We start from the raw sequence: 123,417 nt of genomic DNA on the forward strand, positions 1-123,417 counted from the left end.
TGTACAATACTGTGGTACTGGAGGTTCTTACTTGATATACATTGTACAATACTGTGGTACTGGAGTTTCTTACTTGATATACATTGTACAATACTGTGGTACTGGAGGTTCTTACTTGATATACATTGTACAGTATTGAGTTACTGGAGGTTCTTACTTGACATACATTGTACTGTATTGTGGTACTGGAGTTTCTTACTTGATATACATTGTACAGTACTGTGGTACTGGAGGTTCTTACTTGATATACAATGTACAGTACTGTGGTACTGGAGTTTCTTACTTGATATACATTGTACAGTATTGTGGTACTGGAGGTTCTTACTTGATATACATTGTACAGTATTGAGTTACTGGAGGTTCTTACTTGATATACATTGTACAGTATTGTGGTACTGGAGGTTCTTACTTGATATACATTGTACAGTAGTGTGGTACTGGAGTTTCTTACTTGATATACATTGTACAGTACTGAGTTACTGGAGTTTCTTCTTGATATACATTGTACAATACTGTGGTACTGGAGTTTCTTACTTGATATACATTGTACAATACTGTGGTACTGGAGGTTCTTACTTGATATACATTGTACAGTAATGAGTTACTGGAGGTTCTTACTTGATATACATTGTACAGTACTGAGTTACTGGAGGTTCTTACTTGATATACATTGTACAGTATTGAGGTACTGGAGTTTCTTACTTGATATACATTGTACAGTATTGAGGTACTGGAGGTTCTTACTTGATATACATTGTACAGTATTGAGGCACTGGAGGTTCATACTTGATATACATTGTACAGTATTGAGGTACTGGAGGTTCTTACTTGATATACATTGTACAGTACTGAGTTACTGGAGGTTCTTACTTGATATACATTGTACAGTACTGAGTTACTGGAGGTTCTTACTTGATATACATTGTACAGTATTGAGGCACTGGAGGTTCTTACTTGATATACATTGTACAGTATTGAGGTACTGGAGGTTCTTACTTGATATACATTGTACAGTACTGAGTTACTGGAGGTTCTTACTTGATATACATTGTACAGTATTGAGGCACTGGAGGTTCATACTTGATATACATTGTACAGTATTGAGTTACTGGAGGTTCTTACTTGATATACATTGTACAGTACTGAGTTACTGGAGGTTCTTACTTGATATACATTGTACAGTATTGAGGTACTGGAGTTTCTTACTTGATATACATTGTACAGTATTGAGGTACTGGAGGTTCTTACTTGATATACATTGTACAGTATTGAGGTACTGGAGTTTCTTACTTGATATACATTGTACAGTACTGAGTTACTGGAGGTTCTTACTTGATATACATTGTACAGTATTGTGGTACTGGAGGTTCTTACTTGATATACATTGTACAGTAGTGTGGTACTGGAGTTTCTTACTTGATATACATTGTACAGTACTGTGGTACTGGAGGTTCTTACTTGATATACATTGTACAGTATTGTGGTACTGGAGGTTCTTACTTGATATACATTGTACAATACTGTGGTACTGGAGTTTCTTACTTGATATACATTGTACAATACTGAGGTACTGGAGGTTCTTACTTGATATACATTGTACAGTATTGTGGTACTGGAGGTTCTTACTTGATATACATTGTACAGTATTGAGTTACTGGAGGTTCTTACTTGATATACATTGTACAGTATTGTGGTACTGGAGGTTCTTACTTGATATACATTGTACAGTAGTGTGGTACTGGAGTTTCTTACTTGATATATATTGTACAGTACTGAGTTACTGGAGTTTCTTACTTGATATACATTGTACAATACTGTGGTACTGGAGTTTCTTACTTGATATACATTGTACAATACTGTGGTACTGGAGGTTCTTACTTGATATACATTGTACAGTATTGAGTTACTGGAGGTTCTTACTTGATATACATTGTACAGTACTGAGTTACTGGAGGTTCTTACTTGATATACATTGTACAGTATTGAGGTACTGGAGTTGCTTACTTGATATACATTGTACAGTATTGAGGTACTGGAGGTTCTTACTTGATATACATTGTACAGTATTGAGGCACTGGAGGTTCATACTTGATATACATTGTACAGTATTGAGGTACTGGAGGTTCTTACTTGATAGACATTGTACAGTACTGAGTTACTGGAGGTTCTTACTTGATATACATTGTACAGTACTGAGTTACTGGAGGTTCTTACTTGATATACATTGTACAGTATTGAGGCACTGGAGGTTCATACTTGATATACATTGTACAGTATTGAGGTACTGGAGGTTCTTACTTGATATACATTGTACAGTACTGAGTTACTGGAGGTTCTTACTTGATATACATTGTACAGTATTGAGGCACTGGAGGTTCATACTTGATATACATTGTACAGTATTGAGTTACTGGAGGTTCTTATTTGATATACATTGTACAGTACTGTGGTACTGGAGGTTCTTACTTGATATACATTGTACAGTATTGTGGTACTGGAGGTTCTTACTTGATATACATTGTACAGTATTGAGTTACTGGAGGTTCTTACTTGATATACATTGTACAGTATTGAGGTACTGGAGGTTCTTACTTGATATACATTGTACAGTAGTGTGGTACTGGAGTTTCTTACTTGATATATATTGTACAGTACTGAGTTACTGGAGTTTCTTACTTGATATACATTGTACAATACTGTGGTACTGGAGTTTCTTACTTGATATACATTGTACAATACTGTGGTACTGGAGGTTCTTACTTGATATACATTGTACAGTATTGAGTTACTGGAGGTTCTTACTTGATATACATTGTACAGTACTGAGTTACTGGAGGTTCTTACTTGATATACATTGTACAGTATTGAGGTACTGGAGTTTCTTACTTGATATACATTGTACAGTATTGAGGTACTGGAGGTTCTTACTTGATATACATTGTACAGTATTGAGGCACTGGAGGTTCTTACTTGATATACATTGTACAGTATTGAGGTACTGGAGGTTCTTACTTGATAGACATTGTACAGTACTGAGTTACTGGAGGTTCTTACTTGATATACATTGTACAGTACTGAGTTACTGGAGGTTCTTACTTGATATACATTGTACAGTATTGAGGCACTGGAGGTTCATACTTGATATACATTGTACAGTATTGAGGTACTGGAGGTTCTTACTTGATATACATTGTACAGTACTGAGTTACTGGAGGTTCTTACTTGATATACATTGTACAGTATTGAGGCACTGGAGGTTCATACTTGATATACATTGTACAGTATTGAGTTACTGGAGGTTCTTACTTGATATACATTGTACAGTACTGAGTTACTGGAGGTTCTTACTTGATATACATTGTACAGTATTGAGGTACTAGAGTTTCTTACTTGATATACATGTACAGTATTGAGGTACTGGAGGTTCTTACTTGATATACATTGTACAGTATTGAGTTACTGGAGTTTCTTACTTGATATACATTGTACAGTACTGAGTTACTGGAGGTTCTTACTTGATATACATTGTACAGTATTGTGGTACTGGAGGTTCTTACTTGATATACATTGTACAGTAGTGTGGTACTGGAGTTTCTTACTTGATATACATTGTACAGTACTGAGTTACTGGAGGTTCTTACTTGATATACATTGTACAGTATTGAGTTACTGGAGGTTCTTACTTGATATACATTGTACAGTACTGAGTTACTGGAGGTTCTTACTTGATATATATTGTACAGTATTGAGGTACTGGAGGTTCTTACTTGATATACATTGTACAGTAGTGTGGTACTGGAGTTTCTTACTTGATATACATTGTACAGTACTGTGGTACTGGAGGTTCTTACTTGATATACATTGTACAGTATTGTGGTACTGGAGGTTCTTACTTGATATACATTGTACAGTATTGAGGTACTGGAGGTTCTTACTTGATATACATTGTACAGTACTGTGGTACTGGAGTTTCTTACTTGATATACATTGTACAGTACTGAGGTACTGGAGGTTCTTACTTGATATACATTGTACTGTACTGTGGTACTGGAGGTTCTTACTTGGTATACATTGTACAGTATTGAGGTACTGGAGGTTCTTACTTGATATATATTGTACAGTATTGAGGTACTGGAGGTTCTTACTTGATATACATTGTACAGTACTGTGGTACTGGAGGTTCTTACTTGATATACATTGTACAGTATTGAGGTACTGGAGGTTCTTACTTGATATACATTGTACAGTATTGAGGTACTGGAGGTTCTTACTTGATATACATTGTACAGTATTGTGGTACTGGAGTTTCTTACTTGATATACATTGTACAGTACTGTGGTACTGGAGGTTCTTCCTTGATATACATTGTACAGTACTGTGGTACTGGAGGTTCTTACTTGATATACATTGTACAGTACTGTGGTACTGGAGTTTCTTACTTGATATACATTGTACAGTACTGTGGTACTGGAGGTTCGTACTTGATATACATTGTACAGTATTGAGGTACTGGAGGTTCTTACTTGATATACATTGTACAGTACTGTCTTACTGGAGGTTCTTACTTGATATACATTGTACAGTACTGTGGTACTGGAGGTTCTTACTTGATATACATTGTACAGTACTGTGGTACTGGAGGTTCTTCCTTGATATACATTGTACAGTACTGTGGTACTGGAGGTTCTTACTTGATATACATTGTACAGTACTGTGGTACTGGAGTTTCTTACTTGATATACATTGTACAGTACTGTGGTACTGGAGGTTCTTACTTGATATACATTGTACAGTACTGTGGTACTGGAGTTTCTTACTTGATATACATTGTACAGTATTGTGGTACTGGAGGTTCTTACTTGATATACATTGTACAGTATTGAGTTACTCAGGACTCGTACTTTTTTTTGCATTGTGCATTACGAAACTGTATTGGTTTACATATCTACCTTCGCTCCTTTGAATTTTGCCCGAATTGTCCGTAAGTAAAATATAATTTCGCATTTCACTTCGCACACACTGTATATGTCTGAATGAAATGACATGCTGCTTGCTCCAAGAAAGATTTTTAAAGGCACACTGAGGAACTAATCGGGGAGCTGGACGTGTGGCACACGGTTTGGATTGGGCTAGATATATTACATTAAGTGAGTATGTGAGGTGAATACCTGCGTCTTAAAAGACCCGCTTACGTTTTATTTGATCAGACGTCGAAATCAATATTACGAATTCTATTGATAGTATTTATCTAAAAAAAAAATATAACAGAAAATGTTATATTTTATTGAAGCCTGAATGTTGATATTTTTGGAGATACAAGATGATATCTGCCAGTTAGTTTTTGATAATAAACGTTTAAAGATGCACTCTTACTCCCAAATAAGATTTGCAACAATTTATTATAATGTTTCAAAATTCCAAAAGAGGATGAATAAATGTCGGAAACAATTATTCTTATGAGGGATACCGAGTTTTATTTGATAGAAATGAGCATTAAACACAGTATTTCTACCTTATGAGGCCCAAATATTGATAGGCCCAAGGCCGGCCCATTAATTTGAGTTCTAAAAATATCATTAACATTAACAATAACAAGTTTCATTTTACAATTTATTTGAATATATAAGGTAAAAATGGGACTTACCTGTGATATATGATATAATCAATATCCTCGATTACTTTGAAACACAGATGGGGTAGCACAAACTTTACAGACATGAAAACATCTAATTGCATTACCCCACCCGTTGACATGGCTACCAGACAAATCGGTCCCTTACCAAATCGGCCCCTAGCTCAAACGGTTACCTTTTCGGCCCCTTACCAAATCGTCCCCATCCCGTAGACGTTTCGGCCCCTGATTACCGAGAATTTTCGGCCCTTTTTTAATTTTATTTTTTTATTTCTAAATATAAGTAGAAAACATGTATTTTTTTTTTATTTTAATAGACAAAGCTATATACATGCATATATAGGTATAAATAAAAATAGATTTAAAGAAAATATCTGTACACTTGAAAACATGTAAAGATTTATTCACGAAATATTTTTATAAAACGAAATAGAGTTGAAGAAGAAATGTTTAAGCTTATTTTTTTTAAATAATCTTTAAATATTATACATAACTATGTTGGTAATATTATGTATAATGACATGTCCATTGTCTAACATCAGTCTTGACCAAACACCTATCGCCCGCCGTAGATGGCACCAACATTTTTCAGGAACTCCTCGCAGGTGACCTCATGCGAATCGTATGGGTCCACCTCATCCATGATCCTGGCGCCGATGTCTCTGTAACGCTCTCGACGCTGACGGCCAAGGGCTGCCTCCGACACCAGTTGATGTGTTACCTTCACCATCTTGGATTCCCTCAGCAGCAGTTTCAGAAAAACGTTAAACAGCAGGGTTGACCGACCGGCAGAAAAGTTCAAACGGCGATGCCAGCCTGAATTAAAATAGTCATAACACAATTAAAACTAAAACATACATGATTTTCTAGTTTTAGTGAATGCTTTTACCGGAAATGATACGGGGAATATAATAAATAAATATTTACAACAGTTTTGTATTTACCTTCGGTGTCATTGTTGGTTCGTATCGTCTGTCGGTAGACAGACCACTCAGTGGTGCTCCAGAGGGAGCTCTCCATCCACTGATCTTCAACGTACGTGAAGAGTTCTTTCATCTGGTTCGAACTCGCCTCTGCCCGGTCTTTAAGCTTGATGAAGGCGGGCTCTATGTGTTGTAGGACAGTCCTGGAAGGAATGGAAGCGCCAACAGCTTCCTGATGAGCTGGAGGGCTCCCTCTCTCCGCTCATAAGTTGCCTTTAGCCCCAGGTGTTGGACGTGGCGCAGAACGGACTGGCACCAATGAAATGCACATCCCTTTAGCTGGGTACCCGGAAAAACGGAGCGGAGGGCCTGCCATAGACCTGAAAGGAAACATTGTATGATCAATCTTATTTTTTACATAGTTTATATTGAGATATTCAATTTTACCATGATGAATTGTTATTTTTGTCATTTTGCTATATCCTTACCTGCTTCAAAATCACGTTCCATGGTCAAAACCTCCCCGTTTTGGTCAAAACGTATATTTTATTATATTTTGTTATTAATAATAATAATAATATTTACGTAGATACATATTTTAAAATGGTATTTACTTACAGCTACATAATGCTGCTTCCTGCGCTTCGACATTAGCACGTATAGCAGTGGAACCTGCTTCACCGACTCCCCTTGCTGCAGGAAGGCGTGCACGGACCAAAGTTGTGTTAATGGTCTGTTGACTACCCTGAAGGTGCCGTCAAGGTACCATCGTCGCGCCTGTCCCAGAAACTTCAGTTGACTAGGGGTGGAGAACATCAGATGACGTTCGTCGCCGACCCTCACATCACCGATGAAAAAAGACTCCAGCAGGTAGTCCGTGTCGACCTGTAACGATAATACAATTATGTTTACATTCTGTTCATGTATTCATCAAAATATATTGACTTGTTATATACCTTATATACATCCTGCGGGTAGTCAGTGTCGACCTGTAACGCTATCACAATTATGTTTATATAAATATCAAAATATATTGACTTGTTGTATACCTCAAAGTCAAGAGACGTGGGATCTTTCGGGCGGACTTTCTGGCGCGATCGGTTGACCCGTCTCATCAAGTTAGAGGGACACGGTATGTTGAATTCACCGTCCTTGAAAACGCCTGAAAAACATTTCAGTTTCAAAATAGAAATCGCCTCACATATTTATGCGTTATTTGAAATAGAATATTGCTTTTTATACTTTCACTTACATCTCTGGTTAGTAAGACCCGCTTCCTTATGAGTGGGTCAGCCGGGTGACAGTGCTCCTTAGCGCCCCTTGAAAAAACCTCACCCCGCTGATTAACCGACGCATAGCAAGACATGTCTTTTCGCCTGATGCTGCATCTCTACTGCCTGCTGGAATCGGTCTCTCTCTCTGAAATATGAAAAAGGAATGTCTGCACGCACTTATATTACCTCCTTATTTCTGAGCTTTTCTATAATACAAATGCTATATTCGCCTGCAATATCCTATGAACATACCTTGACACAGTACGAAAACCCACCCGATGACACCAGCTTCTGTCGCTTCCGGTTGGAACCCTCTTCGACGACCTCGTACTCTACCTCTGCCTCGTCAACGACGCTGCACGACAGCATCGGCTCTCTTATCGACCTACATTGTAAGTAATTGAGGTGGAATGTAAGTACAAGATTAATGTTGCATAACAAATGTTTAACAGCCATTCATTCTGATACAATGATATAGAAGTGTTCATGTGTCTTAACTTAAATTTACCTTTCATGGATTACAGTTGTGGCAACAGGTCCATCTCTGGTTACATCGAATAGCTGCTCGCGACTGTCGTTGAGGCTGGGGCCTACGATGTAGGTTGCATCTAGAGCGGATACTTTATTTGAAGTTTCATCAAGGAACGATTCCGCTGTGGCGAACTGCGAAACATCTGATCAGAAGTGGTTGATTCGGTGCGATTCGGTGTCGATGCAGAACTGCCGGTGCTGAAGTCAAGTGCGAACGTCACACTGAGATACTTACATCAATAGGTACCAAACCGTCCCTCGTAACATTACAGGGCTTGCAGACGAACTGTACTGTGGTTAACGCTTTCCTGGCTTTGAAGTAATCTTCTCTGGAGATGCCTTTTGAGATGGATATTGATGGATAATGATTTATGAACAGAAGAGAACTAATATACAGTACATAAGTTAAACATTTTATGAAATTCAGTAATTTATATTCAAATCAGGTAAGGATGAAAAAAACTATTATTAATCTTATATTGAAAACGTATGCATAAACCATACTGGCTTAAAAGGTGTTTTTAGGCAGACGGTCTTATGGCGAAATGTCACATTCCACAGAGGTATCAGGCGTTGGAATTGTGACACTTTGTGTTTACAAGCTTACAAATACGTCTACAAGGTTTGTTCCGACTTTCCCAACCGCTAATTCTCACACTTACAGAATAATACCAATCATCTCTTCGCACCACAAACAGAAAATTATTTCACTCTTTTATTACGGATATATTGTTTTACTCTTTTTAAAATGCAAATTTGTTGTAGAATATCTGTAGAACTATCAAGTTGTCACTTGTTTGCAATTCATATCTATAAAACAAACATTATTCAGGTAAAATATGAAAAGGTAATGATTTCGGTGTTATATATACTGCAAGGTTCATGCTGCGTGGTACATACAACACAAAAGGAACAAGAATATGTACATCGCGTATGTCCTAAGGATCTACAGAATTATGTCTACACACTACCGTTTATGATACAATAAACATAACAAAGAAACATAGCAAAAAATTTATACTAGGGAATCACAAGTCAGACACGCGTGTAATCAGGAATTATAGCAAAATAAAAACCACGAAAGCCAGCCCAGTCCAGTGTCAATGACAACAGCTTTGATATACCTTTGGCGGTACGTGCATTTTAATCTAAATTACATGAGTTATGGGAGTACTCGGCGGTAAAGATAGCCATACCTGGAAAGTGTTATACATTTCTATATTTTTTTGTGTCTATAAAACATATTACTTGCACCTACCTGTATCGCAGACTCGATGCTGCCAACGGTCACATACATCGCAGGTGATGGCATGTGGCAGCGGCCTCACAACCTTATCACACTCAATACACAAATCAGAAATTACAATTTTTAAAAAATAAAATAAAATTAAGGGGCCGAAATTTCTCTGTTGAAAATCACTAAGGGGTCGAAACGTCTCGAGTCATTTTAATTAAGGGGACGAAATGGCAAGGCCGAAACGTCTTAGGGGCCGATTTTGTATTAGGCCGATTTGGTAAGGGGCCGATTTGTCTTGTTCCCGTTGACATTAACGGTAGTTTCACAGAAGTTACACTATTTTCCTATATGTTTTCCTATACGTTTACTGACTAGTAAGTTTAAAAATCATTATAAACATCACCAGTAAGACTTACTGGTTAACTATACTTAATTCACTATTCGTTTTACCCTCGATTAGTCGCTTTTTTCAAGTAAATTCCATTTTTTTATGTTGCTTTCACATTGCCATCTTGTTGTTTACATGTATGCACTTCCTTTTCGCTCAAGGTCACAAAGTACATCTACGCATAATTTCATGGTTAGTGATTTGCAGCTACCACTGTTAAATTCCATAAGCTTGCTCAGTTATATTTTTCTGAGTATAAAAGGGCTGCGATTTTTCAGTTCAGGGTTCAGACATTTTTTGGCATTATTGAGTACAGCCGCAGTATTGAGAATATTGATTTAAAGCTTTACGCCAATCGGAACTCCTCGGCTAGTATCAAGATATGGCCTCGGATATAATACGGGTCGTAAGAAAATAGTCCATCATGGCCGACCAAAAAGATGTTCTAACAACCAAGAGATATGTTAGACCAAAGACAGAATGAGGAGCGTAACTTTTACCACTTATTTGTGTGTAAGTGTTATTTTTATACTTATTGTATTTTATTAAGATATAACAATGGTTTTAAAAGAGCCCTAATGAGAAACTAAATGGAAATGTCATTAATTCTTAGTGGGTGGGGTCTTCTTCCATTTGACAGATTCTAAGATATACATTTCATTTCATTAACTTGATTTATTTTATAATTAAAATTTAGATTTTTTTAACCAAGGATGTATGGTTTATATGTCCGTGAGTGTTGGTATCGAACAGTTTAATGTAATGGCACAATTGATGCCTGTTCACTAATATAGCTCTCTAAATAACTTAGATCTTCATTCAAGTGGTTTAGCAAAATGAGTTTGAACGCATAAACACATTTCTTTCAAGCTGGGAGTAAGATTACTATTATTGGTCCCAGTTTCAACTTCATGGTTAAATTTTATGATATCCACCGGTAGTGGTGATGCAGAAACATTGCAAATGCTTACATTTTTACTGTGCCAATGAAATGCAGACATTTAAATTTTAATCTTATTGTCATTTTCCAGCAGAGCAGTATGGTACCAGTGGTGCAGCCGACTCTGAATTCCTGGCTTGTTCTAATGAAAAAAGGCGGATGAGGTAATGATTGTGCTATTTTCGAAATTGGAACAATAATTTACCAATCAAGTATCCTATTGGTTTAGGCCCAAATGTACCTGCATGTTTGTACAATTAATCAACAAGGATTTATAGTATTATTATTAAAATATCAACATTGTAGTGGAATTTAAACATGATAACAATTTAATTTCATATTCTTAAATTTACCAGTAGTCCAGAGCTAAAAGCTGCTCTCTCACAGATTGACAGTTCTTCTTGGTCATTCATCAAAAGCCCTCAATTGATATCAAAGGAGTAATAAAATTAAAGTACACAAATATATGGCTTAAAGCAATAGTAATAAATTATTTTCCAAACAATTGAAATCTGTTCTATTATGTGTGACCTTATATGACTAGTAGAGGATTTTACCAAATTTTCAATCTTGATATGAAAGACTGTGATCTGATATTATGTCAGCAGTCTAATATCACTGGTTTCCATACATTTGCACAATAATTGCCAATTGGCTCGTTAAAGACAAAATAAAAAGGTGGCAGAACAGTAAAACTGTGAGGATGCAGCTTTAAATTGGTGTTGCACTTAATGTTTGTGAATACTTTTCTGTTGTTGTACAGGCTTTTAAAATAATTGATCTGAAAATATAATTCCTATTATTGTTGTATTTTCTGTTTTCTATTTCAGGCACTGGAATCCGAATGAATCAAAAATGCCATTGTATGAGGATTGACCTGCAATGCATGGAAATCATCTAACACAACTGCAACGCCTTACCTTGGAAATGAGTGCAAGATGGAAACAAAGCGTTCAGTGAACATCTTGTCATCTCAAATATTTGATGACTCATACTGATGTGAAGTTGAAGATAAAAGTCATCTGTTGGTCCGTGATTATTAATAAATCCGACACATATTTTAAAAGGGTATATGGTAAAGGATTTATCTACGCTTAAATGGTTTTCCTATATTAAGGAGGGAAGATAACTACAAAAACAGAAACAGATGGCATCGGCAGACCAAATAAAGGAGAACTATTTTGTTCAGTTAATTTTTAAGACTTCAGAAAAGCCTTTAATAGGGCACATCCTTGCAAATGCCATATTGAAACTGGGCTCTTTAAAATGTGAAAAGGTGAAAGTGGTCTAGAGGATAAGCCTCAAATTCAAGGTTGTGGTTCAAGACCTCCAAGATACTTTCTCTTGACCTCAGGAAAAGGATGTCCATACTTGTTTCTACTTAGGCAACAGACTTAAGAGTGATTTGTAAGCTTCCAGCTTGCATAGCAATCTGATAGGCATAAAATAAGATACTAGCTGACTTGCAAACAGTTTTTCCATTTGTGTTGATTTATTTTTCAGTCTGTTGGAATGTTTATTAGAAGTGATGCGCATTGCTTACTGCAACCAATATTATTTTCTTTATTAAGTTGAATTTAACGAACACATAACATGACTTGTGATTTTACAGATGCATGTTTATTTCGTTGATTGTATGAGTTTATTTTCTCAAATGATGTAATAAAAGTTATTCTGAATGTCCTTTTTTGTTTGAAGAAAATGTGTTGAGGTTTGGCATAGCATAGTGTCATCATCATCATCATCATTGTTGTGTACAAATAAAACATTCAAAACAATGTATTAAAAACCAAACCGTCAAGCCAAGTACTCAAAGAGGCACAAGGATATTGCTAAAGAGACCGGTAATATATTTAGACAAATAAAATGCATAGAAAGATCTATAATCTGACACATGGTAATGCTTTAGTCCTCCATTGTGTGTTTATGGTTAAGTGAGACTACAGTATTTTTATAATGAAGACTTAAATTTGTTGGCAACTTAAAGCCATATATGGGGATTAAATGCCAGAAATTGTGAAGTCTCCCAAAACTCAATGCACTTAAAAGGGTTGGCACACAGAAATGAAAGTAAAAATGGGAGCAAAACTAATTTATCATTAATTTTCATTGGATTGCATACAGATGGCTCTGTTATTGCTTGACTAATATTAAAAATAAAATTAAGGACATGTTGATCAAAATGTAATTATTCTTGTTTGCATTTTATGGAGTTGGACATAAGAGTCATTGTGAAGAGTGATCTAAAGGCTAATTATTCAAATAGATTAAGTTTATGAAAAGTCTGGTATACATTGCTGAAAAGCTTAGTAACAAGGCTAAATATTTGTTCAAAAAAATCAATTGAGTATCTTATCAGTTACTGTTTTGGTGTTGTTGTTTTTAATAAAAAATAATATACTTATAATTATTGATTAAGACAAATAGAATGTGTAAGAAACTTTAATGAGTGGGTTTTTCCAAGCCTAGGAGGTAAAGTGAAGCATGACTGCCTGAACAAATACTATTTGAAGACAAGTTCTGTCAACTTAGTGCACCAGTCAATTGTACCCCCCCCCCCCACCCAGGTCCGGGGGATACTGGGGTTAACGAGGAAATGGGCCGTGTTTTTACCTATCAGGTGGCCCTGCAGTGCTGGTGAATGCGGTGGTTTTGTCTTCGCTTAAAATATAGAGGGGAATGGGCCTTACTAGAGTCCCTGGGGTGTGGCATTTGCAGGGATTTTATCATCCGCGCATGGGGGGATTTTAGCCGGGTTGGCTGTACTGAAAGTCAAAGTCCCCCTATTCCCCGGTCCGGGGGGGCGTGGTTACAATTGACTGGTGCATAGCCATATGAACGTTGTATGGTACTACAATTGAGCTTACTGGTGGCTAGTCACCGCCCCACCCCAACCCACACTGGCCAGAACTGTTCAGACAAAATTCACTGCAGCCAAACCCAATAATGCTGAAGTAAAGGCATGCATGGCTATCAGCTGGTAAAGCTGACTGGGTGCCAAGCTCACACCCACCCACAACCCACAACTCTGCACAATGCAATCAATGATTTTACAGAATAGTAATGTTGTTTAATGGCAAAATGGTGTGAAAAATAACACGCAAAGTATGACTTAAAACTTACATTTCATAGGGTATCGTATGGCTGTTGAGAAAATGCTGACATTTAGTCCATGCATGCATTTAATCCGATGTAATGATTCATGCATGCCATGAACCGTATGATCATTTCAATTACTGTCAAGTACATTTTCTGTGTGCTCGTGATTTTTCTAGAGGAAACAGAGTGCTTCATGTATAAGGAAACATCTAAATATTCATAAAACGAACATTTTTGAGGTTACAATAAATATTTTCTCTTAAACAAGCACATTTAATTTAACACAATCCATTTCCTTGTTGTTACAATGGGCCTCTTTACGCGGATTGAAAACGGTGTTAATCGCCGGTAGCCGCATCGCACTTTCGTATATCCTTACACTATTTACGAGGTCTATCTCGAAGCTTGCCGGAGATGGCCGAGTTGCTACGATTGGCTTTATGCAAGTAAAAGTACGTTAAAGCGGCAGTATTTGAATTGTTTAAAACGGCTAGACTTTGTTTTACACAATTTTATACGAATTTACAGTAACTTTGTTGAAATACGACTTTAACTTAAAACAATAGAATTCTTTAACCTTAATTAATGATATCGTTGAATGTGGAAGTGAAGGCTGACTTAAATAAATATTAACTGTACTGTATAATATAAACTATACTGGGTACTCACCCAGTACGCAGCGACATATAATTATTGTTTAACACGATAATCGAGGGGTATATTGTGTTGGAGTTATTTGAAAACATTATTTCTCCGTCCATAGAAATAAAACTTATAATCGTTTAAAGTGTCTTTCTTTGTGTTGCACGTATTATAAACTGAAAGAATGTCATACAGCCAATTTAAGGTGTCAAGCGTATAAAGTAATGTCAGGGGAACGACTATGAACATAAACGGTGTATCACAGTTTTAAAGAGAAACAACATAATATACCTGGTGTATTCACTGAATAGTACCGGTGTTACAGTTTAACACGATTTGTCTAGCCATTGTTTGTCCCCGTCCTTAATTCAAGCCAACCCGATTAACAGTACCCTAGGTACCTCGGATCCCCAACAATATCACGAAAATACTCATGCCATTTCTCAGTCTGAAACTTATACTCTAGAACTTTTTGTACTGATTATAGATGATTTTGCCCTTTCTTCTACTTTTTTTCTTCATCTAGGTTTTCACTTACATAATCGTTTGTGAATAAAACATTATCGGTGTGATTTTGTCATGTGAATATTCCACGGAAAACCGCAGTGGATTGTCTCAATGATATAACTACTCACTCATCTCCGGCATGCTTCGGGATAGACCTCGCAGATACGATAATGAAGGAAAGAAGTATTTTGACTCCGATAGAATCATTACCCCTCTCCCGGCCATAATTCCAAAAGCAATCCCTTCACATAAGCTACCTACACACCAAGTTTCATCACACTCAATCAATCCTAACTGAAATAATTGGGCGAGAACCATTTCTATTTTTAGTAACAGTGACCTTGACCTTCACCGAATCCCCCTCAAAAGCAGTGCCAAGCTCGCTGTTCACATTAGCTACCTACACACTAAATTTATCACTATTCATTAATGCTTAATACAGTTTGACGCCCGTCCACCCTGCGACATCCTCATTCTATTAACCCGCTTTTCGATGAAAACCTGTATAAAAACCTCACACAAACCATCATTTATTTTCAAATGTATATGCTAAAATGTTTCTGAACTATAACACAGTCACACTTTACTAAAATATTCTTGAATATAATCGTATATTCTTTCAAAATTATAAAAATATCTTGTAAAATGTTCGTTTTTGTTGATAGCAAACCAATTTCAGTTTTGCTTACAATGGTTTCAGCAGTAACGGTTATGAAACCGGTTTTGATCGTTTTGCTTGAGGTAGCAAATGTTCACAGTTTCAACATGACGAAGCCACTGCATGTAGCCAATATTCTTATAACTTTTTTTTATTTTATTTTTCATTTAGCTCATTTGCCCATTGTAAGGCATTGTTATCAAAAAGATTGAGTTTCAATAAACGTAGTTGATCACTTTCCGCCGTGTTGTTTTCAAAGTTAACTAGTTTTCGGATGGAACGAACCGATGAAACCGCCTCTGTTAGGGGTTTCGATAGATTCAAAACCGGTTTCGGGTTTCATAAAAAAATTAAACTGGTTTTGGTTTTATTTGAAACTGTTACAACAAATACACAGTTCGTTAAGGTTATTATAAACACATCTAGAGAACAAATAAAGAAACAATACTCACTAAAAAAGCGTAAATTCCTTCGTAAGACATTGCTTAAATTATGACAATATATGTACATTAACGACAAAAATATAAATAACGGAGAAAATTGGATACCATATTTCATAAAACACTAATTTTCCTGCATATTATTATCGACATACATTTTAAATACAATCATTAGACCACGCTCACTCTTATCCAACCAATCGGCATTCGCTATTTCATTGCTCCATTTCTCATATACACGTTGTACCATCAGAAGTATATATACAACTCCTAAAACACGATTTCATCGAGACAAAATGGATCACATTTGATGAACAGTTAAGCATGAAACTGTAATCATAGGCCAAGAAAAAATAATATGTAATTTATCAGGCACCTATTTTTAAAATTTCTTTCATGGTCTAAAAATAATCATTAAATAAACTTAACAAACGGGAAACATTATTTCATACTTGAACAAATCTAAAACGGGATATAAAGAAGCGAACTCAGTGGAACCAGAGTAGCTTAACATTATTTTAGTTGGTCTTTCCACTATTTAAGTCGCTAAAAATTTGTTGTTAGCTTAAGGGTTAAGTTATATATTCAAAAAAGTTTTGAAGCTATATACTATTATCATGATTAACATTATAGTACGTACAGGTCACATTCCTCAATTGTATTGATTTATTTATATGCTGATAATGAACATTTTAGACAGTTTTCAAGTGTTATGGTTTGACTGTTCATCAGAAGGTATCTGTTTCGTCTCATTGAAACCTTAATACTGTAAACAGCGGGTATATAAGAGGACAATGAAAAACGATCCAGCGCCAGTAGCAAATTGATTATATTGATCGTGGTGAATTCCGTCTAAAAGTGTAATATGAAAAGTATTATGACACAGGTAATACGTTTATCAGAACCCTTATTCAAGTCGTTCACGACAAATAATACATCCAAACAATTACATTTTTCCTCACAATATATATGCAAAAAAGCTACAGAAACATGCTCAGTAGCAAAACGTTTAAACATAAACCCGGTTTAGTGGCAATGGGCAATCGCCAAAGACATAGAACACAATATCACAAACAATAAACATAGAACAGCACAAGACTCTACAAATAGCACAGTGCATAAATACTATATATATATAAATAATTGGTATGTTTATCAAGAATTGTTATGTACCGCCTTGGAACGGTCAGTAAAATGTAAATTTACTGGGGGTTTAAACCAGTTTATGGGCAAAAACCTCACTCTTATCCAAACAATTCTTAAAAAAGATAAAACGCAAAAGGTAAATCTTATCAAAGTATGCATTAACTTGGGGAAACTTATTACAAAATACAAATAAAACTTTAAAATGCATTTATTTGTAAGGCCATACCAAATCACTTTTTTGGTTAGCTTTATTTTAACATCTGAACATCTTTGAAACGATGAATCTTTAGATTGAAGAACAAGAAACCAAACCTCCTCGCTTTAGTTCACGTGATCTAAGTCGGATAGACACCTCGTGGACGTATCTATGACATATATACCCTCGCTACGTTCGGATTTATATGCCAGAGATACGTCCACTCGTTGTCTCTCCTATACTTAAATGTGTGAAATATAAAAACCCTCACAAGCCTTGTTTTCATTTCTTGAGTTCATATGCATTGCAAAATTAAATTCAAATACAGGTCAAATAATTGTAAATAAAAAGGGTTGGTTGGTGCAGTTGTATCGAAAGTTATCTTGAATGCAAAATATTGAATCTGAAAACAATGGCAAATGGCAAATACACTTCAATACGTTTAAAGAGAAGTAACAGCACAAACAATGACAATGTTTCTACCAAAGTGTTTTTTTCTATAGTCCAATAAGAAAAAATCTTCTCCACAGAAATTTGTCCATCTCCCCAAATCTCCCTCTATCTTGACCAAATAAGCAAGTGTTCTTTCGCTTAAAATTACTCGTTTTTTGTAATTAACATAAACTATTTCATTCAAATTGACGCTATTAGCTTTATTGTGATGACGTAGTCATTTGATATTCTTGGTCTTTGAAATTTGAGATTTGAAATGCAATCGTAAATGTTATATATAGTAGTTTCGATATGTTTTTCCTATTAGTATCACATATCACTAAACAGCTGATAACAAATGATAAGCAGATGACAAATAAATTGAATACCATACAGTTATCAGTTTAAAAAATTCCTTTTATCAATGATTCTTACTGGTATTTAAATCCGTTTAGTTAACATTTAGTTCTATGATAATTTAATGGTAATAGGATTTCTTTTTCATTTAAGTTTCAACACCAAAAGATCATCAGTATTGTTTTGACCAACAAGAAGGGATGATGTCCTACTGTCAAAGTGCATTGATTGTGGGCAGGACACATCATCATTCTTGTTGGCCAGTGTAGCCAACTTTTGTTGGCCCTGACTGTCCACCTGTAAGATGGTGTTGGAAATATAGCCACAAACAAACACCTGTCCACTAGGGGACACACAGACACCTGTGGGGCGATCAAGGTCCGTATCAACCAGTGTAGCGAGAACTTGGCCCTCCATGTCCACCGTCACCAGTTTGTTTTCATTATAATTAGTAATGTAAAGTCTGGAACGGCTCACTGCAACTCTATTCCAACCCAATCCATCTGCTGTGTAGATCTCCCTTACCCTCTGACCAGTCCGTGTGTACTGGTACACTGTATAATCGGACGCTATATACAGGTGCTCTGTCATGTATGCCACATGGTTGCAGTCATGGGTCAGCTGAAATAGAAAACATGATTACTTCCATATGATACTTATACATACTAACAATATAAAAAGTATTTATGATAAGTATATATGTATTGGTTGCAATTATGGTCCAGCTGAAATAAAACACATGTTTACCTCCATGTGATAATAATATAAAGTAACAAAATATACAGTATCAATGAAAGTCGCGAGAAAAAAAAGCCTGATAGAAAAATCAATTAGACAGACAGTAGTTCAAATCATCATATTTACATCACAACTCGCATTCCTTAAATGAACGGCATTTCGGCAATTGCGATTGTCATCCGATGAACGCAACATCTTCGGATATGCTCGGATCGCGAATGATCGCGTTTAAATATACATGTACGTTGAGTATTGTTTATCTTGTTATTGTATTTATTGTGTCAGCAGGCCACAAAAAATAAATCAACGTGGGGTTATTTTTATAGAACCACAATGGGAAGTCATTATTTTATAGCGGGGGGGGGGGGAATACTTTATATAAAAGGAGTCACTTTTTTAAGAATTATGACCTGGGTCGTAATTCTATGGGGATCAACGTTCTTCCTTACATCGGCATGCCTTAGGATAAAAGCGTAGTCTACACTCGTTGTAAGCAACACAAATTAGCCTATAGTTTCGCGTAAAGAGACCTGCTTAACCTGTTAATGTAAATGATAACGCACAAGTCTAAGTTTATCGAAAAGGACCCGTACCACTTCGAAATCGATTGTAAACAGCTGTCCGATCGAGGCTAGTGAGTGACTGTAAACCATCAATCAAAAAGGTTAATATGATGTGGGGGATCTAGTCACACCATACAGCTATTAGGCCACTACTTTTATATAAATTGGTTTACAAAACCGGCGGGTCTAATTTTCCGAAAAGTACAAAAAAATAAAAAATGAATTTCATTTTTTTTTCAAAATGATTTTCCCGACCGTATTGATTTTGTTGCGAAACGAAAAAAACGAACAGATAAGAGTACGAATGCAGTAGATCTGGACTGGTTTATTGTTCCGTAGCCGTATTCGCCAATTTAAAGTGATAGCATGTGAGCCGTTAACTGTTATGGCAGCGCCGTTGGCAATGGCGGAATTGCCGTTAGCAGTCATTCTTTGTATGAAATTATTAATTAAAATATGCAGGAGTTGTTAAAATAACAATAGCAACAAACATTGGCAAATTTAACAGCCGACACAAACAATAACTGTCACGTGATTGTTGTTTTTCCCCGCCAATTTAGGTCATGAAAATATTGTTGTTTATAGATAAGAAAAGTGACAGCGGGTGTCATCGAATTAGTAGACACAAATATCTGTAAATTATGTGTGAGAAAAACATGTTATAACATGTTATGGTTAAATATCAAATAACCGTGCACTAAGTGTGAGTGGTGAAATTGAAAGTAAAATTTCTTAGTTGACACCAGTGACCTAGTTTCACAAGTTCGGTCGGTGGTGTTTATGGATTTTAAATCACAGAATGGTTTGGAAATACTTGTCATTGAGTCAATGTAAAGCTTGTGTTTATTCTACATTACATGTTTATTCATGTTTGGGTTAATAGTAGAGTAAAAACAATGAAAGAGTTGAACACATGTGTCAATGACATTTACTAATGCCGGGAGTTGTGTGCGAAACATTTAGATAAAACAACACGGAAAACTATATTGAATAAGTCCATTTCAATTTGTAATGAACTTGATATTTCACTATAGATGAGATTTGTTGTTGTAATCAAGGAATACTCTTTAAAATGAAAAATAAACAAGCATGAAGTATAGATGCCCTGTGAACGCATGTATACACAAAATGGCGGAGTTGGGAGAAGATGAAAATTTCCGATACATACTTATGGATTTCTCAGTTTACTATCATTGGTACATAAAGTTAAGTCACATGCTAGATTTATTATTTTGCTATGTGATTTTTATGTACTGATGTGGTAATTTGCTGCAAGATTAGTATTTGAAATGGATTTGGTGAACATCCCATGGTAAATATCCCGGTCCGAAAATATCCATATTAGCATGGATCGGGTTACACACAACTAGGACCCCGCATGGTAAGGGTTATTAAAACTCAAATCTAGGTCTAGTTTGGTTTTTATTTTTTCAGGAATTGTTTTCACAATATTGAAGCTTAAATGTTTCATTAAATGTTACTTCCTTATTTACAAAATGGGTGATTATTTCACTTTATTGACATTTTCTAATATCGAAATAACTGAAACAATGTTTAGAAAATGTAATGTATTGTTTTAATACAGTGCAATTTTTGTGTATTTTAATGCGTAAAATTCGCCTTGTCTTTTTTCAATTTAATATTGGTCAGTTTTTAAGTGTTCTGCATTCACTTTTGCGGTAGCATACCTTTGAAGCTAAACAAATGTCTTGCTGAGTGATATTCAATGTATCTTTGATAAAGAGTGTAGTTTATACATGTAAACATATTTTATAGTTAATTTCATTGATGTTTTATATGCACAGTTTGTAAGATTTAAACTGTGTATTTAATTAGAACTTTGAAACTTTGAGTGTATTAAAACATACATTCATAGCTGTTTAAAAATTTAAAATGTCAAGTCAATGATATTAATTTTCAATGTTTTTATGATGTTCTCTAATTTTCACTCTTTAAGAGTATGTTTTGTGACTTTTTTCCTTCTTTTTTTTCGACCACCCGGTGGACATTTTTTCCAAAAATTCTTGTAAACCAAAAAATAAAAAAGGAGTGGCCTTAGTTTCGCAATTAAATCAAAACGATGCAAGACAGTTGGGGTGTGCGACAGGAGTCCTGATTCATTGTTGGCTTAATATGTAAATGAGCTGTTCAAAATGACTTTGAGTCAATTTGTGTAGAGTACCGTTAAGAGATATTATTGGAAGTCAAAATTGACTTCCCTATAAAATAATGACTCCCCACCACTAATACTACTACTGCTACAACTACTACTGCTACTGCTACTGCTTCTGCTTCTGCTACTGCTACTTCTACTGCTACTGCTACTACTTCTACGACTACTATAATAATAATAATAATAATAATAATAATAATAATAATAATAATAATAATAATAATAATAATAATAAATAATAATAATAATAATAATAATAATGATAATAATACAGTTATAAGTGATGATGACTTCTATAACAACATCGCCAACACCAACAAGAACCACTTCCTCCAAAAATACTACTACTACTACTTTTCTTCTAACACTTTCCATTCTGCTGATATCAATTATATGCAATTGTAAATGAAGGGACTTCGTGTTCATCAAAGTGATCAACGTTCATTTATTTATTTACTAGTATAATGATGAAGCTATATGATAAAATTTGTAAGTTCTTCATTCAATTTGATTAAATGTGTATTCGCCCTTCCAACATAGCGGTACCTTTTGAAGTATTTTCGACCACCATAGAATCAAGAACCCGGCCATTATCATTTAAAAAGAAAACATCCCTGACATCGACTGCTCAATGTAAAGCCCATACAGAAAGTTCTATAACAAGAATTAAGGTTGTAAACGACAGCGATTTCGATACAATTAGTAGGGAACTGAGTGTTGAGGTAAACAGGGTTTTTTTTGCTTTTAAATCTCATTGTATACTGAAAACATTCTGAAACGAAATAAAGACTTACCATCAAGTTGGTTAAGTCGATATTTGAAATTAATTCTATGAGAGTATATAATTATGGAGGGATGAAAATCATGACATGTTACGTTTAGGGGTAGATGGCAAAATATTTTTAATCCCAATTTCAATAAATAATGATTTCTATTCATTTTAACATAAGTAATTTAAGATGATTTTCTTTTTATGCTTAAAACTATGTCAAATCCGTTATATCAATTTCAAAACATAAATATTGGAAAACATATTCACATTTTTGACATATTTCATGAACCATTAGCCACATGTTCCACTGTTACTTACCCTTAAACTTATCGTTTAGCATTGATGATATAATCGTATGTGAAAGGAGTGATGTGTATCACTTTCCCAGTTTTAAAATTTGGTAGAAATGGTCGAAATTTTGAATGAAACCCTATTTGACATTGACCTTGTGGAAAATTATCGTGAATGATAACCCTCGAAATAATCATAATTCCTATAAATAGTATGCTTTATTTTCAAATATTTGTCTGAATTAATAAAAAAAATATCCTATATCAAGGTCACATCCAGAGATGGTCATCATATTGTTGCTTTTGAACACATTTCAACTTGCAGAATATCCGTTAGAATTGTTATCAAATATACAAGCAATGTGTGTTTTTCAGTGAAATATCTTTAATTATTCTATACCTAATTTATACGTCCAATCGGAGACTCTTACTTTCAACACGTGACCGTACAACATATTTTCGTATCGGGACGCACGCGCGTACAAAAAATCCTGCAATTTTTCCATATTGTCCGATTCACAGGTCACATGTTAAACCTTTAACACGACTAATTTTGATGCAAAGCATCAAAGACTTCGCGAATGTTGTTGAAGCATTAATAAAAGGAAGCAGATGCAGTTTACTGGCATACCAAGTTTGAGGTACCTAGTTACAAGCATTCTTCAGTTATTGAAAGAAATCGGATTTTCAGCTCAAGATCGCCCTTGCTTTCAGCTTCGAAATAGTTAGAGCGCTGGTCATGTAGAGGGACCTCTGCCAAGTTCGAGGTCTTTAGGCATATGCGTTTTTCAATTATTGATAGGAAACTGTTTATTTTCAGCTTACGGTCACAATGACCTTGGCCTATGGCCAACTGACCTCAACGCTTACATTCGGAGCTCCTCGGTCATTTTATCTAAACCAACCTCGGATGGATGCCGATACATCAGTTGAAGTAGTTCGTAAATTTTTGAATTATATCATTAATTAAATATACTGTTTTAGAGTGGTATTTATTGATATTAGTTTAAATTGATTGCCAGTGAAGTGAATTATTGTAAACAAAATTAAGATTCCCACGAGTAAATTCATAAAGTTTAACTGCTTAATAAAATTACTACGCGATCTACTTGCAGCGAACTTAAACGTACCACTTTTTGAGTATGTAAACCGTCCAATTACATCCGAGGTTGTTTTCGATAAAATGGCCGAGGAGTTCCGAATGCAATGCTTAACTCAAACCGAAAGTAGGTTGGTGCTAAAACCTGGTACCCGGTATCACTTTCAAGTGTTACCGGGATATTATCAGACGACAAGTTAAAGGGGCTATGCGCCAGATGGTCCTTTAATCGGCATAAAAACGGCGTACACATTATTACCTCAAAATAAGCCCATATTTGTCAATACAAATAAGTTTGTAACCGATATTACATCATTTTAGATGATTATAAGAATATATACGGATCATTGTGTCACCTCACGATCCTTCAAGTGTTTTACGTGATGTTTTCTAGTGTTTCTTTATTGCATAAGGGTTTGTTTGTTTTTTCACAATAATAGATAATAACAAAATATTTCAATTATTTTCTTGTGGAAATTTTGCTACCCTGTGCATGCTGGTGCATTTGTAACAATTTGTAGCGTTCTTCAAGTTAAGAGGCCATTTCAAAACAGTTTAAAAAAAAAATTGTACATGAAGTTTGACAATTTTCAGTACTGAAATGCTTTAAATATCAAACTATTCATTCCATTTCGTTAAGTTTATATATGTGTTGCTGTAGAATTGCCCATACTATTATTTAAAGTAAAGAATGGACATCACCAATACCGACCAATATTACATAGATTCTGTGAACTATACATTTTATTCAACAAACTAAGTATTCTGCCAGGGTTTGTTTGTTTATCAATTACTTATAATATTGAATATCTATAGGAAATGGAACAGCCAGTGTCTCCAAGGCAACTTAGAGGAAAACGTACTCGATTGTCATAATTGGAGTTGGAAGAAAATGAATATCCAAATGTTAAAAAAGTTCCTTATACGCGCATTATTGTGGCTAGAAGAATACAAAACTCAGGTAAACAATTTTCTCCAGTTCATAATAACAATCTTGCAGACCAGTATAGAATACACCGTTATCATTCAAAATTAGGTAAACAAACAGTAAATGAAAAATTTGTATTCCAAATGTAGCACATAGAGATAGTTATTTTTTGTACTTGTAGTCTCGGTTTTGGAATTTTTTCTTTCGCTACAGCTGATTTATAATGAATCAGGATGGGTCATATGGTTTAAAGAAACTAAAAAATCCCCATAGCCATGTTCATGGTTAATAATATACAAAACAAGATTTGGCAGTGAACATTTTATAGTGGCCCAAGTTTTTTCGATCGGAATTTTAATTAATTCCTCTGTTATATTAAAGTGACACTCTTATTCAAAATCAATACATACACATGTATAACACACATCAATTTTGACTGTTAAACCTTTTACTACTTACTAAATAATGCATTTATGGAAATATTAGTTACTGATATCAAGATTATTACCGTGTTTATAAAAGCTGAAAACGCAAAAAAAAAATAAACGATTGGTGAATGCTAAAAGATTTACTGCGATGTACTATCATCTCGTAAGGCAGAAATACCGTGTTTTCTGCATCTTTCTTTCAAATTAAACTCGGTATCCTTAATAAAAAACATTGTTTTCGACATTTATTCATCTGTTTTCGTATATTAAAACAATTATATTAATCGTGGTAAATCTTATATGGGAGTAAGAGTGCATCTTTAACCTTAAATAATAACTAATTGTGCACTCCATATTTTATTATACATGTACTTGCAGTTTTCATATATTATCAAACATGTACTTGCAGTTTTGATAGAGCTATTGAAAACAATATACTGTCTAAATCATAGACATGAAGTAAAACTTTTTAAAAAACCTTAACCTGAAGACTTGATTTAACATATTTGAACACTCAACAATGCTAAACAGTTTTCAACATTGTGCTAAGTATTTGGAATTGCTAATATGACTCTTTGTTCTGGAAATACACCAGAATTATTTTATTACATGAATAACCAACCTCTGTAAGTGATGAGGCTAGAAGAGGAAGGGGTAGAGGAAGGGGACCGGAAGAGGAAGAGGTTCTAACAGGGAACGAGGTCAAAAATGGGAACAAATATTTAGAGGGCGACAGTTTGAAGAGAGAGAGAGGGAGACATACTTCAATGACTCCACAAAGAAAGACCGGAGAAGGCAGATGTAAGGTTTTATGTTCCTTTCATACGCAGAGTTTGTACTCAGCTTGTAAGCCTTTCAAATAGGTACTTGGTACGTACCCTTCCTTTTCTCAGATTAAAAAATAGGCTGTATTTCAATGGGTTAACATCTTGTTTGTCACTAATATGATTTAAAAGAATATAATTCAACCAGTCCACAATATGTTTTGCGAAATCTGTATAAGAATTTAAAATAAATATTTCAGCCTAATACCTTTTATTCCTAAAGGGAGAATAGTCAATATAGTTAAATAAGTATTTAATAGCAGATATTGGTGTATGAGGCAAATAAAAAAATATTTGTAAAAACAATTGTGTAGCATGTTCAATATATGAATAGAATTTTTGTCTTCCATTTATACAAGGCAGGCAAGTGAGTAACATGTAAAATGAACTTTATAAAAAATATATATAATGATTCTCTATACAATGTACATTGCAAGGTGTAGACTATGAGCACACATTAAATTATTTTTAAGTAGAGATGGCAGACACTGAAAGGAGATGCTGATAAACTGTGATGTTGGATGGCACCACAACACTGCAATAGTCTGCGACCGATAAGTTTTCTAGGTATCTTTTTTTTAAAACTGACTATATCATGTACAAAGTCTATGCAGTCTTTTAATAATATCTATAATTTTTAGCCATGAGAACTGCAGTGAAAGTACAATCAGACAAAGTACATGTAGTATGTTTCATTTTTACTATCAATTTCATAATAATAAGTTACTTATTCACTTATAGCAGTTCCTATTTTTTCTTGAATGTTAATCTGGAGTTAGTTGATATTCACACACACGCGCACGCAGCCGTGCTGGACAGTACAAGCATGCTGTGTAAAACTAATCAGGAAAACTTCCCCAACCCAACAAGAGAGAACACTGGATTCGTGCTAACCAGAAAAGGTTTCGGCTGGTAATATTGTATTAACATATTGGTATTGAGTGTTTAGTATTTTACAGCATTTTGTATCAGTATCATGCAACATTTATCTTGTATTATACTATTCTATACTATAGTTTGAATTTATTTCCTTTTCTGGCTGGCAGAAAAATTGCTTGTTGCAATAGGAAATGTCTAGCAACACGAAATAATTTCATTCAGTGTGTGCATGAAACAATCACTGTTTATATTTTACAGTTTGTATGTATTTAAAGATAATTCCTATTTTTATATGTTTTGGCTATAAGTTGGTTGACAGCCTGATTCAGCCATAAATAGCATGTATCAATATAGGTGTAAACATTAAAAATACAACAGCCAACCTAATCATTTTCAACTTATAAAAACAAGGAGAGAAGTATTATAGGTGCTCTATGCTATATCTCTTCAATCCTTTTCCTGTTTATGCTGATGTATTAACATCATATGTATACATAAGTACTGTTAAAAAATAACTAACAAGAAAAGGAAATCCAAAGTCACTGACAATCATTTTTCTGTTAATGTCTTCCTTTTATATTTATATTTTTTACATATTCAATTGCTTTGCCAAAGGGCTAATCCATTTATACATATAACCTTCGGGGGACGGCACATTTTAATTATTGCACCCTCTACAGAAGTGAATTTACTCTTTTGGGGTCCAAATAAGCGAAAAACACAACCACCTATATACTTTTTAAATAATTGCCTTTCCCCCGTGGGTTATATGTTTTACTGGAATAGCCCTAAGGATTAGATTTAACATAATCTTTGACTGTCAAGTCACAGTGTCATACTCATAATTGGCTTTACTTACTGGTTGGCTCGAACTAATGTTAAGGACCCATTTATTTATACTGAAGGTAAAGATTCCCACTTGGCTTGAATTTTCTGAGGCTCGAGGTATTTTCACCGGTCCCTGGGAGTTAAAGCCAACGGGGGTTTGACTGTTATACTAACCATGATCACAAAATGCTTTCCAAGGTTGAGGTTATAGGTTTGGAAAAAAACAGTATTTATTAAATGCCTAGATTATGGGCCTTGATAGTATAAAAGATCAGTGTGTCAGTAGGCAATTGCTCGCTAACACGATACAGCCTTCAGTTTTGATTGTATCTCGATGAAACTTGTACAGTATCTACATATCAATAAGAGCTCGGTTCCTTTTGGAAACCAGCCAGATCCGCCCATGCATACCTAGATTATGGGCCTTTATATTATAAAAAAATCAGTGTGTCAGTAGGCAATTGCTCGTTAACACAATACAGTCTTCAATGATTGTATCTCAATGAAACTTGTACAGTGTCTACATATCCATAAGAGCTCGGTTCCTTTCGAAAACCAGATCCGCCCATGCATACCTATATTATGGGCATTGATAGTATAAAAAACATTTTAACGATTGCTCGTTAACACAATACAGTCTTCAGTTTTGATTGTATCTCAATGAAACTTGTACAGTATTTGGATATCCATAAGAGCTCGGTTACTTTCGGAAACCAGCCAGTTCCGCCTATGCATGCCTAGATTATGGGCCTTTATATTAAAATAAATCAGTATGTCAGTAAACAATTGCTCGTTAACACAGTAGAGTCTTCGGTTTTGATTGTATCTTGATGAAACTTGTACAGTATTTGGATATTCATTAGAGCTCAGGGGCCATATTCAATAACCTTCTTAGTAACAATTTTCAACTTAGTGAAGAATTGCCTTTTTCCTAATTTGAATTTTAAGAAAACGGTCAGTGTTTGTACACCAAAAATATGAAAATAAGCAAGAAAATGGACTAAACAATATATGCATATGAATTAATCTGATTAAAAGTAGCTGGTACTTAAAATAATCGTTGTCATAAATTACGAAATTCTCACTAAGTTGGAAATATTCACTTAGATGCTTATTGAATACGGCCCTGTTCCTTTCGAAAACCAGCTAGATCTGCACATGCATGCCTGGATTATGGGCCTTTAAATTATTAGATTATGGGCCTATATAGTATAAAAAAGCTATTGTGTAATAAATGCTTGCGAACATGATACAGGCTTCAGTGTTGAGTATTCAGATACCCATAAGGGGTTAGTTCTTTTCGTGTTGACCACACAAACCCAGCCAGTAGAGCATAGGCCCTTTTGGGCCTCTTGTTTCAATGAAAAATTTACTAAGTATGTCTACCAGGTAAAAACTTAAAAAAATAGCATTGGTATACTTTCAAAACTCATCAAGTGACGGCCTCACGTGACTTTCGCTTGCGCTAAAAACACAAACAAACATGTGCAAACCAGACGACCAGTGCACAAACGGACAATTGCTGCGAAGCAGAGCCCGACAGATCAACAACGGTGATGAAATAGATCGATGGAATATTTTTAAAGAAAGTTTTACTGCTGAATATGACAGCGCGATGATTAAAACTAATATTGACAGGTAAGTTTGCGAAACGAGGTGTCATCTCAAATCAATCGATGCCTCAAGCAATGAAGTCATTTTGACGACGACTAAGATCTTTGTGCAAATCAAGTGTGTTACTTATAATATCATGTCAAGAATTTCACTTATACAACCTTTAAATTGGATAAAAAATAATTTAATTTAATTACTACATTACTGCTATTCAACATCTGCCTGCTTGCAATTTTATTTGAAGTTTGTCATAATTTGATGTTTTAAAAATATGATATTTTCACGCTTTTTTTCCTAAAAAAAATTCTAGCACCATTTTCAAAGTTGCTTTATGTTTAACTATTTTTTCATCCAACGATTTTATCATAACTATCCAGTTATTTGGAGAGACATTCTTTTCACAGGAAATGGCACAGATGTCTGTTGCCACCATGTCACAGCCTAGTGTTGCGCCAGAAGTACCTTCAACGCCAGGACCAGTGACTAGATTGGTCACTAAAGAGCCAGTGAATCTGAACCAGTGTAAGTTCTTACTTAACATATTAACACATATAACATTTGTTCATTTAAAAAACAACAACAAAGTGTTGCGTGCAAGACCCATATCCATAGCTCAAGGTGAAGGTAGTGGTTGTTCACAATTGAGTGCTGCATTTAAAGACATAGGGTATATAGGTGGTCTGGGCTGTATCTTTTTCATGTACTGACCTTGTTCAAAGGTCAATGACACATTATAGGGCCATTTGTCATATAATATCACAGCTCTTGCTGAAGATCAACAAAAAACTTTGTGGTTCATATAGGCTTAAAAAGAGTTTTACTCTCATGTTTTTTTAAAGTTTCCCTTTACATTGCTCTTGTACATAAAGTACAAACTATTTTTAAGAATGTCTATCACAAATTTAAAGCTCACTTGGATATCTTGATATTTTCCTGCTCAAGTACATTTTATCAAAACCTGCTGAAAGTTTCAAAAAAATATTTCCTTGTAGATCTTCATCAGAGCTTAAGATGGTCAACAACCATCTATTGATGTATGCCCCTAAACAATGTATTCAGGGATATATTATATTTTCAGTAATCGTAGATTTAAGCTTTCTTTAAAATATAATCATTGATGTTGGAAAACGCACATACATGCTTTCTTTATCACTGACATTTTCCAATTGTTCTGAAACCTTTTGTAGTTTACAATTGAATAAACTTCAAATGTATTCACTCCACAACTACATCCCTACTCTACTTGTTTAACATATGTGGAAAGTGGCCTTCTCCATGCCAGGTAACAACTGAACAGTCCGTCCACTGAAGGCACCGAAACAGTACAGCTATAACTCTGAGATGCTAACACTTAGCATCAAGAAGTTCTGCTTTAGAAAGGAATCATTGCAATCGAATGTGAAACTCAATGAAAAGGACACAAAGAGGATTGTAAAAATCAATATAGTTCCAGTATCACCGTACGCTACAACAATACTGGCTGACTGCCAACACTGATTCAGTCAGTTAAAAGTCAAGGACAATGAAATTTCTTCAAGTGAATCCTTTAGAGTTTGAGACAATGTAAATTGTGGATGGTATCAGGGTTCGACACGAACAGTAGTCCGTTAGTCCGAGACTACCAGATTTATGGTCGGACTACAAGAAATTTTAAGTCAATAGTCCGTCGGACTACTAGAAGAAAGTAAATATCACATCAGTTAATTGAGCATAAAATCTTTATTACGCTTAAACTTGCGTAAAACGTGATGTCAAGAAGCCGATTATCACCGGTAAACACTCATTGTAAAGCTTGCCGAAGATGGCCGAGCAGTTCCGGACAACATGGACTGTTAACCGAATTCCGCGCGCATTTCGTATAGCCTTTCGATTAATGTTTAAACCAGTCAGTAGAATGTCTTTATTTAGAAAGGGAAAAACCATTTTCACACTCTATGGTGTGTTTTAATCGTCAGACATGTGCACCTCTGCTTAAATGCAGATTTGGGTCCAAGTGGCAGATTTTCTAAATCCCTTGCATTTTCAGTCAAAAACAATGAAAGATACGATGCAGATAAACACTTGACGGTTGTTACTATTTTTAGATTTTCTGAAAATACGTCATGATTATTATGGTTTAGGGTATTGCCAAATGTCGGTGTTTATTTAAAGCAAACAGAAGGAACATTATGTCTGGCTTATGAAATCTTTTAAACTGGCTTTTAGAAGAACAGCTGATAAATTAATCATACTGCCAAAACAGGTATAATGCAGTGTAAGTGCAGACGATGACAGAGTTGTGTGCTTTAATTTTCGCGCCAAAATGTAACATTTTATACATTGAAGCTAGGGCCAATAACAATTAACACCACGCCGATAGCGATAAGGCTACACCTACAGTGTCACATGACCTCTTAATTAAGGACCTCCGACAAATACCCAGAAGCAGACGATAATAATACAAAAGTTATAAATGACAATAAGATAAAAAAATGCATGGAACATCGTAAAACATAGCAATAAAACCAAGTATAACATTAAATAAGTTCATTATTATTAATTGTATGCAATGTATAATTCAGGTAGAAAAATGTCTAGTCTTTAAAATAATTTATTTCTAAATAACATCGGAATTTTGTTACAGTACAATAACAGTCTCTATTTTAAAACTCAAATAAAGGGAAACAAAACATGTATTAATTTCCTATACGAAAATCAACAAAAAAAGATGTTTGTATAGATCCATTGTCAAACTCAATGGATTTCGCTGTTTTTCTTCCTTTTTCGATTCAGAATCACCTGTTTTATACAAGCGTAATCATTATTTATATAACTACCTTATTGTTTCTCTCAATGAATAAATTTCCGTTTTAAATGAAATGCAAAACTGTTCTAACAATCAGCCTAGAAATTTTGAAACGACCATAGTCATTATACATGTAAAGGTTTTTACTTTGATTTGCATCATTTTAAAATATGATTTTATTTTATCTATACGTATATATTTTTTGTGACCTTAAGCTATATATCAGATATTTAATTAAATTTAATAAAAAATGTAACTCACATAAATTGAGGTGTCTTTTTCACTAATATGTTAAACAAACTTAAATGCAAATGTATATGCCTCGGTTTTAAAACTTTTCGCACAATAAGGAGACAAATTTCAAAATCAAACTAAATCGCAAGATATCATCAATATTGTACACTAATTCTCATAATGATATTTCTTATGCTATTAAAACGGAAATATACATATATTATGTACGTTTACATTAAGACATTTTGAGATTTGAATTAGTCTACTAAACAGTCCCTTGTTATCAATTATAATTTTAGCAGCATAAAGGGAAAATGTCAGTATTTCGGATTTCTTAAACTGTCTTTACTATCTCTCAATTATGAAACATAATTTGTGTTAAATATATATAACAGCGTAATTACACTACTGTTGATATGTGAGGATTGTCGGAGGTCATGGCGGATAGCAACGGCAACTGATAAGCCCTGCCTAATCTGGACGCTAGTTTGAGTGACAGGCAGCATCATGTTAATTGTTGTCTTACTCCCATACAAAAATAATTAATAACACTTTCGGAATTTATTTCATCATGTTTTTTTAAGTATTATATGATATGTTGTTTAGATGCCAATAATCAAATATTGCTTATCAGTAGGATGTCTGTCATTTGTGCCATAACTTAGCAACGATCTCAGTCGAGGTGTTTTAGTGTCAAGTGATTTATTGCGACATTTTCCTGAAAGTGACAGATTATGGGGTATTTTAGCATGGTTTTTATATTTTTAATCTGAGGTATTTTAGCATAAACATAGTTTTTAGCATTTTTTTGGTTTTAAAATTAAATTTAAAGGCCAAAAATTGTTTTGAAGAATGTGGAAATTTTAAGATTGAGACAGATAAAAATCATGACCAATCAAAGGGTTATACTGACAATGTTCTAAGAAGGCTAAGTCTCACAAAACACTGAAGGAATCCGTTGCCGGCTTGCATTTTTATGGACTACCAGAGTTTTTGCTGGACTACCCAGATTTGGGATCCAGTAGTCCGAGGGACTACCTTGTGAAAAATGTTAGTGTCTAACCCTGATGGTATATGCATTTTCATTGCAAGATATGTAATTGTAGGGGAACATGAAGCATAGTAATGTTAGAGTTATGGCAAAATTAACCAAAATTAATACAAACATTTATATAGTAATTTTGCAACGTTTGATAGAAATGTTAATTGGCAAGTAAAGTTGTGCAGCTTGGTTTTTTATTTTCTCTCATGTAGTGAAGATAGAGTTGAGGCACGTGGCTTCTACATTTTAATATATTCAACACAGTTTTGACTCTTCACTTGGTCACAAGAAGACGTGCTATGTATGATTTTACCAAGCTTTTCATTAATTTATTGACATAGTAGAAATTTTAAATTGCACTTGAATATATACACAGCTTTAACAATTTAGGCCCACAACAATAGAATTGTGGCCATTTTAGAAAAAAACTGAAATATTGTTAATAATTATCTCCTTTTTTGACAATAATAACAATGGAAGATACTGTGTCATATGGAGGTTAACCACAGTTCATAATGTTGTTTTTGTTATTGTTCAAATTTAACTAAAAACTGAACATCGTTTTGCATTGCCTGAATTTACATTGATCAGTTATATTCAACAATAAAATTGTTGGAAGCACAGAAGGTTGTTCATTCTTTTGCCACTTGCATGCAAACTATGGCAGGTACAAAGATATAATTTTGCCATCTTGTCCGCTCAATAAGAAAAAAATATTTGCACTTAGGTCTTCAAATTTGGTTGTCATGCACATTCGACATAGTTAGATGATTAAATTAACTTGGGTCTTTCATCTCACTAGGCCAAATGTTAGAACGTTTAAATAGTATTTCGAAAGGAACCGAGCTCTTATGGATATGTAGATATTGTACAAGTTTTATCAAGATACAATCAAACCTGAAGGCTGTATCGTGTTAACGAGCAATCGTTAACATGATTTTTTATACTATCAATGCCCATAATCTAGGTATGCATGGGCGGATCTGGCTGGTTTTCGATAGGAACCGAGCTCTAATGGATATGTAGATACTGTACATGTTTCATCAAGATACAATCAAAACTGAAGGCTGTATCGTGTTAACGAGGATTGTTTATAGACGCACGGACGCATGAACGCACATACTACGTACACGTTACCATCGCATAAGCTCTTTTGGCCTTTGGCCAGTAGAGCTAAAAAAACGGCAAAAACTTCAAAACTTAAGTTTGTCGAAAGTGATTTGGTATCTCAGTAAGTAAGATTTAATGAGTTGTACACGACGATATCAATTTTATGTAAGTTTTTGACAATATTCTTTTTTTCTTGCAAATTGATCATCTGGCGCACAGCCCCTTTAAGAGTCATCTTCAAATAGCAATGGGCCATATACTCAAAATTTAAAACATTGGAGGTTAGGAACGACAACGAACAATAACTATTAAACTAAAAGCTACTATACTCAAGATTTACATGACTACATTAATTTAACGGCTTTTTAAAGATCAAAACACATTTTCATTGTATAAATCAAAACATTGAGTGTTTAATATAATAAAAAACATTCAAACATATACCCAATTATAACATTAGAAAAAAACACACACAGAAAAAACAAACAATTATTATCAAATTAGAATATTATTCAAAAGTATTCACTCCTTAAGAAACTCTCAATTGCGACACGAATTTCCACGATAAGCTTAGGAAACAAGCGTTTACACGGGATGATAAAATAAAAGTATTATTACTTCAATTTCCCGCTCCATCTTGAGAAGTTTGCTGTCTTCTACATCGAAAAACAGTATCTTCTTTTGAGAAGTGCAGACAGCCACCTGGTTGTCCGACACAGCACAGATGCCCAATGGCATCTCTGGTACGCTTACATGGTCCACAACCTTATAGTCCGTTGACAGCAGGTTGAGCCTTCCAATCCCACTGTTTATTAAAATTATATCTCCTTTTGTCAGCACTGTAATACCATATATATGGCCTGCAGGTCCATCCTTTCTTAATTCAACGCGTCTACATTGTTCCACTGTAAATACAGATAATTCTGCAGCCATTGTTCGTATCACTTCGGAATATAACAGTTTATGACTGAAGAGTAATGCTTGAAATAGACAGTCAATCGATAGACATAAGGTACCGGTAATAATCCAATACGTGGCTCTTAACCATGATAGGCATGTTCTATGTGCCCTATTGATAATCAATATTGCGACTCTAGAAACCGCTTTACGCGATGCCGGTTGGTCTAGATTATGTCATTTATTTGAAATCAGAAGGAATATTATTGATTGAAAATTTCAGACTGGGTGACATTCGGAACTCCTCGGCCATTTTTTCAAAAACAACCTCGGATGTATATGGACGGTTTACATACTTAAAAAGTGGTACGTTTAAGTCCGCTGCAAATAGATCGCGTAGTAATCTTATTTAGTAGTTAAAATTTATGACTTAACTCTTGGGAATCGTAATTATGTTTGCAATAATACACTTCACTGGCAATCAATTTAAACTGAGAGCATTAAATACAACTCTTAAACACTACATTTAATTAATGCTTTTATTCAAAAAAATACGGACTACTTCAACAGATGTACCGGCATACATCCGAGGTTGTTTTTGAAAAAAAATGGCCGAGGAGCTCCGAATGACTGGGTGAAGCATGCAGCCATATTGCCGCGGTGCTATTTGCAGTCGAGGATTTCGTTGCAAAGGGCCTAAACCAGGTGTCATGCATGGATCAGATCTGCAAATGGAACGCTTCTTCCAGGCAAAATGTTGAGCCGACCAGTATCACAACATCAGAATTGTAAAGTAGGTGTAAATGCATGTTTATTAGGGAGACATGTCCTGAGGCTGTTACCGTTACTTGAATAATAAAATCTATGGCCGAAAACAGGACATCCCTCGCTCATCTGACCAACACTTAACTGCATTACTATAGCAGCCAGCTCTAATGCAAGACAGCATTAGTGCTTTTTTGATACATATTGCAAACTTATTAATTAAACAATTATATTATTTTAATAATTCCATTGGCTCAAATGTAATTCCACTTCATAAATTTATCTACAGCCTTTAGTATGATTGAAAATGAAAATAAACAATTATGCTTAAACAACATATTTTTTTCAGAAAGGAACATGACAAAGTTCTTAAGGCACGAGAGATGTTTGACTGCTCTGGATACGACCCAAAAAACACAGATGACAGAGTTGTTCATGTGGACAGTAATAAGACACTAACTAAAATCTTGAAGAGACATAATGGCACATGCAACTTCCTTCGGTATGCAGATGCAACAAATACAGTCACTCAGAAGTCAGAAGTGTCCATTGACAATAGTGAAGACATTCCATTGATAAAATGCTGTCCTCCATCATTGGATGAAATTAACAATGCATGTTTTATCTTCAAACATAAGCTTTGTGTTAGTGATGAAGAGAGACATAAGCTTGAGAGACAAACAATAGGTCAGTCTGACAGTAAGAAGTGGAAGGATGCCAGGCGTTATCGATTGACTGCTTCAAACTTCCATAGAATATTTAGACGTAAAGAAAAAAACCAGCCCAAAAGCCACTGTAGATGCCTTGTTGTATAAGCAGACCAAACAGACTAGTGCCATGGCATTTGGTTTGCAGCAAGAGGACTTGGCTGCAAAGCGGTATTCTAAGGAAACTGGTGCCAAGGTTGTTAACAAGGGTCTCGTGGTGGACAGGGAGTACCCTTATCTGGGGGGCCTCTGTGGACAGGGTAAATATTACAGAAAACAAAATAGTAGAAATAAAGAGCCCTTCATCAACTTGGGGAATGACATTGGCCGAGGCTGCAAAGAAACTGAAGTGTCTCAAGCACAATGAAAACGATGACATTGTGCTGAACCCTAGTCATGATCCAGGGCCAGATGGGTATTCTTGGAATCCCCAAATGTGACTTTGTCATCTGCAAAAAGGAGGATATTCTTATTCATGAAGTAACATTTGACTCCATATTCTGGGAAGATTGTAAAAGAAAGCTTGTTTCTTGTTATGAAAATATTATTGTTCCAGAAGTTGTCTTCCCCAGAGTGAAACATGGCTTAGAGCCTCACGTGTATATGTTTGTTAAGTAAAGTTCAATGCAGGAAGCATGTTTCTCTATAGCTGAATAACTTGCATTATTAGTCGTCAACACTAGTGCATTCATATCATATTGACACCTCAGTGAATGTTGCTAATTAAGTTATTTATTCAGTATAAATGTTATTTTGTTTTGCATTGTATAGTGTACATAAACTCATTTTGCTGTTTCAAAGTGCTTCCATGTCATAATGACACCAATTAAATGTTTGAATGTGATTCATTCAGGAGCAGCCTTTTGCACTCATTGCCAATACTTGTAAGATTTATTTTAAAACTAAGAAAAATTGACAAGAATTGTTTTCAGTTCTTAGTTGTTCTCCTGAAATAAACACAGAGCTTTTCTATGGAACTATTAAAATTTGTGAACCTGTACTTTTGTCTTTGTATATCTTCTGTTTAGTAATTACATGACACTGGTCGTCACTTAACCATTCATTTGGCTAATAGAGATATTAAAGTTTGTCAATGAATATTTAAAAAAGGGATTACATTGATAGCCTCATACAAACAAACTCTGGCCTCTTTGTAGGCGGAATGAGATTGGTGTCAATATAGTATCATGTTGCAATAAAGTTGAAATGAAGTAATAGAGTAACCTTTTCACAAACATTTATTTGCATAGTTCAGTATACAGTTAACAATGAAAAAGAAATATCAAGTCAATATTTTTTTAACAATCAACATGTCAATACATTTTGTTTGACATGTTTGTCAATACATTTGGTTAAACTCAACATGTCAATACAATTGGTTAAACTCAACATGTCAATACATTTGGTTAAACTCAACATGTCAATTCATTTGGTTAAACTCAACATGTCAATACATTTGGTGAAACTCAACATGTCAATACATTTGGTGAAACTCAACATGTCAATACATTTGGTTAAACTCAACATGTCAATACATTTGGTTAAACTCAACATGTCAATACATTTGTTTAAACTCAACATGTCAATACAATTGGTTAAACTCAACATGTCAATACATTTGGTTAAACTCAACATGTCAATTCATTTGGTTAAACTCAACATGTCAATAGATTTGGTGAAACTCAACATGTCAATACATTTGGTTAAACTCAACATGTCAATACATTTGGTTAAACTCAACATGTCAATACATTTGTTTAAAGTCAACATGGTAATACATTGGTTAAGTGTACATGACAATACACCGGTAACAATCACCATATCAATACTTTCTTAAAAATCAGCACATCAAAACATTGGAAGCAATCATCATGATTCAAATCTTGAGAATGGGGGTTTGAAAATTAGTCAGGTAACTGCAAGTTTTTTAAGATATCTTCAGCTACCATATGGAGACTTGCTGGGATTGTTCCATTCAATCTATTGAAAGTCTTGATGCGTTGAATGGCACGCTCCACATGTATTCTGACCTCGGCTATCCGTCTGGTTTTCTCAACTTGTTGAAGTGTCAGTTGATGATTTCCATTTTTAAACGGTGGAATATTCAGGTCTGCTCCTTGTTTACTAAGCTCAGAACTGATTTCAAATCCACTGTCTGCCATAATGCAGTCACCTTACTGAATATGGTGAAGTAAGCCACAGTGCTTGACAATGAGTTTGTCAGATGCACTTCCACCATAAAGAGGGGAGACATATGCCACTGTACCACCTGGTGTAATACCAATAAGAATTTCACGGGTATTTCGATGTTTATAGTTCAACCAGGTCTGTCTTTGAGCTTTAAGTACATTCGGCTTTTGCACATATATCTCGTTGCAGTCTATAAGAAGTCTTGTATTCGGGAATTTACTGAAGGACTCGGGCAAATTTTGTTTGACTTGCTCCGCACTTGGGTAGGGAAAAAGTGCCTCAAGTTCCAGACGAAGGAATCTCGCCCAGGTATTGAACACTGAAGACATGTAACCAACTGAAACATTAAACCTCTCTGCTATGTCCTTGATTGCAAGTCCAAGTCTTAACCTTACTAATGTCCCAAAGAACTGATCTAATAAAGACATTTTTTGTTCCCCCTTTCTTTTCCCGGTCTTTGTTTGTTTCCCTTTCCAGTACACTAATCTTTGCGCTTTTGGTTTGAGGTACTCGAACAAGGCATGGAAAGTTTCATTATTTGGTAAACCAGTGTAAAACTGAACTTTCTTGGATGACGCAAGGATAATTTTTGCACTGAACAACTTTTTTTAACTTCATTACACTCATTTTGTAAAGTTGATACTTTTTCTTTCAGTGTGTTTATCATTTTTTGTTGATTTTTTTTATTTTGATCTCTGTCAAATTATGTCCAACTTCAGTTTCAAAAGAGTCAATTTGAACACACTTATGACTTGGTCTGCATTCTGGCATTTGTGTGGACTTGTCTTGAACTGGAATGGCAGTAAACAAACAACAACTGAGTTCGTCTTTGTTTGTTTGTATGGATACTGACTGCATCGGAGGATCTTTAGACATATTTGGAAATACAGCTTTAGCATACATGTGGTCCTCCTGATGAATTGAAAACTGCAAATACAAAAATGATGGGAAAGAACATTCAAAGTCAGCAAATTCACATAAACATTCACAGATTTGTGGGTAATATGTATCGTATTTACTTATGACTGCCGCAAGCAGAACACCAATGTTTATTACTTTTAAGCCATTTGCTACGTATCATATATGCCTTGCAGTATATAGTATATGAATAATTTGAGAATATTGCAGTTTTTTCAGGAAAAAAATCATAACTTAAATGATTAATGGCTGTCAACCTCATTGTTAGACACCAAACGTTTTTGACTGCAGTCAGACAGACTCCAAATTCAATATCTAGAAGTTCTGCCTCAAACTCTCTGATACTTTTTTGGTTGTGACGCTTAACTGTACCTGAATGATATTTGCGGAGGAAATATCAGGAATTTTTGGTTCAGACTGCGACAGGTTTTCCGTCTTGATCTGCACTTCATGCTGAACATCGTTTATGTCAACCTCGTTGATCACAAGCTTCCTTCGTACGTTGTATCGAATATGCTTTGCTTTAAGACTAGTCTCCACAGCTTCAAGGTATACTCGAGCCTTCGTGCTTGTTGCAGTCAACCTTAAATTATAAAAGAAAGTTGTTACATGTAGTAAAACTATTTGTTTAGTATGTCATTATCTTAGAAATCAATGTTTTATGTTCTGCCCGAATTACTTTGGATTCAAGCCCCGTACCAATTAAAGGCATGTACTGTCTATTATAGGTAATAAGCAGATGGGGCAGGAATAAGAGGTTTAGCACACAAACACTAAAAAATGGTATATAAATATATCTTTTATAAAGAACAATACTGGGTGAAATTTGTTACCTAGGTTGGGTTGGCTGACCAGGTGTTGTAATAGTGACAGGCAGTTTCTGAGTATGTATATAGTCGACACTGTGTAGATTATCGCTTTTAACACCATTTACAAAATGTGCTCCGCATACTCTTGTATAAAGAGTCACTATGAATTTGTTTTTCCCATGACACTGGCGACCAGTAGCTTTAATCCACGATTTTCGAAGACCTTCAGGCTTTTTTGGAATTCTGTGGTAGGGCATCTTTGCGACAGACCTTCTTATTGCTGCATCCTACTACACAATAAAAGTCTCTTCCACCCATAATGAAAAAAACAAAGTCTTCACTTTCAGAACAAATTGATCTGTGTCATTTTTTTGGCGTTGTTTACTACTCCCCAAATAAGGAAATCACATAGGGGAATCTTTTTAACCGATACTAGCGATAGGCGAGTTAAAAATACACACTGTTACGAGTGGTTTGATGTGGTAAATCCCAAAGCGTGACGTAAACCATGCGAACGTTTTTTAACCACGATCCGTTTACATTATAGATATATAGGTAGATTTATTTCAGTAAGGAATGCACATACATGGACATTTAAAATAAACAACATGTACAGTAAATAACATTATACATACATGATATTATCAATAGCCATGACAGGCACACCGAACCAAGGATGACACAAAAAAGAGAAAACTCTTATTTCCATTGTGGTCCTTTGTTTTGGTGGCATGGCATAGGGAGGCATTGCATATTTAAGTAATAATATAGCTGTAATCGAAATTGCACAAATATATTGAAAGTTAGTCTTTATGCATTAAAATAAATATTGCCGTAGTTGTATCACAGTCACTTTACATAATTTAGTAACATAAAGTTATACTTGCGAAAGTTATATATAACTATCACATTAAAGTATGAATATGACAGTATGTATTACTTATAAAATGCGAGGTTAAGTTAAAATAGTTCCTTTACTGAAAATCTTTGAATAAATAAATGAAAAAAAGCTTTTTCATTGCATAACTAATTATGCCAAATTATCTAAAAAAAAGATTCTTTACTAGCAATTTAAAAACTTTAACCCAAAACCTTTGACCTCTGGAACAGCATAAGCCCCTTTCTGGCATTAAGTTAATACGTTTTTTTTCTAAACAGGTATACGCCAATTTAATAAGTTTCCGATAGTCAATATTAACGAGAATGGAGTAGCCCCCACTTATCAGATTTCAACCCAGAATGCATTTCAAAGGAAAATGGACCCGCGCATGCGCATTAAATCAATGAACTGGTCTATTTGAGGTATGTTCCGAATATTTCAATGAGTGATGTGGTTTCTGTTTTGTTTTCCTTGTTGTAGTGTGTGCGTGTTCAATGTTCACTAATGTGTTTTAATAAATAAGAAACACAAGTATCTAACTATTTATAACGAACTACGCTACGCTTACTATGCGTTTTTGTCGTAAAATATTTTTTTTGCTTTCTTTTGGATGTTTGGATGGCTGACCTTACCAATTTAGAGTTAACCGTTTAAGGTAGCATTTGAGATATTGTTGTAGGTAAAACAGATCTTGTTCTTCTGCTCATAAGCAATTCCACAGGTGCTTGCTTACAATCTGACATGGGTGTATTCCTGTATTCTAGCAATGCTAGATATGGGTCATGACCACTGTTTTTGGCCTTTACTAGCAGTCGTTTTACAGTCTGTACCGTACGTTCTGCAAGTCCGTTTAAACTTGGATGTCGTGGACTTGATTTGACATGTTCAATGTGCCATGAATCGACAAATGTCTTGAATGTCTTGATGTGTACTGAGGTCCATTGTCACTGAAAATATGTATTGGTATTCCGTGTGTACTGAAACGTGATTTGAGTTTTCTGACAATAGTCGATGATTTTGTGTCAGGCAGCTTGTCTATTTCAAAATATCTGCTATAATAATCAACGACAAGTAAGTACTCATTTCCATCAAAATGGAACAAATCAGTGGCCACTTCTTGCCATGGTGCTTTTCGTGGGTTGTTATGGGCTCTTTTCCTGAATTGAGTTTCTGCGTGACAAACACATTTTACAGTTCAGAACGAAGTCATTTATTTGTTTGCTCATGCCTGGCCAAAACATCACGTCCTTGGCTCTCTGTAGGCTTTTTGTCAGTGCCCATATGGCCTAAATGTACTTGCTCAATCATGTGCTGTCTGAGTGACTTGGGAATGAAAAGGTTTGACCTCTGAAAATTAGGTCATCAGCAACTGATAATTCGTCCTTGTGATTGAAAAATTCATGCACCAGTTCTGGGCAATCAGATCTAGAATCTGGCCATCCTTGAACTATGGTCCGTTTCAATGCCTGCTTTTGTACGTCGGTCTTTGTTTCCTTTCTCACATTTTCAATACTGCGGTCAGTATATGTAATGCTGAAAAGCACGGTATGAACATATAGGTCAAGACCTTCAATTTCGGAACTATCTGACATAGGTTTCCGTGACAAGAGATCACTAATGGGAACGTTTTTTCCGCTCACATGTCTTACGTCAAGGTCATACGTTTGCAAACTTAGCATCATTCTCTGCAAACGCGGTGGTGCTGCATGCAAAGGCTTTTTCATAATTGCAGACAAGGGCTTATGGTCAGAGATACATTATTACATGTCTACCATATATGTATTGGTGAAAACGCTGACATGCAAACACAATGGCTTAAATTTCACGCTCAATGTTTGCATAATTGCGTTCCGTTTGCGTCAATGTCTTAGATGCATAAGCTATGGGTCGACCATCTTGCATAATGTCTGCACCCACTCCATTCATAGAAGCGTCGCATTCAAGATAGATTTGCTTCTTTGGATCAAAATAAGCTAGAACTGGGCTTTTTGTGATAACCTGCTTGACGCTTGTGGATGCGTCAATTTGAGGTTGGTCCCAAACGAACTTTATGTCCTTTTTAAGTAAATCTCTCATTGGGCTTATAATTTTAGAGAGGTTTGGGGCAAATTTCTGTAGATATGTCACCATACCAAGAAATGTCCCTAGCTCTGCGCGATTTCGGGGAGTTTCAATTTTCCCAATTGCCTCTATCTTCTGTGTCTGCTTTCAGCCCTGATGATGTAACCATATGACCAAAATAAGGTATCTCTGACAGTCCTACGCGGCATTTGTCAACGTTGAATCCTATGCCTTTGTCGCGGGCACGGTCTAGTACTGCTTTCAGATTTCTGTCGTGCTCTGCTTTTGTCCGACCATATATCAGTATTTCGTCAACAATTGCCTTGACACCTGTCATGTCTCCAAATATTTCGTCTACTTTTTGACAAAATACATCTTGACTACCGCAGAGACCATAAGGAAGACGGGTGAATCGGTATCTACCGAACGGGGTGCTTAACGTAGCATCTTGCTTCAAATGAAGCTTGCAAGACCCTGGAATTACACCAATTCCCGTGAAAATGTCTCTTTATAATCAGATAACACCTGTTGTTTGTTTAACACATGACCAGTACTTTCATAGGAGTGCTTATCAATGGTACATGTCAATTTGATTAAACCTAGATCTATGGAAGATTTCAGGCTTAAGAGAGGCACAGCAGGGGTATCTGCTACATGAAACCATGTGTTGATTGACCTTTCTTTGTATTTACAATACAATTGAACTTTTCCTAGGACTGGAATACGATAACCTGTATAAGAGGTCAATCGTTCAGAGGGGGCTCTAACGGGGAATTTAAACCTAGCGCTTGAAAATCTTTGCGGGGAAGAATATTTGCTGCGCTTCCTGTATCAATTTTGAAATTTACAGGACATTGTTTTGGGCCAATGGACAGACATACTAGTGCATGATCGGTAGAACAAATTGTGCTTACCGTGTCAATGTTGTACTCTTGAATACCACAGATTATTACCACATATTTATCGTCAACACTACTTACATTGTTTTTCCCATGCCGGCAACACTTCGCAAAATGATTTTATTTGTTACAATTATGACACTGTTTTCCTTTTGCCGGGCACGCTCCGAATGTATGTGAAGTTGCACAGTTCATGCACGAGCGTCTTTGTCTCGGTGGTCCTTGTCCCAGTCTGGAAGATGAGTCACTGGTCGGCGTTGTTGCTGACGGCGCTGTGTATTCGGCTTGTGTCCAAACGGTTTGGATCGATAGACGTCCACGTCCTTATTCATAGAGCGTAGCTGTTCCTGCGAATACTCGAGGTTTTGGGCAGTTTGTATTGCTCTGTCCAGTATTAAATCAGAACCGATGTTGATAAGTTTTTCACGCAACTTTGCTAAATTGGTTCCAAACACTATTCTGTCTCTAATCATCCCGTCTGTATTTGTAAAATTGCAATCCCTTGCGCACATCCTCAAGCGAGTGATGGATGCATTAATTGTATCATTTTCTTGCGTTTGATTAAAGAACTTATAACGTGCATAAATAGGATTGAGTTTTGGTTGTACATATGCTCTGAATCATTCATAAAATGTACTGAGCTTTTTTGCATCATCTTCCGAAATGTCTTTCCACGTACAGTGATTATCTCTTCCTCTGTCGCCTTTCCACAACAGGACATACGACACTTGCTCTTCTTCTGTTTTAGACTTCAATGGTCCAGAGAACATCAGCTTCGCGTGACCCTCAAACGTTACGATTGTGTCGTTGGTTGTAATATACTAAAGTGGTATAGTATGTCATAGTTGTGTGTTGCAAGTGGTAATATGCTGTGACTGTGTTATGAATAGTGGTAGAATGACACAGTCGTATTCTTTAAGTGGTGAAAAGCCACATTATTTGCTCTTTAAGTGGTGGAATGCCATAGTTGTGCTCTGTATGTGGCGGGATGCCATAGTTGTACTCTGTTTGTGGTGGAACGCCACATTTTGTGCTCTGCAAATGGTGGAATGCCACATTTTTTGCTCTGAAAGTGGTGGAATATCACATTTTGTGCTATGCAAGTGGTGGAATGCCACACTTTGTGCCCTGCAAGTCGTGCAATGCCACAATTGTGCTCTGCATGTGGTGGAATTCCACAGTCGTGCTCTGCAAGTATTGGAATGAAACAGTTGGTGGTGAAATGCCACAGTCGTGCTCCCGAAGTGGTGGTATGCGGCGGTAGATGAAGAAAAAGTCTGTACTTGATTGTTGGACGTCCATGAATGCCCCTTTATGAAGGTAACGAGGGTACGTTATAAATTCCTGTCAAATCTTAATATTGATAGAAATAATGCTAACATATACCTAGTCTGAAATGGATAATTACATGTTAATATATATAAATAAATATATATTTTGTTTAGTCAATAATTGTTTTACTAACAATATCGTGAGTAAATGAAATTATTCGCGGTTCTAAATTGTTTCTATTTATAGTTGTTTTCGCTAGAAATCTTTTCTTGTTAGCGGGAATATTGTCCTCGTGTCCACGAGATTTAGGTTCAGTATGTAAGGCTTGTGCGGGGCGTATGCATCACTCGAGGTTAATTGGTAGCATTCAACAGGTGTATGTTCCCACCCTCCCGTTGCTTATAGCAATTTTCACTGGAAGCAGTTTATTTATATCTTTGGTGTTGTTGCAGGTACACGAAGATGTTAAAACGTCTACAGCTATAAATTGACAAAAAATTAATCAAGGCTATTCTAGGCCAATTTTATTCAATTTAAAGTTAGTATCTTTTCAGTACTCTAACAATCGGATCCGATTCAGAGTGAGGACTAGCGAGGTCAGTGCGGCGATCCAGCGTCATACAGTAGACGTTCGCATATCCTTCCGTTCTCACGTGCCTATACGTTATAGATACTACCTAAATGGCAAAGACGAACGAACGACACGGACTGAGTCTATTTATTTTACAATGTGAAATTTGCTACCAATAACAAACCTTATTCCTAGTTTTGTCTTGTTGTTTTGATTTGGTGTCTGGAACAATTTTGATTAATTAGTGAATAATTGTTTTACTCACGATAACGTGAGTAATTAGTATTTGTTGATTGCATGACAGAATGACAGATGATGTTAGGGAACAAAATCTTAAACTTACTAGTTAAAACTTGGTTTGATTCATAACGGTAAAAGAAGACTTGTTTCACAACCTCTGTTAGAAACAAATCTCTCACTTTATCCTAGTGGCAAATACTGATGATTTGTTCCACTTTAATAAGGATGTTCTTTTCCCTGAGTCTGTTGAAATAATTCAGTAGAAATTACTAATCTTCCTGAACCTGGGCATGAACCTGCTCCAAAAGAATCAGCAAAGGGATTCGTGACAGTATCAGCAAATACAGCATCATCTGTTGAATGTTCTCGATTGTAATTTATTGGAAAATGTATGTATAGTTTTAGATATCCAGGCAACAAATTGTGTTACATGCATTCATTGCAGGTTTGAGAAAGAGATGGTCGTATTATATCTCCCAGAAAAAGGCAAGGGAATGGGTAATGATGATCAAAAGATATTTGTGCAAAAAAAAGATTAGGATATGTAAGTAAATCGCTAGTTGAAATGAACCTTTAATTGCTGGTAAGGGGGGGGGGGGGGTGACAGCCAGTGCCATGGTTCAAATATCTCCAGTGGCAAATTTTACTAATGATTGTCATAAAATTGAAACATTAGAAGTTAGTTTTTAGATTAAACATCATTTATTTTAAAACACTTATGAAAAAAGTTACTTTAAATTATACAAAGTCATTTTCGTTGGCACAATGTTGCAGGAGAGTATGATCTTTGGTTGTGGGGGAAACTGGACACCCCGGAGAAAAGTTGAAATTTGTACAAGTTTTAGTGGTAGTGGTAGTAGTATAATTGGTATACAATATTTTCAAGTAGAAACAGGGCATTGAAATGTTCTTATAAGGAGCATTCATCCTCTCAGTTAGCGAGGAGATGGAAAACAGGTAATCAGAAGGACTGACTATGATGCTGCTGCTCATGACTTTTGAGTACTGCAGCAAATTAATCACCAAGGTTGGGGTCTCATACCCGGGAACAAGTACTTTGTTTTAATGCTTTCGTGCAGACTGTGGTCACTGCTTTGGCTTTCATATTGCAAGGACACAATGAAGGAAAGACCCAGCATCTTTACTTGTATTCTTACCTGGTAAAAACTCATGTATTTTATGACTTAGAATGCAATCTTCAGGAGTATTTTTTTTTAAATCGTGAGAGTGGTTACTTTAGAAATGTTGGATTTTTTCCTGACATCTTTCATGGGCCCACACGTGCTCTATTACATTCAGGTCACCAAGGCTTTTACATTATTAATTCTGAAATTTGTGAGTAATTCTATATCTGTGTTCAGTGTATGAAAAAGTCAGCGCGCAAGATAAGTCAATGTCATTTTTGCTTCTATTTACAGTATTTCTTGCATGATTGGAATAATAGAAAAAGATGCCAGTTTACCTGAAAAAGTTCCAAGTTGTTTTACCAGGTCTAAGTAATGTGATAATATATGATGTTTCTATAACAGTGTTTTTACTCAATCTTCTGCAGGTGAGCTACACGATGAAAGGGAGAAAGATCAACCAAACCAGTGTCTACAAACTGCTCTAATTCACCATCCTCTGGACATTTTTTTGTATAGTGAACCTATGTGATAACAATTGTCAAAGAACTAGAAACTAATATGAAATATGTGAAGTAGAACACTTGATGTTGATAGTGATAAGTCAATGTTAACATCAAAATAGTTGTTTTTTACACATTTTTAACATTTCTAATTAGGAGTTTATATATATTTGTGTTGTAACAACAACTAAATAGTCAAATCATTGAAGGCTAAGATTGCATCTTGATTTATTTTTCACAATATTTATCTTTGAAAGAATCTTTTCTACATAATGTCAATTATATCTATGATAATGAGTATGATCATTATTAGCTCACCTAATGCATGTGTCATACTACATGTACATGTACAAGCAAAAGTTGCGATTATATGCCATATCTTTAGCCTGTTTATTTTGTATAAAATTGGCTGTTATAATATTGATAGTGTTGTTTGGTTAGAATTTCTGGAAAGGCATTTATCTAAAACAGGTGATAGACACTATTTATATTAAGCTGAGGGAATCTTAATTTTAAATAAATACTGCACAAGTATGTCATTCAAATAATTGTATTTTTGTTTGTTTGAAAGAATATCATTTTTATACATCACCAACACTAGTCCTTTTACAGTGTTCTATTGTTTTGTTACCATTTTAAAAGAAAGTACAAAATGTGTTTGAATTGTGGAAAAAACTGTGTCGCTTTTTATTCGCCTTAAGACAAAGTGGGTTATAACATAGAACCAGTTTATTTTTTTCTAATGCAATGTTAAGAATGGTATAATATTTGCAGTCTAAAGTTTCAAAGTGTCAAACCACATGTGAATTTAAAAGGACTTGTGTGAGGCACTGTAGTAATGATTAAAACTAGTTCATTCTCAATTATTAAAATTGTACTTTAATGATTTGAAACATTTCAGAAAATGTTGGATTACTCAGGAAGTTGTTTTTATAAATGTTGGATGTATTATGATTTTATCTTTTACTGAATTATGAATGTTCGACTTGTATCAATGTCACAGTATTGTCAATGTCATAATATTCAAGTTCTTTTTGTGATCACTTTTAAAATTCTTTGAAAAATAAACACTTAATAGACTTTAAACTTTGTCTTCTTCTATTTACACGAGGTGTAAGTCCGGTTGCTTCGCTAAGAAAAGTAACCAGAAATATATATATTGTACATGTCGTGTGTCGTCGTCAACCTTCGCAATAATTAAAAAAGGCATTCAAATAGTTTTGCCCAAGGACTATGCGCAGATTCACCTAATAGTTGTAGACGAGCAATAACTAAGCTTTGGAAGTGTCAGCTATTTATGAAAAACGCATATATATATTATGGAATAATTTTACGGGCAACGTACAGGGAAAAATAAGACGCACTTACTGTAAAGCTCAAATTCTACTTAAATTCTTTTATAAAACGAATCGCAAAAATATATCTTTAAAAAGAAAACATCGGAAATGACTGAAAATACTAAAAAGCGCCCTCTTAGCTTTAATGCGGACCTATTTTTTGACGGACGAACACATTAACGCGAATAAGGCAGACGTGCCTTTTAACTGAAATGCTATTGCTACAAAAACTACCAAAACTAACCACGTTAATATAACTTTAACAAATACAGACTTAGGACTATCACTCGAAGTATGCCATGAAGTGCGGTATGTGTGAAGGCGCAAACATTTGCGGATGGTCTCCGACCCTGCTCCAAAACGGAGGGGTCACATGATAATATTTTGAAATCTGGTAGGGCGGTAGGTCTTGTTGGCCTTGAAACTAAATCGTCGCCTTACCGCAAATTGGTTTAATTCCTTATATGCTAGTACATTATGTGTGGGTCAACTTTGACGGACTCTTTGCCATTAAAAAATAAACCACCAAGGAAGTGTAAAACTTCTATGAACATGTTTTAAGGTCAATATAACATGACTATGACCTGATCCGTAACTGACCAACTTCCATAGGTTTTCAGTTTAGGTATTTTTTCCTCTTTTACTCCACCTACCAAGAGCATGCTTTTGTCCCCAGAACTCGGATTCATTTGAGATTAGTTCATTGTTAAATAACATTGACCAAATAAGGCGATCTTGGTCTAAAAATTGCGGAGGAACGAACACTCTTGATATATGATGGTATCGAATTCAGCCGCTTCCATATAAACAATAAAGATATGTAAGTGTTTTTGTATGTTGGGTATTTTTAGAGTAAGCATGGCTAAATGTCCCCAGTATATTTATTTCACGTAAAATTGTAATTTTAAAAGATAATAACACCAAATAGGATGCAGGTAGTAAGGTTGAAAAATACCTTTAAAATTATGTATTGAACAAGGTTGTCTTATCCCCGGATCGTGCTAATTTAGTCCAAAAATGAGTTCGAATCTCCGTTTTGACGAAAAAAGTAGAATAGGGGAAACAAATGATGATTTGGGCGAGATGGCTTGCAGCCATAAGGCATTCTGAAATTTGTACTCACATTATTAAGACCCCTTAGAATCATCAACTCGACCACTCGGAGGATAATATACATAGCCTTGTGTATTGCACTCATGAAGGAAAATCTTTGCAAGAGTCTTCATTTGATAAATTGCGAGTTGTTTGACCGAAAAGCGTTACACGCATGCGTCAAATCCAAAATGGCCGCGCCCAGGGTAAAATGTAAACAATGAGTTTTTGCTTATTTGGAAGAGGATAGCGACTGTTTAACAACTGGATTGATTGTTGCTGGTGATTTCAACATGTTTTTCATATACTTTCAGTATTTATTACAAACCTCAGTAGACGTTTGGCAGAGGTGACTGTGTAGAGAAATTGAGAAACGCTGACACGGTCTTGCAGGGTACTCGGAAATGGACAGTGTTTACATTTATAATTTTATTAAAATATAAATATTCAGGATGGAGCAAACATTATTCAGGCATTGCCTATAAGGGATAGTTCTCCAGGAATAGAAATATCAATGCATGGTTGTCAATATTTACAATATGATGATATTTGGTATATGCTGGAGGAGTTTATATTCACAGCGACTGGGTGTGTACCTTTTTTCACCAGAAATTAAAACTTGTTACACAAGTGCCGGACCGATCGTATTACGGGAGTTGCCTTTTGGGGGTTGACTTCGTATTTCGGGAACAATGAACAACTTGTTGGTGTCTTGTTGGTACTACCGAATCTCCAGGTGTGAGTCAGCATACCGTTACCCGGCAGACAAAATCACTGGACGTAAGCAGTAATCATGCATTTAGCATCGTTAACAAAATATCTCACTGAATACAAGTATACAGTTGCACTATACCAAAAAGCTCTTGTTGAAATTACGCACTCGGGCTGTAAACCATTTTGCGGGCCTTTGCAGATGGTAACGACCTCAACAAGGTTTATTAACCCTATATTAATTCTAGAGCGTCTGCATTTTTTTGTTCATAAGCAATCTACGCTTAATGCAGCAGTCCGAAGGATCGACGCTGTAAAAAAATAAAAGCATGGGGAAGTCCGTGTACTTTCTTTTTACATTGAACACTATTTAAGCATTGAGGGCTCGTACGTTCTGTTGACATCGTACAGCACTAAAGAATTGAAATGTCGTACTTACTTTTTACATTGTTCAGCACAGTAGTATTGTGGGCTCGTATTTTTCTTTGGTAAATGTCATACCTTACACTATTATAGTACTTAGGGCTCAGACTTACCTTTTAATTGAAATTACTGATGAACTGAGGGCTCGCACTTTCCCTTGACATTGTTTAGCGCTGTAATATTGAGGGTTCATTCTTACCCCTGGCTTTGTACTGTACTGTTGCACTTGCGTCTCGAACTTTCCCCTTACATTAAACTACACTGTAAAGTACTTTATTACAACGGCTTGTACTATCCCTTTACATTATAATGAACGGTAGTACTGAGGGATCGTACTTTTGTATTTCAAAGTGCTAAAGTACTTGGGGCTCGTACTTTCCCCTTTATATTGTACAGTATCGTAGTACTGAGGGCTCGTACTCTCCCTTTACATTATACAGCACTGTAGTACTGAGGGCTCGTACTCTCCCTTTACATTATACAGCACTGTAGTACTGAGGGCTCGTACTCTCCCTTTACATTATACAGCACTGTAGTACCGAGGGCTCATACTTTCTTTTTAAATTGTACATTACTGTAGTACTGAGGGCTCGTACTTTTCCTTTACATTATACATTACTGTAGTACTGAGAGATCGTACTTTTACTTTACATTGTACATTATTGTAGTACTGAGGGCTCGTACTTTTACTTTACATTGTACATTACTGTAGTACTGAGGGCTCGTACTTTTACTTTACATTGTACATTACTGTAGTACTGAGAGATCGTACTTTTACTTTACATTGTACATTACTGTAGTACTGAGAGCTCGTACTTTTACTTTACATTGTACATTATTGTAGTACTGAGAGATCGTACTTTTACTTTACATTGTACATTACTGTAGTACTGAGAGCTCTTACTTTTACTTTACATTGTACATTACTGTAGTACTGAGGGCTCGTACTTTTACTTTACATTGTACATTATTGTAGTACTGAGGGCTCGTACTTTTCCTTTACATTGTACATTACTGTAGTACTGAGGGCTCGTACTTTTCCTTTACATTGTTCATTACTGTAGTACTGAGGGCTCGTACTTTTCCTTTACATTGTACATTACTGTAGTACTGAAGGCCCGTACTTTTCCTTTACATTGTACATTACTGTAGTACTGAAGGCCCGTACTTTCCCTTTACATTGTACATTACTGTAGTACTGAAGGCCCGTACTTTCCGTTTACATTGTACATTACTGTAGTACTGAAGGCCCGTACTTTCCGTTTACATTGTACATTACTGTAGTACTGAAGGCCCGTACTTTCCCTTTACATTGTTCAGCTCTGAAGAACTGAGGGGTAGTTCTATCCCTTTACATTAAACAGCTCTGAAGTTCTGAGGGATCGAACTATTCCTTCACATTGTATATTCCTGTAGTATTGAAGGCTCATACTTGCTTTATATTGTGCATTGTTGAGGTACTCAGGACTCGTACTACTTTTTTTGCAGTGTACATCACACAACTGTATGAGTTTTCATATTAACCTTCGCTCCTTTGAATTGTGCTATTCAATTTGTCCGAATTGTCCGTGCTTAAAATATAATTTCGCATATCACTTCGCACACAGTGTATATGAACGGTATGGTATGCTGCTGCTTGTTCCAAGAAAGAGTTAAAAGGCACACTGACAGACGAACAAATCGGGGAGCTGAACGTGTGGCACACGGTTTGGATTTGGCTAGATATTCATGTATTACATTAAGTGAGTATGTGAGATGAATACCTGCGTCGTTTAAGACTCGTTTACGCTTTATAAGTTCAGACATGCGAAAACAATATTACAAACTCTATTGATAGTATTTATTTAAAAAAAATATAACAGAAAAAGTTCTATTTTATTGAAGCCTGAATTTTGATATGCTTTGAGATACAAGAAGCTATTCGAATTAATATCTGCCAGTTAGTGCTTGATAATAAACGTAAGTCAATTTCTACAATGTTTAAAAGAGGAATCGCCAGCATAAAATCTGTTAATGAGTACGTTTATAGGAGATTCTGTGTTTACAATTTTGTTATTAGTGCAGCTTGATATTTCTTAATTAAAATAAAATGTTTGCTACCCGATTATTTTAAAATTTAAAGTTACGATATTTGAGTCAATGTCAGATAATCCAAGGATTGTATTGCAATATGTATTCATAAGTAGTATGTCACATTCGTAATACCATCATTTACTTCCATGTGTACAAATCAGGTGTAAAAAAACCCAGGCCCAATTATCACGAAAATACTCGCGCCATTTCTCAGTCTAAAAATAAGTATGCTCAAGAACTTTTTGTATTGATTATAGATTTTTTTTTAGTTTTTCACTTGCATGATCGTTTGTGAATAAAACATTATCGGTGTGATTTTGTCATGGGAATTTTCCACGGCAAGCCGCAGTGGATTATTTCAATGATGTAACTACTCGCCCATCTCCGGCATGCTTCGGGATATTTACCTCACAGATACGATAATGTAGGAAGGAAGTATTTTGACTCCAATAGAATCATTACCCCATCCGTCGGACATAATTCCTCAGAAAAGGTGACCCCGGATTATGAAAAATTATATCGACTTAAGTGTAATAATACTGTTACGACTCCTCTACACTAAGTAAAATTAACTCACACTAGGAATTTCGACCCCCCCCCCCCTTAGAAAAACGACTCACCGGTTTCATTTTACTTTGTTTATAGGAGTCAAGATATCTACCATAACATCATAGTTACTATTGTTCGAATCAAGCAAAATATAAGGCCTAACATACATTCAACGAGAGACATACAAACAGAAATAGATATATCAAAATGTATTCAATAAATATTGAGGTTAATATCTTTAAACTTAATTATTTTTACAACGATTGTGAAACAAGTTCTTACAATATTTTATTAATCACTCTCATTGGCACGTTTTTACGCGAGCGCGTGGTCTTGTGTTGTGTGGGAAACCAGAGTACCCGGAGGAAACCCATTGGTCCGGCTCTGGACCACAAACCAATCTCACATGCGCCCAGGCCTGGAATCGAACTGGGGTCATCTAGGTGAGAAGCGGGTGCGCTAACCACTGCGCTAGCTGGACAACCTAAATTGAGGTTTATGCCTTGGAACGGCCAATGAAACGTGGGATCATTGGAGTTTTAAGGAGTTTAATGAGGTCGCAACCTCACAGTCTATTCAGACATGCAGACTGTAGATTCGTTTAAGATATGCCATGAACTCTTGATACTGTTTTTATACATCGCAAGCGGGTCTCCAATCACACCTGTTATGTCGATTTGAAAAATCGGATACTTATTAAGTCTAGATTGTACCGAAAAAACAAAAGTTAAGGGTCACCTTTCACCAAGCTTGAGGCTGATATATAATTTTTCAGCTTCGAATTAAGAAAGGTGTACGTGTGTGTCTGCCGCGTGGGTGGGGGTATTTACCATAACCTAGTTTAAGGCCCCACACGTCAAATCCGGCCTTGATCATACATGCATTCACTGTGTACTATAATGCTGCAATTATCTTATCTGCAATATTTATATTTTACATTGCTTCTACTTCTACTTCTACCGGTGAGTGACCACCGTCATCATGTTGACTATTCTGTCACTTTTGGGTGTGCGCAAATATAATTTTGAATACAATAACAAAAAGGGTGCTATACAAATTAGACAGTGGTGACTAAAAACAAGGTGCTATTAATTTATATGTTAGTCAGGAGCCTCTTGAAAGATTCCAGGCTGCTGACAGATGTAACTGAGGAGGGTAAGGCATTCCAATCCCTGATGGTCCTCGGGTAGAATGACTCTTTCCTAGTTGTTGTGTTACATAGTACGATCTGGAAAGATTTTGTGCCCATATTTCTTGATATCCTGTCTGTTGGTACGAGTTTGTGGCTTGCTGCAACGTTGACCTCCTGGTTGTTGATCTTATACAGCATTGACAAACGTGCGTTTTTCCTACTAACCTCTAACGGTGTCCACCTTAGTTGTTCTATCATATCAGTAACGGATGATTTGTTTCTGTATCGATTTGTTACATATCTGGCCGATCTCCTTTGTACCATTTCTAATTTATATTTATCTTTTTGTAGATGTGGATCCCATAGAGCGCTGGCATACGTACTCGACTGTTGGTCTAACGAGGGAGATGTAGGCCTTTTCTTTGATATCGCTGTTGGAGATATTGAGGTTTCTTTTGAGAAATCCTATTGTTTTATTTGCCTTGGCACAGATGTTTCTGATATGGTTTTCCCATTTAAGGTCTGATGTTATGGTTACCCCTAAGTATTTTGCAGATGTTACGTGCTCCAGAGTGTGGCTGTGTAGCTGGTAATCCTTTATAATTGGTGTTCTGTTTTTTTTTTGTTACCGATAGTACCTGGCATTTATCTGGATGGAATTTCATCATCCATTTTTCTTCCCAGAGAGCCAACTTGTCTAAATCTGCTGTTATGCGGATCAAACTACAGATTCTACTTTTGCTCCGTCTTTACGTCTGTTCTAGCCGTAAACATTATTTTATATTTTATTAAAATAAGATAGATAAGATTAGATAAATTTTATTTCCAATCATGGGTCATGTTATATGACATGTTTCTCACAAAATTACATAATGCAGAAAATAAATCGAAACAATAAGTTAACATATTTAGTAAATGTAAATAATGCTTCATTTTGATTTTTAAAACACAATTTTTCATATACGTTATGACTAATAACAAACAAAAATTGCAATTATTATAACACAATATATTTTCGAAGGAACTGCCGTCTTTTTGCAAACATTTTATTTTTGGCAAAACAGACGAAAATGAATGTCAACCATTCTGCCACAAATATCCATGTGTAAATTATACGTGTATGTATTTTAGTTTGCATATCCATGTTACCTTTTAGAGAATGCTACACGCGTTGATACAACTCTTTGTTTTGTACTCACAGCGTTTCGTACCTTGCTCATTTTTTATTACTTGCAAGATCGAATTATACACACAAGATGTTGAAGCCCTCCTAATAAGAAATTGTGAAAATTTTAATGTAGATTGTAATGACTCCTTTACCAAGAAGCTACAGTAGTATACTGTATGTTTTATAGATAGATAGTCATGCACTTGTAACCACTGCCCCCCTGACTTTTGGTCTGACCAATCCCAGGTAAAATCTCCGCCCTGCCGGCTGCGGTGACACACTGCTGGTAAAATTCCTGCCAAATGCCCACGCACCCCTGGGACAACCTAGGTAAGGCTCATTCCCCGCTATTTTTGGCGTGAAGACAAAACCACCATTTACCCGGCACTGCGGGGCCACCTGGAAGGTAAAAACATGGACCATTTCCCCCGCTATCCCCGGTATACACCCAGACCCAGGGGGAGCCGTGGTTACAATGACTGGTGCATAACAAACCAAATATCACATAAAGTTATATCACAGACTGTTTAACTGTTTCCTCCGAGTTTGAATATAAGGCCCTCGGAGGGTGATCAGTCGACCGAAGAATAACGAACGCGGCGTTCCTCGGAGGTGTTAACTCCGCAAAACTCTGCGGACAAGAATCTATGCTAAAGTTATTTTATTTTTATTATTTTCAACCGATTACGACGGCTCCAGTAAATTGCTTTTATTCTTTTTCCTCTGCCCATTTTGAATGAAGTTAGCTTACCACAAGAATGCAGTCGTATTTCACTATTTGCACATGCATCTTATAAACGTGTTTTTGCTAATGACTGAATACATTGATAAACACATTTCATCCGAGAAAGGCTAGGTTACACATTTTCAGAAAATTTGGAGGTCAAACACGCGTTCAAAGTTCACAGCGCATGGTCTTGAAGGCCTTCTTGCCTAGTTTTCTGTGGAAAATTCCATTAAACGTCATAGCTATTTTTAACCACCAATAATAAATAGTATATTCCACATTGTATTGATCAAGCGCTTGACGTCAAGAGGTCATGGTTCAGAATCGTGTAAAATGTCGGCTGCTTTATGATGCAATACAATTAGTGGCAAATGGCAATACTTTAATGATTCAATGTTTATTATTCAAGATAATATTCAATTGGCGTTTACGGACACAAATACAAATTAAACGTTGGTACCTGTAAGAATCTTTTACGCTTAACAATGTGCATAAGCATAAAAATAAATAACTTCTTAACAAGAATGATTTCTTGCTTATCTGATTCGACTTGGAGTTCCACCGCGGGATCATAAAATCGGACGATTCTCAAAGCTATCGTTCATATTAAACTCGGCGGTAAGCCAGCCACTCGGAGGAACTCGGGGGGATTTTAGGGAGGGCAACAGTTTTACCTTGGAGGAGAACTGCGATCATTGACTTTATCCCTTGGAGTGAGCGAGGAAAGTGGGTCTAACTCGTTGAGTGTACTGTAGGTGCATTATATTGAAATAGTCAAATAACAAATGCTCAAACACTTGCACATATGGCTTTAATTCAGGCCTTCCAGTGTTTCTACTTTTTTAACAGCTTCCTACTTTTTCCTCCTTTTTTTCTAAAAAACTCCTACTTTTTTGAAAATAAAGTCCGCAAAAATATTAAAGTTTGATCTTTGTGCTAGTTTTATTTGCAGAAAATGAACAAAATATGTTAACTGGCTGGTTTCTGTTGTTGAAAGGTGTGGCAACATGTTCCACTTTGACGTGCATCATCTTTTCACCCACACAGTTCAGCAAAAGAAACTGACCAAGCATCATTCACTAAAATATTCAATGTGTGGCATATAGAATGGTATGATTTTGCATTAAAAACATCTCCTCTAGGTAAGTTAATAGCTATTAATAGTTACATATTCAACCAAAAATATTCTTACTTTTCCTACTTTTTTGTAAAAATTATTCCTACTATTTCCTTCTTTTCTGTCAGAAAACCTCCTACATTGTACTTTTTTCCTACTTTTTTGTTAGTGGCTGCTGGAAGGCCTGCTTTATTTGTTTAACAATTAAAATTTCTTCAGCACAGTGTAGGCAATTTTTTTTTAAGAAACGTTTTCACAATTATATATTTTTATTATTCTTTTCAGACAAAATGCATAGTGAAGTTAAACAGTCAACGAAATACCTTTGACAATTGCTGTTGTCAGATTTGAAAATACACAATGTGGCACGAAGCAAGAAGACAGGAGAAGAAAATCCGAGGATTGATGGTTGATTACAAGAAGCGTGCACAAAGACGCAGGGAGTTTTATGAAAAAATTGTATGCAAATAACAATAAGCATATTGTACATGATTTGTGTTGACAGCATCTTGAATATTTAGAAAAGAAGTATTTATTTATAAGTAGACTAATACAATTATGACAATATAGGGTGACACTGTGCTGCCTTAAAACTGTTTTATTTGCAGAAAGGGTTCCAGCTTTTGGTATCTTAGTTTTATACCCCTAATGATTTGCCACACTTTGTTCCATGCTTTTTACATGAGCGAGTCTCTTTAAAAAAATGATAATTCTGTCTATTTACTCTATACGAAAATGTTAATCTAAAAAACCTGAAATGACATTGAAAATCAAATTATAATTATAAATGATCAAAAATATCCAACTACAGCATTGAAAGGTTTTACAATTGACATGTCATTTATTTGTTTGTTTCAGAAAGCTGATCCAGCCCAGTTTGTGCGTGTGTTTGGGCAGACATGTAAAATAAACCTGGACCCAGCCATCTCCATAGCCGCAGAGAGCCCGCAAACTATGTAAACATTATATTTAGAAGTTATACTCAGACAGGAAAATTGGAGTTTGGGATATTGTTGGGAATCGGTTCCAGCTGGACTATCGATAATTGGTTCCACTCAAGTAACCAAATATTGAAAGTACAATCGGTTTTTGGCAATTCTTTTGTAGTTTTATTCTTGTACAATAAGTACAAATCCTTAACAAATCTAAGCTTATGTATTGTATGTTTGATGCTATTAGTGTATTTGTTGCTTTCGGCCATATTGTTAATGATAACAACTGAACTCTTGACGAACTTGACTCAGAAAATTCATGTAAATTAACCAAACGCAAATGACGATAGAAAGAAGAAAAACTTGCCAGTTAAATCGATGATCAATTATGACAAAATACCATTGATTGTCGTTGCTTACAGGCCCTACTAAGGCCTAATAAAAAAATACATTTGGTTCGGGTAACGCGACCCTACCTACAGAATAGGCGCCGACCCTACCGTTTTTATAGTCAGTTTGAAATTTTTTGGGAAAAACTAAAAAAAAAAAAATCTTTTTACCCAACCTATTTTTGAAAAGGATGATACCCTAACCAAACAATTTTTTTTTTCTAGGTCTAATTAAAATTTGATTAATTTATAATCGATCATTGAAACATCGCTACTTTTTTGGGGAAAAGTCAGATTTGATGCATAACTAAAGAACTTAAGAGTTTATTAATTTAAGTGAGCACATTCTTCCAAATTTTTTAGCTGGCTGTAAGTATTTAATGAAATTAAAGTCAATGACCAATTTTGCATAAAATATTTTAAGTTACAATCCAGTTTACAAAGTCATGTCATTTTTTAAAACTTTAGAAGTATTAGTAATATGCTTAACTGAACCATTAAGTCGGCGTTAAAGGGGCAGGGTTCTTATGGTAAAAGGCACATTGAATTGGTCTATGAAGAACTTGAACATTATGAATTGGGCAGAAAATGTTTGAAATCTTGTTTAATTGAAGTAATATTAGGTTTTAACTACCAGATATGTCAAGTTTGTATGTATTTATAATCTAATTATAAGTTTTAATCAAAACAAAAGAAATATTTGATGGACATATTTGGGAACACATGAACGTATACTCTGATAAGAGCATTTTTTGCAGCATGTGTAAACAATTATGCATTTAAATATGTGACGTCGTCAGCGAAAATGAGTCCTGTTGAGGTAATCACGTTACCGAGATAAAGCGAGATTAAAAAAACACAACACGTTTTCTGAACAATTATCGTTTTGTCAATTAACTAATTTGGCATTATTTTGCAAAGTATTTACATAATCGAAGTGTATAAACAATATAAAGGCACATCACTCTGCTATCAGTTGATTATTGTCGATAATATTCATGCTGCCTGACCTTAAATCATGATTAATCGCCCTTGATCAGAAGGTGTCGCTCTCCGCCATTTTGATGGAAACATGTCGAAATCCGTACTGAAGATATGACGGTTTTGCCGGTTTATCCACACGGCATTAGAATGCTTTTCGGATTAATTACACGGAAACAATTATTTGGAAGGTAATGTATGCAGTTATCTATGTTGTCATCCTTTATTTAAATTGTCATTTGATGTTTATTTTAAATAACCTTTTGACAGTTTGACCCGGAAGTATTTTTCCGTAACAAAATACGGTTTACTAATAGCAACAGATATTATGGCGGAAAATTTGAAAAACACTTGAACATTTTATGAAAATGTCCCAGTTTAGTCAAGCAAGCACCACCCCCTACGAATTAAGCCAAGACCATTTATTTCGCGAAGAGTTATTAGAAGTTGATAGACTTTATTTTCATGTTTTGTGTCCAGAGAGTTCTGGTGCAAGTGAGATAGAATTTAGTCAGTCTGATTCAGAAAATGATTCTAGCCATGAAAGTAATGCTGTCAATGATGAATCAGATGATGATATATGTAATGCAGAGACTGTTCAGTGTGAAAGTTTTGACCATGATTTAGAACCTTCTGTAGCTACAATAATGAGCGATCAGGGATACTTTTTTATTATTTTGACATTTCATGTGTATCCCTGTAACGCTACAACTCTCTACCATTTAACACTGGGCGAAAGAATATATATTAATATCATGCATCGATGTTGAATAATAATGATATAATTGTTCGAAATGTACCTGAAAGTGATCTTAACTGGGTTGGATTTGTCGTTACAGTCGTTATTTTCACATAAATATACTCTGGGTCACGAAATGAGCGTAGCAGTCCACCATTTTTTATACATGTTGATTTTTATCGAATAAATTTGTACCCATCCGTCAATGATTGTTAACCCTGTGCGCAGTCACAGTTATCCTCGCTTTTCTATGTATTTGTGCAGAGCAAGGCAACAGTGTTCAAAAATGGTGATACCTAATCATCATCATCATCATCATCACGAACATCATCATCATCAATTCTCCCAACTTGACCCATTAAACACGTTAGCTTTCAGCGCATTGAAATGGTTGCATTTTTAATAGTGTTATTTAACCGAGCCTATTAACGACCAAAATATTCGAAATCCTCTACCCCGTTTCATACATGTACACAACCTGTCAGATTTGTCCTAGATTTACAGATTAATGGATACAATCGATGCATGTAAGTGCATTATGGTATCTGAACATGTTTTTTCGGCATAATGACATAAATAAATGTGTGTTTGATAGAAGGCAATGATATTTTCGTAGAAATTTGAATTTACAACAAAGATAATTTAAAAATTGTGGCCGCGAGGATCCTCTGCGCAAGGCCCGTTTGCTACTTTTTGCTGGGATGGTGGACGTCACCAGTCTGCCATAGTCTAAAAATCGTCAAAAGACTGGTTGACGGCCATATAGGTGGACTAGAACCTTCTGCAGAGGATTTAAGACAGAGAAAGAAAACTGATGATTTCTTTGCTCAGACCTGCAAGTGTGAAAAACTTTAGGCAAACCATGCAGTCAAGTTGTCGATGGTAATGATATTACTGACTTACGTATGTATTCAGCCGGTATGCAGACAGATGAACTTGATCTTGTTATTAAATCAGCCATGTTGTGCCACAGAAAAAATGGCCAACAAACTGACAGTTGTAAACATAAACGGCAGGAGAGGGTTAGGCCCAGTCAGTAGTTTTATATTAAGGGAGTTGAAGTTTGCCGTGAGGTATTCTGTTTCGCATACAACATCGGAAAGGAGAAACTAAAAAGAATTGGTCGCTCTCTTGACAATGATGGATTGATTGCTAGGACTCCTGGTAATACCAAAAGACTACCTCATAATGCAATCACATTTGAGGAAAGAGAACACATAAGAAAATTCCTCATCTGCTATGCATCTGACAATGCAATGCCCGTTCCCGGAAGACTTCCAAACCACCGCAATAGTAAAGTGTTGTTGTTGCCATCTGATAAATCACAAGCAGACATTCATGTTGAATATGAAAAAATAGAGGGTGCTAGAAGCTATGGCGTGAGTTGTGCCCACATATAGTCTTAGCTAAACCAAAAACAGACTTGTGTTTTAGATGCCAAACCTTTTCTTTTAATATTTCACAAAGTGGTGCCCTTTCTGAAGATGATAAAATGACACTTCTTGATGAATATGAAAGTCATGTTGAAAGTGCTAGACATCAGAGGGAGCAATATAGAATGCAGTGTGATTACTCTAAAGTTACATGTAGTGAAAACATTACAGTTGAAGGTGTGCTTTGGTTAATAAATTTCTATGCGCTATAGTTTTAGCTGTCTTATGTCATGCTTCAATATTTTCTAGTCTAAAAATTAAAATATATGTTAAATTCTATTGATATTTTAGGTTCAGAGTCATGTTCCTTAGATGCAACCGTCCACTACAGCTGGGACTTTGCACAGCAGGTTCATATTCCACACCATAGCCAACAGGTTAGTTGATTTTTTTCTATCAAGTACAAGCAAATAATCAAATGTTTTTTTTTTTACTGAATTTATCAACTTATTGCAAGAGATTATTTTTTTAAAGGATTTATTGTGCAGTAATTTGCATGTGTATCATACTTGTGAGTGCCTAAGGTTTACTGCAGTAAATGTATGCTTCTACTTAAATGGTTACATACCTGGTAGTGTATTCATTGAATGTAAAGTGTTTATGTTAGAATTCTTTTTACATGATTTAGAAATTGAATCTTTCAATATTTAGAATAAAATGCTGGTTCTAATTACCAGATACTGTTGTCAAATTTAATGCAAGCTTTTATCTACTACAGGTTGGACCCCTGTATTTCAAAACTGCCAGGAGATGTGAGGTATTTGGAGTTTGCTGTGAAGGATCTGGTAAGCTTATTCATTTTGACTGAGACTCACTACTCATATATAAATCTGAATTCACTTTTTTACAGTTTTAAATTGCAATCTGTTCTGTGTCATTATAAGATGTCCTGATGTCAAATGTTAATAATTGAGAATTGAAGGGGCACTTCTTAGCAATAAATGTTTTACTTCATTAAAACAAACTGATTAAGAATGTAACATTTCCATTGGTCAATAGCCATCATGCACATCTCACAATCTGGAATTGGATGTGTATCTGAACATTTATTTGGTATATGTTAGTTATGAGAAATGTTTTAAATGTTTTGTTGTATTAATGTTAAATACTGGTGCTGTTAAAGTTTTGCTTCTGTTGCTGATGATGGTGATGACTAAGAATAGTGATAAGAAGGATAAATATTTTTCAGAGAAACAGGTGTTTTGCCTGGGTGAGGCACATGCTCAGTTCCACTTTGACAATTGCCAAGGACAACAAAAATAATGCCGTTCTTGGTTATGCTGTGTGGAGAACATTGACAGGTGAGAGTTGTTGTGTTTTAGTGGAAAAAAAAATATGTTTCATGATGTAAACTAAATTATGTTATTGCTTTTTAAATATCTCACAAGGTTTTCAGTAACTCTTTAGATGAGTGAAACAGATGTGAAGCTTTAAAAGCTTTTGATTTGTTGTACTTAAAAAATAAACAACATATATATTTCAGAGTTTAATTTGAAATAAAGAGATCTATTAACAATTAACTATTCTATTCCAGGAGGGCATAAGACAATCCAATACTCACTGATGCTAGCCGGCCACACCAAATTTTCATGCGACTGGCATTTTGGAGTTTGGAAAAACAGAATGAGACACCTGGATGCAGAGACAGTTGAGGTATTCAGGGAGTTAGATTTTTACCACACAAATATTTTAAAACAATTATAGACATAAATTACTTACACATGTTTCAAGATTGATTAATTTCCTTCTTTTTAATACAGTTATAAACTAATAAGAAGTGGCATGAAGAAAATGGGATTTTTTATAGTTAAGATTGAAAATAATCATATATGACTAATGTTATATTAAATTGATTATTATATAAAATAAGTTCATTTATTATCATGTATATTTAGATATAATAGGTAATTAATAAATTCACTGATGTTATATACTTCATGTAGGCATTACATAGTGCAAGGGTACTGCTCAGTATAATCACAATAGTGAAATAAGACGATAACTGCATATAGAAATTGAAGCAGATATTGTGTTCTTGCACTAAGGTGACAATATAATATGTCATATTGGATCGTTTCTGTCTGAAATTCATTCATCATGTAATGCTTTTCTTCAATACAGGAGGTGGCTTCCACAGAAGCCATGTCATCCCGTAATGGCCACAACATTCCACATATTGTTGATGGCAACAGCAAACAAGTGTCGTTCTATGACTGGAGCACCTTCTTCAAAGGCATTTTCAAACCATTGAAGAACGTTTCGAAATACCATTCATTTGAGGTGTCTTCTAACGAGCCTGGGGTTTTAAGAGTAAGGAAGTTTGTTGATGCCCCTGGGGAGAAAATTAACATACTGAAAAACTGCCAAGTGGATATTGGTGTTCTGCCAGAGCAGATCTTTGGTGAGGGAATAAGTGCAGAAAGGCAATGGTACTTGCATGATGTAAAAAGAGACTTTTGCAGATCAGATAATGCTAAAAACACAACATGCCCATTGCCATTAGTTGCAAAAGAAGGCTATTCAAAGGCCAAAAAACAAAAGTTGAAATAGGCAACTTTATTGAGAACACTTTCTGTGTGTGTTTCAGCAAAAGTTATAGTTTGTTTCTTGCTATAAATATATTGGCATGTGTAAGTGGAAGTTTTATGTTTTCATTTACATTCAAAGAATATATTTCTTTGTGTTACATTGATAAAATATTCATGATCTTAGGAATGTATGGTTTCCTTGGCAACCAAAAGTAACACACTTGATTCATCATTAAATACTTATGTATAAACATGTATTTCAATTATGGGAATATCATTGAACAGTCGGCCATCTATAAGTAAAGTATGATGGCATTTATATTTTCCATACACGACTGCAGTATAATGTGAAAGTGTACATTTATAAGTCTATATGTTAATAGTTATACATTAATATAGTTTCAATAATCCTTGCATGCATATGTTTGTTGTCAATTTTGTCAAATAAGGCATGTGTCAATGCTTTCCTTGTAAATACGTTTCATTCTGTGTCATCTTACAACTCCAAAAGAATGAAATGAGCAAAAAAAAAGAATTATTCTAGGTATAAGTCAGTTGCTATGGCAACCAAGTATAACATTCTTATTGATTTTAAAAATAATTGATTTCACCAGACAAGTTACATCTTTTAAATAATTGCTTGTTTTAAAATAATATGTTTTTTGTTTTGATTAATACAAGGATAAGCTGCACTACTTTTGAACAATTAACCTTGTTTTAGAAAAGTGGCAGATTTTCTTTACAGGGTCTATGGAAAATTGCTGTTAACATTCTATTTTACTACATAGCTGGCTGAAAATTTAATGCTGTACTAAAATATTTCCTGCAAACATAATCTATCAAATTCAAATGTGATTTTATCTATTTGAGCTGCTTTTGCGTTTATTTGGATAAATTTCTCGTGAAAAAATTGTAGTCATGGCAACCGTTTCTATGAAATGTACATGTAGTGTTATATTTTCCATAAATGATGTTATTGATGTTATGATAATGTTTCCACAGAAATAAAAAATGCTGTATTCAATTTTAATGGAATACAGACTCTTAAAATCAAGGACGTTGTATTTATTTATGTTTCCATTTCCTTCATTTTTTTCGCCATTTTATAACAAATAGTGGTATTGCGAAATTTTTCCTCAATCCGTCAATTTTAAAGATATCAGCTTTAAACTTCAGGACTTTATTTCTGAAACATAGCACATTCAGAAAATGTAAAAACCTGAAAATGTCATTTTTCCTCATTAGGACCCATTTTCGCAGACTTGGTCACATATATAACTTTGATTAATATATAACTTTGATTATCTTATAGCTTGTTTCCCGGATGGTATCGGAGGATAACAAAAGCTACATGATAGAGAAAGTTGAGGAGTGGGTCCATCTGGATAACATTTCGCCTGAAGCGTTCCCTATTGAGGATGTCAGTATCAACTCTGTAAATTATTTTGTAGCTCTTTACCATAATGGCGTGGCAGACTGACATGAGGAACATGATAGACTGGCTTGATGTGAGAGCCCATCTGGACATCATGCCTTCTGAGAAGTCCTACCCTATAGAGTATGACAGCATCGACATTCTTTATTATTATGTTAATTGTTTCCAGGATGCCATGGCAGGATGATAAGAGCAACATGATAGACAGGTTTGACGTGCGAGCCCATCTGGATATTATGCCTCCCGAGAAGTCCTACCCAATCAAGTATGTTTGCATTATAAGGGCTTATTATTATTTCAACGTAAATGGTTGTAAAGAGATATTTAGGAAGTAATAACACTCACAAAATGTTGGAGAGTGTTTTTCTTTGCTTTGAAAGCTTCACTCTCACAGACTGAACGTTTTGACAACTTTTTTATTTTTTGTCTTTAAACGAGCCAATTTTTGCGAAAATGCATGGAAACCAGTTATAAAGGACTGCTGACAAAAAATAAGATCACAGGTTTTGATTTTTAAGTTAAAAAATTAATGTTTTATGCATTTTTCTTAAACCGTTAATTATGGTTTAAGCCATAAAGAATTAATTTTCAAACAAAAATATAAAAATCTGCGGTCTGGTCTTTTGTCAGCAATCTTTTATAATTGGTTTGCAGATATTTACGCAAAGATTTGCTCTTTCCTAGACAAAAAATAAAAAAAAGTTGTAAAAATGGTATATCTGTGAGAGTGCAGCTTTAACTACTGTTTGCAATCGGTTCTAGTTCGACTATTGATAATTGGTTCCACTTGAGTAACCGATTATCATGATTCTCACTTAAATGTATAAACACATTAGGTTTCAAAAGTTGTCCTTAACAACATGGAACAAAGCAATGACATCGCCCATATAACTCCTGACTGAAGCTGATTGACAACTAGCACGAAAGCCTCAGGTATAATTTCATTTACTCTGATTGAGGGTTCAATAACGTAGCTTACTGCAGTATAGTCGAACCCTGCTGACTCGAACTCCCAGGGATCGGCAAAAATACCTCAAGCCCGGAAAATTAGAGCCAAAAGGGAATTCTTACCTTCAGAAATCAGTCGTGTACATCCAGTATAAGTCCACAAGCCGAACGAGTTTGAGACCACAGGGTTTAGCTGTCTAAGATCTTTAGTCTAATAGGTTGAAGAAACTCAGTTTGTGTATAGTATTTATCAACGAGATTGTGTAATCTATCTCCAATTCAGTTATTTTCACCTAGAATCTTTGTTGAATAGGTTGACAAAAGATGAGGAAAAAGAGGATCGGAAGGCCAACTACGAGCGATACAGAATCCTGGTGGAAAATGAGTGTGGGGGATGTATGTATATATATTTAGGATGTCTGGGGATATAGCTGGTGGGTGGGTGTTGGGAGAGGTGGGGGCTGGGGTAGGGAAGGCCAACTATGAGCGATACAGAATCCTTGTGGAAAATGAGTGTGGAGGGTGTATGTATGTATTTAAGTTGTCTGGGGATATAGCTGGGGAGGGGGGTGTTGGGAGAGGTGGGGGCTGGGGTAGGGAAGGCCAACTACGAGCGATACAGAATCCTTGTGGAAAATGAGTGTGGAGGATGTATGTATATATATTTAGGATGTCTGGGGATATAGCTGGGGGGGGGGGGAGAGGTGGGGGCTGGGGTAGGGAAGGCCAACTACGAGCAATACAGAATCCTTGTTGAGAATAAGTGTGGTTGATGTATGTATATATTTAAGTTGTCTGGGGATATAGTTAGGGATTTTATTTGGGCAGGGGTGGGGGCTGGGAAGGGAATTCCTACTACAAGTGATACTGTGTGGAGGATGTATGTTTATATTTTAATAGTTTGTGATTGAGGAGTAAGCTGGGTTTGTTCTAGGGCATGTTCTTGAAGTAGGCAAACTAGGAAAACGATTCTTGTGTAGAATTGATAAGCTTGATGTCTTAGAGTATATACATGTAGATTGTTTGATGGGAGTATAACAGCAGTTTTGTTTGGAGGGATGATTGGAGGGAAATTACAAGCAGTACAGTGTCCACTTTGTGAACAAGAGTGCCGGATGAGTGTATAAACATGTTGATTGTTTGAAGGGAGTATAACAGCTGTTTTGTTTTGAGGGATGATTGGAGGGAAGTTACAAGCAGTACAGTGTCCACTTTGTGAACGAGATTGCCGGATAGGAGTATAAACATGTAGATTGTTTGATGGGCGTATAGCAGTGGTTTTGTTTTGAGGTAACAGATTTTCAAACTCTAAAAACTTGAAAAAGCCAACAACAAAAATCTTATAATTCCAAACTAAAAATTATTTTATTTTTTAATATTTTTTTCACATTTTTGGTTAATCATTTTCAGTTTGGAATTATAAGTTTGAAAATCCGGTGCCAGTGTAGTATAACAGCAGTTTTGTTTTGAGGGGTGATGGGTGAGAAATTACAAGCTGAACAGTGTCATCTTGGTGAATGAATGTACTGGCTGAGAGTATAAACATGTAGATTGTTCCAGGGTGAAACTTGGAGGTTAGTCACTTCATCTAGGGTATGAGGGAGTGGTGATAGCCTGCTAGTTAAAGGAGATGACAATGGCTAAAGCCGCCACTGGGGCAATATTTTTCTGTGCCGATTTTCAAATTTCGAATCTTATGTTTGAAAAGTGAGAAAGATTGGATGGATGAAAGTATAAGTATTGAGTGAGAAACATGTTTGGTGAAAAGTAATGTAAAATTACAGAAATAAATAGTTTGATAAACTCTGGAACTTATGGAAGTGTTTAAACTGTTAATCTGGTTTGTATTGGTGTTGTTAAATTAACTGTTTGAATACATTTGTTTTCCCATGAATGTAACTAACACACCTTGGTTGGTATTCATAAAACATATTAATTTCTTAACTTAAGTTGATTTCTTAAAATTTTCAAAGTCAAATAAAAAGAAAAATTTAAGTGATTTTATAATAAAAGTATGTTAATTCAATAACATCAATGAAAATGAAGTATTTCAGATATTGTTAAGTTATTACATCAAATGGCCAGAAAATACTTAGCATACTTAGCATAGGAAAATAAATGAAGTTAGGAAATGACTGAAGATTTTTTATGAATACCAGCCAAGTATGTTCTATGTTTTCCAGTGTCTGAGGAGCAGGCCCTACACCAGCTGTATCTGGATGAACAGTTTGGGGCCATCAGCAAGGACGGGGAAGAAGAGAAAAACAAGTAGGTTATCTACCTTCCCTTGTAAATACAAACCTGTACAGGGGTGGTGAAGATGGGGGGGAGTAGGGTACTGCCCTTTGTTATTTGATAAGCTATGAAGGTCACCTCCCCTTAAAAATACAAACCTGTATAGGGATGGTGGAGGGAAGGGGCGGGTAGGTTATGTCCCTTTGTTATTTGATTAACCATGGAAGTAACCTTCCCTTGTAAAAATACAAATCTGTATACAGGAATGGTGAAGATGAAGGAAAAGTAGGTTACCTCCCTTTGTTATTTGATAAGCTATGAAGGTCACCTCCCATTGTAAAAACAAACCTGTACAGGGATGGTGAAGATAGGGGAAAAGTAGGTTACCTCCCTTTGTTATCTGATAAGCTATGAAGGTCACCCCCCTTGTAAAAACAAACCTGTACAGGGGTGGTGAAGATAGGAGAAACAAGGTTACCTCCCTTCGTTTTTTGATAAGCCATTCAGAATTGAGGGTTACCTCCCTGGTACAGGAATATGTAGTTGAGAGAAACAGGTACACTACCAAACAAGTGTATTTTGCATAAATCATGAAAATCAGTTGGTTTGAATTCGAAACTTGGTGTAATCACTGAAACTGTGAAAGTTTTGTTATCTGATTCGGACTTATCTAATTTAAAATGCCCTAGTTAAACTTCTGGTTTCTGTATTTATAGCCAAATGTTCATCCATACAAACAATTATAAATGACATGTTTATGTATACCATTTAATACAAACAGTTTTACCAAATAATACCAATGTGAACAAATAAATATTGATCTAGCGCTTTGTTTGTTAAATAGGTAAACTTGTGTGCATGTGAATAATTATTATATTGAATACAAGCACCATTTATTTATTATTGTTGGTTAAAAATAGTTAAGGGGAATTTTCCACAGTTATACCCCAATGACTGTCAATCATGATTTTCCGAAAATCTTTAAACAGTAACATACATAACAAATCACATTTAAACAAACACTTTGCATAATAATAACTGAAGAAGGCAACATGTTCTTTGCAAAAGGTTGGTAGTGTAGGTTACCTCTCTTTGTTTTAAATGGGCTATGAAAGTTACCTCCCCTAGTACAAATGCAAACATGTACATTGGAATTGAGAAAGACATTTAAGGTTACCTCCCTTTGGAGAATTGCTTTGTACTTAACAAATCTGTGTTGAGACCATTAAGCTTATATATGAGCTGTTTATTAGTATTTGGACATGCATGACTGTAAACCAATGCCCACATTTGAATTTACAGTAAGGTTTATGTAAAATTTGTTTACCACAGTATAATCATAATAAATCACAATCCATTTGTTCTGGTTTGTTAAAATCACAATTAAAACTTGCATACATAGTTTTTTTTCCCAAATATATGAACTAAAATTTTCCTGAGTATTATATTCAAAATAAATCATAAACATGTTAATCAAGATTATAAAAAACAAAGCTTTACATGCTTAATTCAAAATGTGCTTGAATATTATAATATATTTCAATTGATCACATTTTTTCTTGGGTTTATGCTGTATGAACGCAGTAGGGCATGCGAGCAAATTTCATGAGGTGCGCAAGTGCTTCTTGATCATTTGCGAGCTTAAAATGCCCTCTGCATTCATACAGCATAAATGCATGAAAAATGCGATCAATACTTACATTTACATTTTAAAGAAATAAATTATTCATTATGATTAAAATCGGCAGTATTTTTTAAAACTGAGTTTTTGTTCTTAAAGAAATGTCACCAACAACATATGCTTGTATAAAACAAAAGATGATATTTGAAATATTGTTTATCAATGGTTAAATGACATCGTGCTAATCCATTAAGAGTGCAATAACTCTTGCGTATTTTACAATATGAATTCTAGTTTTATCTACACAATTCACTTCCCCACTCCTTCCTTTTCCCATCCCTTCCTCTTCATACTCCAACCCTTTTGCTTCCCTTCCCCACCCCTTTCACTTACTTTCCCCACACCACCTCCCTCCCAACCCCTTCTACTTCCATTCCCCACCCCTTCAGCTTCCCCCCTTTTCTGGTTCGCCACCCCTTCAGCTTCCCGCCCTCTCTGCTTACCCACCTTTACACTTTCCTACCGCATTCTTTTCCCTTCCAGACTCCTTCCATTTCCCTTTCTTGCTCTTTCAGCTTCCCCCACCCCGACACTACACCACCCCATCCACTTCACTTTTACACCCCTTCCCCACCACTTCCACTTGTCTTCCCACACCATCCACTTTCATATCCCACCCTTCCACTTCCCTTCCCAACCCTTTCAGCTTCCCCACTTTACACTTCACCACCCCATCAACTTCCCTTCTACACCCCTTCCCCACCCCTTCCATTTGTTTTTCCCACACCATCCACTTATATATCCCAGCCTTCCCCTTCCCAACCCCTTCAGCTCCCCCCTTACACTTCACCACCCCATCCACTTCCCTTCCACACCTCTTTCCCACACCATCCACTTTCATATCCCAGCCTTCCACTTCCCTTCCCAACCCCTTCAGCTTCCCCCCTTAAACTTCACCACCCCATCCACTTCCCTTCCACACATCTTTCCCACCCCTTCCATGTCCCTTACCCACCCCTTCCAGTTACTTTCTTCACCCCTTCCACTTAATATTAATACCCACTTTGCAATTTGCAATTTGAACTTCATAAACCATGCCCTGACCAAATGCTTTCATTCAGCAACAAACCCCAAAAATAGCATAAATTACTAATTATTGACCTGTGTTGGTGTGTTTTGCAGGTTGAAAGATAAGAAGGCAGCTATTGGCTACACGTACGATGACAGTACGGAGGGTCCATCTAAAGACAAGGGCAGCGATGAGTCCGAGAGCGAAGAAGAGGATATTGAGACTTTTGACCTAGGTAGGTAGAATTGATGATTTAAGAGAGTATTTTCCTTATGAAGGCTGCTGTTGTAAAAAAATACCCATTCCCTGTGGTTAATAATGTCGTATTTCGCCCCCCAAAGTAATTCAAAATCTGAAATTTTCAATGTGGAAGAATTTGAACTCCTAAAACATGCATATTTAGGTTAACCATAGGATACTGTGTGTACAAATATCAAGTTATGGCATGATATACCTTCAGAGAGAGAAAAATTACACAAAAATTAGGACACTATTTCTATGAAGGCATATTTATTTTCTTCCAAAGAAAGTTGACATTTGTCCTCGAACTTGACCTATTTGATATTAAATGAGCAAGAGGTCTTGCTCTTAAAACTTCTTCTTTTATTTGTAATAAGCACATTTTCTTTAATGCAAATACTGTCGATAGTTATTTTGTTGTGCTGGAAGTGATATTACAAGTCCACAGTATTTTTATTCCTTCAATTTGCACTTGTTAATGTCAGAGAATGGTAGTGATGTTCCAATGATCGATTATAATTGATATTTGATTGGTAGGGCCTGAAATTGGTGATTATCGATTGTATTTGAACATAAACAATCATCTATTTAATCGGCGAGTTGGTTTTTGGTTCCGTCTTGTTATTTGTGTTCGGTTCATTTCTGCCTATTTTCTCCTTTGAGTTCATTTCTACATTCGGGAGTGTTCAGTTGTCGCTGGTACATAGAAAAACACAACAACAAAACTAAATGACAAGTTATTGTACAAGAATAAAACAACATTTAAGGTATTGTCAGAAACCGATTGTACTATCTATAATCGGTTACTTGAGTGGAACCTATTATCGATAGTCAAACTGTAGCCAATTCCCAACACTATAGAATGGTTTTCGATACCCTGTTCTTATTACTCATGCTTTTATTTATATATATATGTTTATATAAAGCTGATGTTGAAAGAACATTTCCCTTCAATAGATAAGCTCATGAATAGGAATAAAATCTTCAGGTTTGGGTTACCCAACCCCACATATGAAATACAGGCTGGCCCTACCATTTTTTGTTATATTTAATATGTAGCTTTATACTGATTTTTAGCTCCACTGGCCGAAGGCCATGGAGCTTATGTCGTCACAGATTGTCCGTCGTGAGTGCGTGCGTGCGTAAACTTTTACTTTAAACGACATCTCCTCTGAAACTGATAAGCAGATTTTGACAAAACTTCACAGGAATGTTCCTTTGGTGGTCCTTTACCAAAATTGCTCAAATGGTTCCGGTCCATTGCACAATATGGCCGCCAGAGCTAAAAATAGCAAAATCTTTAAATGACATCTCCTCTGAAACGGTTTGGCAGATTTTGATGAAACTTGACAGTAATGTTCCTTGGGTGGTCCTTTATTAAAATTGCTCAAATGGTTCTGGTCCATTGCACAATATGGCCGCCACAGCTAAAAATAGCAAAATCTTTAAACGACATCTCCTCTGAAACGGATAGGCAGATTTTGATGAAACTTGACAGAATTGTTCCTTGGGTGGTCCTTAACCAAAATTGCTCAAATGGTTCCGGTCCGCTGCACAACATGGCTGCCAGGGCAAAAAAATAGAAAAACCTTTAAAGAACATCTTCTCAGAAACCGATGATCAGATTTTGATGAAACTTAACAGAAATGTTCCTTGGATGGTCCTTTATCAAATTTGCTTCAATGGTTTCGGTCCACTGCACAAGATGGCCCCCAGAGGTAAAAATAGAAAAACCTTTAAACGACTTCTCCTCAGAAACCGATGATCGTATTGCAATGAAACTTGACAGAAATGTTACTTGGGTAGTCCTTAACCAAAATAGCCCAAACAGTTCTGGTCTGCTGCACAACATGGGCACCAGAGCTAAGAATAGAAAAAAACGTTAAACTACATCTTCTCAGAAACCGATTATCAGATTTTGATGAAACTTTACATAAATGTTCATTGGGATGCCCTTTAACCCAAATTGCCCAAATGGTTCCGGTCCGCTGCACAACATGGCTGCGAGAGTTAAAAATAGAAAAACCTTTAAGGACTTCTCGTCCGCAGTCTTCACGAAAAACATTTTAATCTACTAGCCAGTTGGACTAGCATAATGGCATATTTTACTAGTCCGAATGACAATCTAGTAGTCCGACTATTTTGCCACATTATAAAACTGTATGCTTGAGGTAAATACCTATTTCAATTGAGCAGCTTGCAGTTTGAGTAAACATTTCTTTATTATGATGCTCATGCAGTGATAGGGAGTGACATCCTTCTGTTGGGAATAGTGCTCCTTGTTTTTCAGAACCTATGGGTACTATGTAAAAACAAAAGGCATCTTGCTTGAATAGACTGTAATAATATCTTGAATAGACTGTAATAATATCAACATGGTTAGAAAAGAAATGCCATGCTTTAATAGCTTTGATTACATTTTACTACTGAATTACCTCCCTTTAATAGTAAAAAAAATAATGTCTTAATTTTTCATGTATAGCATCTTTAAATAATTTTTAAACAATAATAATTTATGAGTAAACATATAAGCATAAAGTTCTCACAAAAAGATCAATTTAAAAACCTTACATTTATACATAGGAAAGTATATATAGACTGAACATTAATTTTCGTTTAAGTGACATTCTGAAAGTTTATGAAACAGCTATTTTTAGTAACTTAAATGGCCGAAAAGTGTAAGTGAAACACCAAGTCGATTCTATCTCGTCAGTTCTTGTTCAGGTTAGATATTTGCTTCATAATCTATTCAGATTAAATGTTTATTAATTGTTTAACTTTTAAGCATTATTTTGGGTCGATATTTATAGTTTAAAGGAAAAACTTATATCTTAAACAGCGACAACGTGTCGCGAGTGGCAAAAGACCCGACATCACATCAGAAGTGAAAAAAAGATGGTCTTATGCAGGACTAAGTGGATGCGTGTTGAATGCTGCTTGTATAAATATATTTTGATAATCAGTAACTAGTGATTAAAATCGATATCACTTAAGTTAAAAACTAAAAAGACAGTAAATGCTTATATTACTTCAGGTTGAGGGTTCTTTTCTGTTGTTGTTGGTTCTTGTCGGTTTTTAGTGACAGCGATTATTCGGAACGTCTCGTCGATTTCCAGATAATTTCCCGCGGAAAAACAAGCATGGCTGCGAAAAGAAAACGTGAAAATGACTCGGTAACTGGTTATTTAAAAGACGTGTCGCCATTAAAAGTCGCAAAAAACAATAATAAACGTCTCCATTTCCATTTGGAAAACAATGGTTTGTAATTTTTTGCTCGCCTGTCATATGACAAGACAAGATTACATGTTAGTCAATCGTCAGTCCACAAATTGCCTGTGTCACAATTTTGACATAATCTTTATGAGACTTAATAACAAGGGTCATCTCAACAAAATCTTTGACAAAATGGCCCAAATGGTTCCGTTCCGCTGCACAACATGGCAGCCAGAGCTAAAAATAGGAAAAACCTTTACACCACTTCTCCTCAGAAACCGATGATCAGATTTTGATGAAACTTGACAGAAATGTTCCTTGGGTGGTCATTAACCAAAATTTGTTAAATGGTTCCAGTCCACTGCACACCATGGCTGCCAGAGCTAAAAAATAAAAAAAACTTTATACGACTTGTCGTCGAAACCGATGACCTTTTTTCGATAAAATTTGACAGAAATGTTTGTTTGGTGCTCCTTTACTCAAATTGCCCAAATCATTTCGGTCCACTGCACAACATGGCAGCCAGAGCTATTAAAGTAAAAAATTTTTTAAATAACTTCTCCTCAAAAATTGATGATTGTATTTCTATGAAACTTGATGAAAATGTTCGTTAGGTGGTCTTTGCTTGAACCTTTTGGCCAGTGGAGCACAGGCACTGATGTGCCTCTTGTTTTTAATACCATTCCCCAATGATGACAATACCGTTGCTACAAAAAGCCTAAATATTTTATTTCTTTTAAATCCTACCGACCCTTCCTGTTTTTTTAATTTTAATGCATTATAATTCAAAACTCGTTTGACTTTAATTATCAGTACAAAAATAGCGATATTTTGGCGCTTTTTTAACTAGATCAGGGTTTCCGCCAGGAATTTCATAATGCATGTCGGAAGGGGAGGGTTTGGGAGTGGTGTCCCCTCCTGACGTCGATTTTTTTTATATTTTCGTATCCAAAATGGTGCAATTTCCTGCATTTTAAACAAGTTTACAGTTATGTTCCCATGATTTAGAATTACCAACTAAAATCCGATTAACATTAAAATTATTTGTGAAAAGGTTTATTGGTTTCTCTTCCTTGTTTATTGGTATTTCTCAAGTTTTCCGACAATAAAATATTGACGATATTGATCGACTCATGTTTCGTTTAGTGCGGGTATTATTTATATTGACACCGTTGACGTCACCGCAAAACGTGTAAAGCACGCTGCATGCTGGAACACAAAAGAGCCCGGAGCAAAGCGACTGCTCGTGTATTCGTATTTAAAGCTGCAACAGCTAATATTTTTAAAGCCGGGTTGGCTAAATAATAACTTAAAGGGAATGTAATGTGTATTTTCAGATTTATTTATCTTTTTTCTAAATCAATTAAAAGAACGATAAAATAATCAAAGGTTAATAATAAGCAACACAAAATATAAATTTACACTTTTAAAGACGGGAACGCGACTCAATTACATACGACGGCATAGCATAACCCTTGTTAATAACACAGATATCTTAACACGGTTCTCAATTATAATTTAATAATTGGTTAACAAACGGACTCGGGATTAAGAAACAAAATAAAACGACACATGATTTATGTTACCGAAATCAATTAACACTTATTGTTTACTTTGCGTTCATAGATGATTATAGGGATGAAGGTCGCAATTACGACAGTGGTGTTTTTCACACATTCCCATTCTGATAAAGAATAGGAGTTTGGTTAATTGGCACTGTTGAACCTCACCGACACGCCTTCAGGCTGTCGTCGATCCTGAATGGCTGATACAAATGTCGTAATAGTCCCGACACGCCTTCTGGCTGTCAGTCAACCGTTGCAATCGCAACAAAATCGTGTATTGTCAAAACTGATGATTGTTTTGATAAGGATTGTCGCTACGCGGATTAAAGCATGTCGGCATAATTAACGCGTGTCGGTAATTGGCCTTGCCAGCGGAAGGCACGTTGGGCCCGACAAGCCATAAAGGGCTGGCGGAAACCCTGTAGATAATTTATGGTCACAAAGCTATAAACTTCGTCGGATACCCCCCGATACACACTACGTTATGCTTTGTTGTGTACCATGGGCAATTTGGCTAGAAAAATCTCGTAATCATGAATAATTAATGACTCAGTTTCATTGGTTCCTCAAAGTACCAGATGCTTTATGGTTGAAAAATATTCTGGCGATTGCCGGAGTTGAACTGGGTCACCCTTCTCAGTACATTAATACTTGGCAGCAGTCATGACCAGACGGCCACGGAGACTACTGACACTGTAAAGTTATTGAACAATATTTGAGTGTAACATGCAATTTTATTGGAAGAAGACTTGTCTCTCCTGCCTCATGCCTATTCATTAAAACAAAATTTTGTCTGTCAATTGTCTGTTCTGTATGAAGTGTAACGGAAAAAAGTACCGTAGTTACCTACGATAACTATTTATGAAAAACCTCATTTACAAAGGCTAATATTTTATGTTTTGCCCCTTTATAACTAATAGATAATCAGTATCTTGACATAAAATAAATGATGATGTCCTACTGTCAAATGCAAAGGTCAATGTTGTTGGCGTGGCTTCACCATCCTCGTCGATGGCCAGTGTGGCCAGTTTACGTTTGCCCTTACTGGCCACCTGTAATATGGTGTGGGTCCCAAACCCACACACGAAGACCTCTCCACCAGGGGACACACATACATCTGTGGCGCCTTTCTGGTCCCCGTTTTTGAGTCTTGCCAGCACTCGGCCCTTCATGTTCAATGTCACAAGCTGGTGATCAGTAGTTTCAACAATGTAGAGTCTGTCCGCATCTGGGTTGACTGCCAGCCTAAAAGCAAACAACCCATTTGATAGGTTGATCTCTCTAACCTTCTGCCCGGCCAATGTGTACTGGTACAGGGTATGACCAGATGATAGGTACAGGTGCCCTGCCATGTATGAAACGCTGTAGATGCAGTAGCAGCAGACGTCCAGCTGAAATATAAAACATATTTGCTTTTACATTAGGTAATTATACAAAGTGACAACAACAATAGTATCAATAATAACCATAGGGCCTTAAACAGTCAATGATATCAGACTTTTGGATGAACAAGTCTAAATTCTTTTACTATTGCTTGTCATCAAATTTTTTAACAAGCCCTGCTATATAAAATTCAGAATTTGAGCAAGCTGAACTTCTGGTTCCATAAACTTGACATTCTCACTAAATGGGCGCTGACTACTATTGTTACAATTGGTAAAAAAAAAACCATTTTGTGTTTTAATATCAAGTTTCAAAAGCTTAATACTGAAAGATTATGGAATACAGTTCCATGCATGCCGTATATCCCATCCCTTAGGTTGACCTATTTATCCGCAACATATATATCACCTCAATAACCTGTTTATTTTGATCTAAAGATGCTAACATCTATTCCATTTATTTATTGGATATGGATAAATATGGGGTCACCGCGTGACCAGTCCTGGACCAATGGCATTGCATCATTTATGTTGGAGGCGTGATATATTTTCTTATTCATTTTTACCAAACATACAAGCAATGATTATACCATAACTATATTAGCAAGCTTGCTTTTAAAGTTGAATGATCAAATGTAACTATTACAGGCATTTTTCTGTCCAACTCGAGTTTGGAATTTTTGACATTGAAGAACAGTATTTCACGGCCCTCGGTGCAGGCAGCCACCTGGTTGTCAGACACGGCACAGATATCCCATGGCTTCTGTATAACAGTACTAAAATGGTCCATCACGGCATAGTTAGGTGACAACAGCTTCACATTACAGTTATAATGATCAGTTATAACGATCTCTCCACTTGGCAGCACTGTTATACCATATATACGGCAAGGATATCGATCATGTTCTAATTTAACGTTAAAGCAATTCCCTTCTTTTACTGGATATGGCCTATTATTGTGTATGGCTGTTACCACTGGCGATGTATCATGCTTTGTGGTTGCCACTCTCTCCTTTAGTTTTAAAGGGAGTTCATCATTGTGTGTTGTCTTTTCATTATTTTCCGACTCTGGTTGATTTGTGGGTTTGGGTGCGATGTGTTGTAACAATTTGACCTGCTTGCATTGCCTGTAAAATATGATGCATTTCTGAGTTATAAGGACTCTGAAATCCATAGCTCAAAAGTTAATGGATAAGTGACTACTTTAAAGCAATATCCTGGCAAAAAAATTAGTTTAGTCTAAATTTATTTATTGGACATCGATTGTGAAACAACAGTGTGTGTACACAACGTGATAAATTATGTCATAAATGCTACATTGGAAGGCACCATTTTGCTTTGAATTAAGACTTAAAACAAAGACAATGATTCTTTTTCTTCACTATTTTAAATGAAACAAAAGGCAGTCTATACCTGTTAAAATGCCCCACCTTTGTTTAATTTCCAGTGTTAGATTATGTGATTAGTTTCCTCAAACACTTCAACAAACCTGTTTTCTAAATAATGTTGTGACAGTGCTCAATCAGGCGCCGCTTTTGTAAAAAGGTTTGTCGAAATGTTTTAAAAAACTAAACCCTCAATCAGACTCCGCTTAAAGACTGAAGGCGGGGCTCTGTAAGCGGCCTAGACTGCGCTATATTTCATTTAAAATGGTGAAAAAATGGTAAAGTTATCTTTGTTAAAACTCTTCATTAGAAGCAAAACATTGCCTATTGATGCCGCTATTTATCATGTGGTACACACACACTGAACAATTTATTACAACATTATGATCTATAAAAATATAATGATAGAATCCAAGAAATAAAACTGTCATGTATTTTGTCTCACCTGTGTAGCTCCTCCAGACATAAGACACAACAAGTTTGCCTGTGGTCTCTACAAAAAACCTTCATCTCCTCCCCTGGATGCAGTTTGCACATGCTTGTAACATTTCCCCAGAGATCCCTCTTCCTTGGTCCAAGAATAGGGTGTCCTCGGTAAAACTGGTCATGTTGCTTTAAACATGGGCCACAAAATTGGCGGGTACATTGTTGACAGAAGTATACGGCCTCTGAGTTCAGTCCGTGCTTCTGACACTCTGTGCAAGGAAAGTCGTATTCAAAGTCCCCAGCGTGTAACTCTGATCCACTAAATCCTGTGGCCATTTTTGTTTGTTAGTATCACTGTTTATGGCTTTGGGCTATAACAGGTTGAAGCAAAGGAGCAGCGTTTTATAAGGTCATTTATCAGTATTTTTAGATCAATTATTCATATTATCTATCTTTAAATACCGTATTTGTCCTAATGAGGTATAAAAGTGCAAGTTACATTTACTTAAACTATGAGGGTGGGAGCTTTAGCCCACTCATCGTTTAAAATCGAACATCATCGCACACAGGGCTGGGACACAAATTCAAGGATATCATTTCTGAAATGACATTACGTTCATGTATAAATAGGCGCGCTTTTTTTGAAAAAGAAAAAAATATTTACTGTAATTTTATATATCCTTTTTAGGCAAAAAAAATTTGTTTCAGTGCGAGATCGAAGTTTATTTTACCTTGTGAAAACCAAAAGTAAATAATATAAGCTTTTGGTGATCACCCAGTGAAATATATTACGATCTTACACTGAAACAATCAATCATTCTCAATATATTTTTTTTAATCTTATACATGTTTGACTTACCCTCCAAAGTATCAAACACTGCCAATTCTTCTGTACTTAGTATAATGGGGGATATGACAGTATGTGAATGTTTCATGTCAGTTTGCACATTCTTTCAATTTTGCTTGTTTCTGCTTTTTAGCTCCACTGGCCGAAGGCCATGGAGCTTATGTCGTCACAGATTGTCCGTCGTGAGTGCGTGCGTGCGTGCGTGCGTGCGTGCGTGCGTGCGTGCGTGCGTAAACTTTTACTTTAAACGACATCTCCTCTGAAACTGATAAGCGGATTTTGACAAAACTTCACAGGAATGTTCCTTTGGTGGTCCTTTACCAAAATTGCTCAAATGGTTCCGGTCCATTGCACAATATGGCCGCCAGAGCTAAAAATAGCAAAATCTTTAAACGACATCTCCTCTGAAACGGTTCGGCAGATTTTGATGAAACTTGACAGTAATGTTCCTTGGGTGGTCCTTTATTAAAATTGCTCAAATGGTTCTGGTCCATTGCACAATATGGCCGCCACAGCTAAAAATAGCAAAATCTTTAAACGACATCTCCTCTGAAACGGATAGGCAGATTTGATGAAACTTGACAGAATTGTTCCTTGGGTGGTCCTTAACCAAAATTGCTCAAATGGTTCCGGTCCGCTGCACAACATGGCTGCCAGGGCAAAAAAATAGAAAAACCTTTAAAGAACATCTTCTCAGAAACCGATGATCAGTTTTTGATGAAACTTAAAAGAAATGTTCCTTGGATGGTCATTAACCAAAATTTGTTAAATGGTTCCAGTCCACTGCACACCATGGCTGCCAGAGCTAAAAAATAAAAAAAACTTTATACGACTTGTCGTCGAAACCGATGACCTTTTTTCGATAAAACTTGACAGAAATGTTTGTTTGGTGCTCCTTTACTCAAATTGCCCAAATCATTTCGGTCCACTGCACAACATGGCAGCCAGAGCTATTAAAGTAAAAAAATTTTTTAAATAACTTCTCCTCAAAAATTGATGATTGTATTTCTATGAAACTTGACGAAAATGTTCGTTAGGTGGTCTTTGCTTGAACCTTTTGGCCAGTGGAGCACAGGCACTGATGTGCCTCTTGTTTTACTCTGCAAATGGTATGAAAGAATACAAAATCACTAAACACAAATTCGCTGGACAATGGACTGAAGTATTAAACTCCTTTGCCTTATAAGGAATAACTAATTAAAGAGATAAAAACTTCAGAAGTAATATTTCCCAATTTATATTCAATGGGAGCATACATCATTCCCAGCAAAAGCCTTGTATGCTGTTTACAATGTTAAATACGGTATCTCAGTAAGATATGAGATATATACCAAAATCATGAGACAGCACGTTTAAATGTTAATGTTTCAAAATATGTTTATCAGTTGTACACTTTTGAAATAAGAAATCTCTATCTTACTCTCAAATAAAGCTGACATACTATTCATTAATCATTTACAGCTTGATATATATATCTGACCTTTAGTGATGTTCGGATGATCGATTATAATCGAAAATCGATTGGTTGGGCCTGAAATTGGCGACAATCGATTGTATTTGGTTACAATCGATCATCGAAAAAAAATAAAAATATATAAGTAAGTTTTCAGACGTAATCTTTTACAAAATGGCAGATGAAAGCCACAATGAGCATGTAAAAATGATTATTTTTTTTATATAACACTTAATTACTTCAATCATAGACATAACGTATATGCATATAATGATTAAGAGTTTCATAATGTGCATGAATAAAACTTCACTTAAAGTTTTATCTAGTAATTTAAAAAAACGATTGTACTATCGATAATCGGTTACTTGAGTGGAACCGATTATCGATTGTAAAATTGGAACTGATTCCCAACACTACTGACCTTACAATATTTTGTGGTACGCAGGGTGATTAAAGGGCCCTAATGTAAGCACTAGTTAGATGTATTAGAGGGTCCATAAAGTTTTGCTGACAATTAGTATCAATTTTCTTGACAATGATCTAAGATCTCTTAATAATTCTAGAGTGTCTGCTTTTCCAAATTTATATGTAACAAGTCTATGCTGAATCCAGTAAGGAACGAATGAAGGGTGAACCAACGCTTTTGAATGACTTCTAGGCCTGGGTATCTTCCAGTGCTTTCTTTTTCACAGTGTACAGTACTGAAGGCTTGTACTTCCGTTAACATTGTACAGTACTGAAGGCTTGTACTTCCGTTAACATTGTACAGTACTGAAGGCTTGTACTTCCGTTAACATTGCACAGTACTGGTGGCTTTTACATTTGTTAACATTGTACAGTACTGATAGCTTGTACTTTTGTTAACATTGCACAGTACTGAAGTATTGTCCTTTGTTAACATTGTACAATACTGAAGTCTTGTACTTTTGTTTACATTGTACAGTATAAAAAGTCTTGTACGTTTGTTAACATTCTACAGTGCTGAAGGATTGTACTTTCATTAACATTGTACAGTACTGAAGGCTCGTACTTTCTTTTTACATTGTAAAGATCTGCAGTACTGAGGGCCCATACTTGTTTTGTGCTACATTGAATTGTCTGCTCAGGTTATCATTCTGCACAGACTGCATTCTCCGTCTGTTTTCAGATGTGGTGTTGGATGTGGACACCCTGACAGACGAACAGATTGGGGAGCTGAACTTGTGTGGTATTCAGTTTGGAATGGGAAAGAAAGATTACGTCAAGTGAGTATGTTAGGCATGTTAAAAAAATTCTAGGTCACGTATAGGCCTTTTTATATCTGACAATTTAATGATTTTTACTGATTTTGATCATGCCAGATTGATTTCAGTAACAGAAAAGGGCTAAACAATTTTTTTTACAAGTTTGGTCTAAAAGTTGATACTGTTTCTGGTTCCGCGGGGGATATGGCAGTCTGTGACTGCTGTTGTTTCCCTGATTTTAATATCATATTCAAGGCCACAGTGTTTTTTTTGAAAACTCACGTAATAGCTCCACTGAGTACATAATTATAATCCAAATCATGTATATAATTTTTTAATTGAAGTATATTTTATTGATTAATATTCTTTAAATGAAACTTAAGTGTATTACAACATCATTCATTGGTCAACTTGATTCACAAAGAATATAAATGCAATCTTATTTAGTACCATGCTAGGCTGTTACAGAAAATGTTAACCAAATTGAGGTTTTTAGGAAATTACTTCTGTAAAATTGGAGTAAGGTCTCAAGTACAGTACACTGAAGGTGTAACCACCACAATTTTCTTTTACACAGTGAATGAATCAATACTACTCGTAGATCACCAGGGCAAACATTCATATTAGCTCCTGAAAATTCAGCCATTTTAGCAAGGAAAACAGATTATACCCTCAGCAAACATAAATAGGTTGAGTCCTTAAAGTGAAGATAGTAAGGATGCATGGAGTGTACTTGAGCTTCATTGTAAAGTGCACCAATATGTTGTCCAAAACCACTTATATAATAGTATGTTACTACTTTTACCACTAGAAACACTTCATACACATTCCTCTTGAACATACAGGGATGTGAGTTGTCCGCGGATTTCTGCGGATTTCCACAGGTCTAACTGCTTCAGGATACAATTTAAGTTGTTTTTTTTTAACTGATAAATAAATGTTATCTGGTTGCCTTTTGCTGTAACTTTATAAGTTGCTTGTATTGACACTCCAGTTCGCTTCAAATAGGGAGAGTCCTCACAAGGCTTCTTAAAAGCCCCGTAATAAATTCATGGTTTCACCCTTAACTTGTATAACCCACTAACCAGATACCTTTGTACAGTTGTGAAGATACAGCTGTACTATAGGGCTTATAATATAGTTGTACTGTATTAATAATTAACCAGATACCTTGGTTCAGATCTGTCTTGAATATACTTCATCAAGCTGTTATTAAATGTTGTAATATGTTTTTAAAACACCCTGTATGAAATCCATGGTTTCAGCCTTTACTTGTATTATCCATTAACCAGGTACCTGCGAAGGGACAAGGATGAACAAGAAGCCATCAGAGAGGCCAAACAGTTAGAGGAAGAAAAGGCTCAGTTCGCTGTGAGTAAAACAATATATGATATAAACATAACTATATAAGTGTTAGGAATAAGAACAAGTACACAAAGATCGAATTCTCAATTGCAGAAGATACTGATATTTTTTAATTGTTATGAATAATTATTTAAAATGTAAATAAAAGTATGCTTGATTGAATTTGCTCTCATGCCCCACTGGGTTGATGCAACATAAACGCAAGAAAAAATGTGTAAAATGCTTAATTGAGCTCTTCTTTTCAATTTTATTCTGTATTGTGCCAGACTTTTCCTTACAGTTCTTAAAACAGTCCTACTGTGATATCTGTTTTTATGCAACAAACATAATTATGGAAAATACCTAAAAAAAAATATTGCTTGCACGAGGTGTACCGTTTCCTTATTTTGTTTTCCTGTACAGGGTCGGAAGTCTCGCAGGGAGCGACGAATGTTCAAGGAGAAGCGCCTTGCTGGAAGAAAACTCAGCCCACCCAGGTAACACAAGATGGCATTACACTAGTAACCTTGTGGAATGTTTGAACACCAAAACGTTCTGAAAACAGTTTACAGTATCGCCAAGCAATGAGCCAGTTACTAGTGTTGGATAATCCGACAGTTTTCATGACCGACTCGGATCAAAAAGGGTGACCATAATCGTTTATTGAATTGGTTATAATAAGAAAATGTGAAAATCTTTATTAACAAGCTTTTCCCTGTTTTAGTTATGCAGCCAGAAGCAGCCCGAAATATGAGCCGTACAGAAGGTAATGTGATCATTCAAATGTAATTTAACATACATGATTTTGTCAGTGAAAATGAGACCTGTGGAGGATTCAATGATGTTATCACTTTTTGGATGTTTCTATCCTTATGATTGTGCAGGCCATGATAGCTATTTTTAATATCTATTAAAAAGTTCTTTTATTTAATCTTACATATTGTTTTAAGATTGCTTTGTAGTCCTATGTCTGGGTTAAAATTTGTTTTAGTTGTTAACGGGAATACCTCAACTGAGGACTCATTTTTGTAGACAACGTCACATTTAAATGAGTTTCATGAACTTATTATACAATTTTATGCTTTTTAAGGCATCTTAATAGGTTAAATAATTGTTTGATTAAAAGCAATTGAAATCACCTGCAAATGGCTTATTAATATGCACAAGACTTTGATAAAACACATGTAGGTAAGAAAGCAATGGCTATGAAGTATGGGACTATACAACATAATTTTAACAACATTAATTTCTTTGACAAAAACATTCATTACATAGGTCAACATTGATAATGTACAATAAATGATACAATAATCAACGTTATGAATTCACTCTGAGAAGATATTCATAGTTGTCAATATTTTCAGGTCGACGTCCCGTTCTCGATCTCGGTCCCACAGCCCGCCCCGTAGGCGACGGAAGAAGTACATCACAAGCTTCGGCGGGAATGAGAGTGATGAGGGTGAGGGGGTGGTTCAGGGCCCTGCCCTACCCCCTGGCTTCGGCGCTCAGTCAGATAGTACGAACACAAAGCCAGACGCTTCATGGTCGGTTTTACTAGTGTACTTTATTCCTTGACCTGAGTATCTCGAGTTACGGCCAGCTTGCTTGATTCATTACAGAGAGATTTACGGTTATCTTGGGGTGTCTGATAGGCCCTTCAGATGACCCTTTCATATGGGAGTTTCTTGGATAGATTGACTGAGTTATTAAAAGTGATACGTTGTGTAGAAATTTTGTTTGGTGATGAAAATGGAGAGACAAGATAATACTTATACAACGCTGTGTATGACAAACTTTTGTGACTTGATAGAACAAACCTTTCTCAACTGTTTAAAGAATATCTTTGTGTGAAGTGGTAAGAAATTTAGTTTGGTTCCTAATCATAATAAGGAAGATATGATTAACTGTATTTTTGTTTATGAGAGATTTCCTTATATGTTGTTTTCATTTTCTGTTTCATGGTTTTAATTTATTTGTATTCTAACTATAGGCATATTCTTATTTCAGTGAGTCTAAAGCCAGACCAGAGACACTGAGACAGCGATTAAGAAAGTCACTCACACCAGAGGGCTCTGTCTCACCTAGGACGAAGGACATTGAGTATCTTTCAAAAACTTCACGGTCAAGGTCACGAGACAGGAAATCTGGGCGCTCCAGGTCAGATGACAGGAAATCTGGTAGGTCAAGGTCACCTAGGAGTTCAAGGTCTAGAAGGTCAAGATCTAGAGAAAGGTTTTCCAGGGATAGATACTCGAGGGACAGGAGGTCACGAGATAGGTTAAGGAGGTCAAGGTCACGGGGAAGGAGATCTAGGTCAAGGGACAGAATTCGCAGGTCAAGGTCACGAGATAGAAGCAGGCGGTCAAGATCTAGAGATAGGTGGCGAAGGTCAAGGTCACATGATAGGGCTCGAAGGTCACGATCTCGAGATAGGAGGAGGTCGTATTCAAGGAGATCTAGGTCAAAAAGCCGTAGATCAAAATCGAGAAGTAGATCAAGAAAAATATCTAGGTCAAGGTCACGAACGAAGGAGGACAACAATAGGTCAAGAAAGTCGAGAAGTAAATCATCATCTTCTAGAGCAAGTTCTAAGTCTTCAAGACGATCTGCTTCCAAGTCAAAGTAAGTTATTTTTAAAAACAGTTTATTTGCAGCTTTTGCAGGATGATGTTATTAATATTATATTCACAATAATTGGCCTTTTGTTCAGAACTTTATTTAGGTTAACAAGGTTATATGAATTTAAATGAAAGGTTGATGTTCACCAAGAAACACATCATTCTCTTCGCTTCAAATTGAGCCTGCTTATAACATAAAGAAACAAAAACATTATGTAATCCTCTTTTAAGATGCATAGGATGCAAAATATATGAACAAAAACATTATGTAATCCTCTTTTAAGATGCATAGGATGCAAAATATATATAAACATGACCTTTGAAGTTTTTTTAGGACAAAACAGTTGATGTATTACACTATAAAGGAGAAAGAAGCATAGAGCTCCTGGATTCTGAGTTGAAATAGTGTTGGTCCCTGGTCACATTTCTACTTCTCTTTACACTAGATAAAAGTTTTAGTAGCATGCATAGGCATCTCACAGATAGTATTTTTCTCTATACTGACAGGTCGCCAGTAAAGGTGGTGAGATCGTACAGACGGGAGGCAACCCCCAGCAGTTCTGACCTTAGTGAAGATGAAAGCAAGGCGACTAGCGACAAGTCTTCTGACAAATCTCCTGCCTCTCAAACAGGGTATAAACAGTGTTTAATAGCAGCAACTTTTGCATGGGAATTCCTGTGCAATTATGTCATATCTCATGCTTTAATTTTGTATGCTGTATTTTTATGCCCCCTTTTGAAAAAAGTGGGGTATATTGTTTTGCACATGTCGGTCGGTCTGTCTGTCGGTCGGTCGGAATACCAAATGGTTTCCGATCAATAACTTGAGAACGCTTTGACCGAGGGACCTCATACTTGGTATGTGTATTGGTCATCACCAGCAGATGAACCCTATTGATTTTGAGGTCAGTGGGTCAAAGGTCAAGGTCAGTGTGACCTTTACATGAAAAACGGTTTCCGATCAATAACTTGAGAACGCTTTGACCGAGGGACCTCATACTTGGTATGTGTATTGGTCATCACCAGCAGATGAACCCTATTGATTTTGAGGTCAGTGGGTCAAAGGTCAAGGTCAGTGTGACCTTTACATGAAAAACGGTTTCCGATCAATAACTTGAGAACGCTTTGACCCAGGAACCTCATACTTGGTAGGTGTATTGGTCATGACCAGCAGATGAACCCTATTGATTTTGAGGTCAGTGGGTCAAAGGTCAAGGTCAGTGTGACCTTAACATGAAAAACGGTTTCCGATCAATAACTTGAGAACGCTTTGACCCAGGGACCTCATACTAGGTAGGCTTATTGGTCATGACCAGCAGATGAACCCTATTGATTTTGAGGTCAGTGGGTCAAAGGTCAAGGTCAGTGTGACTGTAAGCTGAAAAAAGGTTTTCTGATTGTCCATATTTTATTTAAGTGTCCAAATCCTACTAACAATTTGGCTCCCAAGGGGGCATAAATGTTTCACTAACATCTCTTGTTTTCATGATAAAGTTCAGGATAACATTTTCGACTATCTGTACAATCACAATAAGGTATCTTAGGTGTAAACCTTACAATAAGAAGCTTACAGAAGAGAGACTTAATAAAACCAATTATGGTTAATTCTCAATTCTGTGAATTTCTCACTGTTTATGCATTTCAGCACTTCTTATTTTGTATATTATGCATTTCTGTAGCTCAAATGCTTATTTACTTTGTTCAATATTTTTGGCAATAAATACTGGTTAAACCAACCTTACAATTTTTAAGAGTTCTCAGGTTTACCCATAAAGTTACAGGCAGAAACTGTGTGATAAAAGCCCTTACGATATTTTTTATGCAGTTACGCCAAAAACGAGGTAATGTCTGGAAACTAGCGACTTAAAGCCTTATAAATTTTACTGAAACAGACATCTGATTTGTATGTTTGAAGACAGCTAATTGCATCAAGTTATGTGTTTGAAACATCAACTGATCCTCATTGACTTTGTGTTTTGATCCCATATTTGTTTCATTTGCACCTATACAAAAAGGGAATTGTTATCAATTTGGAAATGATATTGGTGTCAATGGCTGAATGGTTAGCATATTGGACCATTTGATAATTGCAGTATTTTTTTCTTTGTTCTTTTAATGGAGCTAGAACCCTTAAAATCATTAATATAGCAAAAGCAAATCGTAAAAAATCAAGATTTTTAAATAAGAATGTTGAGAGTAGCTTGATTTGGGACTTAAACATTGCTTATCTGACTACTATGCTAAATTTAACACAATTTAAGAAGGGAATCACCACAGTCCGTTGACAAAATGATAGAGAAAAATGTTGTAAAATATTTCAGAAATGCGAATGTAGTCGTTTGGAAATTGTGGAAAGGGAGCCAATTTTAAACCTATTTAAGATAAAGAAAAAGGACTGGATTGTGATGTAAAATTTATCTTACCTAATTAAACCTTCTGTTATTGCCCTTTTGAATTTTATTTATAAGCCATATTAACGATAGACTGACTTGTCATTTTATCATGATATTCAAATTTCGCTCTCACAGATTTTCAGCTTTGAAACTTTTTGAAAAAATTGTTTTAGAATCGACTGATTTTGGCAACAGTTCCTTCATTTCAGTCATGTTAGATAACTCACAATAGAATTGATCTCAATTGTTTGGTTAAATACCGAAAATATTATTTTTCTTAAAGTGTTAGTAACACATCAATTTTCTAACGTAAATATGATAAACTGTGATCTGATCTTATGTCAGCATTCTTTTATCACTGGTTTTCAGACATTTACGCAAAAATGGCTCATTCAAAGACAAAAAAGTTTTCTAGATGAATCTGTGAGAATGCAGCTTTAAGATGTGATGTTACATGTGTTTCAAAATATTCTTAAGTTTAGATTTTTATCAAGCTGATGATCATTGCGTGAAGCTGTTGACTTAACCATGTGACTGTATTTACAGGGCGGGTCGTGGTCTGGTGCCGTACGGTAAACCTTCCAGCATATCTCAAGTCAGTAAGAATTCTGCTACTCTATGGCCCACTGTCTGTATATGTCCTGTCATTTGCCACATTGCAATTATGTTAATTATGATGCTTAAAATCGGTTAGAGTCCACTATTAAATTTGAAATTATTCTGTAGGGCAAAATGAATATTCAGTAGCTTTGATTTCGTGTTATTCATTTTTACAGTATAAATGGGTGAACAATAATCTTGGCTGGTAATCATGAAACATCTTGAGTCATTTTCTTACTCAAGTTATTTTTTTACTTAAGTCATTTACTTTCTTAGGTCATTTCATAAGTCTTTTATTTAAGTCATTTTCTTACTTAAGTCATTTCAGTATTTCCTTACTTAAGGGATTTCCTTATTTAAGTGATTTCCTTACTTAAGTCATTTAAATGATTTTCTTTCTTAAGTAATTTCCTTACTTAATTTTTTACTTAAGTTATTTTTGCTAATCTAAGTATCTTGATGGCCATAGCATATAATCGCTTGGATATATTCCTAACTACTTTTTCGGTTAAAAAATCCTTAAGAATCCTCAATAAATTTGACAATATAAGACTAAAGTAATAAGGGTTCGTCATTGGTTCTTAACTTTGGGATTAATCCTGGTATCTTAACTTATTTCACACTATTGTACAGTTGGAATGAATCTTATTGGCTCGACCATTTATATCAAAATCAGTAGGAAGTATCAAAATCAGTAGGAAGTACCTTTAAATTAATATAAATAAGAATGGAAACAGTTTTAGCGGGGATCTAAGCCCTTTACATGAATTTCACATACTTACACAACCCCTGGCTATTTTTCAGTTATGACAATTATCAGCTGTTAGAAACCCTGAGAAATTGACTTAAAAATTTAGGATATGGCTCAAGATGTTTAATGAATATTAACCCTAAAGTAAAGTTTAAAGTTAAGCTCCAAGCTAAAAGCAGTACTTGGGAAGGGAATGCATAATGATGGGGAAAACTCAGGTAGATAACTTTGTGGCATTTGATAGGGGTGATTGTTTTAAGGTTTTCTGCTTGGGAAGCTGAACAAAGAAGCTGCAGCATTCTTTAGCAAAAAGAAAAATATATGAAAAAAGCTGTATATAAGATTGTCTTCTCTATCCTACTTTTAAGGAACTATTTACAGCATTTCGAAACCTGTAAATGTAGTCATAGATCATATCTTTTTCTGTTTTACAATTAAAGTTATCTACTCGATTGGAGTATGGTATTATTTATGATTATAGTAATAAAAACAGCAGTCATTCACCAGATGGATGTAGAACAATGTTAAATAAACATTTTTTTCTTTGTTAATTTGTATTTGTGTGTTATATTTCATTTATATTTAACTCCGAGCTGTAAGTTGTTTGCATATTTATACTACTTCTGCTACGCTGCCTTCTTAACATTTCATGGAAAATTGTTAGGTTATTGTATTTCCAACTGAAGTGTATGATATTTACTCTTACTTCTAAGATTATTCCATTTTGTTGCTATGGTCTTATCTTAATAACTTTTGTAAACATTTAGAAAATGATCCAAAAAGTTGCAGGTCTTACCAATGAAATAATGCTGTCTGATTAAGACATGAAATACCCTGGCCTGACAGATCCATGAAATACCCTGGCCTGACAGATCCATGAAATACCCTGGCCTGACAGATCCATGAAATACCCTGGCCTGACAGACCCATGAAATACCCTGGCCTAACTAAGCTGTGATATACCCTGGCATTACTAAGCCATGAAATATCCTTGCCTGATTTAGCCATTAAATACCCTGCCATGAGTAAGCCATTAAATACCCTGGCCTGATTAACTCATGAAATCCGAAGCTGGAGTGACCCTTGAAATACCCTGGTCTAACTAAGCAGTGATATACCCTAGTATGACTTAGCCATAAAATACCCTGGCCTGACTGACTTAGGAAATACTCTGGCCTGACTGACTTATGAAATACTCTGGCCTGACTGACTTATGAAATACCGTGGCATGACTGGCCCATGAAATACCCTGGCCTAACTAAGACATGATTTACCCTGGCATTACTAAGCCATAAAATACCCTGGCATAACTGAGACATGATATACCCTGGCCTATTTTTACTAAGACATGTTATACCCTGGGCTAACTAAGCCATGAAATACCCTGGCATAACTGAGCCGTGATATACCCTGGCATGACTAAGCCATGATATACCCTTGAATAACTGAGCATGACTAAGCCATGAAATACCCTGGTCAGACATTTGATTGATTGCGGCTTATGACTAACATTGTGAATGGTGCTTTCAGGTGAAATTGACACCGCAAGAGCGCCTCAAGAAGAGAATGCAGATCGCGCTGAGTAAACAATGTAAGTACTGGTAAAGGTTTGTTTGGTTGTAGATTGATTTTGAAGGGGAAACAACTAGGTGTTTTGATAGCCTTTGTACAATTCTCAACAATGGATATGATCTCTGTCATCTGCAATTGCTTGCAGAACTTGGATCATAGCTATAATGTGTTCAAACATATCAGCAGTGATTTCTGGGACATCATACAATCACTTTTAAGAATCAAGTATTTTTATTAGTTGTAATACCGTCAAATTCCCAGGGACCGGAGAAAAAACCTTGAATCTGGAAAAAATTGAGCCAAGCGGGAATACTAACGTTCACTGTAAAGAGATCAATTCTTAACATTCAATTCGAGCCAACGAGGAATTAGAGCCAAGTGAGTTCGAGTCAACGGTGTTCATCTATTTAAAAGCTAAATCTCTTTATATGTTAGTTATGAAAGAGTTGGGGGGGGTTTAAAGTAAAAATATTAGATTGGTTTGTGACATTCACTCAATACTTAACTTAAATTTTTAATCTTACAATATTATCGTTGACAAAATACTTGTGGCTCACCAGGAACCCTTCAACAAATTTTGATTTTTTCTCTAATATTGTCTGAAGTCCACAATTTTTAACAGCGTTAGTAATTGCAAGTCAAGGAAAGGCTTAAAGGTTAACTTACCCATATGTTTGTGTATGAGTCCTTGTGGGTGTGAGGTTTTGTTGTCAGTTTTCTTATTTTTCCTTTCTTGTACCGGCATTGGATTGCACCCCACTTAAAGAAGAATGTGTTCTTATGAAGTGGTTTTTCTTCTGAAATTACGGTAACAAAGAGTAAAACAGTTATAATTTAAGTGTTTTCATATGCATACTCGCAGGAAAAAATTGGTGCCAAAACATGAGCAAGTCCCCTTAAGATCCATGTAGTTGTTTATCTTCTAATATCTCGCTGACAATACTTAAGTTCGATCAAGTAATAGAGTTTTGGTCAAAAATAGATTTCCCTAAAAAATTAATGCTTAGAGATGTTCATTTCAGATGGTGAATAGAAAAAGTGAAAAAGTTTGTGGAAAAAAATTATTCCCTATCAAATAGTGTTTGCCTTATCCTTAAATTGGGATAATCATTTCAGGCAAGGCAGACAGATGCAAACAGTTTTTGACAATATAAGTTACAGAGTTTGGTAGGTGCAAAAGAAACCAAATCGGGTGAGAGCGATGCGAATATGGTTTCCTGCGTCCTGTATATCCCATATCAGGTCACCGACTAACCCTGTAACGTATATATCGCATCAACAACCTGTTTACATGTTTAAATGTTTCATTAAATCATCGGAATCGGAAAATAGACGCCATTTTGGTTCTTTATAAATTCGCTGACCCAATATGGAAAAATATGGGGTCACCACATGACCAGTCCTGGACAAAAAGCGTTGCGTCATTTTGTTGGAGGCGTGATATAATTAATATGATATCACCAAACATAAATGCATGATGTATCCTAAGTTTGAAATATTCATTTCAACCAAGGCAAACGGAAGCCAAAGCTTTTTGGCAAAAATTGATTCCCCCAAAACTACAATTGGGATATTTATTTCAGACAAGGCAGCCAGAGTTTTTGGCAAAAGTTGATTTTTAGAAATATAAATGCTTGACACATCCATTGATTGTGATATTTATTTCAGACAAGGCAGATAAGAAGGCCGAAGTCCAGAGACATGAAAAGATGGAGCAAGAAAAACTGGTGGGAATATATCTTACACCTGTTCAAGACTTTCAAGTCAAGGGAATTAATTCCCAATGCTGAAGTCATGATTATTATTGATTCCTGCGTTATATGATAATTTGTGGTGTTTAAGTCAGAAGGTAGCAAGTGACATTAAAATAAAAAAAGGTTTTGGTATATGGTGACATTAACTCCTTAAATGAATTGCAAATATTGCGTTGCATTCAAGAACGCTGGCACATTTTAACATAAAATTATTTATAGTTTATATGCATACTATTATCAATTCTGTGTTTTGATTTTTAAGCTGCACTCTCACAGATATACCTTTTTCGCAACTTTTTTATTTTTTGTCTTGGAAAGAAAAAAAATTTGCGTAAATATCTGCAAACCAATGATAAAAGATTGCTGACAAAAGATCAGATCGTAGATTTGCATATTTCAGTTCGAAAATTGATGTTTTATGGCTTAAACCATTACTAACTGTTTAAGAAAAATGCATAAATTATTAATTTTTGAACTTAAATATATAAATCTGCGATCTAATTTTTTGTTAGCCGTCTTATATAACTGGTTTACATGGATTTTTCGCAAAAACTGGCTAGTTCCAAGACAAAAAATAAAAAAGTTGTCAAAACATACAATCTGTGAGAGTGCAGCTTTAAGGTGTTGAAATAAACTAAGTTTGAAATGGAACAAAGCTGTATGTGTGAACAATAGTAAAATAAGCTCAAGTTTTGATTTGAAATTTTTCTAGTTCTGGAAATCATAGAATATGGGTACCTGTTATGAATGCTCTATTGTAAAATAATTTTGATTTTTTTTATAATTTTGTTTTTTACCAGCTAATTAATATATTAAACTACTTAAGTGACCAGTCAAATAATGTATATTGATATAAGTTATTGTTATTAGGAATAATCAATGAAAAATAGGAATTGTGTTATATTTGTTGATAAGATTTGGCCTAATCCCTTTGCGTTAAAGATCTCTGCCGTTATTTACACTAGGATCGTGAAGAGGAGTTGAGGCTGCGTGCAATGGAGATGCGGCGTCGTGAGCGCGAGAAACGACACAGAGAACAGGATGATGGAGGGGACAGCAGCGACGATGATCGAAGCAGTCACGGGAGCACGCCAAGGCGACGGCGGAAAGACGAGGATAGGTCTCCCCTTCCGAAGCAGTATGCTCGCTCGCCTTCCAGGCGAGAAGGACGGGGCTCTCCTACTAGACGGGAGAAGAGAAATAATGGGACTCGTGGAAGTGATGATGAAAGGGAGAGTAGAAGGTGATTACAGATTGTGACCTAAAACAGTTAGCTCCCTTTGTCACATTTGAATTTTAGTAGTTTTTAAGTCAAATATTTACTTAAAGCTTAAAAATAAACAAAGGTTAATTAACAGGGCTTTGTCATGTCAAATTTAGTAATATATTCAATAGGAATTGTTACTTGAAGTTTCCAAATTTTAAGAGAATTTTTATAAGTAATGGGTTTTTTTAAAAAGAGCTGACATAGCTCCTGTGAAAGTTTCCAATGGTATTCATATCATTCAGTAATATTATCAATGCGAAGATTTTCAAGCAGTTAAATTTGAAAGTTGAAGAAGTACAATGGCAAATACTATTTTTAATTAAGAATGCCATTCCAAATATAAATATCATATATAGATGCTGGACATTTCCTATAAAGAGGGCGAACATGGAGAAATAATTGTTTCACTAGTTTTGAATTATCTCCCTTAGTCTGTAAAATACTTGTCATTCGGGAATACTACAACTGTGTTAAATACTGCACATATCACTAAACAAAGTTTTTTTAACAAAATATCACCTCACAAAATAATTTAACGAAAAACATGAAACATGATTCAAGGATGTGATTTAAAATTTAAATGGGCATGTATTGCATATTAAAAGTTTCAAATTACTTTCCATATACTGTGAAATACTTGTGTAAAGGTGAAAATTACATCAATTCCGTGTGAGTTTGAACTCATCGTTACGTGCCTAATTTCTTTTAATTAACTCATGACAATGAATCAAAGAATGGCTATACCATCTCAGAACCATTGGCTACTTTCCAGCTTTATAGGTTGTGAAGCTGATTAGTTTGTGATTTCAAAAAAACAAACAAGCTGAACATACTGCATCTATTTGATCTTTTTTTGGTTACATTTTCCCCGCATGTTTTACTCTGGTATACCAGATTTGGTTATTTTACCGGATACACAGTGGTTACACTCAACTAATTTAATTTTTCTTATATGATAAGTTAATTTTTTTCTTACGTTGTTTAATGTTAAGTACTCAAGTGAAGCTTTCTCCCATTAAATGGTGTTAAGGATTGTGAAGGAATAGAAATCCGTGTTATCTTGGGTGCGAATTGCTCTATTGACTATAGAATGTTTAGGATTTTTTTAGTGGTGTCTGACCTGTTTGAAAGATGGGATGGCCATGCATTCCATTAAATGTTCTGAATTATTTACCTTAGGCTAAAAAATACTTGTATTGGCTCCTTATTTATTTTAAGCAAGATACCAATGGTTTTAAAACTGCATAATATGTCATCTGAATAAGTATATAAGGCATATGTTTACCGGGCGCTTATCGTTGGGGTTAAATGATCACTTGATAAGCAGGTAATAGGTTCGTTTTATTGTTTATTATTTCTTCATAGAAATATATGAGCGTTAGCCCTGAAAGCATACAAAATACAAAATATATGACATCTGAATATTAATCATGTACATATTATAATTACATGTTATAATATAATATAATATAATCACATGAATATAAGTATTACAGTAATGACCATGGATGAATACACAATAACATACATGTAAACAACATAAAACAGTACAGACATGTTACAAACATAATTACAACATTACAAACATACATGACATAACATTATGACAGTCTTACCAGTATGTGGTACTGAGCTCCACTATATGTCTCTAACACTCGATCTCAAGCACTCGTGTGGGGTTATGTTTAAACGGTATCTGCAATGTTAAATTAACATGTGCCCAGAAGTATGGAAAAGTGATAACATATATTTAAGAAGAAATAACCAATACTGCCATTTAAGAAGTTATTATTAAAACACATTTTCATCTATCAGAGGTTGACAATGATAAATCAACGAGTATTTACTTAATCACTCTAGTGAACGAGAATGAGTACAACACTGCAATTAGCAATTACCCAATTTCAATCGGAAACCACATCAAACTGATTTAGAAACAATAGCAACGAAATGACAACCACAAACAAATAAAACAACAAGACTTACCAAAATCCTATATTCCTTAGAACCCTGATCCTTTATTATTTATAGTAAAATATATATGTCTATATTGTTTGACAGGTGAAAAAGTTGTGTCAACCTTATGACGAACGAAAATTAAAGGAAAGCGGTTAAAACAACTGACCAATCAAATCTTGCATTTGCAAGCATACCAAGCCCTGGAGTTCAATAAAGGTCAAACTATAAATATATTAAAACGAAAGTAAAGAAAGTAGTCCCTCTAACGTAAACCAGTATGTCGTAAATAATGACCCTGTCACATACTCCGCCACTTTGAGAAATGACGTCTCGTCATCGTCTGTCAATATATATAGTTGTATATATTTCTCTACTAATACATATGTACTTAACAATACAAAACTATCATGAAAAGCCTACACGCTTATCAGCTTTAAATACTTTCTACCTCTATGCATCTCTTAACACATAGCTACTTTTACTGACTATAACCTGACTACTACTCCCCTACTTTGAAAATATTGTGCCCTCACAATCAAACAAAAAAAAATGACTATTTAAAAAAAAATACAATAAAATACAAAACCGTGCATATCAAGTATTTCAAAATTGTACACAGTAATACAATAAACTCAACATTAATCCCACTTCTTTAGCTCGAATACTCAATATATTAAATACTCTCCTTTCCATACTATACTAAACAATATTATACAATTATCACAATAATTCACAAATAAAAATGTGTTAAATCATGTCTTGTCAATTACATACTATAACATACACATTTTTAATACATGACAAAAAAAATAAAACATACTCTTGTGATTGCTCACCTTAATCACTTTATTTCATTATAGTCTGAATAATCTTATGAACAACCTCACTATCTAGTTGGCTGAATACTCCAGACGACATCAATGTATTTAATGCATCTACTTTCGTATCTCTTGGTCTTGTTACCATCTGGTACATGTGATAATCACCATATTTATCTGGCGGCTTCTTCTGTCTCGTTGATCTTCTCTGAATAGGTTTTGGTCCAATGTTTCTCTCATTCTGTTCTATCTGTGTTTCTTCCCTGCCATTCACATCTGTTGCTCTCGGTAATTCTACTACATATTTGTGAGTTTCTTGCTGAATATTTATCTCGGCTACTTCTTCACCGACTTCAGCTCCCTCATCATTCTCCACTTCAAAATCAGTCTGGTTCTCTTCCTGAGTACCTTTAACTTCTGTCTCTACTTTCTCAATATTCTCTGTATTCTCTTTACTCTTATGCGCATCTTTATTCTTTTCTTCTACTACTTCTGTAGTCTTTTCAGATCTCCTGCGGGCGTCCCCGAGTCCATGTGTACATGCTACACAATCATCATCTGATTCTTCGTCTTCTATTGTCTGTCTAATTTCTTCACTTCTCTCTACCGTTTTGTTGTTTTCTACGACTGTATCTTCTGTTGGTACGTGTCCTCTTTTCCGAAGTCTGGGTTTCGGTATCGGCTTGTCCAACTTCTTTTCCGTCTCTTCAACACCCGATTCTATTGGCAACAGATGGTTCCTATGTATCGTCTTTTCAACTCCTGTTTCTGATCTTACTTTAAACACCGGTATTTCTGGTCTCTTCTGTTCAATCACTGTGTAAACATTGAATTCATACTTGTCTGCTAATTTGTGTTTACCTTCCCCATGTGAAAGTATTTTTACCAACACAGTATCTCCTACTGACACCTTTGAAGCTTTAGCTTTCTTATCATAAACTGCTTTCTGTTTCAGTCTAGCTTTCTCATTATGTCTTTGTGCTATTTCCTGTGCTTCTTTCATTCTCTGTTTCAGATCTCTTATGTAATCAGATTGAGTTGTCCTTTCTGTTTCCACTCTTACATCTTCAAATACAGAATCTATAGGTAACTTCGGTGTCCTGCCGAACATAAGTTCAAATGGTGACAATTTAGTACTTAAGAAATGTTTTTTCCAAAAACCCAACCGTCCCTATGTTTTCTCCATATCGACCAGTCACCATACATTTTTTTGCTGAAATGTGGATTTTTTTCTGTTATTTCCTAAAATGTAGTGAATTGGAGTAAACATGTTAAAATTTTACCACTTTCTATTTAAATTTTCTACAATCGGTTTGGTACAGAATACTGATTTCCCCCCTCCCCCCCCCCCCCAAAGAAAAAAATAGTTATGTCTACTTTCCTACCTATTTAATTTATGAGATGTTAGTGGTAACGAAGATTATGGTCTAAGTGAGAGTTTTCTATTTAAAATTCAAGGCCATATTAAATTAAATTGATGTGCAGTTATTATTGAGTTACTTCCCTTACACTGAAAAAAAACTTCTACAGACCCTTTTTGCTATAGAGAATAAGTGCCATGGTGTTGAAACCTGCTCATATTGTCTTAAATAATAAAATTTAAAAAACAAAAAACAAATAAACAGTTTTAAGGACATGATTTAAAATTTGAAATGGCCGTATATTGGATATCATTAGGTTTTGAATTGCTTCCCTTAAACTGATAAATACTTGTATGGTCCATTTTGGCTTTATTACCAATGTGTTAAAAAAAACTGCAAATATTATCTTACAAATATTTATCAGTGAAATATGTTAAAAGGAAGTGTTTTTTTATCTAAAATGTGAAATTGCCTGAATGTATTTTGCATTTCAAAAACTTTGAGTTACTTCTCTTATGCTGAAAAATACTTGTAAGGACAGCCTTGTGGCTTTAGAGAAAATTACCAATGCATTAAAAACTGTGCAAATTATCTAAAATAGTGAATAAATCAAACATGTGGTTGCCCCAATAGCTAAATGGTAGTGTTCGCTTCTTGTGCTGAAGGTTGCAGGTTCGAACCCATGCCGCTTCAAACCTGAGCCGCTTCAAAACGAATCTCTTGTATCTTACTCTGTTACTTTAAGTCCTCTAATACCTGGATTTGACTGGGAACTGCAGTCACTTCTTTGTCATGTCACTCTTGATATTTAAACACAATTTAAAGTTGTTATGGCGTCACGGTTGGGTCAAGCAGCCATGCAGCCAATAGGCGTAGGCAGACCTCGATAAACTCAAATAAGAAAACAAAAAATCATATAACAAATTTTAAGGATGTAATTTAAAATTCAAAATGGCCATAATATTGCATTTCAAAAGGTGTTGTTTTTTTTAGTTAAAATATATTCCACAAAGGGTTACGCAAAAGTTGTGTTATGAAAATAGAACTTTAGTTATCATTTAATCAAAAGCACTCTATTTCAAATATTGCACTCTCCCTCATGGGCTTATAACGGTTGAGTGAATATGGTTGATTTAAATGTGGATTTCAGATTCATACAGTCCATTTGTCACACCTCATTGAACGTTATTACGTTTTCAGTCGGTTTTAAATGTAGGTCCTGCGGTTATATTTGGGTGTTGCGCATGTTGTTAGAAAAAAAATCGCGGGAGAAAAAAGGATGAGGTTATTGCTTTGTTAAAACTGCCAATTCATTTAATTATCTGAACTTTAGTGATAAAACGGTGAAGTTGGTATTAAATCGAATAACATATATTACAATTTGCACATAGAAAGATTTTTCAGGACGAGTCTGCTCAATTTAGGTTGATGCATTTTATTTTAATGAATTTTCATGCTTAACTCATTTGACTTAAATCATAGAGTTGATATTTATTATGATGTATTTCATTTAAAACAGCTTAACAAACCTAGCTGATAAACTCTACCAGATTAGAGATATCTGATTTGAAGACTGGAAATAAAATAATTTAACAATATTATAAATACCGTGATGTTTAACCTTATTTATAATATGCTTTCTGATACTTTAAAATGATATACCATATAACTTAAATAACATTTGAAACATTTTAAAGTAAAGCAGCCTTTCAAGTCCAAATCAAAAATCAGCGCGCACAGGGCTGGGACACAAATTTAACGACATCACTTCCAAAATGATGATCACATACAATTTGGTGCCCTGTTCTGTAAAACTATAATAAAACTGTCATTTTAGATCCTTTTAAGGCATAATATAAAATGAAACAAATTGTTGTTTCTGTGTAAGGTCACAGTATACTTCACCTTGTGAACACCAAAAGTAAATATTTCTCACATGGCTAGGCAGAGTGAGCACCAAAACCTATATTTCATGAGTGGTAAAGCCACCAGTGAAATATATACTTTCGCTGTTCACGAGGTGAAATATATACGATCTTACACTGAAACAAACAATTATCCTCTATTTGTTTTTGTAGACATATAGTGAATTATGTTACAACTTCATTAAACTACATAATAATTAGATAGGCAACAAGTCACATTGACATGGGTTGATTAAGGCTGGACCATGTTGCTGAGTGTTTTTGTTGTTTTTAGCTATACAGAAATTCCCATATTGGAACAGTAAAAAGAAGGCGGAGCTTAACCGTTCAGTATCAAGCATGCAATAAATTACAGCGCTATTCATTTACACGCATGCTAGGCATAGATGTTGTCCTGTTGACAACACGTTCAGAAAAGGTTATCCTAAATAACTGTGTATAGGAAGAACTTTTTCGCACTAGAATTTTCCAGAAAGAAATGCCCGTGTCTTATCTATGGTACTAAGTAAGCTTCTGTCCAGAAAAATCAAAGTTAATTACAGGCCAAATTGGCCTCTTTTATAAATTAGATGAATAAATATGGATAAATGAGTTTGTTAACTTAATTTTGAGGGAAGGTAACTTACATCACCTTGTATCATATCTACAGTGATAAATCGGGGAGTTAAAAAAAAAGAGTTAGTTTATTTTATTTTATTTTTGATTTTGTACTACTAGAATTTATATAAACTCATTCTATATTAAAATAATAAATTAACATGCATACTGCAAAGTAGCATCATTGTGCCCAGTCAGTGCTGTTCTCGATGTGTGAAGGTGTGAAAAACTCGATCCCTCGGCCTTTAAGCAAAGTACCATATCAATAGTACAAACTCGATGATAGGGTTGCATTTTTGGCACTTTGGTGTTCTCCTGCCTAGAAATCTCTCCTATATTTCTTGATGAAAAGGCTGCCTGCACTTTATATTATTATCATGGTTACTAACAGAATGTTCTGAAATTTATATTTTGATTTTTTTGCGGGGAATACATTATAACTTATGTTTAAAAGTATTTAAATAGTTTTAAAACTTAATTTTTCAGTAGATAGGTATCTTTTCTTCCTGCAAACTGAAGAGCAAAATGTATATACATGTATAAAAAGTAATAGGAAAAGTAATAATATGAATTATAACAATATACATGTAGTTATACAAATGAATGAATTATTACAATATACATGTAGTTATACAAATGAATGAAATATTACGATATACATGTAGTTATACAAATGTTATTACGATATACATGTAGTTATACGAATGAATGAATTATTACGATATACATGTAGTTATACAAATGAATGAATTATTACGATATACATGTAGTTATACAAATATTATTACGATATACATGTAGTTATACAAATGAATGAATTACTACGATATACATGTAGTTATACAAATATTACTACGATATACATGTAGTTATACAAATGAATGAATTACTACGATATACATGTAGTTATACAAATGAATGAATTATTACGATATACATGTAGTTATACAAATGAATGAATTACTACGATATACATGTAGTTATACAAATGAATGAATTATTACGATATACATGTAGTTATACAAATGAATGAATTATTACGATATACATGTAGTTATACAAATGAATGAAATATTACGATATACATGTAGTTATACAAATGAATGAATTACTACAATATACATGTAGTTATACAAATGAATGAATTATTACGATATACATGTAGTTATACAAATGAATGAAATATTACGATATACATGTAGCTATACAAATGAATGAAATACTACAATATACATGTAGTTATACAAATGAATGGTTATTACAATATACATGTAGTTATACAAATGAATGGTTATTACAATATACATGTAGTTATACAAATGAATGGTTATTACAATATACATGTAGTTATACAAATGAATGTATTACTACGATATACATGTAGTTATACAAATGAATGAATTACTACGATATACATGTAGTTATACAAATGAATGAATTATTACAATATACATGTAGTTATACAAATGAATGGTTATTACAATATACATGTAGTTATACAAATGAATGAATTACTACGATATACATGTAGTTATACAAATGAATGAATTACTACGATATACATGTAGTTATACAAATGAATGAATTATTACGATATACATGTAGTTATACAAATGAATGGTTATTACGATATACATGTAGTTATACAAATGAATGAATTATTACAATATACATGTAGTTATACAAATGAATGAATTATTACAATATACATGTAGTTATACAAATGAATGGTTATTACAATATACATGTAGTTATACAAATGATACATAGTTCTGTCAACATACACTGGTATAAGTAGTTTGTATCAGTTTTAAAGCAGTTTTAAAGATGATATCAATTCATATTCAAACTAGTACATGAAGAAGTATACTTCAATATCATAACATGCATAAGTTTTGTAACATGCTGCTCTATGTATATATATATATATATATATATATATATGTTACAGCCATTATAAGGCCAGCTACCTTAACGCAAATCAAAAATTAAGACTTTAAAGTTGTTGAAATGTTGCTGTATAAGGTTGCTTGTTTCTCAAGAACAAAGATAGATACTGGTACACTAATATGTTTCTGTCCCTGGCTTATTTGCAACCAATCAAAACTCTTTGTAACTGGTAGACCAATTTCACTGTAGAAGTGATGCTCGTTTTTTTTCCGCTGATTATTTAATAGTGTTTCCTTGATAAAAGTGTGTTGAACTTTAAAAAGTATATGGGTAGCGTTGTATGAAATTCAAGTTTTGTTTTTTTATCGTTTGAAGGTATAAAGAAGCTTTAAGAATCTCTTGAACGATGGTTAAAAAATTTGATGTTTTTTTCTTTCACTGGAAAAGGAAGTATTTTATGGCCCAGTACATACTTAGTGTAGACATAAAATATAGTTAATGTTAAAGTTTTGTAAAGATTTAAATCGTTGCAATTATTCAGTCCAGTGCATCATGGGGGAAATTTACAATATTTGTCACCTACTTTCATTAAAAGTTGCTCATAAATTGTAAGATGTTACTTAAAACTGTAATTTTTAAAAGGGACACTACCTAATTTGGAAGTTGATCCTAATGTAATAGTTAATATTTATTGGTCTTTTAAATTATTAAGTAAGCAGTTTGGGGACTTCCCGATGCCAACTGATTTTTTTTTTTGAAGATAAAAAATAATGACTCTTAGTCAGGGCTTCTAAAACTTTGGAAACTCAATCGGTCCAGACCCGGCGACAATCGGTCTTGACCCCCCCCCCCCCCCCCCCCCCCCCCCCCAAATTAAATTTCTTAGAAATGTCACACATTTTCGCGACGTCTTTTCTGTCAATATTTTTTGCGATGTCGCAATTCCTAAGAAGGTTCTAGAACCGCATAGCCGATTCAGATAGTCATTGATACAAGCTTAATTCAAATGAGATTCTCATCGAGTTCTGCGGTTTTATTTGCTTAATGCATCTACAGTGGGTCAACATTCAACTGATACTCTTGAATATTAATATATATCTAGATTTATAATCGGGGCTTCAAGCTATAAGTGTGATATCGACAATGATTTTTTCATTACTGCGAATTAAAATGACGTAAGCGGCGCAATCAGCTTCCAGACTATGTAGTTAATCAAGCGTGTCGCTGTTGATATCCTATATATGACTAGGTTCGGATTAACAATGACATATGCACATTGTAAAGAACAATTTAAATTTAACAGTTTGATAATCAAACGGATATATAATGTAATGATCGATGACGACATAGCATATTCATATTGCCATGTGAAAATATGGACCGATTTTAACACTTAATCAGGATATATAGCTGCAAGCACACAATTAACACATAGTTTGTTTAATTGTGTCTTCTGCGACCTACCAATACACGTGATTGGACCGATTGCAAGCGTCTGCTTATTAACAGATAGGCTATAGAGTGATCAGTGTTGTGGAAAAAGCAGCTGGTCGCATTAGTCACATGGTAACTAAGACACTTTTATGACCTATTTGGGCTAGTTTTGAATGTTTGAATGACCCATGAATATTTGTGTATTACAATTTCTGCAACTTTTACTGGCCTAGTCGTTTTGGACCGAAATTATAAAAAAAAATGACAAAATTTCGGACGATTTTTTTTACACTTTTTGAAACTGAAATCAGTCTGGCCTGGTCAAAATCGGTCCAGACCGGCAAATTGCTGGTTTTTAGAAGCCCTGCTCTTAGTGTTTGGTGCAACATGGGTCTATACTAGCCAGGGTGCTCTATTCTAGCCATCATGCATTTCTGAATCATTTAACAACACTAAAATCAGTCGAAGACTAAATGGAACTTTGGTGTTTGTAGCTGTCATCAAAAGCAATCAAAATGATTAAAACAGAATCCCATTCAGAAGAAATGAGTGTAAACACCGAATGGAACATGGAACGTTGTCTGTCATTTTCATCTGAAGTTTTCTAAACGATTTAAATAGAATCCATCCGACGATCCCATTATCAGAGAAAATGAGAGTAAACACTTAGAATACTCAGTGGAACATTGTCTTTCATTTTCATTAGATTTTTATAAACAATTAGTACAGAATCCATTCCACGATCCCATTGTCACAAGAAATGAGTGTAAACACTTAGAATTATTCAATGGAACATTGTCTGTCATTTTCATTAGAAGTATATAAACAATTAGTACAGAATCCGTCAGATGCTCCGGATTGTCAGATAAAATTAACTATTACACTAAAATGACTTCATCAAAATGCATCAGGGGCACTCGTTCTCATGGGAAGATTATTTAACTATTAATACAGAATCTGCCAGTCAATCTCGTTGTCAGAGCAAATGAACTTAAGACACAAAGAATGACTTAACTGAACTTTGGCGATAATTTTCATTTGAAGTTTTCTAAACAATTTAAACAGAATCCATCCCACGATCCCATTGTCAGGGGGTGTTATCACTTAGAATGACTTAATGGAACTTTGGCAGTCGTTTTCATAAGGCTCTTTTATTATTGTACAGAATCCATATGAGCGATCCCATTGTTTTAGAGCATTAGGCGACTATAAATTAATTGCTAGATTTTCATCCCAGCTGCCTCCTCATTTTCCACCACCCTTCAATTGTATTGACTCAAGTAAAAATGTATGGGGTCTGTATTTCAATTCGATCAGGTACTGTCCAGGAACAGTGTTTATTCATACCAGCTAGTGTCAATGTAAACATTCACATATGTAAAAAGGAGAAATGTTATGATGGTGTTCTTGTGTTGTCTAGAAACACATGTAAATGGTCCCTTATGCAAACAGAAAGAGCATGAACTCATATTAAATGGTGAAACAGCCATCTAAGAAATAAGAAAGTGCCCCCCCCCCCCCCATTTAAAAACAAATAAGGATGTAAATCTAGCAATTCATTTTATTGGACTTAGCACTTGACAATATTTCATTATTCAAGTCAAGTCAAAATTTTATTAGCATTATTCAAATTGAACATTGCCAAAAACATATATACAAGATGGCATTTAATGATATCAGTATAACATCAAAAGAGAAAAGTATGTTTTATAATATCATGGTATAATAGAATTTATACAATTATTGTAGCACTGTCTTTACTTGTAGATTTGTCAAGATTGTAATATGATATTAGTATTGCTGGCAGCATTATATGTATAACTATATAAGTTGGGCCTTTAACATAAGCTGTGTAGGGTGACCAAGGGTAAAAGTAGTGAACAAAAGTGTGTTGGACTATGTTTTATATTGCACGGTTGGCTAGTCTATGATACCATCATAATATGTCTGGAAGTTTAGCCGCGGGCATAGGAGGCAGGAGAAATAAACATCAATTAAATCGTAATATGTGACCCGTAGTCGATGTCAGTGATTTTGATGTATCATTGCGTAAGATTTGCAGTCGACCATAGCCGGTTTGCAACTATTGGCTAAGTTATGGACAAAAATGTTACCATACAAGTCTTGATCGTGTCATAAATTATGATAAATTGATAGATAGGCAGGGCTTTTAATGCGAGCAGTGATGCAGCTTTTATGCATACATTAGTGCTGTTTTCTATTGAAGTGGCTTGCCGATTGCATCCAATATGAACAGTAAAACGCACGACGATGTTTTTTTGTAGGTAATTAGTCACCTTGTTTATGACCATCGCTCCCAATTTGATTGTTAAGTTGCGTCTCGCGATGGCCATTTTTGGTATTTACGTACAAACAGTCGTCTGTTTTTTTGTTGTTTTTCTCTGTTTATGTAATGTGTTTTTGATAAACTTGTACACTACCACCTTCTATAACTGGTTTCACTCATGAGAATCTTTGACCGTATTGAAAATGTTTAAGAAAATTTGGATTATACTACATGTCATTTAATGGGCATTGTTAAAAATTCAATTCATCATATTTATGTGATTATCCTTGTCTGGCTCGATGGTTAATTGTTTCTTTGTTTTGGGTCGTCATGAACTTGCTATATGTCATGTTCACTGGTGGGTTTTGACATTTGTAGCCCAACTTGATTTCGGCAGACGATGACCCAAAAGGTAGGGGGGAACTTATCAAGAAAATTAGATAAAAAAAATCATATTACGTAGGTGATGTATTTTTTTGTGATGAGTATTCTATTCAGAATTTGGTTTTTCACCAACCCACGGAATTTTTGCAGTGCATCAGATTCAAATTTATGGTCATTCCTTTGTGATGTATATTTTAACTGCACATTGTGCATCAAATTTATGGTCATTCCTTTGTGATGTATATTTAACTGCACATTTTATCATGTATTAGTGAGATTGATAACTCATTGGCAGTCTAATAGTTATTTTTAAGGTATTAAGTAAAATGGATGCTAAATTGGTATATGAATTTTGGAATGGATAGTCTATAAAATGCATGATTTTGAATAAAAAATAAAAGTACTTTTCCTGCATTGTAAACAATTTATTGTGTAACAAATGGGTGAGAAATTGGTCTAGTTTTGAAACCATTCATTTTTTTTTCAACATGCACTTTTAGTTACCTCTTTTATGACAAAATATCTTAAAATATTAAAGGGTTAATGACACAGTTTAAATTCATAGCAACATTTGTTCTCAATTTCTTAATGGGGTTACTTATTTATATACCATGTGGGGTTACTGCTTTCAATACCTAGTGGGGTTACTGCTTTTAATACCTAGTGGGGTTACTGCTTTCAATACCTAGTGGGGTTACTGTTTTGAATATGTAAGAGGGTGACTGCTCTGAATACCTAGTGGGGTGACTGCTTTGAATATTTAGTAGGGTAACTGCTTTGAATACCTAGTGGGGTTACTGCTTTTAATACCTAGTGGGGTTACTGTTTTGAATACCTAGTGGGGTGACTGCTTTGAATATGTAAGAGGGTGACTGCTCTGAATACCTAGTGGGGTGACTGCTTTGAATATTTAGTAGGGTAACTGCTTTGAATACCTAGTGGGGTTACTGCTTTTAATACCTAGTGGGGTTACTGTTTTGAATACCTAGTGGGGTGACTGCTTTGTTAATGTAAGAGGGTGACTGCTCTGAATACCTAGTGGGGTGACTGCTTTGAATATGTAGTAGGGTGACTGCTCTGAATACCTAGTGGGGTGACTGCTTTGAATATGTAGTAGGGTTACTAGTTTGAATACCTAGTGGGGTGACTGCTTTGAATATGTAGTAGGGTGACTGCTCTGAATACCTAGTGGGGTGACTGTTTTGAATATGTAAGAGGGTGACTGCTCTGAATACCTAGTGGGGTGACTGCTTTGAATATTTAGTAGGGTAACTGCTTTGAATACCTAGTGGGGTTACTGCTTTTAATACCTAGTGGGGTTACTGCTTTTAATACCTAGTGGGGTAACTGCTTTGAATACCTAGTGTGGTTACTGCTTTTAATACCTAGTGGGGTTACTGTTTTTAATACCTAGTGGGGTTACTGCTTTTAATACCTAGTGGGGTTACTGTTTTGAATACCTAGTAGGGTTACTGTTTTAAATACCTAGTGAGATTACGGCTTTGAAAACCTAGTGGGGTTACTGCTTTGAATAAGTATGGGTTACCTGCTATAACTACTAAATGGGGTAACTGCTGTGAATTTGGTAAATGCTGTGAATTAACTGCTTTGAATGCCTTAAGGGGTTACTGATATTAATATGTTATGGGGTAACTACTATGAATTCCTATTAAAGTTACGAGTACTTAATTGGGTTACTGCTATGAATATTTAATGTTGCTGCTGCCATGCTAACTTAATGTCGGGTTATTTGTGTGACTCCATTATGGGGTAACTGCTATGAAAGGCTTATTGGGCTACTGCTAGAACGGCTTTGACACACATGTATCTGCTTTTGCTATGTAAACATTATTGGGTTACTGCTAGAAGCACAAAATAGACTTACTCCACGCAACAACAACAACAATAACAATAACAACAACAATAACCTTTTTTGCATGGACGATCAAAATATCGCAACAGCAAATGATTGCTACAATTTAAATAATAAAATGAGGGTATCAATACTAACATACCCAAAAAGAAATACAGAACAAAGAAGAACCTATTGGAGTAACTGCCATGCCACTCTCAGTGAAAACATGACGTTGTATTCTGATTTCAAGAACACAATCCTACAATCACCCCAACACTGATGTTGTATAAACCTTTCTGAATGTTTGTGTTGTATATTTTCAGGTCAAGATCAAAGTCTGAGTCACCGGTCAAGATGAAAATTGTGGACTACTGAATAGTGACAAGCTGACAAGCGGTAGTTTACTGCAAATGGAATGGTCACCGACCAAAGACGTGCTAATTTGATTTAATGTTTGTAAAACTCCCATATGTGGATGTAACAGAGGGCTTTATATTATAACGAAACAATGTGCATGTTTTTTTTTATTTAAAAAAGCTTATTGTTTAGGTTGGAAAAAGAATACATGAATTTATGCAAGTTTCCAAATCTCTGCTTTTTTGCTTGTGTGGGCTTTCTTTGAATTGTATGGACATACAGTGACAATGTTTTGCGAATCGGGTTGTTCAGGTTAGATAGGGTCAGACATTTGAAAAAATATTTTCATGTGAAATCATAAATGTGAATAAAATGCTTGTAACAGTTATAAAGAATCATCAAGGTCAAATGATAGCTCTTTAAATTAATTGACTTTAGGTTTGGTTTGACATGGTTTTGTTGAAATGATTATCTGCCAATTGCTGTTTGGTTTTTGTTCTTAAAAGTAAGTTAAATAAATCAAAATGAACAAATCATACAAAAACAATGCCTTTAAGTTATAGACATAAAAAGGTGGCTTTGTTGTAGCCTTCATGTCATTGTCTTACAAAAAAATTAAAAAACATCACAAAAATGTTGGCCAAAACTCTAAAAATATTAAAGAGTGGTTGCATGAAACTTTGTACATTCACAATGACCAGAAACATGTAGCAAGTCCAATAACTTTTAATCAAATAGCTGTAGAGTTATGCCCTTGGTAAACTGAGAAAAACAGACAAGAGATGGCATCAGTATTCAGTGAGCTTGTTAATGAAGATTTAATTGTTAATGAGGACTAAAATGTTCATGCGGATTTAATTGTTCATGAGGACTAAAATGTCCATGAGCATTAATGGTTCATGAGGACTTAATTGTTCATGGGGACTTAAATGTTCATGAGGATTTAATTGTTCATGAGGACTTAATTGTTCATGAGAACTTGAATGTTTATGAGGACTTAAATGTTCATGAGGACTTATTTGTTCATGAGGCCTTCATTTTTCATGAGGACTTAATTGTTCATGAGTATATGAATTGTTTATTAGCTTTTAATTGTTTAATAGTATTTTATGAGGATTTACTTGTTTAAGGGTTGATTTGGTTTTTCACGCATATGATATTTCTACAAACATGAAACAGATTCAGTAATTTTTGTAGTATGTAACGAGCCAATTGTTCAGAATTTTGTGAAAGTTAACATGTTAACTTAATTGTTGTTACCCTCCAAACTCCTATTACTGTTAAAGTTTCGTAGGTGCACTTTTAATACGTACATGTAGTAACATTTTACAAACTTGAGATAACTGTTTCAGCTATGCTTGTTTCATTTAAATATATGAGCGCATGATAAAATATTTCACCCTTGAAAAGTTAAAGATGCACTTTTACTCGCAGTTAAGATTTACCACAATTAATAATATTGTTTTAATATTCCAAAATGATGAATAAATGTCGTAAAGAAAGGTTCTTATGAAGGATACCGAGTTTTATTTGAAAGAAATGAGCATACGACATGGTATATCAACCTTATGAGACTATATTAGACTACAGTAAATCTTTTAGCATTCACCAATCATTTAATATGTTAACGCTTTAAATACACAGTTACAATCATGTTATCAGCAATTAATATTTGTCATTTATGCATTTTTTAGTAAGTTGTTAAAGGTTTATCAGTCAAAAATGACGTTTGTTATACATGTGTATGTATTGATTTTGAATAAGAGTGTCACTTTAACTTAGGTGTGGTTAACAAGTTTGTTAACTTCAACAAAAGACATTAACTTTAATAAAAGTTCTGAACAATTGGCAGAATATAATAACCAAAATATTTTTCCTAACAATTGGCCAAATACTGAATACTTGTTTCTTCTTTAAAACATATTATTTTTTATTTCAATGTCTACAGAATATTATAATGATGAAAAATGGCAGTGTTCAAAGCTTACATCTAGGTGGTCTATCGATAAGTAACATAAATATTGGAAACTGTCGGTTAGTTTGACTGCGGAACATGTAAATGAATTAGTATTTCAATTTTGTAATTACTTGAATGAAGTGTTTAGGTGTCACACCGATCATCATTTATTTGAATGATGATTTGGAATAGACAAATAGATTCTTCATTTTGGCAGTGTTTTAAAATTCATGTCAGCGTCTTTAGTATAGTCATGATTTTTGACATGAAATAGCATATGAAAATTAAGCTGTTAGTAGGGTAATGGCTAGAGGGTTATTTAAGGGTGCTGCACCCTGTCCTATTTTTGAAGCACCCTTCTGCCCTCATGAAAACCAGAATGTGCACCTTCCTGACTTCAAAGAATTAAATACTTAAGATAATCAAATATTTCTATTGTTTTGATTAAAATTTGAAATATGATAATGAATTCAAACAAACTTTACATTTTGGTAATTGTTGAAACCTAATATAACTTTATAATTTCTAATATTTTCTATGAAATACATAATGCTTTTAAAAGTTATTCACTGCCCAGTTCAATGTGACCTTTTGTCTCCTTTTCTGCAGCACCCTTTTCTTTTTAAAAAAACTCTGGCTAAAACCCTATTGTTAGGAATTATAAAACTGCCTACTTACCCACACCAAAAATGTGGTTAGAAAAACGCCGAACAAATTGTTGCCTCATACTTATGAAAATCTATAGTGTATGAAAGTGAGTTATCTATTCGAAAAAAGTGACAGTAAGTGAATGATTAAGGACGTGAACAAATATGTTTAGTTTCAATATGTTTGTAATTGATGTAGGCTGCTTTTGTTTGATATACAGAAAGAATGAATGATTTTGACTGAATTGTACATTGTGTTATGGGGTTATGAGAAAGATATTTTGCATAAAATGTCATACATATATTTTCTCGCATTTAGTTTTTAGCTTTGCATATAATGCATAGACATACATAATTTGAAGCTTCCCTGGTTTGAAAGTATTTCTGAACTAAATTATATTTTTTTAAGCTCTTCAGATTAAAGATTGAAAATAATTGAAAATGTTGTACATACATGATAAGGATGAGGATTAATGTGACTTCCAAGGGGTTCTCACAAGGGTCACCACGGGTCACACATGCCATATTTCTGGGAGGCTTCCAAGGGGATTTGGGTCTGAATTCCAGGGGATTTTGATATTACAACAGGGGATTTTTTACCAGCGAAATTTAGCACAATATCTACATTTATGATATTAGAATAAATACAGAAATACACTCCAATTACAATAATTTTTTGACATAGTCATCATGGTCCTTCATGGAATTTCACACTCATAATATTATGGATGCTTTCCACTGTCAACCTTGATCTAGTTCTAAAAAAAAAATTAAAAAAAATTAAAAAAAAAATAAAAAAAATTAAAAAAAATATATATATATAATTTATATAATTATAATATATAATTTGATTCTAGGGGATATGGATCCCCCAGCGGGGACCGGGGGATGGGTCGGGATTCCAGGGAATTTTTGCCAATGGCCAAAACCAATGTAAACAAATAAGGAAGTGACATTATTTTTTTGACAGAAAGATATGAAAATATTTCTTAGCCTTTAAAAGACTATGCTATTTTCTGCTTGTACGCATGTGAAATATTTAAGATTTATCTTTCTTTTTTTGTCAAAAAAGTTACTTAAAAATTTATGTCACATGTTTGTTTACATGGGTTTGTGATCCCTGGTGACCCATGTGAGAACCCCTTTAAAGTCATGTGATTCCTCACTCTGATTATTATACATTATAATGTATATGGACAATTGTTGCTGCTTTGATAGTATTTCTGTACTAAATTATTTTTATAGCTTGTCTGACTTTGAAAATGAAACTGAAAATGTTGATGTATTGTTACATGGTGTTCACATGTAAAACTCTAACATTGGGCATAACTAAAAGACTGCTCAGATATGAAACATGTTCAAATCTTGGCAGTTACAATAGCCTCAGGCATATGTGTATCAAGGCTTTTAACTCTGGTTATAATATTTGACCAGTTATGCCCCTCTATAAGAAAAAAAAGAGGAGTGTAAGCTTTCAATTAGGGTACTCTTGTTAAGCATATGGCTAGGCTGAACTATTGTTTTATTGTAAATACATTACTAAACCATGCTAATGAAATGTAATTGTTTTTTACATGGCTCGGTTTTACTTTTGTTTTATTGTAAAACCATTATTAAACCATGCTAATGAAATGTAAATAAAAATTAAAGCATTATACATTTTTATTGTTATTTTGTAAATATATGAAAAAACATGTTATTATATGCTTTCCTGCGGTTGATAGAGGTTTTTCAGGTACCCCACTTGTGAAATATAACTATAGCGCTCACTCTGTGAAATATATTACGATCTTACACTGAAACAAACAATTATCCCCTGTATCATAATATGCAATGGAACAAAATGGAGTGCCTTGAGATCATGGTAATGGCTTAACCTTGAATTGTTTCCACATATCAGTGCTTTAAATGGCTGGATCCAGGATTTGGTTTGGGAGGGAATGTGACTGGATTTGCTCCTCCTTCTCTAGAGCCGATATCTACAGTCAAACCCTACTGGCTAGAACTCCAAAGGACCGGCAAATTACCTCGAGCCTTGTGGAGTATGAGCCAAGCGGGAATGCTGAGTATAAAGAAATTGGTTCTTTACATAAAATTTGAGCCAGCAAGGAAATTTAGCCAAGTGAGTTCGAGCCAAAGGGGTTCGACTATATATGGTTTAAATGTGGGTAGGGGGAATTGGGGCTGCTCTCCAATGTCCATTTTGGCTGAAGTCATGCATTTTGTTGTGTTTTTATTCACACCTTTGTTGCTCAAAACTCCAAAACTATAATACCTAGAGTCATCAAACCATCGCTCAAACCTTAGAGAAATGCTAAAGGGGTGATGTAGTTGTGCTTAAAGGGTTTTGTTTCCCACTGCACTTAGTAAAAGTTATGGCCCTTGAATTAGTAAAAATTGGCATTTCTGGACTTTATAGTATTATTTATATAATATTTATAGTATTTTCGCTGATATTGACATTTTGACTAGTTGACGAGAATATATTGAGTGAGAGGCATGCCAGCTAATTGCCCACTACCCCATTAAAACAGCTAGTACAGTTTACACCGGGTACAAAGGGGTCAATTTGAAATGAGACCAAAGGCATTTCACCTGGACTCCCTTATACCACATTAAGGAGCCACCTATGACCCAATTGGAAATAAAAACAATGAACTTTTACGGGCCGTGCTTGATTGCAAAACCTGATTAACCTAACAATATGTTACAAGAAATTTGAATTGCAAATTGTATTTCACTCATTAAGCTTAATGTTAAACATGACACTGTCATCACAATCCAACACCAATAATTGAGGACCCTAAACCAGACGTGTGACATATTGTAATCTTACTACTTGTGTAGGTATGGATTGTGGGCATATCCAGGATTTGGCGTTAGAGGGGGCGGGGCGTAACTTTTTTACTTGTGCCCCTCCCTCAGAACCAAAATTTATTTATATTATAATTGTTGGCAGGGGCTTTTAGTCCAAAATAGCGCATTTTGGGCATAATTTAATTCTTTTTCCTCCTATATTGAAAAAAAAGTAAATTTGGGCGAATTGTGGAGTGGGGGGGGGGCCGAGCCCAAGATACCCCATCCCTGGATCTGCTAGTGTGTACATTTGACCTGCTTTTATTTTATTAAAAAAATGCTTACACTGATTATTTTGGAATGAAACTTTAAAGGCAAAATTTTCTGAGATTATGCTTCCCATGTAATTTTCACTGTAGATAACACAAGTTTCATGGTCATACAGTGAATTCTTTTGGAAATATTTTCACCGCCAGTGCCTTGCAAATTGGGGAAAAAAACGTTGGCTTTGGGGAAAATACAAAATCAGGCCAAAATTTGATGGCAAATATAAATGTTTTAACTTTTTTATGCAAACATAATGCTGTGAGTCTTGTCGAAATTTTGTTTATTTTTTAAGAACTTCATTGCTTTTTCATTCATGAACATAATCTTCATTTATTAAATTGGGAAAAATTATAATTGTTTGGGAAAAATGGACATATTTTCACAAGGGGAAACACTGTCTTAAGAAGGCAGTAAATTGCACACAAAAAATCACTGTCCTAGTTGTGGCCCACTTTGTAAGGCCCTAATAATATTTATTTCAAGAATAATTTGTTTGTCATTGGTAAAAAGCTGTGACTATTTGTAAATAAGGAGAATAGTTGTGGCACACTTTTTGAGGCCTTGATAGAATTTATTTTTAGTATAAATTGTTTAAAAGTCATTAGCAAAAACCTGTTACCATTGGTAAATAATGAAATTAGTCGTGACACACTTTTTGAGGCCCTGATAGAATTTATTTTTAGTATAAATTGTTTAAAAGTCATTAGCAAAAACCTGTTACCATTGGTAAATAATGAAATTAGTCGTGACACACTTTTTGAGGCCCTGATAGAATTTATTTCAATAATAAATTGTTTAAAAGTCATTAGCAAAAACCTGTTACCATTGGTAAATAATGAAATTTGTTGTGGCACACTTTTTGAGGCCCTGATAGAATTAATTTCAATAATAATTTGTTTAAAAGTCATTGGCAAAAAGCTGTGACCATTGGTATATAAGAGATATCTGGATAAATAAGCTATGAGGGCCTCAAATATTTGAATCAGTGATGAATTAAATACAGATAATCCATAATACTGTCCTCATTCCTTGTAAAAGTATCATAAATAATGTGTTTGTTGTCATAGTGTCATCCCAGTTAATCAAGGGCTGCTGGACTTACCAGACAGACACCATAATGCACATCTTATACTCCAGCTTTCTATCTTCTCTGATGGGTGCCTAGCAGGAAGGCAATCCATACCCATTCATTTAACTAGCTGCTGGGTCAACAACCAGCCATATCAAAACAAGCCCCATGTTGGACTTTAACCTTCAACCTACTGCTCCATAGGCTGACGCCCAAACCACTAGGCCATGTTAGTCTTTAAGTAAGTCCAAAAATTATACTGATTGGTTTATATTCCATCAAGCCTATGCTTAAAAATTCACTGTTGATTCCTTAAGTAATTCCTTAGTAAGAAAATAATGTGTACATGTAGTGCAAAAGAACAATATAAAAATCTAGTAAAATCAGTGAAACTTATCTGCTGTCCCTGAAAAATGTTCATCTTGCAATAAGATATTTTTCCAAAACTTACATTAAAGTTAATATTTAACATTTATATTTGCAATCGCTAGACAATTTGATATTTTTCTGCAACTATGATGGTATGGTTAAGCTTACAGACCCACACTAATAATAATTACAATTTAAAGTCAAACCCTATTGGGAACTTGCTTGGCTCAAATTCCTCGTTGACTCGAAAGGACTGATTTCTTGATTTCTATATACTGAAGGTAAGCATTCCCGCTTGGCTTGAAATTTCCAAAGCTCGAGGTTATTTCGCCAATCCCTAGGACTTCGAGCCAACGTTGTTCGACTGTACTTCATTTTTCAGCAGCCAATTGTATCATACTGGTTAAATTGATTGGTCAATATTTATCCAATATTAATAATTGACCAATCAAAGCATTTTAATGTACAAACTAGCCAAAAGATAACCTGCAGACAACTTATCCAAGTTTTATGTGATTGACTGAAGGGTTTTTGACAGTCATGACAGTCTTTTCAGTCATTTATGTACATATCATTTGGGAGCAAGATACAAAATTATTTCAAATGAATCATTGAATAATCCTGATAAAGTTGAGTGGAATATGTTTTTGAAACATTAACCCATCCAATCGGAACACCTCAGCCAGTATCCATCAGAACTGTCTCGAAGCATGCCGGAGATGGGCCAAGTTGGTACAATCGTGGCCCATCCTGTATTCATGTATGTCCATTTTAATTATAGGGGAAGTTATTAAGTGTTAAATATCTCTTATTTAGTGACATATATCATTTTATAAGGTATCTGCATATTTTACATTTTATCTCATTTCCTGTCAAAATGAAGCCCTATCATACCTTATATGTCTGGAACCTCAGAAAAAGGGGAAAAAAAATGATTATACATGGAATATCTAGAACAGGGATATAGAAGTAATAGAAAGGAAATTACACAGGTTATAGCGGTAATTATTATTTTTTTTGCTTTACTAAAGCCCCAGACATACCAGCATTGTGACAGTAATTTGACCTTGAAACGATAAAAAAGTGACAATCGCGTCAAGGTTTCGGAGATGTCTTAAACATTTTTCTAAGGTCACATCAAGGATTCAGAGCAGTTGCAAATATAAATCAGTTACAAGCAGTCTTGAACATGTTCACAAGACAGGCTGTGACTGATTTTGTCGCTCAGAGGTTTCATTGGTCTCCAAGAGGTTGTCTTTTGTTTGTAGTCGGGATTCCACTGTGAGTCGATCAGTTTCGTCAAGGCCAGGGTGTTGATTTTTTTGCAACCTCTATGATTCAGTCATGAGGCGATGACCGATAAGCACTTTATTGGCGACTTATCGGTTGTAATTCAAAACATGCACCTGAATCCTCTGCCTTTTAGTTCTTTATAAATAGACCTGTCTGCAAATACAGCATCATTTTACCACAAGTATTTACAGAGCTTACATCAATGATAAAGCAATTTTTTTTTATTTGATTAGGGTTACATCCTTTCCAAAACAGGTAGAGTAGGTAGGGAAACCTTCATTCTATTCATTGGCATGTATGATCACTGATTGGAATACAACTTTCATTTTCAGCCAATGAAATTGCAGAAAGGCAATCATTAAGCACTAGGCTTAATCATTAAGAATGTCAACTTTCGCGGGTGTTTTAAGGTGTTTTCACTGTCACTTGTCCAATACACACTCCTCACGTCAGACTTTGTGTCGACAATGAGTCAGCTAATGAGGTAGTATTCTAAGACAGTGAGTTGGTCTGAAGTAACATTTTAATGATTAAGAAAGGCTCGTTCCCTTCTCTCACTGCCCATTCTTAATCATTAAAATGTTACTTCATGTCATCTAACTATTACAAAGCTCATTTAATAAAACTATTAAATGACTAAGCAGAACTTTTGCAGTTGTTTGTGTCAGTCAGCTTATCAGAAAAGGTCTGTTGGTCCCATCAGGAAAGACATGATCATAAACACCATAGAAAAGCTATTGAGCAAGCCAGCCTTTTTTTGTTCCTGAATTTACCATACGTTATTTTGTTAAATAATTGTTATAAAAGCACTCACCTATTTTAACTAATTGCTGACATATTCTGAACTTTTAAAGTGACTCGCTCATGTTTTTGGAACAAAAACTGGTTTTCCCGGTAATGCATCTGAAAACACTTATTTTATCATTATTTTACTCTATGATATCGAAATTGCAGAAAAAAATACAGTTTTAGCATAAATTTTTTGGGGGTTTTAGTGGGTTCCAACCCACGCCGGTAAAGTCAAGAAAAGATTAGAAAACAGCCGGCTAGTCCACACAGCCACCAGGACTTTAACAAAAATGGTGGATACTTTGACCTGTTAAGGATATAGTGATAACATCAGGTGATAATGTCAATCAACCAATCACGCAACACCACATCCTTTATGAATTTTAATTGCGTTAAAAACACTAATAAAAATTGTGGTCTTTAAAGACAATATTTGAGCAAATATCAACATTTGCTGAAGGGCTCCAGCTTTTGGTATTTTTGTTTTTATGCTCGTTATTAATTGCCACACTTTACTTGGTAATTAAAAAAAAAGTGCATTTTCAAAACCATGAGAGAGTTACTTTAAACGTCAAAAAAATAATGCTCATAGGGGATTCATACAAAACATAGTTTCTATTGCTATTTACAGATTTTTCTCCCCACACTTTAGATCATTTTATTTAATGATAGCTCTCTAAAATGTTCATTTTAGCTAGATGTAACGACTTCCTCAATTGCATTCAAATCTCTTAAACAAAACAGTTGTGCCAAAGTACATGTACTCACAACAAAACCGTTTTACTACCGCTGCATTTCATCAAGTGTCACTTAAGTTTCCTAGAATTTTACATTTCGGCTTCTGTATAATTCCATTCTATTGATTACAGAGGGCATGTCAGCGTCATTAACGCCATTTTATGTCCTTATTAGTAAGCTTTTGTTGAAATGGCACTTGCCTCGTGAGTCTTTTCAAGCACGCTCCACACTAACACAAGGTGAAAGACACCAAACGATGCAGTGCAAACTCGGAGGTAACCTGATTTTCATATTTCCAAGCTTATTTCTTCCGAATGTAAAAAAAATGCATAGAACTGTCAAGAAAATGCTTTAAACTTGTTAAGTAATTTTCACAACTTGTTCCAATTTATTTTTGTAAGGTTTCAGTGACATCTTCTATGTAATTACTTTTAGGTAATTGTGCACCATTTATTGTAAACATATGGAGTGTTTCATCATGGAACCTAGGAGCGGTCTTGTACCTAGGAGGGATTTGAAAAAGCATTCGGAACTCCTTGGCCATTTTTACTGAACACAACCTCGGATATATTTGGACAGTTTACATGTTTAAAAAGCGGTACGTTTAAGTACGCTGCAAGTAGATCGCGTTGTAATTCTTTTTAGCAGTTAAACTTTATGACTTTACACTTGGGAATCTTTATTATGTTTGAAATAATACACTTCACTGGCAATCAATTTAAACACTACATTTAATTAAATATATAATTCTAAAAAAATTCAAACTTCTTCAACTGATGTACCGGCATACATCCGAGGTTGTTTTTCGATTAAAATGGCCGAGGCGCTCCAAATATTGAAACAGTGCAACACCGCTGTCAAAAAAGGGTACCAAATCACTCCTATGATTCTTAGTTAAAAGGACCTCTGAACTTGTTGATAGTTGAATGATGATTTCATTTCTGAAAAGCTTGGACCTTCTTTATTGTCAACATATTTAAATTCATCAAAACATCTCATTCACATCTTCATCGTCAAGGCCACACTCTCATAAAAACACCATAGAAAACAAGTTGTTCGTTTGTTCATTATCAAGGTCACTCTTGCATTTAAACATTCTAGAAACAAGTTGTTCGTATCTACATTATCAAGGTCATTCTCACATTTAAACATTTTAGAAACAAGTTGTTTGTATCTGCATTATCAAGGTCACTCTCCCATTTAAATATTCTAGAAACAAGCTGTTCGTATCTACATTATCAAGGTCATTCTTGCATTTAAACACTCTAGAAACAAGCTGTCCGTATCTTCATTATCAAGGTCATTCTCATATTTAAACACATTGTCTAGGTTACACCCTCATTTAAAT

General features: G+C 35.0%; 5 protein-coding genes and 1 pseudogene across 8 annotated transcripts; 2 read left to right on the forward strand and 4 right to left on the reverse strand.

Annotated features, from left to right (window-relative positions):
• Positions 1–5,552: 5,552 nt before the first annotated feature.
• On the reverse strand, positions 5,553–6,688 carry LOC128208641 (uncharacterized). Its single transcript, XM_052912189.1, has 3 exons — positions 6,577–6,688; positions 6,216–6,448; positions 5,553–5,564 (listed from the first exon to the last, which is right to left on the reverse strand). Exons 1-3 carry the CDS (start codon positions 6,686–6,688, stop codon positions 5,553–5,555), a joined length of 357 nt encoding a protein of 118 aa, XP_052768149.1.
• Positions 6,689–16,186: 9,498 nt separating this feature from the next.
• Positions 16,187–35,899, reverse strand: LOC128209200 (uncharacterized). The gene is made up of 2 exons (XM_052913132.1): positions 35,328–35,899; positions 16,187–19,023 (listed from the first exon to the last, which is right to left on the reverse strand). Exons 1-2 carry the CDS (start codon positions 35,640–35,642, stop codon positions 18,547–18,549), a joined length of 792 nt encoding a protein of 263 aa, XP_052769092.1. The 5' UTR covers positions 35,643–35,899; the 3' UTR covers positions 16,187–18,546.
• A 3,353-nt stretch (positions 35,900–39,252) lies between these two features.
• On the reverse strand, positions 39,253–41,336 carry LOC128208642 (uncharacterized; annotated as a pseudogene).
• A 15,523-nt stretch (positions 41,337–56,859) lies between these two features.
• Positions 56,860–116,343, forward strand: LOC128207736 (CLK4-associating serine/arginine rich protein-like). 2 transcript variants are annotated; one of them, XM_052910849.1, is made up of 19 exons: positions 56,860–56,980; positions 59,160–59,333; positions 59,733–59,830; positions 67,481–67,576; positions 68,573–68,655; positions 70,443–70,527; positions 73,298–73,419; positions 84,843–84,939; positions 86,211–86,289; positions 86,686–86,759; positions 86,987–87,028; positions 87,627–87,806; positions 88,270–88,884; positions 89,388–89,513; positions 91,820–91,868; positions 94,155–94,215; positions 95,865–95,923; positions 96,916–97,193; positions 112,051–116,343. In XM_052910849.1, exons 2-19 carry the CDS (start codon positions 59,235–59,237, stop codon positions 112,100–112,102), a joined length of 2,295 nt encoding a protein of 764 aa, XP_052766809.1. In that variant the 5' UTR covers positions 56,860–56,980; positions 59,160–59,234; the 3' UTR covers positions 112,103–116,343. The 2 variants fall into 2 exon arrangements, 1 of the variants encoding a protein (XP_052766809.1); XR_008256757.1 differs by lacking the exon at positions 112,051–116,343 and having other exon boundaries at positions 91,820–91,872; positions 96,916–96,993.
• Positions 59,846–66,935, forward strand: LOC128207738 (uncharacterized). 3 transcript variants are annotated; one of them, XM_052910852.1, is made up of 6 exons: positions 59,846–63,208; positions 63,640–63,725; positions 64,067–64,133; positions 64,538–64,649; positions 64,883–65,001; positions 65,470–66,935. In XM_052910852.1, exons 2-6 carry the CDS (start codon positions 63,661–63,663, stop codon positions 65,896–65,898), a joined length of 792 nt encoding a protein of 263 aa, XP_052766812.1. In that variant the 5' UTR covers positions 59,846–63,208; positions 63,640–63,660; the 3' UTR covers positions 65,899–66,935. The 3 variants fall into 3 exon arrangements, with proteins under 3 accessions (XP_052766812.1, XP_052766811.1, XP_052766813.1); XM_052910851.1 differs by having other exon boundaries at positions 59,846–61,367; XM_052910853.1 differs by having other exon boundaries at positions 62,785–62,797.
• On the reverse strand, positions 76,773–82,896 carry LOC128207737 (uncharacterized). Its single transcript, XM_052910850.1, has 5 exons — positions 82,255–82,896; positions 81,415–81,721; positions 80,231–80,711; positions 79,164–79,593; positions 76,773–77,020 (listed from the first exon to the last, which is right to left on the reverse strand). The coding sequence occupies exons 1-5, from the start codon at positions 82,328–82,330 to the stop codon at positions 76,923–76,925; spliced, it is 1,392 nt and encodes a 463-aa protein (XP_052766810.1). The 5' UTR covers positions 82,331–82,896; the 3' UTR covers positions 76,773–76,922.
• Positions 116,344–123,417: the final 7,074 nt, after the last annotated feature.

The sequence above is a fragment of the Mya arenaria genome, chromosome 11 (genome assembly GCF_026914265.1).
Source record: "Mya arenaria isolate MELC-2E11 chromosome 11, ASM2691426v1".
NCBI lineage: Eukaryota > Metazoa > Mollusca > Bivalvia > Myida > Myidae > Mya > Mya arenaria.

Excerpts from the sequence above, each read along its gene's own strand:
- LOC128207737 (XM_052910850.1), bottom strand. The coding sequence starts at position 82,330 with ATGAAACATTCACATACTGTCATATCCCCCATTATACTAAGTACAGAA. Across the intron at positions 80,712-81,414 it reads TGTCTGGAGGAGCTACACAG|GCAATGCAAGCAGGTCAAAT; the intron begins GTGAGACAAAAT and ends CATATTTTACAG. Across the intron at positions 77,021-79,163 it reads ATTGACCTTTGCATTTGACA|CTCTGGCAGCCATGGTGTGC; the intron begins GTAGGACATCAT and ends TTTATTTTTTAG.
- LOC128207736 (XM_052910849.1), top strand. The coding sequence starts at position 59,235 with ATGTGGCACGAAGCAAGAAGACAGGAGAAGAAAATCCGAGGATTGATG. Across the intron at positions 89,514-91,819 it reads TCTCCTGCCTCTCAAACAGG|GGCGGGTCGTGGTCTGGTGC; the intron begins GTATAAACAGTG and ends CTGTATTTACAG. Across the intron at positions 91,869-94,154 it reads AACCTTCCAGCATATCTCAA|GTGAAATTGACACCGCAAGA; the intron begins GTCAGTAAGAAT and ends TGGTGCTTTCAG.
- LOC128207738 (XM_052910852.1), top strand. The coding sequence starts at position 63,661 with ATGCAACCGTCCACTACAGCTGGGACTTTGCACAGCAGGTTCATATTC. Across the intron at positions 64,650-64,882 it reads TGTGTGGAGAACATTGACAG|GAGGGCATAAGACAATCCAA; the intron begins GTGAGAGTTGTT and ends ATTCTATTCCAG. Across the intron at positions 65,002-65,469 it reads TGGATGCAGAGACAGTTGAG|GAGGTGGCTTCCACAGAAGC; the intron begins GTATTCAGGGAG and ends TCTTCAATACAG.
- LOC128208641 (XM_052912189.1), bottom strand. The coding sequence starts at position 6,688 with ATGAAAGAACTCTTCACGTACGTTGAAGATCAGTGGATGGAGAGCTCC. Across the intron at positions 6,449-6,576 it reads AACCAACAATGACACCGAAG|GCTGGCATCGCCGTTTGAAC; the intron begins GTAAATACAAAA and ends ATTTTAATTCAG.
- LOC128209200 (XM_052913132.1), bottom strand. The coding sequence starts at position 35,642 with ATGGCTGCAGAATTATCTGTATTTACAGTGGAACAATGTAGACGCGTT. Across the intron at positions 19,024-35,327 it reads AGATGGAGCGGGAAATTGAA|CTGACCCATGACTGCAACCA; the intron begins GTAATAATACTT and ends TTTCTATTTCAG.